This window comes from Haemaphysalis longicornis, unplaced genomic scaffold (assembly GCF_048455015.1).
Source record: "Haemaphysalis longicornis isolate Haplotype H1 unplaced genomic scaffold, Haemaphysalis longicornis Haplotype H1 scaffold_10, whole genome shotgun sequence".
Lineage (NCBI taxonomy): Eukaryota > Metazoa > Arthropoda > Arachnida > Ixodida > Ixodidae > Haemaphysalis > Haemaphysalis longicornis.
Window position 1 is genome coordinate 29,924,115 of NW_027526204.1, and position 106,477 is coordinate 30,030,591.

Sequence of the window (106,477 nt, forward strand, 5' to 3'; positions counted from 1 at the left end):
TGTCTATGAGCCCTTCGAGAAGCGCGTAAATCTTCTACAGATTTTGTACGGAGGGCCTTTCGCTCCACCCGGCGACGAATGGCACATAATCATTGTTACTCAGCGTCATTATTGGATTGATTCTAGCGTTTTGTTCTCAAGCATGTGGAATTCCGAAAACAGTGAAGTATCGTTGGAATGATTTCGTCATCTGGAGTCGCTGCAGTAATGCAGCTGCGTATAGCTTCCCCGAAGGCTCTCCAGTCTATGCACGCGACCTGTTCTTTGTAAGTATGAGACTGCGAGTCACGAGTTGATATCAAAACCGGGTACTGGTCATTTCCTCTTGTCTCTAAGTCTGTGAACCACGTAAATTTTGTGAAGAAACCAGCAGTACGAGAATGATAGATCGATACAGCTGGTTGTTTTGAGGGATTTGAGGGAGGTAATCCTTCCATCATTTAGGCGCTCAATTCCAGGCCTAATTAGAAGTTGACAAAGTGAGACTGATACTCATTCACTTTTCACACTATTAAATTTGTTTTTGTCGTCTCGTCCTTACCACACTGGAACCACATTTGACTTATCTGCGCTCATCGCCATTCACGAGCTCATTTGCCGCCATGACAACGAATTTATTCTCAAAGTGCGACGTGTGCTATTACAGCTTTACCTCCGGTACCTCTGCCTGCGTCGCTCTTCTCGATGGGATGAGTCCTGGCAGGCACCCTAGATGCTTTTGCGAAAGCTTTGAGCAGATCTAACCCAAAGATAGCTCTATCGATGGGCAAGCAAGCCATTGCGTAGTGAAATACAATGCAACCGAAATAGCAATTTCGTCGAAAACAAGCGCTATCATGAGGGCGCCCAAGCCCGCTCACCACCTATGCCCACGCGGGAACAATGCGGTATTCGAAAGCGGCTTATGAAAGCGACCTCTTAAGCAGTTCGATTGTTTTTGGGTCGCAACCACGTTTGACTATTTTCATGCATTTCTTTGCGGGTCCACATTGGGCAAATCCTGGCCTACGTCAAAGGTATATCCACACGTGTAAAAAACTGTTGATGATTCGGAGACGAAAGCATAAGTGCATAAAGGAGGTTGAGGCTGGTCTGTACTGAGGGTACTGTCCCCACATGCAGTCACCTATCTGATCGCACTTGCGCAACTTTCGTAACCACGGAACATTTATAGATCTTTTGGGATAGACAGCAAATCTTAAGTTGCCTTGCTAGACGCCGCGAGGAGGCCACATGCGGTTCCTGGCTCCTTTCTTCATCGTGTTTTTTGCAACGGTGGTGTATTCGAAGAAGTGGGTAAGTCAGTTCAACTGCAGCAAGTACCTCATTATGGCGGTAATTTACATCGATGTAATTGCACTGAAGCAGATTAAAGTCTATAGATAAGAAATATAAAGCATGCAACTATTTAAGAAATGGATTGTGTTAGCGTTTCGTAGTCACTTACTAAAACAAACAGCCTACTTAAACCTTGCAGAAAGTACTCTTGTTTGACTTCTATTCCCACAAGTGCTCTTGCGGATTCCGTGGTTATAGTGATGATAATAATAATATTGTTTGATAATAATAATAATATTGTATGATAATAAAACATTAATGGGGCGTACAGTGTACAGAAGAGAATAGACATGTCTAAGAGAATAGACATGAACAATGGGTGAAGTGAATTTGTTTACAACATGAGTAATATATCACAAATATAGGTTTCATATTCAGACATACAATGCAACGTCCTTGGGGTTCAACAAATATAAAGAAACAATATTTCACAACAAACAACACTTCAAAGTGTAAAGAATGGTGTGCCATTCCGGACTAGGTATTTTCTACATTCGCTTTTGAATAGGATAAATGGTCTTAGAAAATTTATTTTCATATCACTGATATTTATTATTTTTGTAGCTTGATAAACAATAGTCTGTTTACCGTAATTAGTGCGGACTGTAGGTGGTGGAATTAAGGGCTTGCGTATTGGGTATGTGCTAGGTTTCGCGGTTAGTACGTTACGTAGGCGGTTTTTATGAATGTGTTGTAAGAGTTGAAAGCAATAGATTTGACCAGCTTTAAGCATGTTATACTTAATAAAGAGCGGGTCTGTCCTTAAATTCAGCTTGTTTTCCTGGTAGTTCTAGCATATGCGAAGCATTTTTTTCTGCAAAATATTCAAGGTATTGTAGTTATAGGCTCTTGTGGTTCCCCAAATTAATATGCCATAACTCAGTCTCGAATAGAAAAGACAATAGTAGTGTGTTTGTTTTAGCGAGGGGGTTATCAGATGTTGAATTCGGTATATGCTTCCTGTTACTCGTGACAACTCAGCTTTTGGTTTGTTGACTTGAAACGACCATGAAAGGTCCTCAGAAAACCAAACACAACGAAATTTTTGTTGAGCCACTTGTTCCAATAAGTTACCCTCATACGTGAGTTTAAATGGGCTGGTATCTCGTTTACTTGCTGGCTTAAATATGATGTATTTTGTCTTATTTATATTAAGGATGAAATGATTTGTTTCTAACCACGGCTATAGCTGGGCAGAGTGTCTGGGCTGAGATTTCCCGCCAGACGTTCGACAATATAAGTTGTCCTTTTCATCGTTGAATTTTACTGGAAATTTTGAGCAAAAATATGCTCGTATGACCTAAAAATTAGGCAAGGCCTCTAATACAAATCGTGTTGTGAAGTTTGATATGAGTAGCTTTTTTTCTCAAACTTCTGCCCTGTAAAGCAGAAGCTGATGTCAAACTCATTTCGATCCAGGCCACTCCAAGCAAACAATGTGCGATAATATCAGCATCAGAAACTTAAACAGCACATTTTAACTTGTAATGTTTCGGGAAAAAACCCGCCCGCATCTTTCCACGGGGGAACTCGAGTAAATGCGTCGCAGAGTGGTGGGGGTATCGCGTGAATGTTGCGTAATTGGGTACGGTTTGGGAATGCTTAATTGTTATTTTGTCGTTATTATTCTTATTTATTTATTGAAGGAGAAGCGAAGGCAAGGAGTGTAAAGTTAAAGTCTGTCTTTATTGCTTGGTGCCGTCAAGCAAAGCGTCAAGTCAAGCGAAAGCCAAGCAAAGACGCCCTTGACTGAATTCCGAACGCACGCTCCGCCGCTTATATACACGCCGCCCGCGTTCGAGGGAGAGGAGTACGGGGAAGAGACGCGCATGCGCACACTTACGTACACAAGCGTGAACTTTCCACGCACCTACCACGCCATTATCACGTGTACACGCCCTGCCGCCGTTACTGTTGAGCGCGACGCAGCGCACGGGTAGCTACGACGCATGCGCGCACAGACACGCTCCCCCCGCACCACCGCAGCTGTTGTTGAGAGCGACGGAGCGCACGGGGTACACGCGCTCCTCCCGCACCGACGCACCTGTTTTTGAGAGCGAGGAGGGTAGAAGGAGACACGCGCACCTGCGCCTCGACGCGACGCGCATGCGCAGTGAGCGTGTGGACGGCGCCGACAACATCCACGAGTGACATCGCGAGCCTAAGAAATGCTCCGCATTTAAAAGAAGCGCGGATCCAGCCAGGGTCGCCGGGAGTCAAGATCCCGTTCCAGATCCAGGGGGCCCTTCAGAGACGGGAGCAAGGCACGATCAACTTCCAGGTCCCGCAGAAGGACACCCAGCGCCAAGCGAAGAACCGCAGAAGATGTGACGGGAGTACAGGTGAGCTTGGCTCAGATGCTCTCTCCACGTGATCAGACCCCTCCTCCTCCTACCCCCAATCCCCTGAAGCGTGACGAGCCGGCGGAGATTAAACGACTAAACGCGCAGCTTCTTCCCGAGATTAAACAACAACGCCAAGGAAACAGACAACTCCATAGTGAGCTTCTCGCCCTGAAGGCAGAAATTAGGCAAGGGGCAAACATTACGCCAGAGAAACGCAAAAAACCCGAACGCCCCGAACCAACTGCATCGCAAACACCCTATTCAGAACCAACTTACCACGATAGAAGTCCCACTGGCTCCAGAGAATACCGAAATTGCCGAAACCGTAAAGCAAATGATGGTCATGCTAAAACAAATCACGCAACTATTCGATAAATTGGAAGTACAGGGACAGACGACTGTTGCTCGTCACTCTCGCCGAGACCACAAACCCTACAGCAGGCCATCACACCTGGCAGAAGATGCCACTTCTCAAGATGGCAACTCCCAAGAATAGGCGGATTCCTACGCAAGCGTCCAAACTCACCATATGGCAGTGGAACTGTAGGAGCTACAAGAAACAAGGCCAGCTCATTGGCTCAGTACATTGCCACGGCTCAGGAGTCACCAATGTTATTACCCTTCAGGAAACAAACTTCCTGGGAAAACTACCCGGATTTATCTCATATGAATACGGACCCTCAAGTTCTGTCGCCACGCTAATAAGCAAACGAATCACAGCTTTACCGCATCCGCTCCAGCAGTCGGAAAAAATTGGAATACTGGAGGAAATATGCCCGAGAAAAGTTAAAGTGGCGCAGAGCCTTTACTTACTAAACATACATTGGCGTCCAAGGGGCCAAGATGCAAACCTCTCTTTCGTCATCAACCAAGCAAAACGCCTTGCATTGTCTAATCCCCTCATGATCTTGGGAGATTTTAACGCCTCACATCCTTTATGGGGATACAGCTACACCAACAAGAGAGGAACCACGTTGCATTCCATCCTTGAGGAGGAAAACTTCATACTGCTGTCAGATCCGCATACTCCCACGCGCATGGGTAACAGCGTCTCCAAAGACACGTCCCCTGATCTCTCCATCACTACAGGGAACGTCACGGCTATGTGGTCTCACACCGGGGAAAACCTAGGAAGTGACCATTGGATCCTAGCCACGACAATACTTGGAGAAGAATACGTTATCTCCCTGTGAAGGGCGAGCCTCACGGACTGGCCTAAATTTCGTGAGCGAAGGGAACAAGCCCGACTTGACAGTGCAACCACCCCATTGCTCACTATAGAGGAATGGACCATCCAACTCCGCAAGGATATGAATTGTTTCACAAGAAAAATTCGGACAACCACTACAACCCCCCGTATAGACCCTCACCTCCTCCATTTATGGGAAGCGAGAAGAAGCCTCATCAAACGCTGGAAACGACAGCGCCTAAACCGTCATTTGAAAAGGAGCATAGCCCTCCTAACAGAAGAAGCAGCCCGCTATGCGGCTCCCCTGTGCAAAGAAAGCTGGCTATCCCTTTGCGACAGTCTCCGAGGCCAACCCAGTACATCAAAGACATAGAGACTGCTCAGATATCTTATGGACCCTTCAAAAAGCAAGACCGAGTCAAATCAAACCATGAAAAAATAATTCACTCTTGCCCAGGAGATTCCGCTGCCCTCATGAAACCCCTCCTGGACAAGTACCTCCCCGTCCATCCGAAAACGCCACTACCACCATACTCTGGACAACCAAATATAAAACTGGATGAAGACATCTACATCCATGAAGTAAAAGCGGCACTGCAAACCATCAGATGCAACACAGCCCCAGGGGTGGACGGCATAACCAATAAGCTTCTAGCGAACTTGGATGATGATTCCATCATTGAACTCACCGCCCACCTGAACGCAGTATGGAGGTAGGGCCAACTTCCGGAAGGATGGAAGACGGCAGAGGTGCGCCTTATTCCGAAGCCTGCAAGAGCCCAGAGCACCGAGAACCTGCGCCCTATATCACTAACCTCGTGTTTGGGAAAGCTTCTGGAGCATGTCATCCACAAAAGGCTACACCAGTACGTCGAACAAAATAACACGTTTCCACATACCATGTGTGGATTTCGTAATCATCTCTCCACGCAGGACATCCTTCTCCAACTGAAGGAAGAGGTTATGCTGAAATGCTCGAAGAACAACCCCAAAGCCATCTTAGCCTTGTATTTAAAAGGCGCGTTTTACAATGTCAGTCATACGGCCATACTTAAACAACTGAATGGCCTTAACTGCGGAGAACGCACCTACAAATACATTCGGGACTTCCTCGACGACCGAAAAGCCATTCTGAAGGTGGGAGATTTAAACTCAAATACAGTTTCTCTCGCAAACAAGGGCACGCCCCAAGGTGCGGTCCTTTCCCCCTTGCTGTTTAATATAGCTCTCATAGGCCTCCCTCTGCTCGTGGATGCCACACCAGGCATACATTATAGATTATATGCGGATGACATCACCATATGGGCCACTCATGGGTCAATGGGGGAAATGGAGACCAACCTACAACACGCGGCCGACATTGTCATTAAATACGCACGACAATGTGGTCTAGCGTGTGCGCCGCAAACATCTGAGCTGCTTATCGTCTCACCACGTAAAAAACTCCCTCCAGGGTCGCCAACCATCTCCCTAGAAGTGGATGGCCACCTTATTGTTCCAACTCAGCAGGTGAGAATCTTAGGCATGCTTCTACAAGCGGATCGCTCCAACACCAAACTGCTAGACCAACCTAAGCCCACCACGGAGCAAGTCTCCTACAGGATCCGCAGGGTCAGCACAAAAACGAGAGGTATGAGAGAGGCGGATGTGCTAAGACTTGTCGAAGCCTTTGTAATCTCTAGCTTTACTTATGCCCTCCCCTACGCTGTGCTGTCGAAGGCTGAAAAAGACAGGGTAGAACGCAAAGCGTACAAACTGGCGTTGGGACTACCTGTCAGCACCTCGACACAGAAACTCCTACACTTGGGAGTTTAAAATACCTTGGATGAACTCCTCGAAGCTCATCATAAGAATCAATTATTACGTCTGAGCTCCACCTCCACCGGCAGGACAATTCTGAACCAGCTGTGCCTGCGCTCACTGCTTCAACACCCCCAGGCCGATGCGACTCACCTTCCACATGAGATCCGCCAATTCATTGGTGTGGCCCAACTGCCCCGGAACATGCATCCAACGCACCATCAGGATCGCAGAGACGCCAGCACTAAGCTATCTTCAAACGGTACGGCCAAAACGCCACCACAGTATACACAGACGCAGCCTCCTATCCCGGGAGGAGAGCTATAACTGCTGTTGTGACTACAGCTCAAGCCCTCCTCACAAGTGTATCAATTCTTACCACCCATGCACAACAGGCAGAAGAAGCGGCCATAGTCCTAGCAATTGCTCAAACCGCTGCAGAGATCATTATTAAGGACTGCCAACAAGCATACAAGCATGCAGACCTTTCTCCCACGGCTTCATCTCACCCCCCCCCCCGCCACACAAATTCTGCTGCAGAATCCTCCACAACACCGCGTAAGGATTATTTGGGCTCCCGCCCATGCCGACGTGCCTGGCAACGAAGCTGCCCATCAGCATGCCCGCGATCTGACACACCGGGCTAGCCAGGAGTTCGGCGAGCAGCGGCGTGACTGTCCCCTTTTGTCCTACAAGGAAATCACGCAGCACTACCGCCTGCAGCCAACCATGTACCATCCTCCACACAAAAACCCAACAAAAGAACAAGAACGCCACCTTCGAGGTATCCAAACCAATACCTTTACTTACCCAACTAGAGCCCACATTCTGGCTCCCACCCTGTACTCCTCACAATGCCGCTTCTGTGAGGCTCCGGGCGCGCTTTACCACATTGTGTGGGGCTGTGATAAAAACCCTTACCTACCCCCTCTGCCCTTCCCCTCCCCTGAGCACTGGGAGAGAGCACTGTCCAGCTCGGACCCTGATGACCAGCTTTGGCTGTTGAAGAGAGCCCAAGAAGCTGGACGGTCTCCAGGGGTCCTGGAATAAGGACTCTTCCCCAAGGCGAACTTCTTCATAGGTAAGTTTATTCCTCCTCCTCCTTCCTCCAATCCAATGCCCTTCGCGAGAGAGTATTCGCTATCGGAGAGGAGAGGGGGTGAGGGGCGGAGAGCGCAGCTCGCGCGGCGAGGAGAATTGGGGAGGGGTGAGGACGAACAACAACAACGCCGTATGGTGGGGCAAGGCGAGTCAATGAAATGCAGTCGCATCTAAAGCCTGCAGAGCAGACGCCTCGCTATACCCCTCACCGACACTGGCCTGTGCGCGTCAATTTGTTGACTGCTGCTTCGCAACCTGTGCATTCTTTAAGACCTCCTCGGTGCTGTTTGATTGGTTAGGGGAGCACAAGTTCGCTCCAATAAACTTCTTTTCCTTAAAGACAACTGTGTCGTCTTTGGCTGTGTGAAAATATTTTTCCTTCGCTGTCAGCCCTCGCTTAATGGCGCGAAAAAAGATGAGTAGTGAAAGCATTATTCATAAGTGTTGCACAGCCCCTTTAGTTTGGGCTGGGTTGTTTTCCACCCGGGACAGCCCCGTACTCGTCAACGCTCATTTACATTATTTAAGCGCTAATCCAGTTGTTCTTTTTTCCAATACTTCTTACGTCGACCCAAGTTGTACTTCCACTTTCTTAGTAGATCCTCACGTTTTTGCCGATAGGTCAACACCCGTCTTCCGCGTTATTACGCACGTTCCTTCAAGCGAGAGTAATAGGCCACTATTTATTACTTCAGACTGCTTGCCAGCGGTAACCCAGACGATATAATTTCTGCATCTCAACTCTTTTCGGGCCTACAGTCTCCGCAAGCAACTTTTGCAGGATGCTTCCAGTCTTTCACATCTTACATATCATTTTCTTTTCGAATGCCGGGGCGCTTTCTGTATATCTGTTTCCTCTTGTATTTACTATTTTATATCATACCTTCAACTCTTCGACCGAGCCTTCTGCACACTGTTGCTAAACTGTAGTCGAACGTTTTGTTCACAATTATTGAACAACTGACTGTCATCTGCCCATCTAATGTGCCTCAGATGTTCTCAACTTAGTGAACCCCCAAGTTCTCGCAATAAAGCTTCCTTAAATTTTTTTTGTAGACACCCTCTACAGATCGCTAAGTAGTGCTTGAGACAGTACGAAAGATCAAGATGCACAGGACGGCGCTACCTTCCAACTAATTTTATTACGCGTAAACGCAAATACATACTCAGAACAAACACGTGTTCAAGGGAAATCCCTCAATATTGCGGTTCTATAAGCCCAAGACTGCGATATTCATATTTTTACAAACAACCCATAACAATACAGAAAAAATCCCTTTCCCTGTAGCGCCACATAGGCAAGGCTGACGCACTTGCCTTAGTTTTTTCTAATATGCAATGCTTCCATTATCTCTCTCGTGAACTGGTGATTGTGCCCCCCAAAATCCGGGTGTTCTCAAAATCGCGGACTGCATTTCACTTGGCTCTTGTTGGTGTGGGTCGCGTATTGCCGAGTGATGTGCGCGTAATTGTTCTTGGGGACCTCCGGTTCTCCATGAGTCGCATATCGATGCACGTGTCCGCCTGGCCAATATAAACGCGAACGCATGACAATGGCAATGAGTAAACAATGCATGTGTATTACGGGACCAACGGAGAAGCATTCTTGAGGTTGCAACAGCTGCCCAACTTCTGTCCAGACAACTTCCTTTCTACTAATTTTCCGAGAAAAGCGCTGTAACTCCGTATCGTCCGAAAATATTATTCAGGGAATGCTATAAACGGCGCATGTACGGTATCACAGCACTTTTCGTTTTTTTTTCGCCGCAGACCACCTTTCAAGACTCCTCGTTTAAAATCATCACTTTTATCACTTCTGGGTCCTTTTGCGCATTACGTGTTCTGGCAAACCTTCCGCGTTAAGCCTGGTGATCCATGCCTAGAAACTGTTCCCAGTTTAATGCAGACAGGACTTACAAACAGCTCACCTTAAAACCGAAAAGGCAATTGCACTATTTGCCAGCTTGTAGTGCCCTTATCTGAAATTTAGAAGTGGTTTCGCTGACCTAAGACGATATTCTGAGCAGACATGTCCGGGTTCAAAAATTTCACGCAAACCCAGGAATTGTAACAGGCCGTCTATCGGAAGCTCACACGTGAAATTAAGCCCAAGGCCCCGATCTTTCAAAAATTTTAGCTCGTATACCACTCGGTGAGATTCATTGCACTTGTCCACAAAGATAACAAAATCGTCAGCGTATCTCACAGTTTACCCGCCGCGGTGGCTCAGTGGCTAAGGCGTTGCGCTGCTGAGCACGAGGTCGCGGGTTCGATTCCCGGCCGCGGCGGCCGCTTTTCTGATGGAGGCGAAAAGCAAAAACGCCCGTGTGTACGAGATTTCGGCGCACGTTAAAGATCCCCTGGTGGTCAAAATTAATCCGGAGCCCTCCACTACGGCGCGCCTCATCGCCTGCGTTGCGTCGGCGCGTTAAACCCTACAATCAATCAATCAACTATCTCACAGTTTCGATAGCTGACCCGCACAGGTTCTACTGAATATGCCTGTAGATAACAAAGAGAAAAATATTGCTAAGGACAGAAGCCACCCTAGGACTGATACATTTCCCGGCTTTTGTGCAAATATAAGCCCCCATTACACGCTACAAAGGTGTACTTCCAGTATAAAGAGAGAATTTCCAGAAGCCCGCTGATTGGAACAACGACACTGTTCATACACCTGATTTCATTTTTTTCCTCGGTAATGCACCTCTTCCCCCTGTCCATTAAATCATCGTGACGAATGGTGCAATGTACAACCTCTGCATTGATTCTGGACACTTTGCACGTGTCGGAGTTGTTTATACTCATACATTATACAAAACTGTCCGAGTTGACTATCAAGAATGAATCGTGATACCGAAAGGAGCCCAGGTGTTTCTGCAACTACCTAGGTATCACCCTATGCCACGAGCTCCAAAACAATAGCTTCAAACGGCACATCGAGTTTGTGCGTTTTAGCGAAGAATAAGAGTTCCAGTGTTAAACCTTTCCATGTTTTGAAGTGCCTGCAAGGCATTCCAGGTTGTAGGTATTTTGTAGTGAAATAGCACGTTCCTTCACCTTTGAGGCTTTCACATCTATAGGCTGAAAGTTCTTACGAACAGCCTAGATTGTTTTCACGGAAACAATTCATCGGGAATGATGACAAAGCAAGCAAACTTATCCGACGTAATGACGGGCCACTGGTTACTCACCGCAACCTCGACACACTCTCGGGCCGCCTGGGGCTCCCTCCACGCACCTTCAGTCCTGGAGAGTACAGTCATGGACAATTCAAATGCGAACCGCGGAGCGCGTGGCCGAAGATACCGCTTCCGTCACCTGGCAGCGGCCGTGGAAAACTCACGGACATGCGCACTTGAGATGAAGGGAGCGAGGCTGGTGTCCGACTCAGATATGTTGCCCTCTGATCGTTCACATGCTTGCTTTGTCGCCGCGCCACAAGAGCGCTGAAATCTGAGCTGTTAGCGATGCGGCGCAAGATAGTAGGCAACTGCGGTTACTCAGCGCTCGGCGCCCACGATCGGCCGCTCCCCGCCTTTGCCAGCGTCACATGGCTGCGCATGCGTGGCGTAGTAACTCGAACCAACGACGACCATTGGCACTGGCCCAAAGCCATGTTTAGAGCAGCCAGGAGTTTATCATGAGGCGTCGCATACATGCCACAAGACCAAAAGCAAATAAATTAGCCCATTGGCAACGGCGTCGTAACTCGGTTTCTTTCGGCCAGGCAGCAGCCGCACAGTGCTGAGGCATACAGATCGCAGCATGTGCTTTGTGCCAACAACGACAAAAACAAATCAGATGACGGTGAGCGACAACCCGAAAACTGCCAATTAGCCGTGGCATTACTCCAAAAAAAATGTTAAAAATGCAAGTGTCATGGCAAACGGTCACCAGGATAGGCAGCAGCCCCTGGACAACAAAGGCAGTGGCGGGAGCCTTTTTGAGACACTTCAATACTTGCTGAAGTCCCCCTTGGCAGACACAACAGCCGCCACACGTCGAGGAATGCTCTCGAAAAGGCGCGCCGCGAAGTCGGTAGTCCGGAGGCGCGGCCACTCCTCTTCGACAGCTTGCCACAACGCGTCACGCGAGCCGCCCTGTAGCTGTCGGCTGCTAAGGGACTTCTTCATTGCTCCCCACACGTTTTCAATTATATGCATGTCCGTCCCCTGCGGTGGCCACTCGATCACCATCACGCCTCGCTCTTCCAGTAGGTGTTTTACTGACCGAGCCTTGTGTATCGGGCTTTGGTCAAGCTGCAAATAATACAGACCATCCGCGAATGGACCATCGAGGGTGTAGGGTATCACCACGCTGTCAACGATGTCCTCGTAGGCAGCCGCGTTGAAGCGGCCCTCGATAGGAACTAACAGACCGGGGCCATGGCATGAAATCGCACCCCACACGCTAACGGCGCACCGGCCGCTAGTTGAAATCTGCTGCAGGTTGCACGACTCGAATCTGAGGAAGAAAGAAATCGCAGTAGGTTAGTGCCGATATCGTTCAGACGTTTGTTTATCTCTGGGCCATTGTCGACAGATGCACCCGACGCACAATTTCGCTCCAGGAAAGGCAGTGCTGTAGGCAGCTAAATGACTACATATGCTCCGCCGTCGTTTTTTCTATTGTTAGTCACAAAAGAAACTTGGCACCCAAGCTTGGAAGCGCAATAGTTCTGAGTGCTGGCGAGGGCTGCGCCGAACAAAGATATGAAATGACTGCACTACAAAACGCGTGGTGAGTGGCAACAACCCTTCACATAAACGAACATGCAAGCAACACTAAAGCTTGTCGTGGGCTCGTTTGCCTGGTCTATCTTTTATTTATATTCGCACCATCGCTGTTTATTCTATTACTATTTAGTTTTAAAAGAAAAAGAAAAACATTTGCATCACTCATACCTGGTGTTCACGGCCCTCCAAATGCGTTGGCACTGGTCCCAACAGCTTGAAATTGTGGATTCGTCCGTGAAGAGAACACAGCTGCAGTCTTCCGCCGTCCAGGTTGCGTGGTCTTCTGCGAAAAGCAGTCTCGCAAGCTTGTTCGCTTCGGATAGCTTGGGCTTTCTAGCGGGCACACAGTTTCGTAGCCGCACATCATGTAAGCGGCGTCGAACAGTTTTCGTGCTTGCCGAAAGGTCGAGCTCACACTTGATTTGTTTAGACGTCAGGGACGGCTTTACTGCCGCGGCGGCCACGGTTAGTATGTCTTGCTCACTTGTAGTAGCCCGTGGTCTGCGTCCTCGGGAAAGATTCTCGATCCGGCCCTCATCGCGGAACGCTTGCAGGATGCGATTCTCGGTGCATAGTGGTCGTCCTGTGGCTTTCGCAATATCGCGCTGCCTAGTATACCTTCTTGGAAGAGGTGGATAATGCGAATCGGGCGTCCTCCGGAACGCTTGGCATGGTCGGTTTCAAATGAGGGCATTGCTGACGGCCTCTTCGCATTTTATACAGTTTTGTTGACACGTCACCCTTTTCCTGATGTCACTGTTGTGTCAACAAAACTGTATAAAACGCGAAGAGGCTGTCAGCCATGCTCTCAATTGAAACCGACCATGCCAAGCGTTCCGGAGGAAGCCCGATTCGCATTATCTGAGGTGTTTCTGAGGTGTCGATGAACACAGTTTGAGAGGATGCCTCGCTTTACACTCCGGCTCTGCTGGCCTTCAGAGCCCCAAGGGCACGACAGTCGAAGTCGCTGCATCTGCTTCAGCACCCAACAGGCCGCTGCACAATTCTGCAGCGCGCGAAAAACGCGACAAAAACCAGGAGAGGTGCAGCTGAAGGAGCCAGAGCCATCAGATATTGCGTTACCCATAGACGAGGATGTTAACGTGATGCCGCTCTCACCAGCCTCACAGATACATAAAGCAACGACAGTCACTTTTAAGACCAAATGTACTTCCCCTCAACGGTTGCAGCACCAAAACACAAGTGGTACACCCACCAGAGATGCAACAAATCACGCTAACTCTACCCGAAAAAACAAGCATATGGCGCAAAGCAGAAATTGTATGGGCCAGTCAAAAACCTTGATGACATACAAAATGCTTTCAACATATTACTGTAATATGTCAACAAGAAGCACATTCACATCTTAAGCACAATCACTTTCTCAACCGAGTTTGTACTTGAGACGGAGACCATTGCACTCACTCCTCAGGCAATGTAGGCCTGGTTGTCTGCAGGTTGGTAGCAGGTTATAAAATATTCACGGAAGTCTAGACATATTCGCCAGAAGAGCTATTGCTTTCAGTAGTCTAACCACAATATGCGTACTATCCATCCTACCTGATAATGAACTCTTCAGTTCTCGATTTGAAAAACGTGTCAATGAACTGCTATTGCCATTTATACTAGGAAAAATTGTGAATACTCATCATTGCCCTTCGGGCTTGCTGATGCCTGAGGCCGAATATTACAAAAACTGCCGGCCTATTCAGAGTCGTGCTCATTTTACATTAGCGTGCAACCAAGTGAAGCACAGCACGCACCTCGTAGGTGCAATCGACTTGGAAATAGTGTCAACCATACCGCTCTCTCCAGACGAGTTGATTGTTATATCCAGTTCATGTACCCGCGGTCATGTTCTAGTTACCCTACGGTCAATTAAAATCCCGCGATTACAAACTGTGCCCCAAGATTCCGTGAAGAAGCGTCCGATTACAAAACATGCGAGCAATCGTCCTAACTGTTCTCCACATTCATTGAACTAGACATTCACCAAGCTGTGGAAATTATCCCCGCACACAATCCAAGCTGTCCAGTCTTCCACGTGTCAAACCTAGGGTAGAGCAACAAGCACACCAAGCCCACTCTAAGATGGCTATTGTAAAGGGCACGTAACAAACAAAACAAGGCGTAGGTTGCCCAACCAGTTGGAACTCAGCGATCTTTAGTGTACGAAAGCCATATAGGCAGCAACGTGCGCAGCAAAATGGACGTATGGAAAACTACATTCATGTTGAATCTACGAAACCGGCCCAGACAATGTGTGCATCAGAATGAGCGCATTCGAAAACGTAACGCAAACATCGCTTCGCCTATTTGTGCTTCTAGGGATGCAATGGAGATCAGCCCTTTTAGAATGCTAATTATGCATAGCAGGTATGACAAGACAAAAAAATTGCGAACGTAGCTTCTTAAAAATGGGTCGGAAGCTACAATTGCCTATTGCCAAAGCACAAGCTGTCTGCTGCACTTTCGGCGTGTGGTACAATAGCCCAGGAGTGGGAATTATACCAAACAACATTCTGAAACATTTAAACAAAGACACACAAAGAGCAATACTTTTGAACAAAGCAATACAGGAAGGTGAATGTTATACAACCTAGTTGAAAGAAGTAACGGTAATTTTAGACCTGATACAAGCAAAGAAGTATCTTCAAATCTCAGCTTCCGGTAAATCACAACTACGAGCTCTCAGGGCAAAGGTTTGAAGAAAATGATAAGCAGACGCTTCTAGATACCTCCAAGGATATATCACTTTACACTACTCAGGTGGTTTTTTTGGACGGGCCGTATAGGTAACGACTTTAAGACCCTTCCAATCTTAGGGTAGAAATGCATTTTTGCTTAAGCAGCAGTCCGTGCCCACTTAGGGAAAGCTTACGACACAGCGTGGCATTATGACATTTTGTTTGATCCTAGGTTACGTGGCAAGAAGCTGCATGCTGTCCTAAATTATTTCACATAAAGCGCTCTCATAGCACTACACAGCAATATTTCGTCGTGAACATGCAATCAACGAAATTCCGTCCTCCAGAGAGGCATTGTCAGTTGGTCGCCTTTATTGTCAAGCTAAATTGCTCGCCAAAACAGACGACTGGGCGAGTTGGTACATTGTCTTGCTTGGTAACAGCGCAAATAAAACAGGACACAAAAGGAAGAAGGAACGGACACAGCGCTGACTTACAACTCTTATTTGAACACTCTTATTTGAAAACCTAAATTGCTCGACAAAATTTATCTCTCTTTCGCTACAGTATCTACATGTCAATGACATCGGTTTATGTCTTCTAATTTGCCCATCTGCGAAAGTTCACTCAGCGCCGTTTCAAAGGGATTTCTAAACTGGGCAAACAAAAATAGTTTTACCTTAACAGCAAACAAAATTATGCCAGTTGTGCTTAACAACCAAAGAGGCATCCTGCCAGCAAAACGTCATTGATGTGAACGAGAGACAGAATGAACGTTTAATCGAGTAAACGAACAAAAATTACTGGCTGTGGTGTTCGATTGGAAACCAACTTATATACCACAGTTTGAAAATCTAAAACTAAAAGGTGGGAAAACACAGACCCTCCTAGAATTTTATCATAACAGTCGTATGATATAGGTTAGCCTTGTATGTGAATATTTGAAAAGCATTATTAGATTCCGGCTTCACGACACCAGCATCATCTGCACGTCGGCCTAAAAAGCAGCCCCTTAAATATCACTCTCCTTACATTACGTTTGATTTATTTATAGCTGATAGAGCGCTTTTCATCGCAGCTCCCAACAACAAATGGACCGTGACCAAGAAAGAGATCCAGAAGGCGGAGAAGGGTGGTGAAGGTGGAGGTGGTGGCGAAGAGGAAGGTGGTGGAGGCAGCCGAGGCCTTAAGAAGGGTGGAGCCGGCGAAGATGGTAAAGGTGGGGGTGGCGAAGGAGAAGAAGAAGACAGCAAACGTCGCCGACTTAAGAAAGTTCACGATGGCGGCAGTCAGGAGGAAGGTGCCAAAGGTCGCAGATCGAAGAAAGGCAGAACTGATGCCAGTGAAGAGGAAGGAAGAAAACGCCGCAGACCTAAGAAAGTTAAAGGCGGCGGCAGTGAGGAGGAAGATACCAAACGCCGCAAATCTAAGAAAGGTAGAGGCGAGGTCAGTGAGGAGGAAGATACCAAACGCCGCAAATCTAAGAAAGGTAGAGGCGAGGTCAGTGAGGAGGAAGGTTCCAAACGCCGCAAATCTAAGAAAGGTAGAGGCGAGGGCAGTGAGGAGGAAGGTTCCAAACGCGGAAAATCTAAGAAAGGTAGAGGCGAAGGTAGTGAAGAGGAAGGCACCAAACGTCCCAGTCGTAAAAAAGGCAAAGGTGGAGGCGGTGAAGAGGGAGGCGCCAAACCACCCGGAGCTGGAGAAACTGGTGGCAGCAAAGGTGGCCACGGGATTGATGGTTACACGTATCATGAAGGGGTGAGTACAAAATTTTGCACCTTGGACGTTCTGAAATGCCAAAGCGTTCTAATATTTCTGACCCTCTCATTTCTTTGTAGTTTGTCCATTCATGTGCTATGCCTAAGTGCGCTGCTTGAAAGAGTCACCAGGCTTGCCTTGGGAATACACTTCACAGTATTTCATTACTGGCAAGTCTGATATCTCTTCGGACAGCTGCATGCTAATGGAATCAGCCCATTGTGAGCGTATATCTCAAAGTAGGGGTAGGTACTGTGTTTGAGTGTACCCCGTTGGCATCGTTGAATTGAGAACAAGGTATTGCAGACACAAATTTTAGTGTACCATTAGTATAGTGAAAGAAATAAATTAGATTCCCACGTATACTTGATTCTAATATGGAGAACAATTTGTTACATTAATTCAAGCTACGTACTTAACAATGAAAATAACGTGCATTATGTATTCCGCTTGCAGACGTAATGGTTTGGCAGGATCTCCTGGTATTTATAATTGGATAAGTTTTGTAATAACTAAGCCTTTTGCCAGCAGCCTCGCGCCCATATTTCCTTCATAATGCACAGAGGTTTAAGCTGGTTTGAAAACATTTGATTACATGAAGGGCGCAGGCGGAATCACAGCTCCCGAATTGGAGGGAATTGCGTTTTTGAGATCTGATAGTGAACTTTTCAGTGGTTCGAGGTCATAAAGAGATGGGTATGGTGCGCTAAGTTAGTCTAAGCTTTCTCGCCGTAGAAATTAGTATTTATACATCATGGATAGCTCCCGTCTGCATCTTGTTCCTCTAAAATGCAATCTGTCACTTCGCCCAAAAGATTATTGTTGTGGTTTTTCTGACTCTGTGGTACGAACAGAGCTTAGGCCCGTAGCATACAGTGAAAAAGAATACAAAGACAAAAACACCCTTGCTGCACTTTAGCACAATTCATTCTTGCTATGCAGCTCATATGTTGTCCTCGGAGGCCTCACATAATCCATGTCTTAGAAAAAAACATGTAAGTACTGCAAGGAGGCATGTCGGCATCACCGGCTACTTCTGTTTGTACGATTTGGGACATCGAAAGACGGGACTGGTTACAGGGCGACCCTCTTTAAATACCTGAAAAAGACAGCCATAAACCTGCTTACTCCCGCGTGAATGCTGGGCATGACTACATTCGGTTATTGTTTCCCCTTTGTTTCCTTTGGTTATGTTTATCCCCGCGTCAAAAACACGACAACGATAGAAAGCAGTGCGCAAGACAATGTGGGCTTTCTTTACTACTTTTTAAGCAAAAATAGCACGATTAATCAGCGAAATGGGCATGCCATCCCAGCTCGAAACAAGCAAATTCCTTTACATCGAAAATGTAGAAAATATATTATATGATTGTCACTTTGTCACATCGTGTGAATGCCGTATTTTTTGTTGTTAAAGTAAACGCAGCCACCGTTGATCAGACGCTTTTACAAGGAAACTCAAAGTTTGTGTCGCGTACTTCAATTTGAGTCGACCCCCCCCCCCTCCAGTACCATACTCGGTGATTAATTTCGGTGGCAATGCAGCCAAGACTACAGAGGCAAACCACGCCGTTTCACTGTGCAGCTGGAAGTAGTTCAGCGAAAATATTTTGCTTGGTGCAACCTCAAAATAGATAGTTCCAATATTTAGCCTTGAAGCGATAATTCCAATAAATATAATGGCTTTTATATGCGAAAAAGAGAGCATTATTTTTAAATTTTCTGCTTTTTAAGCTGAACCTTTCGCCACTGAAGCCGCATAGGTTGTCTTAAGAAAGGAAAAACCTTGCAGTCCTTGTTGACGGAAGGTTTTTCTCCATCCGGTAGCTTGCCACTTATATAGATGTATATATAGATCGTTTATTGCACATCATAGCGGTACAAGTGTTTCGATGCCTTCCTAAGCCCGCAGTGCTTGTGAGAGGGCAGACAGAACAGCAGCAGCAACAACAATTGTAAAGCTGATTTTGTGGATAGGGAACACATTACAGGCAAAATCCAAAATTATGTTGATTCCTCTGTCGCAAAGCTCGTCGCAACGCAACAGCCTGCCGTATAGGCCGCAGCGCATAACCAAAGTGGTCGAAGTTTCCTGAAGCGACCCGCTAGCAAAACGTCTCTCGCCAAGCACACCGACAAGACAGCCGCCATCTCGCAAATCATGCTCCTTTAGCTGCAGATTTCGCTGCACATTTCATTTTCGTGCTTTACCGATTCCTGTGACAGAGGAATCAACCAGAGTTTTTTTTTTCTTCATCACTTGTGCTGCTCTGCCTCGGTGCCTTTACTGGCGCGCTCTCCCCCTTTAAACTCTGATTAGCCCTTGTCCTCTGAAGCTCGCTTTTCCCCCGTAAATCGTCGTTTCCGAAATAATCTTGCCCATTTCTCAGACGGGGCCTTTGCGCTCACGCGTCAAGTTTTAAACATGACGTGGCTCTAACCCGATGCGAACATGAGCTTCTGGACTGGTATTTGCTAACAAATTCCCAGTTTTTAGGTCAGTAGCTTGCGAGTCCTATGCTCGTTTTCTTTGCTGCCATTGCCGATTGACATATCAAACTAGCCTTCAGACAAGACCCCTTGCCTCGAATCGGCGTCGGGGTCAGGAAGTAAGCAGATAAAGATACGGCGCTCTAGCAACACTTTATGCCCGAAGCATAACGACAAATCAGCATTGCTAAATACGGGGTGAATAAGCCTTCAATGGTCGCTGCAGCTAATTCATTGATCAACGTTGACGCAAGTGTGTTCTCCCTAAACAAGCCATCTCAATACTCGTGGAGCCGCACGAGAATGTTCCTCATGCATCGTCCCTATGCATGTCCTTATGCAACGAAAAGGCTAATGAACGTTACCTTCTCCGCACTTGTAGTGCCTCTTTGAAGGCTTGTTCCCTAACACTCGTTCTTTCTTCCCAACACACAGGTTATTAGTGGTGACGAGCCATTGGACTTCGAGGGCGATTTCACACCAATCATGCGAAAGATTCAGAGACAAGTTTTGAAACGTCACAACAGGTTGAGGAAGAAGCACGGTGTTCCGCCTCTAGAACACAGTGAAGAGGTAAGAAACGTTCGAGCGGGAATTGTGCTTTAAGGGCCCCAACAATCTGGGACGCTTCCCGGGATTTTTTGTTCATCATACGATTATTTTCTAGAACCGAGCCCCAGTTGTTGATTGCTGTTTACTTTGTCAAAGCGGTTAAACAATATACTATGACTGAAGAAGCCACACAAGCAAATCGAATAGCTTCGACTTCCAAACATGGTTATTTATAATAGAAAAATTGGGTCTATTGCAAACCGCAAATGAACATGACGACTACCGGAACTTCCCCTGGTTCAAGGACTGGCAGCTGGGCTAGTTGGTTCATTTCATGAATTGGACAGCGCTGAGCTGGGACAAAGTGAAAAGTAACAGACACGGGTGCTGTGCTTGTGACTGTTCCCTTTGTCCCGTCTAAGCCCGTCTTACCCCTGGTATTAATTCACTTTCTCAAGCCTATTATGTCATTCTTAAGCGTTCCAGTCTAAAAAGTCTTGAGGTGTACAGGCGTAGAAGAATGTCTCCATGACGCAGTGCCAGTTGTGAGGTTTAAGCATCGGGAAGCCATAGGATTCATAAAGGGGTAGAAATGCTTCGCAATATGGCTAAACGAACAAAAGTGCTATCTAAAAAGCAAGGAAGATCACCTTAAATAAAAATGCAGCAAACCGCAGCTACCATGCAACAAACCACTCCTCTACGACCACATGGCGTAACCCGGGGTGTTTGGTAAAGAGTGCCGGTGCTAATATTTTCACTTGCCGTAGTCTGAATCTAACAGGTCCTTTCAGAGATTGGATTGAACCAGAAGACACTCGTTCCATGAAAACCAGGGGCTCATGTAAGCCAACTCAAGTCGTGCGGAGCGACATGAACGCATGTTTTGCAAAACTACCCAAACCCAAAGCAAAAATAGTGTTGAGGGTCAAATTATAAAATTTTAAAAGTAAAAATTTGGCACGATACCCGCAAATAATTTTTCAACTTAAAAGTGCGAACATCCAGCGGCGGCAGAGGAAGGAAACTTTGCAATCGAACAAAAAAGTTAGTCGAACGAACGCTCTGTTAAAGATTGTCAAAAAATAAAGTGAAGGGAAGGGGCAGGGTGAGGAAAACGACGGAACCGAAATGGTAAATGGTAGGTTTATAAAGAAGACAAACAGACGCTTACCCAAACATTTTTACAACACTCAAAGGAGTGCATATCTTTTTGAGGCCCGAGCTGCCTCCTTGAAAACACGGACGAATGTGAGCAAATATTATCCACACCATTGCGCATGTGAGCGCCACGAAGAAGACCGGTAGCAGTCGAGAACTCGGTATTTCAATGCCGAAGTGTCCACCCAGTATGAACGACAGAACAAAATGTACCTTTATGAAGTTCCAGGCTTATCCATCGAGGAAAGCGTTGTGTCTTACGCAGTGGAGACTGCCACAGAGCGGTTAGAGTAACAGCGGAGCAGAGAGTGAGAAAGGGTGAATACAGGGCCGCGGCAACGGTAGTTATTTTGAGAGAACAAAACATTAAATCCAATAGTAGTCGCACCTAGTTCAAGAAATAAAACGTCCTACAGTCAGATTAATTCCCCTGGGAAGACCTTTCTTGCCATCACGCCGATTTAAAAGAAAACCCGATGGTCGTCATGATAATCGTCATCCCCTCAAAATACATCAAGCACGCAATCGCGGATAAAACTTTTACTGAATGCCTAGAACCTCATTCTACTCACCAAATGAACCTCCGCATTATTACACAATTTGGACAATTATGACAGCGTTGAGGAAGTAATTAGGTACAGTATTTGTCAAAATTTTCTATACCAAGCCGAAAGTGCGGAGGCTGCGAAAAATTCAATGCACAAAATTTATGTCCCAATCTAGGCTCTACATTTTATGCTGGAAAGCTAGAGAAAACGCCTTTCATTCTTACTGTCAAAAAGTATTTTTGTTACAAATAAACGTAAAGCTTATTATTTGAATTCTTTGTGATCGAAAAGGCTTAGAATTGCCCTAGAAAACTTTAACGAAGGCTGTACATAAAGCTGAGTGGTCTGGTGACCACTTTACAAACAGCTTGCTACACAAAACTAATCCCTGCTTCGTTTCTAATTTTCACAGATGTGTCGTCAAGCACAAGCATATGCCTACAGGCTAGCTCAAATGGGGAAAATGAAGCACCGAACTCACAGCAGGAAGTACGGAGAGAACCTCTTCGCTTCGTGGGACCCCAGCTCCAACAAGGTTTTCCGCGGTAAAGTAGCCTTGGCAACACTCCTTCCACTGCTGTTGCCTTTTCTATGAATCTGATCGGTGAACGCCGCAGCGTCTCACGAGGCAACCTAACTGGGCAGACCAAGTGCAGGCTAATGAGCAAGTCAGCAAATAAAAAACTGCCGCCGCTTGCCATCGTGGTGCAAGGCTACCGAAACAGCCGAGCTCGCGGCCTGTCTCCCTTGGTCGGTGACCCGGCTGTTGCACCGCATATGGATTTCCGAACTCGCTTCCGAAACTTCTTCATGACTGGCAGGCCCAGATCGTTTTTTCTGCAGCCATTCACATCTTTCCCAAAGTGGACCGAGTTAATACACGCTAGAACAACGCGCGGCAACCGGCTCCGTGATTTCGGAGCCTGTAGCACGAACCTTTGTGCTCCCTACTTCAGGCGCGAGCTCACGTGAAGTGAAAATAATAATGGTCAGGAAAAGAAGAACAGCACTGGAAATAAGAAAATCAATTCACAAATTCGGGGCAGATTGTTCACGAAGGTCAAGCTGGCCGACGCCGGGCATTTCTCACGAGGCACACGCTCACGTTCGTTCGGTCTTTTCTTGGCATTTTCTTTGGTAAAGCTATACGGCGGAACGAAAAGCTCAAACAACTCTGCTGTCAAAATGGAGTTTTTGCAACGCAATGACTCCCTTGTTCACCATCACCACCATCAGCAGCAGCAGCAGCAGCCCGCTCAGGTCCACTGCAGGACGAAGACCTCTCCCATTGACCTCCAACCACTCCTGTCCTGCTCTAATCGAGCCCACAGTTTACCCCCGACGTCCACTGCATCGTGTTCTCGGCCTTCCCCTTTTTCTGGACGCATCTCTTGGTATCCACCCTGATACCCTAATTGTCCACCGGTTTTCGATTCGTCTCCCTACATGGCCAGCCGAAGTGCTTTTTTTTCTTTATTTGAACTATGATATCGTCAACTTTAGTTTCTTCTCTAATCCACGTCGCTCGTTTCTTGTTCCTGAGTGGTATTTATAAAATTATTCGTTCCATGGCCAGTTGAGCCGACCTAAGTTTGCCCTATAGTTGATTAGTAAGCCGCCAAGTTTCAGCTCCGTATGTCATTACAATCAGTATGCACTGGTTGTAGATTTTTCTTTCGGGTAACAGAGGTAGCTTACTTTTCTTCATTTGGGAGTGCTTGCCGAGTGCTCTGTAGCCCATACCTATTCTGCGCCGGATTTCTCTCTCTTTGTTGGGGTCAGCACAAACCATCTGACCGAGGTAGTTATATACTGTTATTTCATCTAGCGTTTCGTTCCTAGGCGGAAAAAGACGCTCTTGGCATGCTTATTCCTGAATACTTTAGATTTATTCATATTTATTTTTAGCCCAACGGCCGTGATTTCTGATTGTAGTTCCTCAAGCATTCTATGCATGTGTTCTGCATTCTTACTCAGCAAGGCTATGTCGTCCGCAAACCTCAAATGGCTCAAGTATTCTCCACTTATCCTTAATGCTATGTTTTTCCAGTCACAGTTTCTAAACACCCCTTCCAAACATTATGTGAATACTTTTGGAGAGATAGTACCGACCTGTCTTTCTCCTTTAGAGATCAGAAATTTACCGCTTTGCTTGTGAAGGGTTACTGTGAAGGGCCGTGAATTTCCTATATATGTGTTCTAGAAATCTTATGTATGTTTCCTCTATTCCCTGGTCTTTTAGTGCTCCTAAAACGGCTGCGATGAGTACAGAATCAAACGCGTTCTCGTAATATATAAATGCCACGTAAAGGGATTTATTGTAGTCGGCGGATGTTTCTATCACTTGGTTAACGACATGGATGTGATCCATTTTTGAGCACCTTTTCCTAAACCCAGCCTGCTCTCTGGATTGATGGGAAGCCAGGCTGTTACCTATGCGGCTAACTATAACTTTGGTAAAGAGCTTGTAAATAACTGAGAGTAGGCTGACAGGTCTGTAATTCTTGAGGTCCTTGGGATCTCCCTTGTTAGGAATCAGAATAATGTTGGCGTTTGTCCAGGATGTGGGCACTTTTTGATTCATCAAGCATTCCTAAAATAGTACAGCTAGCTTTACCAGAATATCAGCTCCCTCCTTCAAAAGATGTACGGGTATGTGTCGTTACCTGCCGCTTTTCCTCTTACCATGACCTTAAAAGAGCCTTTCTTACCTCTTCTTTAGTTACTAGTTGCACATCCGAAGTTAAGCTTGTACTCTCAGCCTTGGTACTCCCCTTGTACTCCCCTTAGTATAACGTCGCTGGCATAGAGTCTGCTGTAGAATCGCTCTGTTACTTTTATTACCTCGTCCAAGTTGTGCATTATGTTACCCTGCTCGTCTCTGAGTGTGTAGATTATGTATTTGCAGATGCCTTTCTCTTAGTTGCTTTCAAGCTTCCCCAATTTGCAGCGTTCCCTCGACCACTGTCATGTTATAAGGCCGAATGTCTGTTATATCATTTCTGTTAATTTCGACAGCTCAGCCAATTCCGTACGATCTTCCGTACTTGACACTTTCATGTTCCTACGTTTGGCCATCAGTTCCCTGGTTTTTTAGTTAGTTTTGCAGTTTGTTCTCTACATGTTGCTTTTACCGCAGCTGCTGCTGATTCATTCAGTGCCGATGTTAGGTTTTCATTTAGCCTGTCTACACGGACTTCCTCTGCTCGTTCAAAAGCGAGAATTTGTTTTTTTAGAGTTATTTCAAACTCCGGCAATGTAGCTCTGACTGATTTTATGCGGGGTTAGTTAGTTTTTATTTGTTTTGTTCTTCCTCGTCTAAGATTCGGCTTATCTTGCATCTAACCATACTGTGATCGATACTCCGAATCTCACTTACCACGTCTACGTCTTGGACGATACCCGGGTTGTCACGATAAAGTCGATTTCATTTTTCGTTGTACAATCGGGACTTTTCCAAGTCGATTTCTTATTCTTTAGTTTGTAGAAGAATGCGTTGATTAACTTCACATTCTTTCTCTGTGTAAGTCCCACCAGTGTACCTCCTTGACTGTTGCGATTATCTAATCAGAAGTTTACCACTGACCATTCTCCCATTTCTCCCATTTGCTTCTTACCGACCTTTGCGTTAAAGTCTCTCACCACACTTGGGAATTGCATTGTTGCCTTCTTCTTTGCTCATTCGACGTCCTCGATGAAGCTATCTACGGTTTCATCATCATAGATGGTTGTAGGCGCATATACCTGCACTATCTTTAACTTGTATTGCTTGTTTAGCTTAATCACAATATCTCCCACTCTCTCCCTAATGCTGAAAGACTCTTCCACGTTTCCTACTATTTCTCTGGGGATTGAAAATCCCACCCCTTGTTCTTCCTTCTCTTGGGGCCCTCTGTAGCACAGAACATGTCCCCTAGTGAGCTCATTAAAGTTTTATCCTGTCCTTCTAACTAGCTGCAACCCCATATAATGCCACCTAATGTCCGAGAGCTCCTCTAGTAGTAAGCTAAGCTTCCCTTGCTAGCCAGAGTGCGTGCGTTGAACGTTGCCAGGGTCAAGTTACAATGGCCGCCTGTCCGGATCCAGGGATTTTTAGCAACCTTTCCTGTATCACTGTTCGGCCCACCGCCGTAGACAGGTCCTCTACAGCTGCGGGGGGCTGAGGGCCGAGAGTTGAGTTGGTTCATAGGTGGCGGCCAACTACTACATCAGGGTGGCCAGATCCCCCTCTGATGAGGGAGTGCTGTTTTGTCCCTAAGAACCTTCCTAGCATGGTTGAACCTCCCCAGTGTGCCCTTTTTTGTTTTCTGGGAAGATGGTTACTTCCGGAGCACGCAGGACTCCGTACCTGCATGTGTTCGGTACATACAGCAAGAAGAAAAAGATCGAGAGAGCGGGACGAGTTTCCAGCCGACGAAGTTGTCCCGCGCGCCCGTAGTGATACCTAGCCAGAGTTTGTCGGTTTGCTTTTTTACACGCGCGGTTCTGACGAAGTAAGCTGAGGCGATGGCTTACTGATGACATTCACAGACGTCGGGTCATTGGAAAGATAAGCTACATCAAGGCAAGTGTATAGCTACGAAAGAATGGCTATTTGGAAGCTCCGCTTACGAATGGGACGCTGGCCAAGAGAAGCTGGATGCTCAGCTAAAGTTCAGCTGGCTAGTTTTAAGCTCAGCCCGCGCAGCTCCGCAGCGCCATTTAATGGAAGATTCTCGAACGTACGGTGGATGTTTTTTTTTACATGCCGGTTTTGGCTATAACATTACCAAGAAAGCGCAGGCGAGCAGATTTCCCTTGTCAAGCTTCGTGAACAGCAACGCAATAAAACGACTATGGCATTTAAAGGGTTCCTTTGTCGCGGAGGTTAGCTAGATTCGCTTTGCTCTCCTGTGCCTCAAATGCGCCCTGCTCGCCGGCCCTTACGAAAATAACATAACGCTCATAACTTAAAAACAATTGCTTCTACGAGGTTAAAATTTTGTTCAAATGATCTCCAGAACATTATGAAAGATGGGTGTGAAATGATAAGAACCTACATGCAAATGTTCCTCCGAAAATGTGAAAATTCGCGCACCTTTGTCCATGCCCATTAACTGAATGGAAGGTTCCCTTGTTCACAAACAGAATATTTTTGTTCCGGACGAGCGAGCGGCACAGCTTCCGAAATGTCATTTTTATTTATTGACTTGCTCAGTTGTCTGTACTTCATGTACTCACAACCTCTTCTTGAGAATATTTTTTGCCACGTTCACTGCATTATGCTTCGCGAGGGCTTGGTGTCATCTTAGGATTGAAATAGCTGTGGTCCTCGCTATACGCGTTACCACCTCTCACCAGAACAGTTTTCTTAGTTTTTTGCCGCAAGGAAAGAAAGAAAGAAAGGCTAGACGAAATAAAGCAACAGCAATGGAAGGCAAGAAAGCAAAGGGTCCAGTTGTTCAGGCATGCCTCGGACGCCAGTTTTATGTAACAAGTTCAAGAGCTGGTTGTAGAAAGGGTCCTCACGGCCTGTGAAAGCTGAGAGGACGGCCCATGGGCTGCATCTCTCGGGCTGTCTGCGAGCCCGGACAGGTGCTGTGACGTCACGAGCGGACAGCCTATTGAGAGCTGATGTAAGCAAAAAACTGTGGTTGATAACTCTGTCATAGGAATCGGTAAAACACGAACGTGAAATTCGCAGCGAAATCTGCAGCTGAGCATGTATTGCGGGTCGGCGGCTGTCTTGTGGGTGTGTTTGGGGTGCGACGTGCTTCTGGCGGGTCGCTTCGGCAGAGGTGTACTGGCGTCATTTTCATGGCGGATATGACATCAGTGAAATCTTGGTGTATCTCGGCATAAAACTCTTTCGTGTGAAGATATAAAACCCGTGCTCTTTAGCACTAACGGCTGCTTTCCCCAACAAGACCCTGTGTGCAGGGTTGCACCCCTTACAGGCCGCTTGCTTCGTTGTACTGGCGTCACTTTCGTGACGGATATGACGTAACCGAAATCTTTATGAATCCCGGAATAAAACACTCTCGTGTTAAAATATATCGTGCACTACTCCCCGCAATATGGCAGAGTATTGTGGCATGAAGTGTTGTTGCAGGGGATACCACCCAGTCCGAAGAGGTCAGAACAGTAATGGCGGGTATTGGAGCTTGCGAGCCGCGTTTGCAAATAGTCACTCCTGGCGTATTTTTTTGCTCTGTTAGAAACTTGCCGTAACTTTTATTACGACCACACAGTAGCCAGACCGCGTGTACTGAGCATGGTTTCAAGAATTTGGGAAGAAAAAAAAGTTGGTCAGCTCCCACCTCCGAACTGCCAGAAACGATAAAGGGGCGTTAAGCGGGTAGAGGGCATGGCGAAATTCGATAAGTCCGTCGTACGGCATTTTCTGCTGACGTGCCCGAGCGGCGACATTCCTGAACCGTGCGACGAAAACAGGAGCGGGGTATATTCCTGATCATAGGCAAGGTACAACTTTTAACACTTTGTAACACACACAAATTGGAAATCCGGGAGTCAAAATGCTGCCCGGTTTCAGGCCTCCCCAGGACGTTGAAACCTATGGGCAGTTTTGCTTCTGCCGAAAAGCTATATGTAGTTGTGAAAACGACTTCGCACGGCCTGTGGATTTGTTGAGACGGATTCTGTCGCGTGGAATATGTGGTGTGTATTCATATTAAAAGGACTAGGTAAAGCCTGTTACGCGACAGCTTACACAATCGTGAACTTGCTTGTGCCACAGTAGTGCCTCACTCAAACTATCAAGGTAGCTTCAAACATTGGGTGGGGAGGTAGAAAGGCTCCTTAGCCGATTCCGTCATGTCCGGGTACGGCCTACGTACCAACCATCACCAGGGTAACGTTTGCTAAGTTGATTCGGTTTGCTGCCTACTCGCGCACTGTGGTGTACTTCGCGAGACAAGGTGTAGTAGAAGAAGAGAGCTTCTCTGCGCGTGGCCGATAGCGGAGAGACAGCAAACCCCAAGGGGGAGGTCGACATTTATTGCAACTGATGTGACCGGTAAAAAGCGCAAATGTCCATGGGTACGACGTCTGCTTCCGCAACTTCCGGTTCGAGGTCTCACCTTACCTCCCGTACGCCGGCGGCTTTCACGCGCATGTGTCCGTGTTGTTTAGTTGTCACAGAGTGATCACCTTTCAGAAGAGTCCCTAGTAGGATTCATAGTTGTTATAATTAAATGTGCGATGCATGAGCGTTTCTTTTTAGGTGGAAACAGATAAACAACAAGCACACGCGCGCGTGAAAGCGGCCAGCCTACGGGAGGCCAGGAGAGCTGTTGAACCGGAAGTGGCGGGGATGCGCGGGAGGAGACAATGTACCCATGAGCCTTTGCGCTTTTTACCGGTCACCTATTGACTCGGGTTGTTGTATCATTAGTAAGAAAAATTTCTGCAGACCGAATCTGAAGGTCTGCTGTGCAGTCTACATGAGAAATAAGCTTTTGTCGGCTCACGGTGCGGTACAGAGCGCGCTTTTGGCGGAGGGTCGCCAGCGTGAGCTGTAGAGCGGGATTTCAATATTCTCCTCGAATTTCTTACCAAGCTGCTCTTCATCACTGGATATCTTCACAGGCGATTTTTTATTCCGCACAGTGATTACCGATCCAATCAACCTCTGACATGACAAAGTCGTCTTGCGCGGGTAATTTTTGTAATTCTCTATTTCCCGGTGGAGAGCAAACATTTTGTCGACGATTTCATGAAACAAAAGCTTGAAATACACAACCTGAAGTAAAATGGCGCCGCACCCGTCTTGACGAAAACTTTTAACAAACGATTTCGTTTAGAAGGCCTGTAGACACGGTATGGATGATTAATCGTGAGTATTTTTCAGCCTTGGTGTTAGAAGAATTTTGTATTACAACCTACCCTCTTAAAACAAAAATAAATCGAATGTGTTAGTTACTGCGTTCTTCTATTTTTGAGCCGCTGCCGATTTAAAAAAACAAGAAATACGAACCGAGCACGTTCGAGTTTTACGCGCAAGGCAAGATGGCTGCAACAGTAGCTGCAACAGTATCATTCACGTTCAGTTGTCAGAAGCATGCGCGCTTGGTTTTCATCGGTCGCTTCGCTGCACTCACTTGTTCGTTTGCCCATAACGTATTAGCAGGTTAATAAAAGGCGCGAAATTAGATGGGGGGGATCGATATAAAGAAAATAGGTGTGAAAAAACCTGTCGTAATTTTGTATTATGCACAAGATGTCGCACGGGTTAAAAGACGTTGCTAACCGGTATGACGTGGACGTGGTTGTCTCGGCCCCAAACAAACTGACCAGGTTATGCGGCAAAATAGATGGCATGTAATTGCCGAATGAGAAGCGAGCAAGAAAACAAGCATTCCAAGTGAAAAATACTTCCCACTTTGTGCCTTGTGCAACGTGTGTTGTTTCTCTAATACCGATGACGTGTGGCCACATGTATGTAGGACAAACTTGGCGATGCTTAAACAAACGTCTGCAAGAACTCAAAGACAAAAAAATGAAAGCACGGCTTCCAACTATGGGAACACTGCACCATGGATGGGTGTTCACCCATCTTCTCCGATAGCCCAGTTTTCTCACGGCGTCGCGATAAAACCACTAGAGAGCTGATAGAAGCATTTCACATTAAAAGGTCTGGAGATAGCTATGTTAGTTTCCTGTTAATGGTTATAACAGACAAATAATATTTTTATCTCTGCCATTCATTGCGGTCGTAGCAGTTTGCTGTTTTAATGCCCTTTCTTTTCGATTGTCACGTGTACACCGCTACGCAATTGATCCCTGTAAAAAGTGACTTTCATGGTTTTATCTTAAGTGAGATGAACGGACCACGTGAGGTATGGAAAGGATATATTTGTGTTTCTTTTCAATAAACAAATAGTTGCGAGTTAGCGCCGTGTCGTCTCTGTTTTTTTTTCTACTTTCGTCCATGTTGTGTGAGCGCTTGCACCTTTAAGATGAACTGCTACCAACTACTCCAATTTTCTGTTCTACTGCGTTAGCAAAGTTTACCACGTAGTGTCCCCACATCAACCTTGTTTTCCTCATATTCTTGTGCAGGAAAAACCGCTGTGGACTGCTGGTACGACGAAATAAAGTACTACACCTTCGGAAACGAGTACGTGCCTAAGGCAGGCCACTTCACACAGCTCATGTGGAAGAAAAGTAGAAGGCTGGGCACAGGCATAGCAACGTACAAAGGCAACACCTACGTTGTGTGCAACTACGACCCGTCCGGAAACGTGATTGGTGGTTACTCGGAAAATGTGCCCAAGCCCGGCAGTCCTTACAGCGAAAGAGAGGAAGGTGGAAGCAAAGGACACGAAGGTGGGGGCGGCAAAGGACACGGAGGAGGCGGCGGCGAAGGAGAAGAAGAAGGAGAGAATGAACAGCTTCGTACTGGTTTCGAATTTCGTAATGGGGTGAGCACAGATCTGCGTGCCTGCTGTGTTGTCAGACACAAAAGTAAGAGGAACCAATAGGAATTTCTGCATTCTCCTCCGATGATGTATCGCTGTGCTAAATTCAAATGCGGAGGCGCACAGATTCGTAAGGTTTCGACAAGGAATGGTCTTCAGAACACTTCTGTAGTTTGCTCTTCATTGATATGAGCATGATGATATGTACAGACGGAAACAAAATTCAAGTGCATTTGAATTCGTCCCCTGCGCCTATCTAACGTTTAGGCTGCCGTTCGTCACTCAGACATAGATTATGATTTTGGCAGCCGCAAAGGAATGAGGCACGAACCAAATAAATGTCATAATAATACCCCAATTTTAACTGATGCAAGCCAAATAACTTCGCAGTTCTGCAGCGTTGCAACCGTCAGGAAACAAATTTTATTTATTTATTTATTTATTTATTCAAAATACCTTACAGGCCCGGGGGCATTGGGTAAGGGGGCAAAAACAGCAGATAAACAAAAAATAACAAGAGAAATTATACGAAAACTAGCTATATAATACAGCAACACTTAAGTGAAACAAGAAAAAAAGAACATGATAACAGCTAGCAAGAGTGGCAAGACAATAAGAACAAGCAATAATAATATCTAGTGTGGTAGCCGCAACCGCAAAAAAAAAAATAGAAAGAAAAAGGAAAACATCATGGTGCTAACAGAAAGGAATGCCAGCGTTCCTGTTTGGTGGTTTCACATGTAAAAATGCTTGTGCAGCTGATGACGGAATGTTTCTGGGTTAGTCAGCGATACGATATTATCAGGCAGATGGTTCCACAACCGGGTAGCACGTGGGAGAGCAGATGAATTGAAAGAGTTTGTGGTGCCGTAGATTCTGGTGAAGCTGCGTTGATTAAATAATCTGCGTGATTTGGAAAGAGGGGTTACAGTGGATAATGGAAAGGGTCTGGCACGAATAATGTATTTGTGGAACATGCATAGAAGCGCGATTTGCCGTCGGATATGCAATGGTTCTAGTGAAAGAATATATTTTATTTTTGTTATGCTTGAACTGAAGTCATATGATGTGGATATAAACCGGGCTGCGCGATTTTGTACGGCTTCTAGTTTGTCAACTAAATAATTTTGATAGGGGGACCAGACTGAGGACGTGAATTCTAGTTGTGGTAATACAAATGTTTTATAGGCTAGTTGACGAATGTTAGACGGAGAAGCATGCAAATTTCGGCGTAAGTATCCTAATGATCGTGAGGCTTTAGCACATATGGCGTTAATGTGGGGGGACCATGAAAGATTTGCCGTTAGGAGCACGCCTAGGTATTTATATGTTAGTGCCTCAGAAACTAAATGGTTGTTCAGGAAATACGAAAAGTTAGAGTTATTGTGTTTTCGGCTAAAGGATATTTTCTGGCATTTAGTTAAGTTTAAAGACATTTGCCATGTGTTACACCAATCGCAGATGAGGTTTAGGTCTTTTTGAAGCGTTACGTGGTCAGTGGGGTCATTTATTTTCTGGTAAATTATGCAGTCGTCAGCAAAAAGGCGCATGCAAGATGTGACGCGTGAAGGCAAATCAATAATAAATATTAAGAAGAGTAGGGAACCGAGAACGCTGCCTTGAGGCACACCCGAAGTGACTGGGGACAGCGGCGAGGTATAATCATTTACTACCGTGAACTGTTCCCGCATAAAAAGAAAGTTACAAAGCCAAGATAATGTTAAAGAATCTAGTCGAAGGGCGGATAATTTAGAGATTAAACGGCAATGGGCGACACGATCAAAAGCTTTAGAAAAATCAAGAAAAATACAGTCAGTTTGCAAGTTATTGTCCATGTTATTGTGCAAGTCAGTGGTAAATTCAAATAACTGCGCGTCACAAGAAAAACCTTTTCTGAAGCCGTGCTGGTTATCAAAGAAAAATTTATTGGTTTCGAGGTGAGAGTAAATGTTAGAAGCTATAATATGTTCAAGCAATTTGCAACATATGCACGTTAGTGAAATAGGACGGTAGTTGTCGGGTGAATTTTTATTCCCAGATTTATGTATTGGCACAATTTTAGCCGTTTTCCGGTCACTCGGCAACTGTCCGGATGATAAGGACTGCAAGAAGATGTGGTACAAAATCTTACTTGAAATAGACGTGGTATTTTTTAGTATTTTCGAATTAATATTATCAACTCCTGCGGAGGTAGATAGTTTAAGGTTATTTATAAGACATTCAATTCCTTCGGCAGTTATGGCAATTGGTTGCATGTATGGACAGTCTAGGTCATCAAAACAAGGAACGCTGGAATAATCTTCTGTAGTGAATACTGATGAAAAAAATGTGTTAAATACTATGGGGCAGTCACTTTCAGGAATGGGAATGTGCTCATCATCGTGTAATACAATCTTGTTAGTATCGCGCGGGGGGGGATATTTCTTGCCAAAATTTTCTTGGGTTAGTTTTTAGGATAGAAGGTAGGTCATTTGAGAAGTATTTATTTTTAGCAGTAGATATGGCCAACGAGTAATTTTGCAGACACTCTTTGTACTTCTGCCAGGCCTCCTTGGTACCCGAGCCTCGGGCGCTTTTGTATAAGCGTTTCTTCTTGTTTCTTTGTGCATGAAGAGATCTACTGAACCATGGGTTATCTCTATCATTTGAGATGGATATGAGTGGCACGTATTTCTTAACCAAAGTAGATATTTTATTTCGAAAAAGCGACCAGTTAGTATCAATCGAGCGACTTTCAAAGGAGGGCATTAGTTCTGTAGTATAGAATATCTCCAGCTCTTTATTCATTTCATTGTAATTCGCCTTGTTATAGTCATAATTTTTTTTTTACATTGAATCCGGGAGGTGGTAATGGTAAGTTAAGTGTTATAATGAGCATGTTATGATCACTGAAACCATCTCTATTCAAGACAGAGTCAACGCTTTCAGGAGCACTTGTAAATACTAAATCTAAAATGTGGGATCCTCGGGTGGGTTCATTAACTACTTGGAAGAGATTGAAATCTAAAGTAATATTGATTAGTTCTAAAGAATCGCGACAGGACGATGATAGATGAACCCAGTCAATGTCCGGGAAATTGAAATCGCCCAAGAGATACGTTTCATCGGCAGCCCATAACTGGGTAGCCGTAGCCACACTCGTGCGCAAGTCATTGAGAAAGGAAAACGGAGAATTAGGAGGGCGGTAGCAAACACCTATTAGTATTTTAGTGGCACCCATTAAACAAGCAACCCATATGATTTCGACGGCAGAGTCAAACGACACAAGGTATGAAGAAATGGTTTTACTGTCATATATCAATCTCTTCATTGCTTCCCTTGTCAGAATAAAAACCGTCGCCTTTCTGGGTTGACCTCACATTTGAAATGTGCGTTTACCGTAGTGGTAGCCGTTTAGCCGATCAGTTTTTTAATGCGCACCGTATACAAACATGCACCAGCCGTTATCCGGCGGTATTCATGAAGCAACGGAACAGGAGGAAATAGGCGTGCCCGCGCAACTCAGAAAAGCGGCCTTCTGCGCGCGTCCTTCTTCCTGTCGACTTAAAAATACCAAGTCCCGCTACGGCACTCACCCACGATTGAGTTGTCGCCCACACGATGGAGTTGGAAATTCTTACAACACAATATAGTAGTCTTTTGTAGTCTCTGTCGTCCTTGTTTGCTTGTCAAAGTTTAAGCGCTCTACACTAAAGCTATGTAGCACCAACTAGCCCCTACAGACGCCCTGTTGACGCTTGCTCAGCTTGTTTATTTTTTAAGCTTGTTCAGCTGCTATCGGAATACTCACTGCTGACATACTGACTTCAATAACTTTTTGCCCCGCATCTTGCACGTATTACATACAGCACCAGAGACAAAGCTGAAAAAAAATTGTTGTGATGGCTAACTTCGCGTATTTCCTTGGTTAAATAAAGCGTAAAAACTGCTTGCAAGTAATCCTTTCTGGCACGCCGGCCATAAGTGGCACGCGTAGGGAACATTCCCATTCTTCCGCTTCCCCTCGCACTTCTCCCACCCGCCTGTCCTGCACGTATCCTATGTGCAGGGCGCCTACCCTGCACATAAGATACGTGCTTGCCTCTCTCAACCTGGTGGCTTCCGTCATAGCATCATCGACTTCACACACGGGCTACTCACGTTTTTTCGTAAAACGCGTGACAGAGGCGTGATTATAAGCGGAATCAGTCGTCAGTTGGTTGCAGAGCAAAAGAAATGGCTTATGTCCTACTAATCCTGTCGCTGGTGCTACGTTTCCTTCTACGACTAGACAGCGAAACAAGGAGCATAGAGAAAAACATTTCCCCAAATCTTCATGGTGGTAAAAAGCGTAAGCATTCAAAATACGGCGCGCTAAGCAGACTTCCGCAACGAACATTTCAGACAAACCACCACGCTTGTTATAATAAAGGCCTCTACAGTTAACTGATTTGTTGTGTTCATGAACCTCGAAAACTTTGACGCGAGTGTGCTCTCTCAATGCAGTGACAGCCCTCCCCGCAAAGTGGACCCCGCGCAGGAATGCTGTTTATGAACTTTTTGTCCCCAAAAAGGTTTCTAACCGTAAACTTGAAGGATCTTGAAGGCAGCTAAGTTTTCTCTCCTCGTTCGTTTTCTTTCTCCCGGACACACAGGTTATCAGCGGTGACGACGAGCCGGAGGACTTCAACGGCAGATTTACGAAGTCCATGCGCAAGCTTCAAAGACAAGTTTTGCTACATCACAACAGGTTGAGGCGGCGGCACGGTGTACCACCTGTAGAAAACGATGACACGGTAAGAAACGTTTCAGCCGGACACATGCGTCAAAGTGCCTCTGAAGACCGCTTACACCTTTGCTCAATTGGAAAGAACTAGCCTTTGGTAACTCATCAAGCCCTGTTCCAACCAGTAATGACGTTTTTGTGATGAAAAAACGCAACTATTCCAAAACTCAAATTCGCGCTAACGCAACAGGTTACACGTTAGTTATTAATGGAGTAACTGCTCGTTACCATTCAAGTGATTCGGTCAAACGAAATAGAAGTCTCACTGAAATGGCCCAGTAATAATTCTTGGCGGATCCATAGGTCGGCGGCTCCCAGTCACACAGACAATGTTATGTGACGTCATAGAGAAACCACACATAAGTGTCACGGTGAGCCACAGGGAAAGTATCAGGGTGTAATCAAGCACCGGAAAATAGCTACGGAGTCCCTACTGCTTGATGTGTTTTCTTCAATATATCGGTTACTTCTTTAAGGGTTTGCGATTAAAGTGCCATCTTTGGCATCAGAATACAGCAGCCTTTAAATTGCGCCCTACATTTTTTGTCTGCGTGGCCCATGGGCCTCGACACGCAGGACGGCCTCCCGGCGTATTGTCATCTGACCACGATTAGCTACGGCAGAAACGAGGGGTGAAAGAAATGCCTCAAAATAACTGCGAAGTGTAAATGTTACCTGGCTGACAAAGAAATGAATGACAGCATAATTGTCTTGTTTTACTAATTCAAGTTACTGCGAAAAAACAGTTATTCCAGAAACACAAGTGTGCGTGGCTACGAAATGGTCATAACGACATGAATTGAAAAAATGACTATGCCAACCCAATAAGTAGAATAAGTCATAGGGGTTTGTATCTCCACGTTTTGAGCCACGTCAATTCGATTTTTCTGATAGCATAATCATTGACTTAAATGAAGAAAGACCTCTTAAAGAAGCAATATTGTTGCTAATTTTCACTGTTCGGCGCAGACGTGGCTCAGTTAAAACATTTGTCACTTTAGCTAAGCACCATTTTACACGTGCTTTTGTCTCATGTTTGATTTTTTGCACTTATCTTTGGCGTCACATTTTGACGCACCTTTAGGTATGCAGCAACAGAAGCTCCTGCTTAGCCTGCTGGGCGAAATAAAATCCCCAACGCAAACCCGTAAACTCGAGTAAATGCAGATTCGCTGAAATTTACCTAATGAACAACAGCTTCCCTCAGTCGACAGCTGCTAAAAAGCATTTATTAAAATGGTATGTGTGTTAAGCGGTGCTGTTTAGCTACAAAAATTGGGTGTTTAATAGAGTTCGTTTCGTGGCCTTCCTACATAAAAGATGAGGGTCAAAAGTAATTGCAGCCGAACTTTGCTAGCAATTCTGTAGCCTTCTGAGAACAGTCAATACAGTGTTTCTACCTTGCCGACAGTATATTTGTGCCAGATTTTTCCCACCCTATGCTTTCACTGGTATTTTCCTTAGGGATTCATATTAGTAGCTGAGCTGCGTCAAAACCTTGCCGGATTAATACACATGCAATAAGAAATGTGAGATATTGTCGGTGTCCTCCATAAGCACTTAGTCGGAACGCTACCAACTTCGACGACCAAAGTGAATATATGAACATTTTCTGGTTTGCCTGCTTCTTCGTGCCAAAGACATAAAAGTCTGAACGTGCAGTAACAAGACACATAAATTCTAGGTATGTTCCTAAAACGACCTTAACCTCCCCAGCCTTATGCTTTATCTGAAAAGCGGTAACCCCACGCACGCGCTTGCGCCCTCGATTTTACGCGCTCAGGCACCCGGTCACGAGGCGAAGCGCGTCGCGTTCCCGAAGGTCTAGCATGGCCAGATATTTGGCGCCTTAAACTCTATAGCTTTATGCTATGCAACGACCTAACGGTAACGAGCGTAACGAGGGATACCATTCTCGACCTCAGCTTTGCCCAAAACGCGCCACAACTAACCGGGGAGGCCCTGCCTGAAACTCTTGGCAGCGACCACTTCAGCATCAAACTCACGCTCTCACATCCAGTAGGCCCGCGCCGAATTGTAACTGCCAAACTCTCCAACTGGCCTAACTTCCGACAGGACCCAGCAACCCAACCATCACCAACAGAGAGCATTGAGTTGTGGTCGCAGCGCCTATACGAGCTACAGCAGGCCCACACTAAGCACATAGCCCTCACTTCTGATACCCCAATGGTTGACAACCACCTTGACCCCCTCTGGGCAGCCAGAAGAGGCCTGCTGAACAGGTGGCGGCGCCAAAAGCACAACCGGTATCTGAAACGGAAAATTGCTCGCATTATTCAGCAAGCGCTTCATTACGCCCAAAAACTGCACTCCCGAAATTGGGCGTACGTTTTGCGATCAATTAGGGAGAACTCTCCCGACCAAGCAGACTTGATGCATACTGAGGCACCTTATGGGCTCGCCACAATCGAAGACATGTATGGCCCAACATGTCACCCCCCTCCTGCACAACCATCCGTCCACGCCTGGCCAACTGTTGGACCAAGTGTGCATCGAGACTTTTGTGGATGATACGACAGTAATCACCAACCCAGATTACACCGGACCCCCAACCCCTCTGTCGACGCCCCGTTCACTAACACCGAACTGGATCAAGCCTTAGCCAAGATAACCCGCAACACTGCACCAGGCCACGACCAGATAACCTACGGCCTCCTGCGGAACCTGAACGAAGAACACCAGGAGTCGCTACTGGAGCGCTACAATCATCACTGGGCTCAGGGCATGGTACCTCGCACTGGCGACATGCCGAAATAACGCTCTTACCCAAGCCTAACAAGCCCATCGCCATCGATAACCTGCGCCCTATCTCTCTAACATCGTGCGTCGGGAAGTAGTTCGAGCACTTTATTACACGCCGGCTCACCGAACCGACTACTTAGAGGAGAGACACATGCTCCGACATACAATGTTTGCTTTTAGACCCCATTTGTCGACCCAAGATGTCCATTTGCAACTAAAAGAGCTAATTATCAACAACCTGAGTTCGACTCAACCCAGCTCCATCTTAGCACTACTGGACGTACAGGGTGCGTTTGATAATGTCACCCATGGAGCAATTCTCAACCGGTTTCAAACCCTCCATTGTGGAGCCGCAGCTTACTAATATGTGCGTGCCTTTCTAACAGATCGCACCGCCACCCTTCACTTGGGACCCCATGTCTCTGGCAATTTCAGCACACCAGCGAAAGGCACCCCCCAAGGGCCAGTGATTTCATCTATGCTTTTTAAAATCACTCTATAGGGGTTACCATCCCAGCCTAAATAAACGCAGGATGTCTCCCACGCTCTGTATGCAGACGACGTAACACTGCGGATCACCAAAGGGTCATCAGGCCACCAGCAAGATCAGCTACAGCGAGCGGTCGAGACCACATTGGCATACCTGCAAACGTGCGGCCTGACGTGCGCACCTTCAAAATCTGCCCTACTCATCATGCGCTCGCGTACACAGGAGCGACCCGTTCCACAAACCCAAGATCCGATTTTTACCATGAAGAATACTGTCTTTCCTACAGTGCAAACGCGCCGAATCCAGGGAATTCCCTACCCCCATGATGGAAGCGGAGCAGCAACGCTTCTTAGGCTTCAACAGACTGTGGCCGAGCTGACTCATCTTATTCAACCTGTGTGCTCCCGCCGTCATTTGACTCAAAGAAGCAGACACATGCAGAATTCTTCAGGCCATGCTGATCAGCAGAATCACTTATGGAACACTCTACGTGGCTCTCAAGACAAAGAGTCCAACAAAATCGACATAATGATTCGCAAAGCCTATAAAACAGCTCCTGACCTACCAGTCTTCACATCAACTTCCCGCCTCTTCCAACTAGGCTTGCATAACATCATGGCTGAACTAATTGAAGCCCACACCAACAGTCAGTATCAACGGCTTCAGCTTACTGCTACAGGGCGATATGCGCTAAGCAGTTCGGGCTACTCCCTTCCACCAACAATCGACACCCTGCAGCGCACGACAGCGATCCAACGAGCTGCCATACGGGTGCTTCCAGTTCCAAAGCACATGCATCCGACTTACAATGCTGGTCGCAGGTGACAACACGCACGGCTTTTTATTACAGCGAGGTATGCCACGAACCCCGAAGCGTGCTACACAGACGCCGCGAGCTACCGCTTTCAACATGCAGATGCGGCTGCGGTGTTCAGGGCGGATGGTAGCACACGGGCAACACCGACATTCCATACCGGCTCTACAAGTACAGCTGAAGAAGCGGCCATCGCATTAGCGGTGGTGCACGCCCCGAAGTCCGACATTACCGCGCTCACCGATTCGCAAACAGACTGCCGACGGTTTGCAACGGGGAACATCGACGGCCTTGCAGTTGCCATCCTCCAACAACGACGAGAACTGCGAGAAATCCGCATTGTATGGATTCCAGCCCATACGTCCCTAACTGACAATGAGGTGGCGATATGCCACTGCACGCCAACTACCCACCGGGCATTCTTAGAAGGGGAAGAAGACGACCCCCTTAGTTTCCCTCCGGTCCTGCACCCACTCTCACAAAACTACTCCGACATCCTTAATCGGTACAGAGCTTCCCGCAGGGCTCTACCGCCCCCACATGCATTCCTAGCTGTGGCCGACGCACACATTTGGCGACGATTCCAGACCGAGACTTACCACATCCACACCTTCCTCCATTGGATTTTCCCAACCGCAAACCCCCCAACTGCCGATACTGCCCCGGCACCCCAAATACAACAACTCATTTGGTTTGAATGTGCTCTGCCAAACCCCAACCCCCAAAACCACACACCCTTGAGCAGTGGGAGAGCTTGCTGCGGAGTGGCCAGCTCGCGGATCAGGAGTTTCTTGTGACGCGTGCCCGGGCCGTCGCAGTACAGGTTGGACTACCGGACTAGGATGTCCACCCAGCGCCTACGGTAGCACTCAAGGCGATAATAAAAAACGTTTTCCACTCCACTCCACTCCTGCGCGCCTACCGGCCGCGCCCAATCAGAGCCGCCGCTCTACGCGCTTCCATTTCCCTGGCCGGGCGGGCGGCGGCAGCGGCGGCGGGTGAATCCGCCGGTGGCCGTAACCAACATCGACGCTGTCGCTTCCCGTCTCCTCGTGACAAATCGGCGTAGTTTCTTCATTAGCCGCAAATGTGTTTGGGTGCATGCGCTTCCTCAGTTTCACACCAGCAAAACACGCTATCGGCGAGTAATAACGCACACGCTCAAACTTCGTCAGCCCGTCAGCCGGCGGCAAACATGGCTCTACGCCGTCGTGTGTGCCTAGCGAAGCGACGATGCAGCGGTGATTTAGTTCGAATCTGGCATTAAAGGTGATGTTTCTCTGCTGTAAGATGAAAATCCGACGTTGATGTGTGTTGCGATGACAGTGTTGGGTGCTCTACGGTTGGCCAATGTCGACAAGGCGGTCCCGTCAAGCGCGGGGCAGCGCACGCTCGCGCGCCTCCGTCGCCTCCGTGTGGGTCCTTGCCCTCACCCTCGTCACGTGCTTGGGCGCGTACATAACGAGAACGCGTGTGGAACGGAGCGCGCGGGCGCGTGCGTGTGGTCACTGCCTAAATACTCTAGCATCCAAAATAACTTTTATCTTGTATGACACGTACAAAACGCATTTTGCGGATTTATGGCGCCTCTTTTAAGCTACCAAACGATGTTCTGCGATCTCTCATTTGCAAAAATAGGCAGAAACAAAGCTCCCTGTCTTCGGTTTCGCCAACATTTTTCAAGCGCTTAATCCAAGTACCATTCCGTAGAATTTTGCCCAGGCGCGTCAAAAACACTCCCTAGAATCACATGCTGACCGTTTAAAAAAACGCTGAACCCTAAAGCGAGAATTTTCACAGCTGAGACTCATAATGTTGCCATTGCTGTAAAAACGTATATTCAAAACAGAATAAGTTGCTCGGCTATATACACAGATTCTTGCAGCGTAAAGGAACCTCTGCCTTTAACAAAGCATCACAAAAATGCAGTGTCCAACTAGCTCTTGAACACTACCATGTCAGCATACTTTATCTTGATCTACATCACCATCTGCTTGTATACCGACATTGCGTAATAGCAGGAAATCAGGACATGACAAGAAAACATCTGCTGCGGTTTTAATACCAATGCGGACTACATCTTTATCAATTACCTCGGTCTCAAACCACTCATTAAAAAAAAAACCCGTGAACTCTGCCATAATAGTTGGTATGCTCATGCAAAAAAAATTGTGCGATAACCAAATATAGCTACTACAACTCAAGAGAACACAAAACAAATATCTCGATTGCACTCTTGGTCACGTAAACAATGCTCACACGGATACGTTGTAAACAGAACACCACGGTCAACTTGTGCCAAATGTGGAGGAGTTCATTCGCTATTTCAAGAGTAGGCCGTCCTGTCCCTTTTGCAATGGTATTGTCTTTGAAGCGCAGTTCTTTTCTATTCATTCGGTACTCTGTGCCATACTATTGTGAAAAACTGTTAGTCCAAAAATACAGGCATTTGGTGATCTTTGCAAAAACTTCAGCTAAAGAATTTTAAACTGTCTGAGGGTGATTTTTCGGAAGAGGATTTCATACAGCACGTAACCCCAGCATGCCGCTCAGTGACGAAGACAGTGCTGAGGGCTCTTCCGTGAAAGTACGAATTTTTGTTTTCTTTCCAAGCCATAGACCTTCTCACCGAGGAGCCCTGTTTGAATGCCCAGATGTTATGTTACGCTGAAAAATGCTTTACATCCCATTTTAGGCGTACAATAATTGCCCCTATACAGATCTTTTTCTATTAGACAACTTCAACCAAATCTTTACGCTTTTAATTGATTTTATACGCAGCACACTTTTTCTTTGAGCTGTTTGGCAGTGTAGCCCTTGCGGCAATAACAAGAACAAGAATCAAGAACTGAGGCACACTGATCAGCCAAGCTAAGGGACTGGACTACGACTGCGCAGAGCAAGTGTTGCACCGAACTGATTACTTCCTGCTTCCTTTCCTTGTCTTACAGATCTCTCGCTACGCTCAAGCATATGCCTACGCCTTGGCTCGGCTAGGAAACATGAAGCACAGGAGTCGTAATAGGAAGTACGGGGAGAACATCTGGTCTTCCTACGGCACGGACCACGATTCCCTTTCCGTCACTGGTAATGCGTGGCTGTCCAGATGCTTTTTCTATTTGCATGGTCTCTTTCCAAATTTTTTGCAGCAATAACATTTTTCTTCATAGTCGTTGGGCAAGCAGCGTTCACACAATGGGGCCCCACCTTCGTGCTCAGTCGCCCCATTAGGCTGAACAACTTGTTCCGCGATTACACAGCAAGCAATTGAAAAAAAAAAGCTGTAGTTAAAAACTGGAGCCATTAGAACCTCTGAAGGTAAATGAAAGCGAAACTGTTTTACAACGACACAGGCGTGACGCAGAATTTAGGCGAAAGGCACGACAAAGTTTGTTTTCATGGCCCGTGCCCTTACTTTCTGCCCTATCCTTTTCTCCGCACCCCTCTTGCGGGACCTACCGCGGTAGCTCAGTGACAAAGACTGTGCTTCTGAGCGCGGGGACGCGGGTTCGACTCTCGGCCGTGGCGGCCGGTTGTCTGATGGAGGTGAAAAGCAAAAACGCCCATGTGTAAGAGTTTTAGGCGCACGTTGAAGACCCCAGCGTGGTTGAAATTATTCCGGAGCCCTACACTACGGCGCGCATCATCGCCCGCGTTGCGTCGGCGCGTGAAACGCCCCAATTAATCCATCCATTAATAGTTTTCACTGTGGAGCTGCACGATGCGCTGGCTCGACCTTGGCGGCGCTTGCCCCTTACTCTCTCCCTTATACTTGTCTCGGCACCCTTTTTTTTGGAAGGGTGCAGAGTTATGCGCCGTCACAAGGGAAGCGCTCAACGCGCTTGCTGATGTTGGCTTTGCTTGACGGTAAGATGGACGCCACGAGGAACAGAACCAATCTAAAAAACTGGGCCAGCATTTGCGATTTAACTTTGCAAAGACTTATGAAACAGCAGCGCTGTTGGCGCACCTTTCGCCCAGCTAAGCTTAAACTTATCTCGATAGTACACCAGATACTGACGCCGGCGCCCCCCACAACGCCTTTCTGCCACGAGAACACCACCGCGTCACGAAGTGGCCAAGCTCAGCCAATCCCATACCACAAAGCTCCTCTCCCCGACAGCTGCGCCGTGCACTCACACTCACCTCTCCCTCTCCCTCACTACGTCACAGCCACGGGACATCGTAATTCGTTGCGTGCCACGCCTCCCCCTCATCACACTTCGCCCAGCTATTGCTTCCCTCCGCTTCGCTTATGTGCTTCCCCCTTCCGAGTTTTCCCGCCTAGCGGAGTTTTCTACCACGCCTTTCTGTTTCGATTCTTGCTCTGCCTGGAACAGCACGAGTGGAAGCTCTGTTCTTTTTAAAGCAAAGCTTTCTACCTCTCTACCAGGCAAGGGTTCTTTTGTGGCGGGAGGGACAACAAACTCCCAACGCGGTGGATGCGGAGGCGAGAGGGGAGAATTGAGGGGCGGAGGGCTTCACTCACGGAGAACACTGTATATGGCGCGGCGAATTTACCCAGCTTTCCTCGCGCGGAAGTGCCTGCTCGCCAGCGGCGGCGTCGGTGGTGTGGCTTTGTCGTCTGCTTCAGCGACGGTTGTTTTCGGTCTGTTTTAGCGCAGCTTTGCGTCCATTGTGCGCGACCTTTGCACTGCTTGAATACGTTCGACAGAACCTCCAGTGTACGCCGCACCCGACGGAATTCAGTGGTCGTACGGGAAACATACGTTATGAATTGGTTTGCAGGGCGGGAAAAGAAAAAATTCACGCATCTTCATGAAGTGAATCACGACGAGTGGATAAGCACTGGGGATTGTTCTTACCGTAAATCACCCTGGGATTGCCCACTCTCACATGTAAATGGATGACAACGCGTGTGTACAGTATATACAATTGCAATTGCATCCAATCCGATACAATTCAATTAATCGCATCCAATTCAAATCCAATCCAATCCAATGCTCTTCGCGCATGCTCTACACTGTGTACACGGCCGCCAAGGGACAAGCCACGGACAAAGCGAGGTCCTAAGGTACTTTGTCTCTAAAATGCCTCTTCCCTCCTCCACCACCCACCTCCGATCGTGTCGACGGCGGCGCGGTGGAAGGAGACAAAGGAAGCGTCCCTGGAAAGGTCCCCACTCACCCGCGCAAGCCGGCGATGCTGTCTCCTTTAGGGTCCCCTACAAAGAAAACATTCTTCGACAAGCCGGTGTCAAATAAGATAAAAAAGAATAGGCCCCACTGACGAGACCCGCCTGTGGCCGCCTGTGGCAGCCAATCAAAATGCTGTATTACAAAAAACAGTTTGTTTCCTTTTGCTACTTGTATCTATCCCCCCTCCCATTTAATTGACGACAAAAGAACAGTCTTCGCCATTTACGTCGACTGCTTGTAAAAAATCACGGTCACTTGGCACTCAAAGTGACGGTCACTTGGCACTCAAAGTGACGGTCACTTTTTGCAGTGTAGATGCAAGAACAGAACCATCGTTCCTGGATAATGATGTCGCTACTTTCTTTTCTCGATGGTCACGCGCGATGGATACACGCGCGATGGTCTGCCGGGTGCCCTTCAGTCCTTCTGGTGTCGGTCGTTGATGAAATGCAAAACATCTTAGGAAAAAAGCCAGACGTGGAACCCGGGGAGAAAGAAAGCGGAAAGTTTAAGTGCGCTGTCGTGCCGTATGTACACGGCATTTCGCACAATCTCAAGAAAATAGGAAAACACGTGAATCTTAACGTTGTCTTCTCTGCTCCCAACAAATTGTGGAAAGTACTTATAGGGGTCAATGGAAAAGTAAAAAAGCAAAACAAGTGCGAAGCGCAGCATCGCGACCGGTTCATGAATTGTTAACAAGGCACAGTATATTCCATTACTTTATCGTGTGGTAAGCAGTACGTCGGACAGTCATGTCGTTGCTTTAATTATCGGCTTGGAGAGCATAAGAACATTGTAGATAAAACAATTACATGACATCTGGGCATACACTACAGAGATTGTGACTGTAGGCCACATTTTGATAAGACCAGCACGGCAGCTCGACACGAGGATCAGCTAACAAGAGAAATCATCGAGGCCTACCAGATAGTTTCTTTGAAAGACAAATGCGTTAGCGCAGCTTCGGTAACACTGACAAAGAAAGAACTCCACTTTTTATCCAATCATTATAATTTGCCTGCAAAAGTGCCTTTGTAACGCGCCCGTTTAAACAGCCATCCTCCACTTTTCTGTATTTGCTTGTGCTCCTCCCCCTTTCTTTCTTTCATTTGCTGAGTATCTTCCCGTATAAAAGCGAACATCAAAGTAAAAATTATCGAGTTGATAGTAGCGCCGCGTCCTGTCCATTTCATTTGTCCTTGTCCCTTTCGCGCTTACTTATACGATGAATGACGAACTCGCCCAATAAACCACTATTATGAAGGTCACCACATGTCTTGTTGTGTGTGCCTCTGCGCAAAGGGGGCTGCGAATCTTGAGGTATGAATAAGAAAAAAATCCCCCCACCTCCCCGAAGGGGATCGTGCGGAAATGCGAATGCATTGGGTGCACCGAATTCTTCTTTGCGGTATCGTTGCCGCGAGGGATTCGACTTCACCGACTTCCATCGCTATCAACGCGCAAGTCGGCAAGCAGTAACGGAGAGAGGCGCGCGCTCCCTGCATTTATATGCGCAGCGAGCGGAGAGGGGTACGCGGAGAGGAGAGAGAGACCCGCGCCAGCCCGCGCGCGCGCTCTCTCTCCGCCCCGAGCTCCACGATGCGAGCGCCCTCACACGCCGAGCGCGCTCCTCCTCTCCACTCACTCTCCGCTACTCCGCCCGAGCTCCGCGATGCGAGCGCCCTCACACGCCGAGCGCGCTCCTCCTCTCCCCTTGCCCTCCGCTACTCCGCACCTGCTCCGGTTGCTAGGCGCGCGCCACAGCTGTTGCTAGGCGCACGCCGCTCAACGACGCAAGACAACCCGCGGCTAAGAAATGCATTCGCATTTAAAAGCCACGGCAGAGTATTGAAATACAGAACCGGTGTGCAAGGCGCCCCGGAGTCTTCATTACAACAGTTAATCAACACGATTTCGTATTCATGGTGTACAGTGATGGTGTGGCACAAAATTATAACGGCAAGTTAAAAACGCCAATGTACACATTCATAATCTCACTTCTTCAAACAAAATCTTGAAATATGCGCGTAGTTGTGTCCGCCCTGTCATCACCCTTTACGGCCTACACATGCCAGAAGGCACCAACCGTGCATACGCACTAGGGTTTTGTGCACACCGCGAAGCTTCTGGACCTGTTTGGAGGACGTTCACGCGTGCCACGCCGACACAACTTGTTGCCCGCTATGCCGCATGTGAAACTCACTCATTCTCGCTTAGAGCATACCTGAAACCAATTCTGAAACGTAATGTACCCACCTTGCCCCTTTTCCCGGCTTGCTTCATGTGCAGGAAAAAACGCCGTCAACTGCTGGTACGACGAGATCAAGATGTACAAGTGGGGAAATACATTCCAGCCTGCTTGTGGCCACTTCACACAGGTCGTATGGAAAGATTGCACAAAAATTGGTTCAGGTGTAGCCAAATATAAGAATAAAATCTTTGTGGTGACCAACTACTCGCCAGCAGGAAACGTAGAGAATATGTACTTGAAGAATGTCCCGAGGCCTGGCAGCCCTCCCAGCAAGAGAAAGGAAGAAGGCGGTGGAAAAGGCCATGGAGGTGGTGCCGGCGAAGGAGAAGGTGGAAAAGGGCGTAGAAAGGAAAAAAAAGAGGAAGGCGGCCGCAAGGATGACTACATGTATCGTAGTGGGGTAAGTCCCCAGTTCTGCTCCTTCCATGTTCGGAAGTACCACAGCGATTGAACCTCTCACTCCTTTTTTTTTCTTTTTGGTGCAATGCTGTGGGCTAAGCTTGAATTAGTGGGAACTCAGAGAGGTCAGTGGTCGCTTTACCAGATTTTACCGACACTTGAATGGCTGCAGTGGTCTCAGCTACATTTTCTGTTGTTGCTCTTCAAGAATTGTACAAGCCATTATGTGCAGCCCCAAACGAAGAGGGCACGAGCCAAAGAATCATAACCTGTACAAACTTTTCTCAATGTCGCTTAGGCGAAAGAATTTTAATGTTATAAAATACATCGTGCCTTTGTTCCTTCTGTTCGGTCCCAGGCATACTTTTTCTTTGTGTTAGCAATAATGCTAGCGAAAACGTAGACCAGGCTTTCAAGGCTCACCGTATAATCGGAGGTCTACCCGCTCTTACAATAGTGCCTATACGCGTCAGGAGCTGCGCAGTGGGTGAAAATGCAAACCTGTGGACAACGGAGAGCAAGCATGACCATTTTCGTACTGCGCACTCATGCCTCTCAGTTTTTCCACATAGTCTCAGGTGAGGACGCTTACATACCGGCTCACCAAAGCCACCCGCTGCTTTTGAAAAATTTGTCACCGAGCGGGTTAATCTACCAGCTCGGATATGTTGTGAATTTGCAGAAATATCTCAACAGCAACTTTTAATTATCAATACTTTAATGAAGGCACCTAGAGAGGGTTGTTTTTATTTGGTCAATTTTTTTAACACGCCATACTAGGTGCCCCTTGGAAAGGCCTCCGGGGACCATGCTATTTTAAGTGCAGAGCACTTTAGGCGCTCGCCTTGTCATCCTAGCTCTCTCGGTCGACCCAAGTACAATAGCACCAAGGCGGCGTCGCGCGGTAACGCTGTTGTTCGCTTTTTTTTCTTTGTTGCCTTCTTTGACAGGATGACAAACAAAACACACATAACTGATGATGTGTACACTCAGTACTCAATACAAACACTCGAACTGCAGCCCTTCTTGGGCAAGCGGGGTTATTTCAATATTCTTTCATTACCAACAATGCTTCAATTGTGGGTAGTCACTCTGGTTTAGAGGGCTGAAGTTTCTGTATCTGCACAAAAGAAGCTATTGACTCTTTCACGCACTGTCGCATGGGCCTGGCATCTGGGTCGGACTAGCGTACCGCCATCCTGTTCGTTCGCGGAGTACCCCAGAGGCTTCGAAAGCCAAGCGGTTTATATAGTCATAAGCGTTCAAAACTCGTGAAACTCCGGAGCTTGTCATACATCCTCCAGTTGTTTAGTGCAAAGAAAACTATAGGTAGATTTGAAAAAAATATACGTAATTGACCGGCAGCGCCCGCGTTCCTTTAGTTAAGTACGCCCATTCTGTTGGTTTTTACGATAGTAAACGCAAAATGTCGCAGTGCAACGCCGGCACGTGCGGGGAGAAAAAGCACAAAGAGAAGTGAACTCCCGCTGGCGAAGTTTCAGGCAGGGGGCGTGCGTGCACTGCGAAGTCGGGAAATTTGAATTCCATGGGGTGGTATCAGTAAGCCTACAACGGCGCTACAGCCCATTCTGGCGATCACTTCTCTACACTTCGGACTGCTTTCACTTGAGTGGAACGGCTTTAATTTTTTTGAGGTAGAAGCAAGATTATTTCCATTTTTTGCTACCTCGCAACTCGACCTGAAAAAAAAATGCCTAATCACACACCTTTTTGTTCTACTTGTACGTTTTCCTACTTATTAGATTCAACACAAACTAGCCCAACAACACGCTGCAGAGAAATAGTCGCTTGATGTCTCCATTGACTCGCTGATTGCAACACAACTCCAAAATGCCAGCTTGGTTCACCTGGTACACTCTGTACGAAACCAGCAGATTTTAAGGAGACAAAATTTCGCGCTACAGAGGGCGCTACACGCCATTGTTGCTATGTTATATTGTGACCAATAAAAGTGGGCGTCATTCGTTAGGCCAGCACTGCTCCAGTCACTGGTGCGTGCGCGGCTAGCAGCCGACAGCACTCAGTTCCCTACATGGTGTCGGAAGTAGCATCGCTGAGTACGGTCGTCACTGCGCTGCTAGCTTTGTGCGATGGCAAACAAGTCAGAGGCCGCATTTGCTGGGATACCTGGACTACATCCGCCATACATACTTGGACTACATCCGCCACCGAGCTTCGACTTCGCCAACCCAAGTGCGTGGTCTACCTGCACTGAACAGTTCGAGGACTATGGGTTCGCTACAGGGCTGCACCAAGCTGCGGACGAGGTCCGGGTACGAACACTTCTTTATTGCATGGGTACTCCTGCTCGACGCGTTGTAGCATCTTTGAACTTATCTGCCGAAGAAGTTCAGGCATACAGCGTTGTAAAAAGCAAGTTCACTTCGTATTTTGTGCACCCTGCCAATGAAGTTCATGAAAGTTTTCGTTTTCACAAGCGTACGCAGCAAGCACAAGAAAGCGTGGATGCTTTTTATTCCGCATTCCGAAACATGGTAAAGAAATGCAACTACGGCTCAGCGTCCGTCGAGGACAGGCTCGTTCGGATCGATTTATCGTTGGTTTGTTGGACAGCAGGTTATCGGAACAGCTATGCCGCACTCCCGACTTATCGCTTGACAAAGCGCTCCTGCATGCGCGACTGCACGAAGATGCGGAACGACAAAAACGGGTAGCAGCCGACAGCACTCAGTTCCCTACATGGTGTCGGAAGTAGCATCGCTGAGTACGGTCGTCACTGCGCTGCTAGCTTTGTGCGATGGCAAACAAGTCAGAGGCCGCATTTGCTGGGATACCTGGACTACATCCGCCATACATACTTGGACTACATCCGCCACCGAGCTTCGACTTCGCCAACCCAAGTGCGTGGTCTACCTGCACTGAACAGTTCGAGGACTATGGGTTCGCTACAGGGCTGCACCAAGCTGCGGACGAGGTCCGGGTACGAACACTTCTTTATTGCATGGGTACTCCTGCTCGACGCGTTGTAGCATCTTTGAACTTATCTGCCGAAGAAGGAACGCGAAACCCAGTTATCGGCACCAATCCCCGTTGATGCAGCAAAACACAGGCCATCGCCAAGGCAGTCACGTAACCAAGCGCAAGGATCAAGGGAAATGCCCCCCGATACCGCGCACCGATCGTGTCATTTCTGCGGACGAGATGCGCATCCGCGGGAATTTAGCACTGCCAAAAGAGCCGTTTGCACGTTTTGTAAGAAGAAAAAGCATTTTGAAGCTGTTTGCTTAGCTAAACAACGTTCACAAAGCAGGCAGTCGCACGCTATTGAGATGCATGCCGTGAACACCAGTGAAGTCGCAAGGCGAAAGCCAAGTCTGTTCGTGTTCAAGTGAACGGCGTCCCGCTCGAGTTCAGGGTCGACTCGGGAGCAGAAGTTTCTGTTGTTTCAAGCACTTTTCCTGGGGTTCCTGCGCAACTCGAAAAACCGGAGGGTCATTTCACTGGTCCAGGGAACCATCCCTTGAAGGTATCTGGCCAATTCACAGCTACATTGGAGTGGAAGGGCCGCAGCTGCATGCAGCCAGTGCACTTCATGCCTTTAAAAACTACCCCGCTTCTGGGCTACCCTGCTATCCTCGCATTGGGTGTCGTTAAGTTCATCGACGCCACCGAGCGAGGGGAAAAACAAGCTTGCTGTGCAAGTGACTCAGCCCCCGGCAAGGATATCTTTGAAGGGCTAGGTACAGTAGGGGAGGTGTACACGATTCGACTCAAGCCAAATGCAGAACCATTCGCTCTCAGTGTACCTCGCAGAATTCCCATCCCTCTTTACTACACGGTAAGGGAGGAGCTGGACCAGATGGTAAAGCAGGAGATGGTAAAGCAGATGGTAAAGCAGGAGCAAGGCGTCATAATCCGCATTACGAAGCCGACACCATGATGTGCATTACTTGTGGCAGTACCGAAGGCATCGGGCGAATACCGAATATGCGTGGACCTAATGAAGCTCAACAAAGAGGTTCTCCGCAAAAGGCACGTGCTTCCAACGGTCGAATGGGTACTTGGGCAACTTGGAGACACAAAACTTTTCTCAAAACACGACGCCACAGCAGGGCTTCACCAAGTGTGGTTGTCTCAAAAATGTCAAGAGTATACCACATTTGTCACGCCATTCGGACGCTAATGCTGCTGCCGTGTCCCTATCGGACTGACTTCGGCACCAGTGTATTTTCAACGTGAAACGAGTCATATTTTGGAGGGACAGCAAAATGCCGTTAACATGATAGACGACATTCTTCTCTTCGGAAAAGACTGTGAAGAGCACGACAAGCGACTTGCTGAGGTTCTTGAACGGCTGCGGAAAATCCGCCGTGAAGCTTGAAAAGGCAAAATGCTGCTTTAGTCAGGCCCGAGTGGAGTTTCTGGGTGTTGTCATCGACGGCAACGGTATTTCGACAAGTCGCGGAAAACTCGAAACACTGCGCAACTTGGAAGAACTTAACGCCATTGCCGGTGTCAGGCGCTTTCTCGGCATGGCCAATCATATCGGTCGCTTCCTGCCCAAACTTTCGCAGGTAACTGCCCCTATTCGCGCCTTGTTAGGCGAGCGAAATGCGTGGCAATGGGTACCGCCTCAGGAGGCTGCCTTTAATCAGGTAAAGGCAATGCTCACCTCAGACCTGTGCGTTGCGAAGTACCATCCTGCTCGCAATACCATTGTCTCTTGCGACGCAATCTCATTCAGTCTGGGAACTCTTCTTCTGCAGGAACAGCCACCGGGAGAGCAACGCGCTGTAGCATTTGCGTCACGGTCACTAGCAGAATCGTAAAAGCGCTACAGCCAAACAGCAAAAGAGGCACTGGCGGTAGCTTTGGCCGTGCACCGTTTTGACCAGTATGTTTGTGGCATCAACTTCACGGTAGAAACCGATCACCAGCCTCTGGTAACATTACTGGGGAACGGAGACTTGGACACAATGCCCCCGCGCATTCTACTATTTTGCATCAAACTTATGCGCAACCAATTCCGCGTGGTCTACGTTCCGGGCAAACAACTGGAAACTGCGGACACTCTTTCGAGGGCTCCTGAGGAGAAGCCATACATCAGTCAAGTGGATGTCGTAGAACAGTTTCTAAATCTCCAAGTTTCTACTGTAAAAGACACGAAACTGGTCTCTGTTGATGTTCATAGGCATCAAGTACTGGATGGTGAATGCAACTTGCTTGTCAAGTGCTCACCCAAGGCTGGCCTCGTCGAGACTGGCTTTCCGAACATGTCAAGAAGTACTGGAGTCATCGAGGTGATTTCTCTCTGTACAACGGCATACTGCTCAAAGGTAATCGCTTCGTCATCCCGGCTTCACTCAAACGGATACACTTGAACTTATCCATGAAGGCAACCAAGGAATTAACCGATGTCGCCGGAGAGCCCAGGATTCCTTGCAATGGTACGGACTTTAGCAGCAGCTACGAGACAGAGTCAACCGCTGTAAACAATGTGCCGTCACACGGGTGCAACGAAGTGAGCCGATGGTGGTGACCCAGAGTTCAGAGCAACCCTCGCAGGAGGTAGGAATAGACTTGTTTTCTTTCAAGGGACACGACTACCTACTCAGTAGTGGATTGTCGTTCTCGCTACCCCGAAGTCATCTACTTGCGGAGCACGAACGCTTGTGCAGTCATCGATGCAGGCAAAAGCATTTTCGCTCGTTTTGGCATTCCCGCATTAGTGCGAAGCGATAATGGACCTCAGTTTGCATCGCATGCCTCGACAGCTTTTGCGAAACTACGGCTTCCAGCAACCAACGTCAAGTCCATGCTACCCGCAGTCAAACGGGGAAGTTGAAAGGATGGTGCGAACAATCAAAGAATTATATACGAAAGCAGACGACCATTTTCTGGGGCTATTGTCGTACGGAGAGACAGCAGGCGTCACCGGGCACAGCCCAGCACAGCTGCGGATGTGAAGGAGCCTGGGAACCATGCTTCCCACGATGACGGAAAGTCTGGAACCGAAGTGACCTGCACCGGACGACGTCAAGCGCCAAGATGGAGAGGTGTGAAGGCGGCAGAAGAAAGACTTTGATCGCCGTCATGCCACGACCATCCTTCCTCCGCCGCAGCCGGGAGATACGGTGTGGGTTCGAGCCGTCAAGGCTATGGCGTGGTTCTCAGCCCAGCTGCCAAGCCCCTTTCGTACGTCCTGGAAACACCCACCGCTGAGCTCGTGCGTAATAGGGTTCATCTAGTGCCCTATTCAGATTCAGCTACGCAGCCAGCTCGATGTGAAAACGGCGAAAAAAAAGATCGAAGCAAGGTAACACCCACCACGGCGACAGCAACACCAGGAGTATCCAGTGAATGCGCAGTGCGAGTTACAAGGTTCGGGCGTTTGGTCAAGCCGCCGAAAAGACATGACTTGTGATGTGTTTTCTTTCGTATGTGCTAATGTAGGGGAAGAGATGTGGAGGGCACAGTATGCCATTCTTGCTATATATTATTGTGAGCAATAAAGGTGGGCGTCATTCGTTCGGCTACCACTGCTCCAGTCACTGGTGCGAGCGCGGCTAGCAGCCGTCAGCACTCATTTCCCTACAGACGGGGATGTAATAGGACAAAACAAACAACAACGGAATTGTCTCTCATCCCAGTCCTCTCCTTTACGCGCATTTTTTTTCTCCTTACATTGCAACACCAACTAGCTCAACAACATGGTGTACACTGCAGATTTCACATTTGAGTTCGCGCATGGTTACGCGTACAGGGTCCGTCTCGGAATGAGACGTGCTTTCTGCACAAGAGCAAAAATACGGTGACCGCGAGTTTTTCATTTCGATTCCGATAACGCGAAGAGATCCCTCGTGGTGTTAATAAAAGACCTGCCACTGCACCAGAGCATTGACAGCCTAGGCCAGCCCTTCGTGCCTTTTCTCGCTCCTTTGTTCGATCGCTACGCCGCAGCCCTGTGCCGAGAGAGCAGTGCAGACAGCAGGGGTTAGCGTGGATGTAAAGCACAAAAAACGAGCCAAGCTCACCCAGTGAAAGGATTTTATCCAGCGGCTGTGACCTCTCAAGCATTCGCTGCCGCTGCATTGCCATTACAAAGTAAAAGATCCACCCATTCAATCTTTCTAGCTGCCTAACTCTTTCATGCACAAAACTGCATTTTGGGATAAAAATAGTCGTTTATTAAAAAACAGTGAACTTTCGGTTAGAAAATGTTTTCTTACAAGAGAGAACATTGTCTCTTTTGGTTCAGACGATAAGAAGTGACCACCACGCAAGAAGGGTCTGCCAGCCCCTTTCGGTGGAAGCCGGCGAAATAGCCTTGTTTCCCCGCAGGCCCAGGGGGACATTACACGTTTCACACATGCATGTCGTTCTTGTACTGGAATTTCGTACTGCCCACACTGCCCTGCACGTACTGCACATCCACACATGCACGTGGTCACGAGTTACAAATCGCCATATAATGTGTTTCTGGATACTTTTGGCTCAACAATGGTTACAGCTGTCTTCTGTAATCATTCTTCAGAGCGGTTCTCAATCGTTGAGCGCAGAAAGACTGGCTGCGCGTGCAAACCAGCCTCCGCGCGTCCACTTATAAATGGGCGACCGGTGATTCGCGCGTGGTTGAACGGGAAAGACACCGGCGAAAACATCGTTCTGGAACACATTCAAGGTGTGCGTGTCAGGGCGGCAAAAACAACACCGGCCCAACATAACTACAGAAAACCTTCAAAAAGCAGCACAAAATCTGGGGACAAGGAATGTTCGTTTACGATGATTTGTTTGTGAACGCTCTACTGTCAGGCCGCACTACATACAACTTAACTACAATAATAATAAAACAAACAGAAATGTAAATTTTAAAAAACTCCAGCCCACCGTATAAAAATAACTATATTGCCATTCATGTCGCCAAACAGTCATTTTTAGCGTAGGGTGGAACGTAGGGCCACCAACAATTTTGTGTAGGGCGATGTAGGGCTTTTTGTGGCGCAGTGCGGGGCGTTGCAGTCAAAATTGGTTGGTGACACTGGGCTTCCGGCATAGTATCATCGATGTCACGGACGGACAGGTCACGCTTTCTCACTGAATCAAGCGCCATCTTGTAGGCAGAGCTCATGAACATGAACTAATCCCGATCTTCTAGGCTTGACGCTTGCAAGGCATCCGCCGCTTTTCCTGGTGGGGATAAGTGGGGAGATAAATGTTGTCTGGAATCTGAAAAATGGTGCGAAAGGCGGCGCGAACAGAAAGTTCGGTGTTCTAGCAAGCCTTCAGCAGCGAATCTTTCCAACAATCCTCAACGGCTAAATATTGTGATTAGACACTACTAGTGCTGACCACATTGATTGGGTCGACAAACCTTCGGAACCTTGACGCAAGTGTGCTCTCCTAAAGCAACGACAGCCATCGCTCCCAACTTGTAGTGCAGCACAAGATTGTTCTTTGTTATCTTCATGCCAGGAAGGGATGTGTAACCGTGGCCATTTTATGATTGTGGAACGACCTTTAGTGCTGTTTGTTTCGCCTGTCCCGCTCTTTCTCCACGACCCACAGCTCATCAGCGGAGACGACCAGCCAGATGACTTCAACGGTGAATTCACCAAAGCCCAGCGCAAGATACAAAGACAAGTTTTGAGACGCCACAACAAGTGGAGGAAGTTGCACGGTGTTCCCCCTGTCGAAAACGATGAGAAGGTGAGAAACGTTTTTGGAGGGAGCTGTGGCTTAGAGGGGTCGAAACGTCAGCAACCTTCCCTAGTCTTGTCAAGTGTCCGTGATTACCCATTATCGAGAACCCCAAGTCAAAAAAAGAAGTTTCAAAATTGCTCATAAATGTAAATGTAATTTTACTAGCAAAAGCAGGAAACAAAATATAATTTTCTACAGCGTACCTGCAAGTTACTTCGAATAACAGCTTAAGGCTATTCCAGAACCGCACAGGTGCGTAGCGACGCACGGAATAATTCTTACCGGTAAGAATTCTTGCTTCCCATACGGACATGAATAAATTTAAGGAATCACTCGACCGATCTACTCAGTCATTAGGTGTAATAACAGATACCGGTTAGCATCTGCAGGTTCTTAAGCACTGTCTTTCACTTTTCTTCTAGCATAATCATCGAGCTAAATGAAGAGAAACCTCCTAAAGAAGCATCACTATTCCTAGCTTTCCCCTTTCGGCGTATAATTGGCTGCGTTAAAATATCCTCACTTTGACTTGCCACAACTTTACTCGTGTTCTTGTCTTATGTCACATTTTTCACACTGCCCTTTATCGTCACACCTTATTGCACCTCCAGGTATGCAGCCGCACAAGTACCACTCCCTTCGAGCGTGCTTGGCCAAATGAAATGCCCAACGCAACCCTCAAAATCCAGTAAATGTCGAGGTTATTAAAGTTGCCCTCTGAACAAAACCTTCCGTTGGAATCCAGGCTTGGTTTTGTATACAGATGCGTTTGACGTAAAAACAGCTCTGTCTCTAATGAAGCCGCGTGAGCATTGAGCGTTCAACTCACTCTTAACCACCACGGTGTCAGCATATTTTATTGTGCTCCCCAACAGTTTGCTGGGTGTCTGGCCACTGCGTGATAGCAAAAAAAAACAGCTTCAGACATGGAAGCAGCTGCTCTTACTTTGGTAACAGTAGAGAGTTATAACACTCCGTACGCTCCGTCCGTTCCGCTCGTACCGTGTTTACCGGGACCCGACTGGGCACTTGCGCATTCATTCCGGTCGGGCGGATTAGTTCCGCAGGCCGGCCCTCGCCATTCCCACGCATTTGTTACGGTGGAGGGTGTCCTTGTCGCGTGCCCGCGCGCAGGCGCAGTAGGTTCCAGGGCAACACGGTACGAACAGAACGAACGGAGATAACGGAGTGCTAAAACTGTCATATGTGGAACTTATCTTCGTCCCTTACTTGGACCTACAACCATTCATTAAAAAAACTCCATCAACTGAGCAAGAAACGTTGGCATGCACAAGTACAAAACAAACTTCCCGTGATAACCAAACATAGGGAGGCATTCAAAATAAACGCAAAACGAATCTTTCATCTTCGCTCTTTATCGCTTAATGATTTGGCCACAACATTACACACACGGATGCGTTCTAAACGGAGCACCACGCCCAACTTGTGGCAAATGTGAAGGGCCTCATTCTGTACTCCGTGCCGTAATGCTGTGCAAAACTCTTGGCACAAAGATGCTAGTTTTTTGGTGTTATGTGCACGAAATACATACGACACCACCCGGCTAAACAAAAATCTGGTACAAAAATGACAATAACAGCCAAAGGGTGATTTTTTAGAAGAGGAATTCACGGTGCACGTACCCCAGCCTGCCCCTCAGTGACGAAGACAGTGCTGGGGGCTCTCGGGAAAAATAAGGCTATTTCTTTCTGCAACATAAACTGTCCCCCCGAAGCGCCCTCAATGAAGGCCCAGATATTATGTTACGCTGCAATCTGCTTTGCATCTAATTTTGGTCCGATAAATATTTTTCCAAAAGGGGAACAGCGCAAACTCAGACAAAAACCACAAGACGAAGAAGGTGACAAATACGAGCGCTGAGTTACAACTTTTACAACTTACAACTTTTGTAATCATGCACCAACTCGCCCAAGCCTTAACCCTTGCAAATATTTTTCCTATGAACATTTTCTAGATTAACCCATTTCACCCAAATCTTTGCGCTGTAAACTGAGGCTATATGCAACGCACCTTTTTCTTAGCGCTCTTTTGCAGCGTAGCCCCTGCGGCAAAAAAAAAGCACAAGATTCAAGACCTTAAGCACACTGATCAGCAAAGCTAAGGGAATTTACTACGACTGCGCAGAGCAAGAGTTGCACCGATCTAATTATTTCCTGCTTCCTATCCATTTCTTACAGATCGCTCGCTACGCTCAAGCATATGCCTACTCCTTGGCTCGGCAAGGAACAATGAAGCACAGGAGTCGTAATAAGAAGTACGGGGAGAACCTCTTCTATTCCTGGAACAGCAGCCCCGAGCACCACATTCATGGTAATTTAGAACCACCCACACGATGCTTCTTCTGTGTGACTTTCCTAAAATATTTTGCAGCGTTTTTTTCCTGGTGGCCGGGCTGCCAGAGTTGACAACAAGTATCATCGTCTTGAACAGCCGTTTTTTTGCACTAAACTTCTTGTTTTGCACCATTCCGCCGCAAGGCATGGGGGCTACTTGGCGCCCATTTCGTAGCTTTCTTTTTGCGCCTCCACTCTAGCCCGGCCACGGCCTCACTGGTTTGCTTTGCCTCTTCACAGAGGCCACGCGGAGTGTTGAGACACGAAGGTGAAATATTCTTCTTGAGGGTAGACAAACGCAGCTCTGATATAAGATATTGCATGGCGTTTCCACCACAACAGTTAAGTGACAAGATTTCGTATTCATGAAGTGCAGTGATGGTGCTGTTCAAATAAATATGTATCTCGTATCCTAAAAATACAAAGACCCACGTTCATAATGCACTTTCTTCAAACAAAGTGTTGAAGTGTGCCTGTGGTTGCGCCCACCTTTTTAGCAGCCTAAACACAGCAGAGTTCTTCAAGCGATCGTGATTGGGTGTTGTGCACACGGCGAAGCAACTGCACACGTTTGAAGGAAGTTCAGCAGTGCCGCGCATGCGCAGCTTCTTGCCCTCTACACCGCATGACAAACTCAGTCATTCTCGTTTAGAGCATACCTCTGCCAAATCGGCAACTTCATGTATCCACCGCGCCCCCCCTTGTCCGCCTTGCTCCTTGCGCAGGAAAAATCGCCGTGGACAACTGGTACGACGAGATCAAAATGTACAAGTGGGGAAATTCGTGGCAGCCTGGCTGTGGCCACTTCACGCAGGTCGTATGGAGGACAGCAAAAAAAATTGGGACAGGCATAGCCAAATATAACCACAAAATCTTCGTGGTCACCAACTACTACCCACCAGGAAACATGATGGGTCACTTCAAGGAAAACGTTCCGAGGCCAGGCAGCCCTCCCAGCGGGGGAGGCGAAGGCGGTGGAAAAGGCCACGGAGGTGGCGGCGGTGGCGGCGGAGGAGAAGAAGAAGAAAGCGGAGGTGGCAAGAAGGATGATTACATGTATCACGAAGGGGTAAGTCCTGAATTTCGCTCCTTCGATGCTCTCAAACATCCGTGATAGAATATCCGATGGATTCCAACACATTCTAACAACTAACACGTTCAAACTTAGTTTTTTCCCTTTAACCGCCGAATACTGGAACGGATTGTCTGGTGACACCCGTTCCTTTCCGCTCGAGAAATTTATAGTGTCCATTTCTGATTCCTCGTGATTGTGCTTTTGTTATATTGTTCCGCCGCTCTGTTTTATTGGTGTTCGAACTTATTGTGTTGTATGCTCACTCATGTCATAGCCCCAGGGGAGGGCTACAGTATTTAAAAATAAAGGAATAAATAAAATAAAATATTAAAATTCCTCGGTTGTTTTCGTTTTGCGCACTGCTGTTTCGAAAGCGAGCTTACAAAGACTTACAAGAGGTCCCTACCAGTCGTGTTACCCGCATTCGAATGGTTGCAGTGCTGGCAGCAAGGCTTTCTGCTGTTGCTCTTCAATTAGTTCTATATCCTGATACGCCCAGCGAGAAACGAGATAGTCTTCTAGCACGAGCCCGAAGACTGTCAGTTAAACAAAAGTTTTGAAGCTTCGCCTGACCCGAGCCAGATAATATTGTAATTTTGACACCATTTGGAGGTTTCATATGACGAATTATAATATAACTTTCGCGCTCTTGCCACTTCTCTCTCACGGAGGAAAACAATATTTCGGTTTTACGCCTATTTTTCGTTTCTGGTTTGCAATAAATCTTACGGGAAAGCTGACGAGCTGATTATCAAGGCTGCCCGTATAGTGCGAGCTTCATCCGCCATTACATCAATGCCTTAAAGGGACATACAACAGATTTTTGTCGAGTATATTTTCTTTACCAGAAATAAAACGGCATGACATAAAATAACTTAGCCCGAAACGGTTTTGTTGGTAGCGCCCTAGAACGTTTTGAAATCGGCATTTTTATACCTACCAGCGATGCGTGTCCCACCGAAAGGAATGCTGGCAACCTTTACAGTTAGCAATAAGGCGACACAATTTTTACTGCACCTTAAATGAAAAAAATGTATTCAAAACTTTTCCGAGGCTAAAACAGCAATATTATGCAATCTTTTCTATTCCTTCATGTGGTTTCGGAATCACACGTTGGAATGGACGGAATGGTTCGGACACGCAAGCTGCTGTCCAATTTAGACATTACAAGGCGCCGCCTTTCCGACTTGAGAAATTTAGTGCAAAATTAAAACTATTTTCGCTTCTTTTTTAGATGTTTCTTGGGGGTAACCTAGTACATAAAACGCTGGCTTTCATATGAGCCACTTGATATGCACTCCACAAAATCGGTTGTCTGTCCTTGTAAGGCATCATGAAGCAGCAAAACAGGTAGAAATGCAGAGCTGCGCAGAAACGCTGCAAGCATGAGCGTTTTCTGGACGCGTTCTTATTCTACTTAATTTTACCGCACACAACCTGTTGAGATGCTCACAAACCGGCTAACCGTGGCCACCTGATGTTGTCAAAATTCGCCCCTCGAGGCACTATTCTTGCAGCAAAAATATGTCGTGCATTTGCAATCGTATCTAAAGGCAACGTTATAAAATTTTGTTAGTTCAGTGAAGGCACCTAAGAGCGGATTGAATTCGTTTTGGTGAATTTTTAAACACGCCTTACTAGGTCGCTTTTAAAAGGCGTTCAGGAGCCATACTATTCTTGAGGAAAACGCGAAATGTGCTTTCATTTTAAAGCGAAGCTTTATTTGCCTTTCTCCCGGGTTTTTAAGGGGATGCTGCTGTTCCCTGGCCCAATGCGCTGCTGAATGTCCCGGTTTCCCTTCGCCCTCCGCTACGGTGGCGAGAAGGGGCATCCTACGTTTAACACAACACCACTAGATGGCGCGGTGGTACATGCGAAATTGGCGGACGCAGCTACTGATGCGTCGGAGAAGTGTAAAAGGCGAACGTGAACACGAGCCAGAAAAATGGGTGAAAATATAATGTATAAAATGTATAACCAGTTTACACTTTTATTTAGTTTTAGCATTTCAAGCAGCGTAGATGACTGTTGTAAAGCGTTTGTGCAGTAAGCGTCCCCAGATTTCCACAATATCTCAGGTCTAGCAATTGCATTTCTTAGACGGAAAAGCGTTCGCAGATGTGTGGTCGTGCTGCTGACCGCTGTGCTTGTTCACCAAGCGCAAAACTGTGCTTCCTTCACTCTAGTCTTACGTTGTACGGTAAAAATATCAGTTTATTTTATTTCCTTAGTACCTATATTGACCTCGCTGACTGTTCTCCGGCCTTAAAGTGGCCTTAGATTTTCCTTTCCTACTAGCATACCAGTCAGCGAGGTGCCGCATGTGCGCTTGTGCATGGCTTGTGTGGAGCGACCTGGACTTGGAGCTTGATAGTGTAAAACTACAAACTTAAGAAAGGCACATTCTTCCATTCCCAAACGTGTCGTGGCTTAGTTTCAACGTTGATTTCATATTTTAAGTAAATGAACAGTGAACAAAGTTCCACAAACAAAAATATTTTGTTTGTTTTACGTACGGAAGTATTATTTTTTATTGCCGATCGAACACGCTGCGTGCGAGAGTGCTAGAAATGGCTTTTGAAATCCCAAATGACTCTCTCTCGGTACTCATTTGGCTCGAATGTCATTTGAGCCGAATGGCATTTCAAAACCTAGTGTAGCAGCACAACTCGGCATTTTAGTCAAATGGCGTTTGGTTCAAATGACATTCGGACGTTAGAGTGTAGCAGGGGTATTAGATTGCAGCACAGTCATAAGCACACACACGGGGAGGCGATCACGCGAGCTGAGTAAATTGAGCACATCACACACTGACATGCTACTCAGTGCAAAATGACGCGGGGGGGGGGTGCAAATGGCATGCGAACTAAACTTTTAAAGAATGGCGATGACCCCGCGCCGGCGCCGGCGCCCGTGGAGGCCGCAGACGCGGCCGTGGAGACGCCAGCGCCATCTCTCGCCCCCGCCGCGGATCCTCCCGCGGCGAAATGCGAGGAGGTGGCGCCGCTCGTCGGCTCGTCGGCACCCCAGCAAAGAAAGAACTTAAACTAAAGCATGGCAAACTGTTCGCATGGCGACGCAGTGAAACATCCCCCTCGCGAGGGGCACGATCAAATGCAGAGCATTTCCGGGGGCGCACGACGTTAAGTAGTTTAGGTTACGTTAATGTTGTTGCACTTGTGGCAACTGCTGACGAGAGAGCGCTCGTCAGCAGTAATTTGAATGAGTCAACGATATAAGGCGCGTTCGTAGCGCCCCATTCTGTGTCGGCTTTGTGGCGCAGTGGGTAGAGCACCAGGTACATTGCGTCCCGCCCGCAGGGTCGAGGGATCGAAACCAGGCGCCGGATAGTATTTTCTTTTATATAGTGTAGGGGGAGGGGTGCGGACAACGACGGTGCGGACTACGGCGGGACAACGCGGGTGACATCGCGACTTACTGAAATGCTCTGCATTTAATAAGGCGTGTTCGTAGCGTCCCATTCTGTGTCGGCTTTGTGGCGCAGTGGGTAGAGCACCATGTACATTGCGTTCCGCCCGCAGGGTCGAGGGATCAAAACCAGGCGCCGGATAGTATTTTCTTTTATATAGTGTAGGGGGAGGGGCGCGGACAACGACGGTGCGGACTACGACGGGACAACGCGGGTGACATCGTGAGTTACTGAAATGATCTGCATTTAATTGTCCCCACAGCGTTCAGGACATCCAGACCCCAAAGAGGTGACACGCAGAACGTCGTCGCTAAGACCAAAGGGTAGCGCGGACCACAAATCTATGCTGGGTACGCTGGCTCGAAGACGTGAGCCAAGGTAACCAATGCGAAACGACGAGTGCTGTGGGCACTGAGCCCAGAAGCGGCAAGCGGGACAAAAATGCAGCACTCACTTTGATCTCTTCCAAATTTTGCCATGACGCCTAGTGACAAGGTGACAAGGCGACTAGTTGAAGTCTATCGTGGAGTTCAGAACACTCACAGTTATGTCGATCGTAGAAATCCTTATTTACAGCTTCGCTTACACCGATTCCCGCATATTCGTAGGATACGTCATTTTTCCTTGGTCTCGTCACTGGTTCTAAAGAAGTGCTTAAAGGGGCCATGAAGACAAAGCACAATTGATTCATTCAAAACATTGCCTCGTTAGAATCATACTGACAACACTTTTAACGTAAACTTCGCTCAAATAAGCTATATAATTAGGAAAATAATTACACCATCTTCCCATAGGAGAACCCTACGTAGTATGCGAAGCAGGCATGGGGTCGATTCAAGAGCCCATTACTTATCAGTTCGTCGTTTCGGTGAGGTTGAGGTACGTAGCTACCGTTATATTTACCGTGTGGTTTCCATGGTAACTACCACACTTTTCACTTACCGTAACTACGAAATGGGAAATTGCGTTGACCCCATGGCTGTTTCGCATACTACTCAGGGTTCCCCTACGGGAAGATGGTGTAATTTTACTGGAGGGGGTGGGGGTGAAAGAGAGAGAAAGAGAGACGATGTACGTGGTGTGAGTTTGTCGTTATATAAGCATTATTATCATCATGTTCAACGTAGCTGACGTCGAGCTGTGGTTGGCGTTCCGCTTTGATTTTGACCGCTTTATGGTCTGTGAAATGTAAAGTCAAGGGCTCTTGTAGTGAATGAACCATGAAGTTGCTGAAGATGAGGTCAATGCACGTTCCCCGGATGATTATGGGCTGCTTCTAATCACAGCCCGCCGAGACTCGCCGACACACGCCGCTGCCGACGACGATGAAACGTCGAAGGCGCGTGATAGTTCTCGTCTCGTGCCGGCCCAGGAAGAAACTGGCAACACTGTCGCTCCAGGAGCCCTTAAAATGGAAGCGTGCTCGTCTGGTGCCCCCTTAGGAAGACACCGGCCACACTGTCGGTCCAGGAGCCCTTAAAGGGGAAGCGTACTCGTCTCATGCCGGCCCAGGAAGACACCAGCAACACTGTCGCTCCAGGAGCCATAGAAGGGACCGGGCGTTCAGCAAGCCGAGCGTGCGAAGTGGGGGTGTGGACGGCCCAACAACAACGACAACGACAAGGGAGGGACATAGCCCCGACCATGAGATGCTTGGCATCTAAAAAAAATTCCCTCGCACTTCCCCGAGGGGCAGAGTGTGTAAGTGCGAATGCACGGTTGTTGATTGCGCGATTACGGTGGATATCGTGATCTTAATGAGTAGTCGAGAGATTACACACACGCACACAACTACAAAGAAAGATATTTCACTCGTTATTGCTGGTACCGTTGCCCGGTCCGCCATCATCGTTATCGAGATGCAAAACCAGCCACCGCTCTCGACGACGGCGCGCGCTCGACTAATACCCCCCCGCGCCACGCGGCCGCTACACGAGCGCCCTCACGCGTCGGAATGCGGAGCGCCCGCTACGCGAGCGAGAGCTCTCCCGCCCGAAGTGGAGAGGAGGCGCCCAACACCCGCAGTCACTCAGCGGAGAGAGGAGGAGGAGAGTAGCGCGCGCCCATCTCCCCCCGTTGCTAGGGAAGACGAGGAGCGCCCGCACCCGCAGCTGTTGCTATGCGGACGACGGCGGCGGACGATTCAGGCTCGCTTAAGAAGTGCATTCGCACTTAAAAGGGAATGGCCATGCGACCCACACGCTCAGTTCCCGCAACAGAACCTATGATATCATACCAGCCAGCCCTGCGATTGGCGGAGGCAGGCAAAAGCAAAGGCAAATAGCTTATAAGCTTGCCGAACGGGCTATTTGAGCTTAAATTTATGGCGCATTCTTTTTAAAGCAGTAAGAGTGGCGGGCCAAACAGTAGAAGTTGCGAAAGCAAACGTAAACAGAGAAGTACTGATGAGTACTGCTGTTGGTACAGCGCGCACTATGCTTGGTTTTGCTGCACAGGAAAGCAGGGCTTTGGGGTAGTTTTAGACGACACTGGCCGATTGACGCAAACAACGGTGTCTTACGTGACTATATTTGCCGAGCGAGCACTATGTTTCAGGAAACTATTATTTTCTCCCTGAACAAAAACCAGCCACGTTAAAATACGGTTGAAAACAACCCAGAGGCAGAAAACGGCTTGCCACGGTATGGTGGCGCTATCTAGGTTCATTAACAAAAAACAAGGCTTTGAAATCGATTTCAGAGCCGTCACTTCCTGGGAAGTCATTGCCGACCATGAAAACACGATTCAGCAGAAAAATCAAAATTTCAGCTTAAATTGATTAATTTCTCAGTTTATAAAACATCGTTTGCATCCTGACACGTGCTGCTGACACTATGAAACAGCAAATGTTTTGAATAAAAGAAAATTGTATTTTGTCCTCATGGCCCCCTAATGTTACAACTTCTAACTAAGCGCATACGCTGGAGGCGGCTCCGTCACCTCCGACGACGTCTGTACGTAGCGTGCAGAGAGAACAACCTACACACTTTCAATGTCACCATTGGCTCTCTGCCTATACAACAACGGTGAAATAGCAGCTCCTTTTATATTCCACATCATATGCGCACCCAGCAAATTTGAGTTCTCGTATTCTATTTTACTGCGGCCAACCAAGTGCGCGCAAGGTTATGCGTAGAGATCGGATTTAACGCAAATGTCTACTTTGTTTCTCGCGCTCCCATCGCCCCACTTTGATATATGGCCCTGAAGAAGGGGTGAAGGAGTACTGACACCAATTTTCGGCGGTAATATTATTGCACAGTTCGCTTCCTTTGCTCAACAGAATACCCTGGTTGAAATATAAGGGGCCTGCGACGTGTGAAGAACATACTTTAATTGGACCTCATTTATCGCGCCGATCAATGGACATAAGCGTGACATCATTCCGTGGTAGCCAAAAGAAGTGAGGCGGACACCACTCGTCCAAAACTCGTGACGTCACTTCAAACGCGTCCCGGCGAGCGGCGACTGTGCGCTGGCGCATTCACAAACAGGTGCACGTCGCCATAGCTACTCTGCAGGCATAACCGATGCCCAGAAAGGCACTGTCGGCAAAAATAACGTTCACACGCTGGAAAGGAAGCGATAATGCAGCACGGAATTGCAATAGAAGTCGCCATCAGGACTTTTATTGAAAACAATCTTCGAATTTCCGCCGCTATGGTAGGCCTAGCACCATCAGGCAGCTCAGCCGTTCAGCTGCGGTGACGGCGCGGTCGAAACACGCCCCCGGCGGCCTCCGCAGTGTTTTCACCTCCGCAAAAAGCGGTGAGGTCATGCCGGGATTCTGTAATATGCGCCTTTCGTGCTGAAAGCGCGGGAAATTGAAACAAACGATTTTCAGGCCATTCAATGTAACTAATTATCGCGCTGAAGTATTTAAAGCGCTGTGTCGGGTTCGCCAGACCATTAATCATCAATAAAAGCAATAAAAATGGATCATAAAATTTTCGTGTCAGTACTCCTTTAATAAGGTGTTTTGTGGTAGTTTTTTAGTGCCTATGAATGCATATTTTGGCTTTTGCGCCTAAATACGTATAAATGCGTATAAATGCCTATTTTGAAAATCGGCGCCTATATGAGCCCCATTTAGCCTTAAGTTCCGCTTTCAAGTGCAATTTGAGGTCATTGTTTGTGTTACCGGTCAGAATGGAGTGTTGGAAACTCTATGGCGTTCAACCAAGTCCATAGTCCAACCACCTGGAGAAAAACAGCCGCTAGTAACAGCGGTAATAGACGCTCATTCTCAGTGACAAGAGGAATAATTTTGAACCTAATACTCTGGAAACAGTGGTAGTTTGTTATTGCTGCCACATTTTCACAGTGATTCTCAGACGAAGTTCCGCATGCTCTCCAAACAGATTTCTTCAACCAGTTGCAAACTCATCCTCATTTCTAGATGCATGCTCAAAGCAAAATCTATTCTCAACGCGGCGATGGAGCATCGAACATGACTTTGTTAGCAGATTATTACAATATCAACGAGCCAATGGCGAAATATCACTGCGCAGCTGCAAATCAGTACACTTAAAAATTCAAACTGCCGACCGGCTCTAGCTAAAACCGGCTCTTCCCTAAAAAATATGTTCGGCTGCTGAACACGTTTTGAAAAATTAGCAGTGGCTTAGCTCGGCTATGCCAGGATATACGTAGTGTGAGCTAAGGTTCAGGTGGTTATTCGTAGCTTTCCTGGTTTTCTAGGATTAGCTGATTATCATGCTTACTGTTGCTGAAACGATTTCCAATCCAATTCAATCCAATCCAATCCAGTCCAGTCCAGTCCAGTCCAGTCAAGTCACTGCTCCTCGCGCATGCGCAGCACAGCTCTCAATGAGCCACGCGAAGCCGCTATCAAGCGGCTCCGGCACACTTTCAGACTTGGCTAGTGCGCAAGGGAGGCACACAGCTGGGCACGTGCCGGCTCCCGTGCGTCTGCAGTGGATATGACCTCACTTTTCTGGAGTGCTCAGACCGGCGAATGTGCAGATGAAATTCTCTACACACCCGTACTCCAATTGGATTGGATTGCCAATCCAATCCAATAGAATTATTTTAATCTATTCGAATCCAATCCAATGCTCCTCGTGCTTGCGTAGCAGTGCCGTTCAAGGTCCACGCGAAACTGTTCAACCTCGGCCAGTGTAGAAATGGCTTCCAAATGTGTTAAAATGCATATGACCCTGTTGCAACGTCTTGCCTGAACAGTTCGGATAACATCATTGTGTGTGAGAAAATTGCTAGAGTTTTCTTAACAATAAATGTAAGAGCATGTAATTTCTTTAAAAATCTTGGCCTGACTGGCGTTCATTATGTGACCATATTTTTATTGTGTCGTCCTTAAGTTGCGTCAGGCGACATAAAGCAGCGCATTTCAATGAGTGTTCACAGCTCTCAAGTCTTCTGTTCCACGCCTTTTTCACCATATGCGACACTCGAGCGAGCGTCAATGGCATTTTCACAGGAATCCGAGCAGTGTGCTTGTGGAATTTAGACAATGGATCGCCATTAGTCCAGAAGTTTTACGGGACGATTTAATGAGCCAGCTGTTGACTGCTTTTTGCCATCACAAACAATAACATTTTGGCTTTCCTATCGTATATACAGGTTTCACACGTCTTCGTTTGAAATCATTCGCCTTTACGTAAAATATTAGGGCGCCTTTATTTACGACGATGTTTTTCCTGCCTATTTTTGGCGCCTAAAACACACTTTTTCAATTCCTGGAAATCTGGCCTCTACTTAGGCGTACATGACGCGTTTCTCGCAGTGACATGTCTCCTGCACAAGAGTAATGCGATGAAACAATGCGAAGCCCGCAGGTTTTCCTTTCGATTCTGATCCTCGAAGGGATTGTTACCGAACGACGTGAGCCTACCTAGGCAGTACCTTCTGCGTTTGCTCAACCTCATGGCGCCGCGGCACTGAGGTATGGGGCAGTGCAGATGTGAGGGATTCGCGCGATTGGCAAGCACAGGAATCGAGCCAAAGCCACTCGACGAAAGGGATTTTCTCGAGGGGACGCGACCTAGCAAACATTCGCACCAATGCGCATCCCTAACGCTGTACATAATGTCACGTTGTCAGGCCAACTAAGTTGGCAGCCAAGCCATACTACAGCGTTCAAATAATAGGAGGAAAACGAAGGACCAGCGCTGATAGTCACGCGGGTCCCACACCCCGTGAGTTGGGAAAGAAGTTTGCTAGATTCTTCTTTAAGCCAAGCTTTCTATGCTTCACTAATGGCGACACTGCCCGAAAACGCACTGTAGGGAAGCCAATTTGCTCTGTCGATGACGACCATCGACAGTGAAGTGAAAGATGGTTGCAATGCGGAGCTCGCTGTGGATTCAAATTCAAATTCAAACTTTATTTTCCTTGAGTGTGCAAGGAGGGGCAGTCGCAAAAAGCTGCACTGAAAGACAGCTTGACGGGACGACTGTCCCCACATTGGACAGCAACTAGGGGCACGAGTCTCTCGGGTCAACACATTGCCCTTGAAGAAGATACGGTTTCAGTTACACTTCAAGAATCTGTTACAGTTCAAGAAAAATATCAGTGTAGATTTATACAATAAAAAATGAAAGAAATAGTTTAAACAAGCGTGAAATCTGATAGCGGAAACAGTCAAAAACACGTCATACGTATATTTACATTGAGCAAGCATGAGGGAAAAATATTACATGTGAACAACACAAGCGTTTAACAGAACATTCAATGTTTGCGTATTACAACACCACAGAAACACAGGAAGTAAAGTATACAAATTCAAATGAAACAGTAAAACATATTAAATAGAATTAAAGAAATAATTCCCGTAAGTTTCGTTTCGAGAGGCGTGATATATCTATTTCTGCCGCATTCATTTTATTTAAAAGAATTGGAAGGTTAACTGTCAATGCCTGCAAGCCATAATTGTTTTGGGGAGTGGGAGTGTGCCAGGCATTAGTGAAGCGCGTGTTGTACATAATAGGATTTCTTCTTAATTCGGATAATTCAGCATAAAATGGGTTATTGTTTTTAACTGCATTTGTATATATTTGCTTTAGTCTAAAATCATATAAGCGAATGATATTAATGATTTTATAGTTATCAAACAGTTCTTTCGCGTGAGAGGCAAACGAAGCATTTGCCACGATTCTGATGGCTTTCTTTTGTAATAGGAGCAACTTATTCAAATTCGTTTTTGTTGTTGTGCCCCAAACTAGCTGGGCATAAGTTAGGTTTGGAAGAAACAAGGAATTATAGATTAAAAGCTTTATGCCTTCAGGCAATATGTGGCGGGTTCTATTTAGTATCCCGGTTATTTTGCACAATGTTTTGTGGATTTCATTGACATGAATGTCCCAAGTTAAGTTACTTCAAAACTGTACTCCTAGAACTTTTATGGTCTCAACTATAGCAATCGGTTCTGTGCCGAGCGCTATTTTGGGTAGTGGTGCAATTTTATTTTTAGGCTTAAAAAGTATAGCTTTCGTTTTGTCGGTATTAATTCGAAGACAATTGTTATTGGTCCACTCAAAAAAAGTTGGTAACATTTCTTGACAGATATTTTCGATGCAATCTATTGTCTCCGAAGTCCAAAATGAAAGTACAAAATAAAATCGTCACGGCCGAAACTTTATCCAGGAAAGCCAACTTGCACAAGGGCACATGAAGCGTATCAGGAAAAGACGCTTCTGCTGGTAGGATTCGAACCTTGGTCCCTCGCTTTGTGAAGCTGGCGTCTATCCAAATACGCCAGTCACGGTCGAAGCACTTTGGATTTTAAACTTTGACTTTGATGCAGGCTGCACGGGAGAACGCTTCGCGTTTTAACTATCTTTCTTTTAGGGAAGGGTCTATGATTCTTCTTCTTTCTGATTTAGGCAAGTATATTTCCCTATTAAGGCACATTCTTGAAAAGGCGCTCGAAAACGGGCCCTGTTCAAATGGAGGGATTTTTTACCAAAATGAGGAATAAGTATGATTTTCAAATTACATTCCTCCGTTCTGCCATTCCTTGAGTCAAAGAAGCATTTTCAACTTTTTGCAAAAAACCTACCCCCGCGTGCAAATACGGTCATTTGTGTCATGTCAAAGATACCTACATTTCCAAGTTTCAACCCGCCAAACATCCTCTTTTCGTTATTATTATCTTGTACACCTCTGGACAGAATGGTACTGTGAGCCAGTTGTAATTTTTTTATCGCCACAAAAAATTTATTACCGTTCTCTATTAGTACGTTGCCAGCAGATGTCGCGCTGAAAAGCCGCAGTTCTCCCCATACTTTGTTGCTTTCGGTTAGGATATAGTGGCTATGTTGCTATCTTGGGTTGTGGGAACATGAAACCGCTTTCAAAATAGCGCAAGTATGTCTTCATCTAATATATTTATTTTATGCGCCGTAAACACGCAGCTTCCCTTTTCTGACGATGACGATGTTTTTTTTTTTCTAAACCCATCACACGTTTACTAAGCTCAAACTCGGAGTCCAGCGACTCTGCTATCTTTCAGAACTGCTCTTGTTTTGAGTTCTCGAAATGCAAACTTTTAGCATGGTCCACTGCTCGTCTCAATCTGGTTTCTCAATAGTTCTTAGTGGTGTTATAATAATTGTTGGACTAAACAATACTTTGGGTAGGGTGGAGGACTTGGTAGCTACAGTATTACGTGTAAAAAGCAGTTTCTGAAGCCTTTTTGATATCTCCCACTACTCGGTGAAGTTCGCTCCGCTGGCCTGTTACTGCGGTCAGAGCTCCCCGGATTCTCATCTATGTAAGCCTGTGCAGCTTGTCGGGCAAAAGTAGTTGCTAACATTCAATTCCAATACTTTTTTCGCGCAATACATGAACATTATGCTTAAATGGCTATGGAGCAGTGTTGGATGAGCCCAATAAACCAAGAAACTGTGGTTTCTCCCTCTTTCATAGGAATCAATAAAACACGGAAGTGAAATGTGCAGCATAATCTGCAGCGGGGCATTGTTTATATTGCGATAGTATGCCCATTGGCATAAATACTATCATGATTTGAGGGTCGGCGGCTCTCTTGTGAGTGTGCTTGGCCAGCGAAGTCCTGCTGCCGGGTCATTTCGGCAAAGGTGTACACCGTTATTTCCGTGACGGATATGACGTCAGTGAAATCTTGTGGTATCCCGGCATGAAACACTTTGGTGTCAAAATATAAAACCCGAAAACGAACAGCCCTAATTATAACGCACTCTTTAGTACTAAATGTTGCTTCCCCGCAAGAAGACCCTGTGTGCTGGGGTTTACAGGCCGCTTGCATCGTTGTAGTGGCATCACTTCCGTGACGGATATGACATCAGCGAAATCTTGATGCAGCCGGGAATAAAACACTTTTTTGTTAAAACAGCGCAGATAGAGCAGACAAAACACGTGGCAAACAAAGGCTATGAGTCCGTACTTCACTTCTGTGCACAAAAGAAGCAACCACTAAACAAAAAGTACTAATCAGGTCTCAGCGGCGCGCAATTCAAGAAATCCGTTCTTTCTTTCAGGGCGCAATACAGCTCTCACATGCCCGTATCCGCCTGTTTCTCTGCTCTGCTTCAATTATCGGGCGTGCCATATCGCCAGCCCTAGTTTTTTCAGAAGTGCTCTGTAAATAACAGCAATCAATCTGCGTGCTCAGCCATGGAGGCCCATACAGCCATCTCGCGCATTCTGGTCGAAAGCGCTTGTTACAATATCACCGTCCCGTAACGAACTGTTGAAGCATCTTCCACTCTGCCCGAATAACTGTCTCCTGCCACTCTCTTGAATATGGCAGATAACACCTTGCCCGCATAGAGCGTATGCTCTTCTATGCTCCACGCCACACCTTGGTTCCCTAATGACCCCTGAATTCCTCCTTCCCCAAAGCTTAACAAGCACACCAATGGCCTTGTTTGCAGCTTCTTTAATGCTTGTGGGAGAACTTCACCTGGCGACCGCAACCTGCTGCCTGCTCTCGCAGTTACTGCGCAACACTGACATTTTTTGCGCTATGTTCCAAATACTTCCTTGCACAAGGGATGTGCATGCGCTTTATTCGAACAACAAAGTTGTTGATATTAAGGATTGGTAAGAAAGGTAAGGCAGAAGTAATCATCCATACCACCAAACTTCCTGGTGGCCTGGAGCCGAACTTGGAAACAGGGATGTCGCCACGCGTAACTCAAAACGTTATTTAAACGTGGTCGTATCCGTTGTCTTTAACCTAACCCCGCCTAAAACATGCCAAGCCACGTCCAGACGCGATCCTATAAAGCGTTTTACAATACAAAATTGAAAGTGGTTAGACCCACTGGGTCTCACACCCTGACCGTAAGCCCGACTACTCGGAAATCTACCTTGTGGTCGTAAAAGCGGAATGTCCGGGCCGTTTTAATAGTTGCTAAATAGGGTAACGCGCGAAAGGACATCACACATGTCTCGTGGGCTAAGGCGTTGCGCTGCTGAGCACGAGGTCGCGGGTTCGATTCCCGGCCGCGGCGGCCGCTTTTCTGATGGAGGCGAAAAGCAAAAACGCCCGTGTGTACGAGATTTCGGCGCACGATAAAGATCCCCAGGTGGTCAAAATTAATCCGGAGCCCTCCACTACAGCGCGCCTCATCGCCTGCGTTGCGTCGGCGCGTTAAACCCCACAATCAATCAAATCATGTCTCGTGGGGGCGCTGGGTAGCAAAGAATTTGGAAACACGCTGCCAGAGAGTTGCAGATTAAAAATACGCCCTTCTAGCAAGAATTCTACAACGAAGTTTTCAGGCAAAGCAACACTGGTAAAAACCGTCTTAGGAAAACCCCCTGTGGTCATCGTACGTAGTGGCTGTCCAATCCTTGACGCCAGTGCCGCCTTTTAAGTACCGACGAAGATCTCCGCAATGCTTCAATGTGCCTTTTAAGGCTGTTACGCCGGAAACTCTATGTAGCCCTAAACTACGTATACCTATGTGGCTTCCTCTTTTGTGCTGCTTGTTTTGTTTTTTGTTTGTTTTTTTTACACGCTCTTTTCCCCGACACGCAGGTTATCAGAGGTATCGAGCCAACGGACTTTAACGGCAAATTCACCAAAGCCATGCGCAGGCTTCAGAAGCAAGTTTTAAAAGTTAGCAACAAATACAGGCGGATGCACGGTGTGCCGCCTCTGGAGCACAACGAGCAGGTGAGAAAAGTGTTGGCGGCACTGGTCTTCAGGGGCCCCAAACTTACTCGGAATGTACCAGGTGTGTTGTCAACCGACCGAAATTTCGTGTAACATCTTATCAAGCTCATTTTTAACGATTCCTTACAATGTTCAAGGAGCCATGAAGAGAAAATACAACTTGGCTTAATTTGAAAGAACTAGGATTCAGTATCTCACTCAGCTTCATTAACGCTAAAAAAATGTTTTTTAACAAAAAAAGCAAGAAGTATTTTAAAACTTTCAAATTTTGCGCCACAGTGACGTGTTATGAGCAAGAATGACGTCATACGGGCCAACAAAACAACATAACTTTCAGTGCGTTAACTGTACGTTACCATTCAAGTGATGCAGTCAAATGGAACTAGAGGCCCCATTATAGACGTCCACTCATGTGTCGTCGCGACAGGTCAGTTAGGTGGCCGCCAATCGCACAAACAAGGTTCCGGGACGTCATTGAAAAGTTGCGGGAAATTGGCTAGGGGCTCAAAATGGCTTCACACGTTTTCTTTAATATCTTCGTTATTTTTTCGAAGATTGCGATGATATTGGTGTCATTCTTATCTGGACTAAGCCGGTTTTCTAATACACCCAACTTGTATTTTGTCTTCATGGCTCCTTTAAAAATTATTTCTCCATAAAGTCAAATCACAGAGGGTGTCTCTCTAAATGACAGCAAGTGAATTCGAAGGAAAACCTTGGTGCAGCCCAGGAACAACAAATACCCGTGGGAACGTTGTGGGCATACGCAATTTTTAATCTAAAAAATAACTTGACCAGTCTGCCCAGTATCTAATAATAATGATCGTTTTTTTCTTGTTGGAAGGCTAACTAGGACAAAAGCGTCCTACAAGGTCTGTAAGTGGAACGGCTGATGCCACCTAGTCCTCAACGACATTATTTTGTCTTTCCGCCCACCTAATTGCCGACTTCAACAAAAGTGTACCTCAACCATATTCATGTCACTACATATTCACGTCACTACACGTCACGTCACTCCATGTTCAACATTTTGTGTCAGATCTTGTTACGCTAGAACCCTATCCCTCTGGCTGAACGCGAAGCGCGTGCTAGCTTCTTATACCGGGGCCAGGAACGACGTAAGAACTTATGGTTTGTTTCTTTGTTTATCCCTGACACATTTTAAAGTATCCAGCGGACGCTAAATTGCAATGGGCGGGGCGCACAAAACAAACAACCTGCGCACAATCTCAAAGTGTCCAAATGGGCTTTTCTTTTGCATTTGTTATGTTTTAAAGCGAAGCTTTAAGCCTTTCACTTATTACGTCTGTAGTCCACCCGAAATGGACAGAAGGAACGCCAACTTTCTCTGAAGATGATGATGCTCGTTGGTGAATTTAAATAAAATTAAAACGCTTCTACAGGTCCGAGTCAACCTTGGTTCCTCGCGTTATCAAGGTGACATCTATCTCATTGGGCCATTACCCGAGGCAGCTTGGATTTGTAGGGAGGTGCATAGACATAGAGAATCACAGAAATTCACCCCTCTGTCCAACGATGGCGATATTTTAACGCTAGAGAATGTCATATAACGCCCGTATAAATAACGCACAATCGCAGGGCCCGATAAGAAACAGGTTTTCGCATAAATAGCGCAGTCTTACTTCACACTTTACTCAACACACAAGAAACACTACACAAATATACAACTCATTTCTGGGTTAGTTCGTTTGATGTTCGACTTGATTTCGGAAAACTTCGTGCTGCCACATCGTTGTCGTTCCGAACTAAGGGAAAAAAATTAAGTAAAAGATGCGAGGATGAATGCAATTGTGTGAAATTGACGTTGCGTTATCCTGGCAATGCAACGCTAAACTAGTTATTAACGCATTCTAGTACTGGTGTTGCTGGATGAAATTGTGTTACTAGTGTAGGCGGGCCGGCTGTCGGGTGACGAACAACGTTTATTGCGGTTGCAACGAAGTAGATATAGAAAACGAAGGGTGACGTAACAGGTCACGTGATTAACACAAAAGGGACGGTGACGTCAGAGCGACTCAGCCGTGCTACATCTCCCCTTTCTTAGGGAGCCAACAAATTACAATTGTCTTTCAGGTTGGGGGTAGCGGCAGGGCTCCCGGCGTGCCCTTGTGCTTCTGCGTAGCTCTTGAGCGGGCTGGGCGTCGTCTTGCTGCTCGGACCCAGCAGGAGTACTCTCTTCGCGATGTGGTGTAGGGGCTTCTCGCAGATGCTCGCGAGTGCGTCGAAGTTCCTGACCCTCTTCCGTTTTCACCACCAGGGATCGCGGCGTCTCAGCAGGCCGCAGAAAGACCGCAGGTGTCCAGGTCTTTTCGTGGGTGTCGTATGTAGTCACTCGTTGCCCAGGCGACAGAGGTGGCAGGTTCCTGGAGCCGCGGTTGTAGTAGATCCTCTGGCGTTGGCGGATCTCCTGTAGGCGGTTCTGGACGGCTCGGTTGGGCACGACCTCCGGCACCAGGTGGCCTGTGGGTACGGGCAGCAGGGTCCTCGTCTGCCTTCCCATCAGTCTCTGCACTGGGGACTTTAAAACAGCATCTCGAGGTGTATTACGCCATTCAAGCAGAGCCATGTGGAAGTAGGGCGTTCTAAGCGAGCACTTTTTTAGTAGCTTTTTTGCTTCTTGCACTCCCCTCTCCGTCATACCATTTGAGCGTGGATGATACGGGCTTGACGTTACGTGGCTAACACCGAGTCCATGTAAAAATTCTTTGAATTCGGTGCTGTTGAATGGCGGCCCGTTATCGCTACACAGTTTAAGCGGTAATCCATGAACTGCAAAAATCTCGGCGCACCAGGACTTGAGCAGGTTTGCAGTGGTATGGCGAAATTCCTTGATTTCAAAAAAGAAGGAATAGAAGTCAACTATTATAGCAAACTGTCGGCCCTCGTAAAAGAATAGGTCCATTCCTACAGCCTCCCAGGGTAAGGTTGGAACCTCATGGCTCAAAAGCGGCATCTTTGCGTTTCGCGGCTGATGCTTTTGGCATATTTTGCAGTTTCGACAGAACTGTTCAATGTCGCTCGCCATGCAGGGCCAGAACATGACGCTTCGCGCCCGCGCCTTCATCTTATCGGCCCCAGGATGTGCTACGTGCAGAAGAGCCAAAATTTCTGTTTTCATCGAGCTTGGTACGATTACCTTGTTGCTGCGAAACAGAAGACCGTCTTGCGCGTGTATCTCCTCCTGATAAGACCAGTAGGTGCGGACGGCTTCTGGAACCTCGCGCTTGTTGTCAGGCCAACTGGTCACCGCATATTCCCGCAGCTTGACGAGAACGGGATCGTTGTTTGTTGCTGCAAGAATGCTTTTTAGACGGGGTTCCGAGGCAGAAAGAAATTCTAGCACATTGACTTGAAACTGCTCCGTTTCCTCACGCATGCTCACTTCGCTCGGAAAACGCGATAAAGCATCCGCAAGAAACAGTTCTTTGCCTGGCTTGTATACCAGTTTGATCGGGTAGCGCTGCAAGGTCAGCCTCATGCGCTGCAAGCGGAGGGGGCACTGATGCAGCGGCTTGTTAAGTATTGGTACCAAGGGCCTGTGGTCAGTCTCTACAATCACTTGGGCCTGCCCAAACACGTAGTCATGAAACTTAGTGCAACCATGCACTATCGCTAGCATTTCTTTCTCGATTTGCGCATAGCTTTGCTGCGCATCTGTGAGCGACCGCGACGAAAAAGCGACAGGGCGGCCGTCTTGCATTAGAACTGCGCCTACTCCTAATTGGCTTGCGTCGACTGAGAGTGTGAAAGGCTGCTTAGGGTTAAAGAAAGCCAAAACAGGTGCTTGAGTCAAGGATTGGCGTAATGCGTCGAAACTTTTTTGTTGCGCCTCCGTCCAAACCCATGCAATATCTTTACGCAACAGTGTTCGTAAAGGTGCGGTTGCAACAGACATATTGGGAATGAAGCGCTGGACGAAATTCATCGTACCGAGAAATACTTGCAGTTCTTTCTTGTTCTTCGGTTCAGACATTGAAAGTATGTCTTGTACCCTCTCCGGGTCCAGGCGTAGGCCTTCTGTAGTGAGGATGTGTCCCAAGTACCGGACCTCCGGCTGCAGAAACGTACAGTTCTTGGGGTTAAGCCGAAGGTTATGCTGTTGACATCGGGACAACACAAGTTGCAAGTTACGGTCATGTTCGGCTTTAGTTTTTCCCCATACTAGCACGTCATCCATAACAACCGCCACACAGGGCAAACCTTCCAAAACGCGGTGCATTGCTGCCTGGAAAATTTCGGGGGCAGAGGCTATTCCAAACGGCATTCGTGCGAACCGATAGCGTCCATACGGCGTGCTCATCGTGCAAAGTTTGGAGCTTGACTCGCTAAGCCGAATTTGCCAAAACCCCGAAGCTGCATCGAGCGTGGAAAAGAATTTTGCTCCGGCAAGCCTGGGAGCGACATCGTCTAAAGTCGGCATGGGATAGTTCTCCCGGAGTATGGCTTGGTTGAGCGATGTTGGATCCAGGCAGACTCGAACTTTGTCTCCTTTAACAACGGTAACCATGTGACTGGACCATTCGGTGGGCTCAGTTACCTTTGTTATGACGCCTTGGTCCTCCATCCGCTGCAGTTCTGCTCTAGTCCTGTTCTCCAGGGCCACGGGGACTCTTCGGGCTGGTACGACGACACCCACTGCGCCGGGCTTGAGCTTTATTTCATACTCGTAGTCCTTGAGCTCTCCCAGTCCAGTGAAGATCTCTGCAAAAGGTTGTGCTGGCGGGTAAAGTTGATCGACCTGGATGTGCTGAACCCGGACGATAAATCCAAGGCGTTCGGCCGCTGAACCGCTCAAAGTTACTGGCACACTTTGCTCTACGATGTAAAATGTTTCGGGGACCACCCTATCATTTGCTGAAAGCCGCAGGCGCACTTTTGCTTGGGATGTTGATTTGTGGCCGAAAAAGGAAGTTAGCGCAACCTGGCAAGTCTGCTGTGGTAGATCCGGCAACTTTTCGACGTCCCTCCTTGAAATGACGGAGCAATTTGCCCCCGTGTCTAATTTGCACGTCGTTGGTTGTCCTTCAATGTTTACCGTCGCGCTCCAGTAATCTGTGCTGCTGACCGTGTTCACTGTTAACGTTTGAAGAAAAAAAGCGTCGGCGTCTGCGCAGAGTTGCCGTAGTTCTTTCTTCTTGCTGGGAAAGCTTCGTGAAGGCGGCGCCGATTTGCATGCTCGAGCGAAGTGGTTGAACCCTCCGCACTTATTGCAGGTTCTGCCGGTGGCGGGGCACCTTTCGCCGCGGTGTGTGCGATAGCCGCAGCTGCCGCAGGCATCGCCTTTCTTTGCCACTGCGTTAACGGTAACTACCGTACCGTGCGCAGTCTCGGCGGCTTCGCTGATTTCGCGAAACTGCTCTTTCCCTTGCTCTTGCGTGCGGCAGATATCGATAGTCTTTTGGTACGAAGGGTTCTCAGCAATCAATTTCTGCTGCAGGCTCTTGTCTCGAATTCCCAGAATAATGCGGCTGCGCAGCATCCTCGGTTCCATTGCCCCAAATTCACAGTTGCTGGCTAACATGCGAAGCTCCGTGAGCCACTCATTGAAAGGTTCGCCTTCCCTTTGGTTTCTTGACCCGAATCGGAATTCATGATATGTCAAGTTCGTTTCCGGCTTGTAGAACTCTTCAAACTTAGAAATTAGGACGTCGATGTTATTTTTGTCCTCTTCTGCCTCAAACGTGAGGGTGCTGTATACCTTCCTTGCCTCTTCACCGATAACCACAAGCCACGTGGCCGCTTGCACATCTTTGGCTTGCTTCGTCAACTGGGTAGCAGTGGAAAATAGCGTGAACTCACTTTTCCACGTCTTCCATCCCTGCCAGGCGTTGCCCGACGTATCCAGGGGCTTTGGTGGCGGCAACATCGTTGACGGCAGGGGGGCTGGCGGCGTGGTCATTTCGGCTGGGCACCGCTGCCACCATGTAGGCGGGCCGGCAGTCGGGTGACGAACAACGTTTATTGCGGTTGCAACGAAGTAGATATAGAAAACGAAGGGTGACGTAACAGGTCACGTGATTAACACAAAAGGGACGGTGACGTCAGAGCGACTCAGCCGTGCTACAACTAGCAAAGGAAGCGGACGACTTACACAAACCATCTGACATCTGCGCTGAAGAACCAGCATGTCCGAGCAACCAGATATCGCAGGTCATGGTGCATAACAGCGAATCTGATTTCGCGCTAGTGAGGATTCAACAGACGCCATACCATATCCAAAGCAGCGTGAATTTTGGGGGGTACATCTAAATGAAGGAAGCGCTCATACCTCGTAACGATACGCAAGGTGACTGGGAGGCGAAACGCGGTAATGTTGAAAAATGTACCGCTGCTGGGAACCAGTGTCCAGTTAGTGCGACTAATTTAAAAAGGAGTCATTGTGTCACCACTCGCATTTCTGAATGCTGTAGCACTCGGAAATGAAAGTGTAGTTTCTAGACTTGTAGCTTTGACTTCTAGCCTTAGAATTGCACTTTCAGCTTCGACATGGACTTTTATTCTCTGCCGACGTAGACGTGAGCCAGAAGGCAGACGAGCGATTACCACGAGAGCACTCGAGAAGGCAAAAAAATATGGCTGGTCGGTGTGCGCTGGGAGTCTTTCGAAGCAGTAAAGCACAATGTGAAACATCTTTCAAAGGGGGAGTCAGAGGCTTGAGCAAACCAATAAGGCTCGCATAGGGCACGAGTGGACGGGCATCTTCAAAGTGTGGAGGCTTGAAGCCAGGAGAGCACGAAAAGGTGCGAAAGGATACAAAATTAGTGCAGCCTGTTGTATATTTATGAAGAGGATGATTCACAGGGAAAGCTATGAGCCGACAGAACGAGAAGGAAGACGAAGACGATCGGAAACGGTGTACGTTCATAGCGGTCTCATGTAAATAGAGTTATTCTTTCCTTTTACGGCGGCTTCGGACTCCTTTCTTCCACATCTTATGGTGCGATTTCCGCGGGTGGCACCCTCATATTCTGATGCTTGGGACATTTGCTGTAAGTGGCTTCTGAAGAAGTTACACGGCTTGATCTGCAGACTGTGTAGCTCCCGGTACTCTCCGAGGAATCTTGAAGTGGCGTAGAAAACAAGGCATCTTTAGCTTGGATGTCAAGTGTTGACAACGAACGTGAAGCAGTCCCTCCCTTTGCTTGCGTCGGTTGAAAATGTGATGGGAGCGCAGTTTCGGTCGAGTTAACGTCTTCAGGCGCGTATTCAAAATCGGATGGTTCGTAGCACGATTTAGTCAGAGAAACAAACTCTTTGAAGGTTACCGATCGATTCAATGCCCTAATTATCTTACACTGTTCGCTGGTGTCAACCTTGTCATCTTTTAATCGATGGTACAACCGGCTCATACTGTTAATTATCATGTCTTCATATTCAATGTTATCGGTGAATTCCTCATTAAGGTAGTCGTTGTCGATAAACTGTTCAATTTCATCATTTAAACGCCTTAGCACAGCTTCCGCTCTTCGTATGTCGCGCAGAAAATTCTTCAACATGTCGCACACACCTGTGGTTCTCACGGTCAAGCTTAATGTTTTCCTTGCATCACTGCACAACCTCCGAGCGATTCCCCTTTCTCTGTCCCTTTGTGTCGTTAGCTTTTCAAGTGACATCCTAGGCCGAGTGAAACTTCTTCTGTGCTGTTGATGTAGCGTGTCTTTCGTTGCGCGATTAGTTTCAGCATTCTCCTCACCGTGTACGGAGTAGCTCCCAGGTCCCATCGAGGGCGATCGTTGGAGGTGAGGAGGCTCTGTCGCCTCTGTCTTGTATGGACGACACGAGCGCTGTCTAGCAACTACACTTTTATGAAAAAACACGTGTTATATAAGCAAAAAGTGCAACTAGAAAACAAAAAAAAATAGAAACTACAAACGGCTCAAAGTAACTTATGTAATGCAACCACTTACACACCCGACTTGTCTAGGAAAACAACCTCGTCATCTGTTAGCGAAATTGGCGGATGGCTCAAGTTTTTGTGTATTTTTATTGTGTTTTATTCGCACATTTTGCTAATATACCATTGGTTTTTTCTAATAAAAGTTCAGCTGCTATACCGCGTTCGTGCTGTCCATACTCTCCTTGTCCTGTTTTCGTCTGCGCTGCTTATCATGGACTACAGTGCGTGCACGGCACTTGCTGCACGTAACTAATGCCTGCTTTTTTCCACTTTTCGCAGATGTGTCGCTATGCTCAAGCCTATGCCTTCTATCTGGACAAGATAGGAAAAATGGTGCACAGGAGTCGCAATAAGAAGTACGGCGAGAACCTCTTCTATGGTTGGAGCATGGACCCCGCATATCATGTGCACGGTACTGTAAGGCTGCGTACATGCCGTTTTCATTACTACGCCTTCTACCTGTGGATTATTTCACCCAATAGCTGCGTTGTGCTTTATCGTGGCTGTATGCGATTACATCGTTGAAACATGGTTACAGTCATCGATGAACGCTGATAATTACAGTGACCCCTTTTGGGCTGAACTCCTTGTCTGCACATATTATCCCCAAAACATTAGGTACATGCTTTCCCTGGGAAAGGAATGGTTTAAGTAGAAAACTTAAGGTAAAAAAAACACTTCCTGGCATCTTGAGCAGCATAATATTAACACAGGATTACGTTCAGAAAATTATGATGTGCTCTGATTGAATTGCTTATTTAGGATGTATCTCGTATGCAAGGAGCAATAGTACACGTAGGAGGCAAAACGGCCCATTGTGACAAGCGGGAGCGAGCGATCAGATACTTTGTCTGCTTTATTTACCTGCCCAGAACAGCTTTGAGCATTTCCTGGGCACCCCAAAACTGCCTCCGCTATACAAATTGATAAAATATTCTCCAATCCACGCTGTGAAGGTGGTTGGAATGCAAAGCTGTGGACGACCCCCTCAACAATTCTACACCCGACGTCACTTGAATTCACTCACTTGGCTCTAGAAACAGTGAAACCAGAGATTCTGCCAGCCTTTACCTGGGATTCCCGGAGGCGCCGTCCCGAACGCAGCAGCATCGGCCACGGCCGGGTTCAAGCGGCGGACGCCACCGCTGTAGCCCGGCCGTGCGTCGGAAGAAATACAACGGAGAGGAGCACCTTCCAAAAGGTTAGGCAGCAGGACCTAGCCATCCTGATGTGCTAGCTCGGGGCTACACCACCGCGCGACGCAAGCGCAGACTCCGAAAGAATCTTGCATGTGAGCTTAGTGATTCCCATTTATACAAATTTATACTGGTTTCGTAAGTTTGAGAATTGCGAGAAAGGTGAGGCAACTTTTATAATCGCTTTTTATCAGAACCGGTTGCTCCATTCATCTTTTGTAATACCTGTGAAAACACAACCGAATGGGCATTCACCAATTTACAAAGCGCAGTCCCATTCGTGACAAGCAGTGCGCAAAAGGTGGCGTTTCTCTAGCGGCCACATGTCTGTAAATGCTCTCTACATTTTACGAAGATACTGAGTGGCGCAGGTACACAACACACAAGAAAGCAGACACAGACAGGCGCTACACTTCCAACAGTTTAATAGCAACGACACCAACGTACTTTTATACCTACATCCCGACATGCGCAATGGACGTGCCCACAGCGTCTCTACATTTTGTTTTCCAGCCCGGTAAACCAATGTTTAGCGTATCTTTGCCGTACGACCGCTTCATTCCGTCTGGCCCGGGATACCCAGGAGGTGCTGCCAAACGAGTTAATAAAGCCGTGCGAATTAGGCGCCCAATGGACGCGAAACTGCGCCCAAAGAGGCCCAACACTGTTGCTAGAGCAGACGACAAAGCCGATGGAAGGCTCCCGCCGACGCGCCCACTGGGGTGAACACGGGGAACGCTGGGTAATAACGCCCTATCGCCACACCATCTACACTGTTCTCCGTGAGTGAAAAGCGCCCTCCGCCTCCCAGCTGCGTTGGGAGCATTGAGGAAAGAATAGGTACTCTGGAGAGGCCCTTAGCATCACAATGCATTGCGAAAAGTGTGATGGAAGTGACGTCATTTTTCTTGAGCCCACAGACAGCGTTGCCTAGATTTTTATGGCTGCAGCGGCTAAATTCGGCCAAATGCCACAGACAATTTTTTACAGCGCCTTGACTCTAGCTGCCTCGACACGCTTCCAACACAGCGCAGTCGTTACGGCAAACGTTTTTAGATTAGGTCAGCTTCCAAAAGCCGTTGGAGGCGGACCCAACTCGTATCACGGCAGCAGCGGCGCTGGCGTCACCTCGAGATCGGCGGAGCGAGCCGGCTGCTGCAGGCGAAAGCCTCCCCGCTCAGCGTTGGCGAGAGCTACAGTCGGTGTTTTGCTTGCTGTGCGTTTCTTCATTGTGAAGCAAAGCGAAATTCTTCGCGGCTGAGACGTAGCGCCCACCGCCGTGCTGTACGGGCCCAAACACTGCTCCCGTCGTCTGCGTTCGCTTTCGCGACCCGCCCGTACCGCGAAGCTGTTATCAAACCGGAAACAGAAAAGGATGATGGGAAAGGGTGCTGGGCTCAGTGGGCTCAAATCATGGCGGGACTCGGCTTCACAAATGTGACATCAGGGCCTCTCCTAACCTTTGCTTTCTCTCATCGTTGGGAATTTCTTGTCCCGCACACCATGAAAGAACCGTTGGGTTGCAGAGGTAGACAGTTTTGCTTTAATATGCAGCTGCTTCGAGATGGTCACAACTGCATTGAGCACGGAAATAAAAGAGAACACCTATTACAATGAAAACTGACACGTACTACAAAGTTTCATAGTTGCGACCGCGAAGGAAAGGGTAGCGGCACCCAAAAATCGCTATGACAGCAGCCACAGTTCAATCCGCGGCTCCGCAGCAAAGTGGCGATCGCGGCAGGCACACAGTTTCTTCTCCCGCGAGAAATGCCGCAAGCTTAACTTAGGCCAAGCGCGTGTGACGTTATCTGGCCGTCCTAGAAAGCGCCGTTGCTTCTCCTATTTTTATCTTACTTTTTTCTCGCTATTCAAAAATATACTGCTAAAACGACCGCCTTTCATTCAGCACCTACCGCTTATGTACGCCAGAAAGTATCAACCAAGCGTTTTTGTTATCGCGAAGCTTTTATTTGCCTCACTGATGGCGGCAGTAAGTGAAAACGCACTGCAGAAAAGCCACCTTTGCTCAGTGGGAAGGCAGACGATGAATATGGGTTTCACAAAGGCACATCACGTTCGTTAAAAGAAAAAAATCCCGACACAGTCGGAGCAGTTTGGAAACTTGCCGTGCACTCAGGTTGCATGGAAAAAAGCTTCGCGTTTTAACCGTCGTTCTATTAAGAAATGGGCTTTGATTTCGAATGTCGCGCCCGCTGCGAGGCAGCTGCAAGTGCACAAACCATGCTCAGGAGTTGCACGTGCACGCGCACCTCGTTCTCGTTTCGCAACCAGGGACATTTCTTCAGCAAGCAGTCACATGCTTTTAGCGCAATTCTGCCACTTCACCCACTTACCCTTCCCATTTTTTCCCGCAGGAAGGAGAGCCGTGGATGGCTGGTACGACGAAATCAAGCTGCACAGGTGGACAAATGCCTTCCAGTTTGCCAGCGGTCACTTCACGCAGCTTATATGGAAATCAAGCCGGTACTTGGGCTCAGGCATTGCCAAATATAACAATAAGATCTTCATCGTGTCCAACTATGACCCTCCGGGAAATGTACATGGTTTGTTCTTTAAAAACGTCCCCAGACCTCGCAAATAAATGCCCACCAGGAGAAGGACAAGGAAGAACGCATGAGTCGGTTTATTCCACATCAGTCGCGGCGGTTCGACGTGGCACTTGAACCGTCCCGACTTCGGTCTGGGGGCTTGTTTGCGCTAACAAATGAACGAGTGGCGCATTCAGTGGCCGTCAAAAGGACTGATGTTGCGGATTGGTAATACTGCAGAATGAACGTGCACATCAGTTCGAGAAACACAAAGCTAAAACGTGTTTTCTCTTTCTTGATGTATGTAACACGCCAAATCGCTCGCGTGTGTGCACGATTCTGGCTTCAGGATCGACTTGGTCCTTTTTAGATGCGGAGCGTATGATGCTCGGAGGTATATCCCGTGGCGTCGGCGGTGGTCCGGCGTCCGCACACCACCTGCGCATGCGCCACCGTCGTCATCTTTCCATAGGGGAACCGCTGAAGATGAAGAAGAAGAAGACAAAGCTGCGAAGAGGAGACCGTATACGTTGCTGTCGCCCCGTCCGCAGCACTTCTGATGATGATTTTGGCAGGATGCCCCTAGGGATTGGCCTAAGGATTGCCCGCATGCTTCGCTCGACTCCGGTTGTGCTTGCGCTTGACTCCGTGATTCTTCAGATGAAGTAGGATGGAAGCAACACCGCCGTCAGTGAGTGTGCTGACGCAATTAAGTGAGAGCATCAGCGCAAACACTAACAGACCTTTAGATACCACTTCAATCTCGTCTCACTCGCGTATATACGCATGCAATAAGGAAAATTACACCCATGTCCCCGAAGGGAACCATGAGTAGGATATATGAGCATTACGGGGTTCACTACATTTACACCAAATTTGGCTAACCAAGATCACGGAAACGCAAACGGAACCCCCATGACGCTCCGCATCCTACTCATGGTTTCCTTCGGGAAGATGGGTGTAATTTTTTGTTGCAACTAATCTGCGGCAGTCTACAAGCGCGCTCCAATGACAAGCTGTAGCTTTGTGTGCACTCGTGGCCACATGATCCGTTTGATGAAGCCCTGCTTCGAAGTTCCAGCGTGACAAAGACGACTTCCAGCGGGTCGTTCCGCATACGTGCAACCTGTGATTCCCAAATAAACAAAGCCCCGCCCAAGCCCCCTTGAAATGAGAGCGTTATATTGCGTAAATATTCTTTTGCGAGTACCCCAGCCTGTCCGTGACGCGCTAAGCATCAAAACAACGGGAAATGTGCAGCGCGTCGAATCGGCACACAGGGTTCTGGTCAAATCGGCTACACCTTCCGACCAGAACCCCGCTGTGCCTCCCGCGTAAATACGTACAAACGCTGATCCTGCAGCCAAGATCGCCATGGGGAGGATCTCCTGACTGCCCTCAAAAATAACTTGCCCAAATTCATTGATACCATCCCACCACGGGCGTCGGCAGGATTTTGTCTTGAGGTAAGTGTAGCAGCTCTGCCGCGGCAGCCGAGCTCGCGCCGCCGGAGCAGTGCATCGCGTGACCTCAGAGCCACGAGGCACGAGTAACGCGGCCGGCATTTGGGATCGAGACACCGAGCCGACAGCACTGCGCTCGGAGTCTGCCACGCAGGACCACCACCGGCGCCATGACTCGCCTGTCTCCGCCGCTGATCGCCTTTAATCTCTCGGCCCTCCTCAATAAAGGAAGGCGGGACCTCTTCTCACGCCCCCTTAAGAAGCAAACCCAGTGCATCCCGGGTGGAGCGGAGGAGAGCGAGGAGGGGACGTGGCAAGTGATGCTGGTTCTTGAGGGGGGGGGGGGCAAGTGTCCGTTTTGCACTCGCCTGCCGGCGCCTCTGCATCCCACCATTTTTAGCCTCAGCTAAATCCTTGATGGAGACCCCGCAGCGAAAAATATGTCACATTCTTTTCCTTTTTTATACGTCAATGGCTGCTCGTCATCGCGATCCTTTTTTTATGTTCTTTGTTTCCTTTCCGCAAAATCACCTCTACTGCCCGTCTGGTCAAGCGCTGCTGTTTTGCCTGCGCTCCCACAAGCACTGCGTGCTTAGGAAGGCAAGTAAACCCTTGTACCCCTCTGATGTGCAATAAACTATCCTCTATCTATAAAGAGAAGTGCCCAATTGAACGACCGACCGGCCGACCGACCGACCGACCGACCGACTGACTGGTTGACTGACTGACTGACTGAAATGTGCACGGTTTGTTCTCGCAAAATTCTCCAAGGCCTGTCAGGTAAACGACCGCCAGTAGGAGAACAAAAAAAGATTGCATGAGTCGGTGTGTTCTTTTCACTCGCGGAGGTTCGAAGTGGCACCTGAGCCGTAAGGACTTTGCTCTGGGTGCTTTTTTATGGTAATAAATGAACGAGTGGCTCTTTCAGCGGCCGTCAAAAGGACTCACGTTGTGTGTTGCTATTACTGCCGCATAAACGTGCAAATTAGTTGCAGGAACAAGCAGATAAAGAGTGTTTTCTGTTTCGTGGTGTATGTGCGAAGCAAAATTCGTCGCGCGTGAGCACGATTCCGGCTTGAGGACATAATTAGTCCTTTTAAGTGCAATGCACTTCTTAAGCGACCCTGAACCTGCGTCCACCGGCGATGTCCGCATCACATACCCACGTGGGGGATTGGCCAGGAATCTCCTCGTCTTCCTTGGCAACGGGGGGAGATGAGCGCGCGCTGCCTGGCCGCTGACATGGCACATACCCACGTGGGGGATTGGCAAGGAATCGGGCGTGAGAAGGGCTAATGCACCCGCTTAAAGGAGTACTGACACGAAATTTCAAAGCTGAGATCCGCTCAAGCAATCAAGTACAACGACAACACAAATAGGTGTCTGTGAATAAATGCATCTTTCTTTCTTTGTAGTTGTGTGTGTGTGTGTGATCTCTCTTTCGCGAACATTACCGAACCGCGCAAATTCAACTCGTGCATTCGCACTTTCACATTCTTCCCCTCGGGGAAATGCGGGGAATTTTTTCGTGTTTCCACGATCAGAGTGCTCGGTACAGCGGTAACAGCACAGCTAGACACCGGTTCTGGGTTTTCCCTTATAGGAGACATGACTTACGATTGCTGCAAAGCAAATAAAATGAAGTTCCGAGACGCCAACTTTCAATTACGCACGGCATTCATAGCTGCAGTTTTGAGTAAGAGTCCTGCAGTACCGTGCGTTTTCGTCTCGCACTTGACCAAACCATGAAATGGCAAAGGCTTTTGCACCCCCCTGCAAATGTCGGTGGAAATGATCCTTGCAGGATACTTAACTTCTGGCAGCAAAATGTTCCTTGACATTGCCACTGATCGTTACAAGGTTGGTGCACATGGCGGATTCATCCCATTTGAGACGGCGCCTGAAAGCACCCCAGGCATCACGAAACATCGGTCACACTTCAAGCAACGCTGCCGGAGCCTCTACAAGAACAGCTGCAAAGCTCCCGAGGAGAAAAGGTGAGACGCGACGGCCCGAAACTCTTTTTATCCAGTTTTCCAGTACGCGTACAAAAAACCTGGAAAAGCGACAGTGTTAAAGCATCATGTGGACACCATCTAAGCACTTGCTTGGCGGTGGGATCCCATGCCGCTGATGTGTTTGAAAATGGTATGTGGTGTAAGGCATCGGACGAATTGTTGAAAATAGGCCCGGTACGCCCGTCCACAACCACATGGTTTTTACAATAGTCCGCGTGTGAAAGAAGGATGGGTGGGCGCGTATTTGTGTAAATTACTGCAAAACTGAATGTAGTGACTGCAAGAGATGCCTACTCTTTTCCGTCTGTTCAGGAATTAACTTATGCAATGCCAGGTACAAGGCGCTTCACTGGCGTTCTCTGCTCACGCAGGTGTTTCCCAATTTTATTACACGCGGTGCAAGTGTGAAAGGTGGCCTCCACTTCGCTTACGACCCTTTGGCCAAAGCAGCAGCCTAATCACCAAGTAACAGCCAAGCACAAATTTACCCTTTGGGGCCCTATTCTCCACTGCACAAATTCCCATGGAACTGGGGAATTTGCCGGAAGTCTTTTCTGATTGGCTTTCAGTATTGATCACGTGCTTCCGGTTTGCAAAGCGGTTGTGTGTGGTTTTGTCATTTTGTCATGTGTGTGGTTTTGTCACTACGGCGCGCCTCATCGCCTGCGTTGGGTCGGTGCGTTAAACCCCACAATCAATCAATTTTGTCATTTTGAAGTTTCATGACGTTTACTGTCAACAGGTATAATGTTTGCCTTATTTCTCTTTACTGAAACCACATAGTTCTTGGCCGGCGATGAAAAACTAGACTAAATGCACCGGATATGACAACGTAGGCCTGTCTTTGCTATTCAACAACAATACTGCTTGTAATATTCTGGGGTATTTCCCCCTCTCTGTTATTGGCTGAGAAGGCGTGGCGTAATTTAAACACTAACGTGGCTATCTGGGCGTGTTGTTTTAACATGATTATGAGAAGACAGCGCGGTTTACACACGGACACAAGAAAGAGTACTTGACACACACGAGCACGAGCGCTCGTGTGTGTCAAGTACTCTTCCTTGTGTCCGTGTGTACACCGCGCTGTCTTCTCCTAATCATGTAATTTAAACAGTTGGCGGGAACGAACACGTCACACATCGGCAACTTCAGCCTGCGTAAAAGTGACGTTATGTTACGTAGCAGCTTGAAAATGGCGGCTGCTTTACCGCGAAATAAGGCACAAAATTTCGCCGACCATCGGCGCCGCGAAATGGCCGGAAATTTGCAGCAGGCGCAGCTTCGCATGACGCGTGGTTTAAAGCATGTTTTCTATTGAAACAACTAATAGTTTCGACTGTTTCCAAGTCAGCGATCAGGGAGCGTATAAATGACGTGCATTATTTTGCTTTTATGTTTGGCAATAAAGTAAAAATCGTTTGTTTTGCGTAACTGCAACTTAGAAGGGCAGTGCAGACCTCTCCATGACAAAGAGAATCCAATGCATGGCATTAGGCCACACTCCTCCTAGGAAGCGGTTGGGTCACGTGATCGAACTCAAGAGAAAAATAACAAAGAAAAGTGAGTCTTTTTTCTTACAGCACTGATTGAAGTCGAGCTTGACGAATGGGTGAATCGGTGACATCGGTGCGCTCCGCGGTTATGAGGCGCAGTGCTTCCTTGCTCTTGTGGGTCATACAAGCGATGTTCGCGGCCATCTTTTTCTGTGATCACGCCGTAACTTGTAACATAGAAGCATACGATGGCGTGGCGGTGGTGGCAGTCGGGAAGGTGATAACGTAACAAAGATTGCATTGAAGCATAAAGCTCAACTTTGTTACTCAAAGTGATTGAAAGAAATAAATAGATACGGAAAAAAATTTTGATGTTTTTTGCTCGACATCTGTCTTTCCGTCGCTTTTCGATCGACGTTACTCGATTGTCTTGTGATGTTACGCCAATTTTAACCTGTACAAATGTGTTTCTCGTGACAGCCTCAACTATTGTCTTAATTTTTATAGTACGTGCCAAGTGTTTTTATATCCTTTATGCGCAGTATAAGATACCTTGATTGCGATCTTTATGAGTGAATTGTTAAAGTACCCTTCATGTCGTCATAGCTATATGTGCATCACGTCACTGATTGTTTACATCGGGCTTACGCAAAAAAACATGGCGAATTGCCTGGGGATTTGTGCAGTCCACAATAGGGCCCTTGGTATTTTCATGATGTGACTGGGTGTTCACGCTCGTTTGAAGAGCACACGGAGCATTGGCGCACCGTGCTGCAGCGCATGCGCGCTGCAGGGCTAACGGCTCACCCCGGGAAGATTTATATAGCTAGTGATAAGATTGACATGTTGAAATTTCCGATCTCCTGACAAGCTGCGGAAATTCTTCAGTTCCCTACGCCTCCGATTGTGAAAAGTTTGCAGCACTTTCTTGGCGTGCTTATATTTATACCATTTATATTTATACCATTTAATTTTATACTCACTATATGCCAAATTGCGCAAACACGTCCCTGCCTTTCTGCCACCTATTCCACACAGACACGAAATCATGTTGCGGAACATAACAGTAGAGCGATTGGGGAACATAACAGCAGAACTGCCATCACGTGACAGCGGCAAGGGCAACCCGGTACATCCGCCAAATTTATGCGTATCGCTACAGGTTAGCACCTTTGTTGTGTTCCGTGAAGCGGCAACTTTGTATTTTCTGCCAAAACTGCTGCCACGATTCCTTCTTTTTATGCCCTTGTGTCGCAGGCGCCATGTCTGACTTAGCGAAACTGCGCGATGAACTCAGAAAAAACGTGCGCGCTTTTCAGACGAAGAGGGAAAGGGGTCTCGGAAAGTAATTGAGAGGAATAGAGGCGAGTTTGTATTTCCTCAACGGAGAGCCCGACAAAAGTGAGTGCATATAACTCGCGAAAAAACACAAAGAACTGAAACCAGTAAACGAAAAGCTTGCGAAAGAGTGCTGAGCGCTTAAAATACAAGATTCTCAGCTAGAAAACAGTTTGACTGCATCAGAGAAATGCCTGAGGATTCGTAACCTCGTGATAAAGGGAACGCCTGCGGCTGTAGATTAGAACATTTTTTATATCGTGCGGCGAATCGGCAACGCCCGAGCGGTACCTATTGAAGAAAGTGAGATTCAAGAGCGTCACCGTGTCCCGGTGAAGAATAACAGCGCACCGCCGAAAATTGTTGTGCAATTCAAGAGCCGTACCAACCAAGTGCAGTGCATAAAAAAGCAAAACAGATACGCTGCCACCATTCCTTATCACCATGCCACCATTCCTTATCAACTGAGGACCTCGGCTTTCCGCCCGACTCACCACTCTATATTAACCAGAGCTTTTTCCCAACACTGAAGCAGCTTGTTGGTACCGCTATTGGGCAAATGAAAGCGAAGGGCAAACGTTTCGCTTGGTCGGGCGGTGAAAAAAAAAATAGCAGTTGCTTAGCTTGGCTATGCCAAGATATGCGTAGCCTGAGCTAAGGTTCAGCTGGTTGGTTATTCTTAAGTGTCCTGGTTGTCTAGAATATGCTTATTATCATTCTTACTGCTGCTAAAACAACTTCCAATCCAGTCCAATCCAATGCAATCCCGTCTGATCCAGTCCAGCCCAGTCACTGCTCCTCGCGCACGCGCAGCACGGCTATGGTGGCTAGACACCCTAGCACGGCTCTCAAGGAGCCACGCGAAACGGCTATCAAGTGGCTCAGGCGCAGCGTCAGACTTGGCTACTACGCAACCGAGGCCCACAGCTTGGCACACGCCAACGCCAGTGCGTCTGCCGCGGCTATGACGTCACTCCTCTGGAATGTGCAGACCGGCGAATGTGCAGACCCAATTCTCTACACACCCGTCCTCCAATGGGATTTCAAATCCAATCAAAATCCAATCCAATCCAATTCAATGCTCCTCGCGTTTGCGCAGCACGGCCCTTCAAGGTCCACTGGAAACTGCTCAACGTCGACCAGTGCAGCTTACGCCACAAAAGTATTGCCCAGAAAGAGTATTCGCCACCAGTCATGCACAGTCGCAATGCGCACGACGTGTAAAGCATTAACAACGCATATATTTCTTCAGGAGATATGGGTTTTACCTGTGCTCGCCAATATATTCCATCAGGGTTACATAAAGAAGAGTAACTTCTTGTTCTTCTAAATGATTGATTGATTGATTGATTGATTGATTGATTGATTGATTGATTGATTGATTGATTGATTGATTGAAGGGTTTAACGCGCCGACGCAACGCAGGCGATGAGGCGCGCCGTAGTGGGGGGCTCCGGATTATTTTTGACCACCTGGGGATCTTTAACGTGTGCCGAACTCTCGTACACACGGGCATTTTTGCTTTTCGCCTCCATCAGAAAAGCGGCCGCCGCGGCCGGGAATCGAACCCGCGACCTCATGCTCAGCAGCGCAACGCCTTAACCACTGAGCCACCGCGGCAAGTGTTCTTCTAAAGGAATTCGTTTTCAAATTGAATATAATAATGGTGGCAGAGACATGATACTCGTCAAACTAGAAAGTTTGCAGGTTTCAAGGTTACCAAAGTTTCTTCATAAATAGCCAGCCTTACCAAAGTGGCGGTACAGGAATCCTTATAAGGAATTTCAATGCGAAAAAACTTCGGAGCTTTCCTTCATAAGAGGCAATTTGCATGTATGGTTGTTGTGCAACAAAAATATTTACAGCGTTCTGTACCGGCCCCGGAACAGTCAGATAAACAATTTCATTGCCCGCTTTGAGCTCCTCTAATACAAGCGAGTGAAAATAAATATGGGTGGGGACTTCAACATCGATGTGCAAAAAGCCGGCCGTGCGCAAGAGTCTTTCCCGTTAACGATAGAACCAAGCGGTTTTCCGATTTACACAGAAACACAAACACGTGTCGCAATGCAGACACAAAGTGTTGTAGATCCTTTTTATCACCAATACGAATATGAACAAAGCGTATTCTGGCGTTGGTTTCTCCGTCATAAGTGACCATTTTCCCATTTATCTTTTTCAAAACGTCATGATAACCGAACGCATGCACAAGCAGCAGCGACAGTAGGCTTTCAGAATATAACACAAGAATCTTTCCATTCTGTCAATTCCTGAATCATGAATGAAAGCTGGGTAGACGTAATCCGCTGCAAAGCTCCAGAAGCTGCGTAGAAAAGGTTCATATCAGTTTCTGAGCGGGCTTACGAAAAGTTTCAAAGAAAGAATTTTTTGGAACGAACGGTAAAAATCGCCAACCTTGGAAGAATGCCTAAACGCGGTTCTACATGGTGCGTTTTTCGTCTGAGAATTCGGTCGAACGAACATTCGCACTTCCGAAGTTCGTAGTTCGCAAAGCTTGGCAATGTCGTCTACATGGCCTCCGAACATCGCGATTTTCGCGCTTCAAGGGCACCTTTTATGTAGACCGAATTACGTCTCCCACATGCAAAGCTTGTTGACATGTTAAAAAATAGGCCATATTGTACTTTCTGGTGAAGTTGTTTCAGACTGTTTTGCAATAAAGATCAGTTTAGTAGAGGTTTCATTTAACAATCGCCAATTATTTTTCAATACACGCAAACATAGCAGAGAAACAAACACAGCAAGCAACAATGGGTTTGCTTGCTGTGCATGCCTAGCACATTTTGGTGTATATCGGATGGCTCATCTTCGGTTCTTATCTATTTCTTCCAAACTTGTGTGATGTCCCCGACTTTCGCGGACACCGATGAAGCATTCGTTCAAAAGGGCGCGCGACATCATTTCGTGAACACACGTACGTTTGTGTTGGTGCGCCCGAGCTTACGCAGCGCGTATGCAAGCAACGTCATCTGGTTGCTAAGCGTGCAATTTGTAATGCCGTGACCTTCACCTGGCTGTGTACCTATTGGCCGCAAGTTGCGGCCCTTCTACCGCCTCCACACCGCGAGAGCGGCGTTCGTCAGGGTTGCTCGATCATTCCAAACATTTGGAACTTTGCCGCAGCAACAAAAAAATGTCGTTTTGCTGCACGAGCGGTGCCGCATTTGCGAATTCGCAGGCCAAATCGCACCATGACGAACGAGCTTAAGACGAAAAAAACAGAATAAATTATACAAGACATTTCTTAGTACAAGTTACCTTACAGAACTACAAATATTTAAGCAATATCTTAATAAAAGCTGACCTCGTTTCTTAAAATAAAAGCGGTGTTACTTCCACAATCAATTTCAGCAAGATACCAAATATACCAAAGGCAGTGCAGATGTGTGGAGGAAGATTAACAAGCTACTCATTCTGAGAGTGCTGCTATCGAAGAACTCGTTTCTCATGACAGCCCCCTCTTCAGGAAGTTCTCCGGAGAACTATTCTCTAGACGTGGCTAATGGAGAACGCCGGTTAGTGTCGAAGGGAGGGACTGAAGACTAATCGATCTCGGAAAGTCACAAAGAACAGTCTCTATGTGCGAGCTCAGAAAAATAAAAGCAGTTTACACACCAAAAATGCATGCAAGTCACTACGAAACGTTCTCACCGCATAAAAGCAGTTCACGCTGTTCTTTCTAGCTTGCTCACATGTCCTGTAGTGCGTTAAGTGAAAAATGTTCCGCCTTAACATAAGGAAAAGTCTACTGCGTCGTCTTCTTAGGGGCCCCACAACAACAAAAGAAGGGCACGAAGATATGTATAGCCGGAAACTGTCATTGAGAGTCATTTCCAGGTCCGTGCATGCGCCTACACCAGAAGAGCCTGCGGTTGCCTATAATATTTGGCGCCTCTTCCGCGTTGGGCGGCACGACCCTCTGCTATGGAACACACCCTGAGTTTCGTTTCTGCACATCTTAGTAGAGTGCTTATGTATAGATAATCCGGTAGAGACAGGGCTGTCTTCCCATGTGATGAGTATGCCACGTTTCTTGCGGCTTTGGGGCTTTTCCCTCCGCTTGCGTCTGATCTTAATCCGCTTACGCGAATGCTTGGGTGAAGTTGTTTTACGCAGCGTACCTCTTCGCTGGGTGATCCGGATAGCGGTAAATCTTACTGTGTAACAACTGCACAACAATCCATTGCAACGGAGTAGCAAGCCGCTTAAAAATCTTTTAGCTTGACGCATAACTTGATTGTTCTTTCGGCTCAACTTAGGCAAACGTCGAGTCACGACATGATTGAAAATAATATTGCACTGTCTCTTCCACGATCTGCGACAACGCGACGTACACACCGATGTTCTTATGGCCGGATGCATCGCAGTCTTTCTGTGGCTCTTGCGTTTCCGCGGTCTCTTTTGGGAGCACGAAAACGTCTCACTGGCGGCTGCGAGTCCTTTGGGAACATTGACTTCCGGGCCAGTATATGAATACGCTTCTAGAGCAATTGAATCCGGTGCCTTGTCTTCCTAAGGACCTTCCGCGTTGTCGTCATAAGTCTCCGGTACTTGCAAACCAAGCTCTTGTTCAGTAGGCAATGAACAATTAGCAGTGTGGCTAGGTGCGGAGCCTGGGACATGTACGGGGGTACCCGATACGTCGGCCGGACGAGCAAGGTGTATGCGCAATTCGAGAGCGGCAATTTCCTCGTTCAGGGTGACAATCTTTCATTCATCTGCGTCCTTCCTTTCCTAGTACTGTCTGGGTGCCTCCTTTCCTCTTTCTCTTTCCTTTGCTGCCATTGTTTCAGGATAGCATCTTTGTGCTCACCAGCGACTCTCAAGACAGCAACATCAACACTGAGTCGTCTCGCCTCCCTACTCAAGGATAGCTCATCTTCCAACTTCACTTTCTGCATGTCGAAGTAGTTTCGGAGGGCTGCACCTGTCAGTCCCAAGTCTTGCCCCCCCTTCATTATTCTTTACAAGCCCGCGATATACATGTTCGAATATTTCCATGCTTGTAGGGCTAACAGCAATCGGACTCCTCTCTAGTGGTAACACGCGGAGCCTGGCAGGCTCGCCACTTTTTCTTATAAATGTTGGGCCGGACCACGTTGGGCCCGACTACTGTCTACAACAATACACGCGTTATATTCAACCGGCAATCCAAACGGGCAGGTATCGAAAGGGGGAAGGCAATATTTACAAAACACGCAGGGAACTGTCGAGGAACTTGTCCACTACAGTCCGCTGGGGCTGACACGATGAATGGAGAGGAGACGGGCCAGTGACTTCGGTGAGTCGGCGCGAGCTGGCAGTCTGTCCGCAGAGCTGACGGGCTGTGTGCACCGGGATGCTTCAACCCTGCGTTATGTTCAACCTTCAACCCGGAGAGGAACGAGGTGGTGCCGATGAATAGCGGCGGGAGGAGTTAGCGTGGGCTCGAAACGAAGACTCGCTGCCCGCGCTCCACATCACCGACACACCGCTAACAATTGGGTCGGACCCCAGCTTCTCCCGGGGGCGTCTAGGGTGGTCGTCGGGCCTATACACCCCGACGGACGGAAACTTCGAAGGAACCCGCGGCGACGGACCTCGGGCCCACATCGCGAGGATGCCGTCCTGCTTTCGTCTTGCCCGATCGCTTCCGAGCTCCTTCTTCTTCTTTCTTGCTAAATCTTTTCCTTCCGAATGGGCTCTGCCTTGTGCTCAGCGGATCGGCCATGACACTAAACCAGGCCCTTCACTACAACTGCCGTGTCCACAAGATAGCACTTGCCGAACTTGCCAAACAAGAAGTTCTGAGGAGTACGCAAGCCTCCCTTCCGCCCCCGCACCTGCGTATCAAGCCATACCTAGAAACCCCAAAAGCATATATTTTGACCCAACAGATGCAACGTACATTCAGACAATATATTTATAAACATTTATTATTATTTAATTCCCTCCCGAACAGTAAACCCCGGGATGTAGAAAACGTTCTAATCGGTCTACTAAAATACGTAATTATCACTATCTCCCGTATTTTTAAAACTAATGAATTAATATACGCTTTAGCATTCTCAACAGGATTTTTTTTCAAACCTCACGCAACTTTTTAAGCTTGTAGTGCTTTTCAGAAGTGGCGATAAAAGTAATATATCCAACTACAGACCTATTTTAATTGTGCCGGTTTTTTCGAAAGGACTGGAAATTTTTTTTTTTTTTTCATAAAAGAATTGGTAACGTTTCTACTCTATTCGGACTACTAACACTTCCGCAATGTGGTTTTCGTTTCAGTAGGCCCACTGAAACATCTCCACTTATCTAAAAAGGAATTTTTCTCGGTGCACTGCAAAATAAACTGTTTTTTGGCGTATTTGTGGACTTTTGGAAGGCTTTCGACCACTAAATCAACATACTCTTCTTCGGAAATCAGATGAATATATGGCATCAACAGCATCGCGTGTGCTCGTCGTATATTATATCTAGAACGCAGGTTCCAATGTTTAGCAACAGAAAAGGCCGTCTCTACTTTTCAAAGAATGACCACAGAGTTCCGCAAGGAAGCATTTTATGCCCAGTAAAATTTATTCTGCATGCGAATGAAATAAAATATATTAGCAACAAACCGCACAGTTTTTATGCCGGCGACACAGGCCCCTTATTTAAAGGCACAAATATGTCATGTCTACTTTCAGCTATACTCGCATTTTAAAAACTTTGAACTTCCAGAGCACAGCCAATGATTTACATATACACCATAAAAAACTAAAGGAAAGCTATGTCATTTTATTCAAGGCAGAGTGTTGTCTCATTTTACGTTAGCTTAAAAATGCATAACACAATTACAGAAGTCGTAGACACCGTAAAAATATTACCCGCATTTTTTTTTTCAAGAACATGAGCTGGGATCATCACATGTACTCAGTGCTAAGTAAATTAGCAAAATCTGGCGAAATATTTGCCAAAACTCGCTGCTTTTTTTCAGCGTCTATAACACGGTTATTGCACAATGCGTTGTTCGAATCCCATGTCAATTATTGCTTCCTTTCTTGGGCAAAACATGCATAGAATAAACCTGCTACAAAAGAAAGCAGTGCTTCATACCTTGCGAACACCGGGAAATCGCTCACGCGTTTTAAAATTTCACCTGTTTATCATTTACATTAGGTGCGCCCGGCGAGGCGTTATAAAGAATGGATACCTAATTGGGAAGAATTTTTTTTACAAATATTATCCCTTAAACCAAACGCCGCGACTTACTCTTTAAAAAGCTGAAATATTCATATCTTTCCTTTCACCGTACTGAGGATGGACGGCAGATGGTTCGGTATGCTTCACCAAAGCTGCTAAATCGATTGATTTCAAACGGGTTTTTTCTAGAATGAGCGAGTGCTCGCGCAATACGAGAGTATTTTCCGTATTATTTCCATTTCATTATGTACAAAATGTCGCTGTTTAGGCATATTTTGTTTTCATATTAATTGCTGTTGTGCGTTGTTCTATATTGTGTTCGATTTTTTTGTTGGCTGAGATCACGCATAGGTGTCAAAGTTGTGTTCACTTAATGTATAGGTGTTATTTGATAAATATGGTGTTTTTACTTACTCTTTTATAGCAGCTGAGCGGATGAAGTGTCCGTCCCAGGAGTGCGCTTCGCTGAGGGCGCGAGGTGTGTCCTTGGTGTGTGCCTTTCGGGTTTCCTCAAGTGGAATTTGTTCGCTTTGTGCCCGAGGCTCTCCCCATCACTGCAATCCAAATAAAACTGACGTCACATGACTTGACTATTCCCTATCGAAATAAAAAAAATAAACCTAGAAAAGTGCGTGTAAAAATTTTCAGCGTACAACCACTGTCTTACCAGCAAACACCTTTAAATTAGAAAGGATTAAAATTTATGCCACTCCTGTTTATTATAATAAACAGGTCATAATGAGAAAAAACGAAGAAATATCTAAAGAACAAGCTTCCTCTATAAATTACCAAGGCATTTGAAGCATGACTTAAACCAGGACTCAAATATCACACCAAATATCCCACCAGTTAAATTTAACGATCGGAAAATAAATTGAAACATGTGACGTATATTTTGCCCGAAAACATTTTCTCCTCGGAAAACCGCTCTGTAGCAGGAGACCAAATAAGCAATAAGGTGTGGCAGCAGTGACCTATGGCAGGAGCATCCAGCAGATAAGAAATCTTTGACATAACATACTCAAACAATTTCGCAGAGTCGACATACTTTAAAGACGGCTCGCAAGATAAAACGCACATAGCAGCAGCCGTTATAATTTTATATAACGTGGCGTGTAATGGTAACCAAACAACGCAAACTTTTGGAGTAAAGCAATTACTTTGAGGCAGAAGGAATCGCAGTTCTAAAAGCAATTAGAATGTTGCTACCCTAATTACAAAGAAGCGAAGCTACGGTTGCACCTGATAGCCTATCAACCCTAAAAGCAAGTAGAAATCCAAATGCTCTACACCTAAATATTGTTATGATAAAAAAAACGTTGTAAGAAATAGAAACACGGGTCAAAGTAACCTTAACTTACATCACAGTTTACAGTGGCACTGTCGGCTACGATCTACCGAATGAAATGGCTAAGAAAGCAGCATAATATGGCTCAAAAATATACTGGCCTATTCTACTGCAACGTATCAAAACACAGCTCCATATTAACGTAAGAAAGCAATAAATTGTTGAGTCACAACAAGAAGCAAATAGGGGTTATGCATTGAGGGAATAAAAATGTTCACAAAATTTCTCCCAGTTTCTCACAATCTATTACAGCTCGCATGTTAATACTGCAAACGCTAGATTTACATTTTACTTACAAAGGTTTTTCATTACAAATACAAACAAATGAAAATGTAACCTACCAGCAGACATCGGCCACCACTTACAGGACTGCCCCATAAAAAAAACACAGCGAACCACATTCACTGTCCGAAAAATTCGTTTCATAAGCAGAAAACTTGAAACAATGAAAAATACAGACATCAAAAATTATAGAAAACATTACAATCTTCATTCACGGTAATATTAAACAATAATAAACGCTCAAGTATTTCGGTGCCAAATTCGGCAAACACGCAAAATGAGCCGCAAATGACGCGAGAATAACTTTCTGATCTTGTGCAATTTTCTAGCGCGCTTACATAAGGTTATTAACTGCCTAATAAACTCGTGTAACTACCGTATTTGTTGATAGTGATTCTCGATTGAAAAACGTAACGTCCAAATTGAAAGTATTTTTTTACCCGTTATGCCATGGTGGTAGGGAAATTATCTCTATTGTATGAGCCCGTTCAATAAAGTGACTCAGCTAGGAATGCACAAAGATGTTTAGCGTTGCGCACGCTCTGCGCTGTTTGTCAGAAAGCTGAGCCAAGTTGTGGTTTTCCCCTTGACACAATGAACGCGGTAGAATGCAGTGTCATAGCATGTCGTTGCTTCTGATATATGTGACCCTTTTTTCGGGAGCCGTCACGGTAATCGGTTTCCCTTTGTTGTTACCGACTACTTCACTAAAAGGGTCGAGCGAATTTCATTACTCATATTGACATCTCAGAAAGCGTGGGAGTGTTTCCCTGAAGTCTTCAGTATGATAAAGGTGTGGACTTCCTTCTAGCCTGATCACCGACAAGGCGACGTACTTCGACAAAATGTTAGTAGACTCCAGAGTTACCCTAGGAATTAGTCACGTCCGAACGTCAGCCTATTACCCACACGCAAACATCAGCGAAAGGGACACGAAACATTGTATAAAAATTACGACCCTAAGCCCTTCCACCAACCGACGCCAACGCTCAGGAAAGGCGGATCAATACAACATGAATGGCAACTCACCAACTAAGAAGTACTCCTTACTGCGTAGACTCAACGAGGTCATATTTCCCTACCCAGTCAGCCAGCCTCACAACTCCCTTGCAATAAAACTTCTTATCTATACCTGTCCCCTCACAACCCGTCGCACATACGACGCCCAAGCTTCGAAAGCAGCGTTGCCGACGCCTTGCCGTAAATAAGAAACCCGGTGAACTTGAAGTTCACACATACGATTTCCACATCAGCCTCAATATGGGGACAGCATAGATCGACCGGACGATTTATTTATAATGGGTACCAAGCACCACCATTTAGCCAATATTACTTCAACGGACGCGAAACAATTCGCCATCCTTCACGCCCTTGACTATTTCAAGCATGATTACCGCCTTTTGATTCTGCCTAGAACTTCGCATCATAACGAACTTTATTGGGCCCTTCAAGAACTTTCTCGACCAAGGTCACCTCACCCTCCTGTTCACCACATTACTCATCTAATCGCGGCATTAAGAAGCATCAGGCTGTCAGGTCCACATTGACTGGACCCCGGGTTATAAACAAGCCGCGTCAGGCAACCAAGAAGCGGCGGTGAGGGCCCGGGAGGACCTCCTCATGGCAGCCTTATGGCAGACGGCGCCGCCATCATTGGACCACCCCTGGCCTAACTGCCTTGATGATGACCCCGCCCCCGCACTTGCACGCAGAATCTGTATATACAAATAACCAAAAACAGCTACACCTCAAGGCTATCAAATCTCCAGGCCACCTCAGCTCCTTCCTTAACTTGGCCCCACCACAAAAAATCTTCCTGAACAAGATCTTCACCAACACCTGCACTGTGACAGAGACAGTTGCAAAATTGTGTTATCCACAGCATGCTCCCCCACCGCCGGTGAGCCAATTGTCACCACCCTATCACAGCCCATCTCAACCACCTCGCTAGGCACTGCGAATATTTTCTCGCTTTGGTACATTCCCTGTTATACTTACTACATCACAACTTACATTGACCCCGCATGAGTGCTACACGATATCGTCTACAACATTGCCATTTATGCCACTAAAAGCGGCCTAGCCCCAGTAATGTAGCCTTGCTGTGCACGAGTTATAAATGATGCCTTTTTCAAGACGACCTCTTAAAAAACTGAACCCTTTTGCTGTGCACCCACTCTTTCCCCGCCGGCCAAGGCCTACGTTCCCCTTGAAGCTCGCCACAGATATGTAGCCTGACCGGATTTGATACGTATGCAGTCAACGGGCTTAAAATAACCTTCTAAGCTTCCAGTGGTGCCATTGTGTCCCGTCATTGTCATTGTCCTGGTCATCTGCCCTTGCGTCAGCTTTTTTTCTCTTGCCTAACCCTGTTCTCTGGTTACCATACATATACTCTGCTACTGTAAACGTGTTCTCTATTATAATAAACCTACTCTGGAAATAAGTGGGCTCATGTTGCTCATTTAGGCCTCGGTACATCTCTAAATCACATAATCAAGTCAAAAGCCTACGTTCGTTTCACTAGGTACATTGTTTAGGAGAAGCCTGTTCATTTTGCATTCCGTGGGCCCCCGGTTTGAATCTGGGACTCAAATCTACACATATCTTCTTTTGTTTTAGTACTCCTTGCCCCATAGCCAATTTTGGTGCCCTCATCTGGCTCAGGTGATGCCAGAATTTTGCGTAACAACGGCTTTTTATTTATTGTGTGATATTTCGATTATTGTTCGTTAGGTTACTTCCACCCTCCACATAGCAGCTTTATCAATTAGCGACCGTGTCCGCTTCAACTTGTTTATCTCTCACCATCAAACTGCATGTCCCTGGGGCAGCTGAAGGTATGCATATGTAGGAGGTCTGACTGGACGCCCGGCGAATATTCTTTCAGAAAACTGGCTTCGTGAATAACCATAACGAACCTATTGTCGCACATTTTGGCGATTATGTGTTCTTCTTTAAAACGGCGTGTATGCTTTCAAATAATATTTTTGACAAAACGAGGTGTGTATATATATATATATATATATATATATATATATATATATATATATATATATACACATAGAGAGAGAGAAGCTCTTCATTAGAAAACAGAGTGTTTACCCGGCGTACAAAATCGCCTTCATGCTACTCTGTTAGCGGAGGGGGACAAGGAAGAAAGGCCCAAGAGAGAGGAGGGCAGAAAATTGATACAAGCTGAGAGAGGGACCAACGTGTCGCTGAGGTGGGAAAACAGAAATTTTAGGGCAAGGCGTTGCTGAGAAGAAGGCCAGGGCCCTAAAAGGATTTTTAGAGTCACTGGCCCTTGCGTATACCCTATGCGTGCAATGTTCTGTAGCAAAATTGATTTAGAGTCCTTGTAGGCAGGACTGTAGAGTAAAAGACGCTCAATTGTGTCTTCCGATGTACCGTTGTTGCAACTGGAATCGGGAGATAGTACAATGCGGAAGCGGTAGCTGTTGGTGTAGGCTGCATTAGGTCGGAGCCGAAGAAATAGTGTTTATAAATGACGGGCGAGCTCGTGAGGAAGTCTTGACGACAGCTGAAGGTCAAGGGAGTGGAGAAACTTGTGGTGGTGGGTAGGATCTGACCAGATTCTGTTTCTCTCAGAAAGGGCGTAGCATGCAGCCAAGGTGGAAGCGTCGTGATTGGTAAACAATATTCTTCTTATAATTCGGCAGGTGTGGCCTGCAGAGTCAGCGTCATCATCTTTTTGGTTTCCTGTTATCCCACAGTGACCAGGCACCCACTGAAACATAATATTGTGCCCAGCACCTACTGCAAGGTGCTGTAGATAGAGAATATCTTGAACGGCAAGTTCATATGTGAGGTGCTTGCCGCTCTTAAGGAGGCACTGCAGGGCAGGTTTAGAGTCGGTGAATATGGCCCATTCATTGGGCTCTTGACGTAGGATGTAGCGGATTGCCTCTTTGAATGAATGTAGTTCATGTGATGTCGATGACGTTGGTCTGTCTAAACGGTAGGAGGAGAGTTTACCGCTCGACGGGAAAAATAATCCAGAGGAGGAACTTTGAGGCAACGAAGACCCATCAGTGAAAATATGAGCCCTGGTGGAATGCAACCTGTGCATGTAGTCCAACGCCACTTGGAGCACTCCAGCCTGGGGCGTTATCTTCTTATTTACCCCTGGGATGCCTAAACCTAGACGAGTACACGCTAATGTCCAGAGCGGAAACTGAGATGGCATTGCTCGAGGTGGTTGCGTTGTTTGGGGAAGGGGCAAAGCTCTAAAAGCATTAAAAACCCAGAACTGTGGGCCGCAGTGATCCTGCTCAGACAGTGGGGTGGAGTTTGAATTACATGCCGTAATGGACACAGAGCGACTCCTGTAACATGAGTGCGTCCAGAGGCAAGCACCGAGCCTCAGCGACAGTCCCGGCACCCGAGGAACCTCTGGGTAGACAAAGACAAATGCGCAGGCTGTTCTGTCGCGCCGCTTCTAGCTTCAATTTTTTAGTAGGCGCTGCACGGGTAAGGGAAGACTATAGTGTATGAAGCCATCGACGTAAGCTTTGTGAAGCTGTACCATCGACCCGCAATTGCTGCCCCATCAAGAACCGGCAAGGTACCTCAGAACCTGAGACGTCGCAGAGATTCGGGCATACAGTCTTTTTATCTCAGGCGACCAGGAGAGAGTACGGTCGATGATTACGCCAGGATACTTTTGGGTCCAGGCGTACTGGAGGGCCCGCCCACTCAGCAGAATTGGGTACCGATCCATGCGCTTCCTTGTAAACGCCATCTCTGCGCTTTTCTCCTGCGATAGGTGAAGTCCACGAGCAGCAAGGTAGGTTGAAATGGACAAGAGGGCCTTCTGGAAACGTTGGTGAGTGGTGCGTCGGGAGCGTGCTGCGTACCAGATACAAATGTTGTCTGCGTAAATCGTGATGTTAACTCCCCGCGGTAGCCACCGTTTCAGCTCTATGAGAGTCGAATTAAACAGCAATGGAATTAAAACGGCTCCTTTTCGAACGCCTTTTTCTACGGGGAAATGTGATGTTTCACCGTCCGAAGTGCGCATGAAAAGCTGGCGTGTAGCAAGGTAATCATCGATCCAGGCTTAGAGTCTTCCTCCAAAGCCATGTATTGTAAGAGCAGTTAGAATGGCTGCGTGTGTAACAGAGTGGTGGGCAGCTTTTATGTCTAAGAAAATTGCGATTGCTATGTGGCTAAAATCCAATTGCTCCTCAACTGACGTGATAAGGG

The 106,477-nt window shown here is 47.2% G+C and overlaps 1 protein-coding gene across 1 annotated transcript; it reads left to right on the forward strand.

Annotated features, from left to right (window-relative positions):
• The first annotated feature begins 16,283 nt into the window (after positions 1–16,283).
• On the forward strand, positions 16,284–86,206 carry LOC144158331 (uncharacterized). The gene is made up of 13 exons (XM_077689153.1): positions 16,284–16,957; positions 19,883–20,020; positions 22,121–22,253; positions 30,769–31,130; positions 35,762–35,902; positions 42,911–43,046; positions 47,411–47,772; positions 56,319–56,459; positions 58,652–58,784; positions 59,533–59,876; positions 74,321–74,458; positions 82,656–82,788; positions 85,951–86,206. Exons 2-13 carry the CDS (start codon positions 19,934–19,936, stop codon positions 86,175–86,177), a joined length of 2,337 nt encoding a protein of 778 aa, XP_077545279.1. The 5' UTR covers positions 16,284–16,957; positions 19,883–19,933; the 3' UTR covers positions 86,178–86,206.
• The last annotated feature ends 20,271 nt before the right edge of the window (positions 86,207–106,477 follow it).

Excerpts from the sequence above, each read along its gene's own strand:
- LOC144158331 (XM_077689153.1), top strand. The coding sequence starts at position 19,934 with ATGCGAAAGATTCAGAGACAAGTTTTGAAACGTCACAACAGGTTGAGG. Across the intron at positions 20,021-22,120 it reads CTCTAGAACACAGTGAAGAG|ATGTGTCGTCAAGCACAAGC; the intron begins GTAAGAAACGTT and ends TAATTTTCACAG. Across the intron at positions 43,047-47,410 it reads CGATTCCCTTTCCGTCACTG|GAAAAAACGCCGTCAACTGC; the intron begins GTAATGCGTGGC and ends CTTCATGTGCAG.